We start from the raw sequence: 125,293 nt of genomic DNA on the forward strand, positions 1-125,293 counted from the left end.
CAGAGAGGTAATCCACTCCTGCATGGGGCTGTCTGCCAAAGTTCAAGCTGTTAAAAAAAATGAAGTGGTGTGGCACTGCATGCTATTAATGTGCCAAAACAACAACAACAATATTTTCTCATGGTCCAGAATACTAAACAGACACCAATAACTTTCACTAAAAAGCCACGTTTTCTGTACAGAGGTTTCCCTGGAGAGAGAAAAATTTCTTGTTGTAAGTAGGATGAATTTTGCACTTGGTTAAATGCCTTGGTCTTTTCATCACATTAGCCTTTAATGCAACAACATAATCTTTAGTTTGTCTGGATTAATGATTAAAAGAAATGTGTGTGCTTGTGTGCGCATGTGCATGTCTGCGGGTATTTACAAAATCCTTTGCTAGTCTTCAAAAAATGAAACGTGATGAAACCACCCAATGTTATTCCAAAGGTATTGGTTTAAAATAGATATGTATGGACTTCTGTCCTGGTTTCAGCTGGGATGGAGTTAATTATCTTCTTAGGAGCTAGTGTGGTGCTGTGTTTTGGCTTTGGTATGAGACTTTTCAGTTTCTCAGGCCTTGTTAGCGAAAAGGCTGGAGGGGCACAAGGAATCAGGAGGGGGCAGCCAGGACGGCTGACCCAAACGAGCCAAAGAGGTATTCCATGCTGTGGGATGCCATGCCTGGTATATCTGCCTGGAGGGTTGGCCGGGGCTGGCAGATCGCTGCTGGGGGACTGGCTGGGCATCGGTCAGCGGGCGGTGAGCATTGTGCCCCCTGTGTTCCTTTCCCTCTGGATTTTATTCCCCCCCCCCCCTTTTCATTATAACTGTTATTGTCATTGTTATTATTCCTTCTTTTTTATTCTGTTTAATTTATTAAATTTTTCTTATCTCAACCCTTGAGTTTTACATTCCTTTCCAATTCTCCTCCCATCCCTCCGGGTGAGGGGGGAGTGAGTGAGTGGCTGCGTGGGGCTTAATTACCAGCTGGGGTTAAACCACAACAACTTCTTTACTTGCAGGGTTGTAAGTTAACTTCTAAAGGCCTCTAGTTCTCCCCTGTGATGATCTCCATGTGCAAGGGTGGATATCTGGCTAGGTGCTCCAGTTGCCTTCCTCCCTTTAATACCCAGCCGCTTTATAAGCAGCTTTGGTGGGCTCACATTAAGGTCTGAAGGTTGCTGCTGGACCTCACACAACCCCACAACGAGCCCATTACAGCTCCATTAGCTGATGCTGGGCTGACAGGTTGAGAGGTAGGGCTGAGCCTGGGACGTCTGCCAGGACTGTGGTTCCCAGCTGTCCCTTGCTGCCACTGCATGGATGCTGGGGAGGCTCAGAAGCCAGCTCCCACTGTCAGAAAAGGCACATTCGGGGGGGACTCATCCAAACCCATCTAGACACAAGTTGTGGCACTTTTGGTGCTGATTGACCAGAAGCCCAGTTGTCCCCATGGCAGGGCATGAGGTACAGCTGTGTGGGGCAGCCACATGCCAGAGAGAAAAGTGCACCAAAAAAAAGATGATGCAAGCTGTGGGGACCAAGTACATGACTCCACAGGTGTCTTTTTGGCTGAAGATGGAACAAAATTTCTCCTTTCTGTGGCAATACACTGAATAGGGAAAGATTTAATTTATATGCCAAGAAAATTTGCTGGAGAGATTTTGGTGTGACAAGTAAAACCATGTATTTTGTATAATGAACTCTCTCACCTAACCCAGAAACAAACCCCCTGTTGTAGTTAAAGCCCTTTAAAAAAACTTGGTTTTACATTTTTTTAAAACTATAATGGAAGGAGGTGACAATGAGGATATCTCCAAGAGAAAGCATCAGTCATGCAGCCTTTAAATACCTCTGATATATGCAATGTGGCAAAACTGACATAAACACCTCAGAAGATTTTATTATTTTAAAACACTAATATTTTCAATTAAAAAAAAATTCAGATTAATTTTTTAACTGCAGATATACTTGGAAGCTATATTGCTGTAGTTTCTGTGTTTGGACCCACACACAAAACTGTTCAATGTCTGTCCACTTTCTAGTGATGGTCAACGAACCAGCCTAAAATCTGACAAAAGTTGCTGCTTCTCCCCCAGCAACGCCTGACCCCCCCGCAGTGTTTCCAAAACAAAGTGCTGGATGACATATGGAACTGAATACCCATCTGCTTCAGAGACAGCATCGAACTATCAAAGCCAAAACTTAATGCAGAGACTGCTGTCTTGTCTTACAAACATGGGAATACCAAATTTCAGAAACTCACAGAACAGATCTGACACTACCATATGCCCCAAACAATCCTTCCAATGTGTTTTCAATCTGGATATTGCCGTGGAATAAAGATATAGTAAAAGCTGAAGGGTCCCAATGCTGGAACCACTTAGGGCACTGCAGACTCAGAATTCACACAAGGAAGGTTTAATTTCACCCAACTTCAGCTGTATAAAGCAAGACTTGTAGTCTCAGCTAATTACCTCGGCTCCCCGGACGGTGAAGGGAGGGAAATGCCCACCTCTGGAAGAAGGCTGCAGAAGAGCTGCCAAAGCTGGGAGGGATAACTGCATGCCTCCCTGTTAGAGGGCCAAATTAGGCAAGAGGAGCCTTATCACAGCTGCTACAGTGGGATGAAGAGAAGTTTCCGCACAATTAAAGCGTTCAGCTGTGTACTAGCATTGGGCTGGCTCTAGCAGGCAGCGCACAACTCCTTGGGACCCAGAAGTGCGCTTCAGAAGTGTCAAGTAGATCCTCAAGCCTCACGCTGCAGTGGCAAAATTGCTCCACCATGCAAGCTCGCTGCCTGAAAGCTCATTCGAAGCTCTATAGGCTGCTCAGGCTGCTTGCGACCAGACCAGCGTGTAACCACAACCAAGCCCACCTCGCTGAGAGAGCGGGCTATTTCCACTGACTGAAAGGAACACGCGCAGGTAAATAGAATCAAATGGATGTCTTGAAAAATGGCCTAAGTGTGGGTGGAAATCTGTATTTCTGAAATCTGCCTGGTGACCATTTCCTAGCTCTGCCAGCTACTTGCAATGAAAAGCACAGTCACAACAATTGTTTCTAAGGTAGTGAAACTAAAACCCAAACAAGTTAAACTCCAATAAGATGTAAAAGACCACTCAATTCCTGATGCACACAGGCTTCTGAGTAGTTGGCTTTTTCCTGAGGATATATCACGTGAAATATCCTTGGGAAGCACTGCATGGATGGGTATTTTATAGTTGGTGATTGGAGAGTTTAGAAAGAGCATTTGAAATTTTCCTGTTGTGTTGTAGCATGCACAAATAAATCAGAAAAGAGATTTCTGCAGAACTGCATTATTACATCTTTGTGACTTAAAACACATTGTGCAGCTGAAGGAAGGTGAACCACAGAGTATGAATATTTGGAAATATACCGCTCTTTCCAAAACAGAAAGACTACTATTTTTTTCACCCACGTGACACAGAGCAGCAGGGGTTCCTCAGTACAGATCAGCACTAAGCTTCATACATTTTTAGTTTTAATAAATGATTCTGTGGTCCTGATCTGCCACAGAAACTTTACAGTAGCAGCAATTCTTCATAATACTTCAAATACCAGCCGAAGCTCTTACTGTAGATGCAGTAGTTTTTGTGGTATAGGTCAGCTCACACAGACCCCTGGTATAAAAATGTATATGTGGGTTCAAACCCATAGACTGTGCTGCTACACTGGCAAAAGTTTATGGCACACACCCGGGCCCAGGACTGCAACACAAAACCAGGGAATCTGGGAAGGAGGGTCCTGGCTTTTAGCATCGTTAGCTAACCATATAGACCTTGATGTTAGCAGGTATTTAACCACCACCCCCCCACACCCCCCCTTGGAGCTGCTCCAGCAGTTTGATGTCCTCTGCTGAATGGGAGCTATCTTGGAGCATTCCTCACCATCTAAACCCAAATCTAAAGCTCATTAAGTTAAACTGGCTTCAGGTCAGACCTTACGATATCCTCTCTGCTAGCAAAGCCAGCACATATTTTACCAGCAGTGTTAGGCACTCAGTGAGTGAATTAGACAACTAGACTAATTTATAGTACTTCAGGGTGTGTGTTTATACAGGTATGTCTGCTGGCAACCACTGTGAGTCATCTAGACAGACCTAGTTTACAGCATGCAAACTCATGATGTGATCTGTGCTCTCTGAATGAAAACTCTTTTAGGAAATGTGACTGTTTTTTCCTCTTTTTCAACAGAAATTAAAAGCACTGTTGGTGCAGGGGTTTATGCATCAAATAAATCGGAGGTCAAAAAATGAATGCTGCAGGCGGGGTGGTGAGAGGAAGGAGATCTGCCAGTAGAGCAAACAGAAAGAAAATTAATGTCACTGCTGGTCAGGGGCTGGAGCTGGCTATGTCCCCTTGGCCCCTTTGTGGGGGACTTCTGGAGTGATGGAAGACCTTGCAGTCAGGTAAGAAAATGGCAGGGCCTCAAATGAAAGAACCACCCCCACCACGCAGGGATGCCTGGGAGAAATAATGAAGTAAATAAATGCATATAGTGTTGCTGTGCTCACCTCCTCCTCTGCCTCTGCTCCCCGCAAGCCTCCTGCTTGCCCTTTCTTCCTTCCAGAGAGGGTTGTGAACCAGCCCAGGAGGACATGCCTGAGTGGGGTCCCTTTTTGCTGCCAGATAAGCCACCGAATTCTGCTGTCATGCAGTATGCTTTATAGATGTGGCAGGAGCATGGGAAGTTCAGAGCTAGGAGTCACTGTGCAAATCTGTTCTTGCCACTGCACGGTGGACTGCCTAAAATCACCCCCTGCAGAGCATTCGCAGCAAAACCAGAGCATGGGAGGGATGAAAGACATATTATTATCTAAAGCCAGAGTCTTCTCTTTTACCTCCATGTCTGTAATTTTTAATAGTATCTGAAATGAAAGCACCCATTTTAATGTTATGAAGCACCTTGAAAGTAATACATAAAACTTCAGCATGTGACATGGCTGATAAACAAGCAGCAAAGTTTTTCCAGTTTGGCAGGATTTTCTCCCACAGTTGTAAACCTTTTGGTTCCAAAAAGCTACAGAGGAAAAAAAAAAAAAAAATTATATATTGGCATTGGGAGTAACTTCTGGCAGTATTTACAAGACTTTAATCTAGGAGTCGGTAAGAATTTCAATGGTTTTAATATGTTCAAGCAAACAGTTTCAGCCCAATGAGATGGTTGTAATATCCTCTAAAATACAGGGGGTTGCTTTACTAGCAGGCTAGAAGCAGCACGACACATGGAGAATAGCTTTTCCCTCACCTGCCATTTCTTGTCACGATCCCATGATTTCTCCTTCAGGTGCTCCGGCAAGCAGGAGGAGCAAACCCCAGCACAACAGCCCCTTGGTTTATTTTGCTTTTTACCAAATCCTCATGCATCACATGCATTTAGGGCAGAGGCTGGGATCATCTTTTCCTTCACCTTGTCTTCTTCAATTTCTTGACTTAGAATTTATCTTAAAGCCTTTTGTTTGGGCTCATAATTCGGCAGTGAGTCAGTAACCCACAAGTACCCTGAGTGGAGCCAGCCGTGACCCGCAGGCTTTGCTGACCACCTGCTCCAAGCTGTTTCCTGTGTGGGCGGCCAAGTTCAGAGACACTTAAAATATGAGTTACGGTAAATTTTGTTTAACCTTGTGTACACTTTGCAGGCACTTGGGGTAGTTAAAACTGGATGACACTGAACCTGATTTCTCAGCCCCACTTGGCTTTGCTGTAAAGCCGGCTAAACTTTGCTGACTTGAGGAAAGAAGGGCAAGAATCTGGCCCTAACTATTTATTTCAGCCATGTTTCATCATTGTTTGTTGCACATGCCATTACTTGCTCTCTCGAACCACTGCTCCCATCCTCCTGCGGTTGCCCACAGCCATCAGCTTTCCCTCCTGCCTTGTGACCAAATGATGTTTCTCTGGCCATTGCCCATCCACCCTGGGAAAAGCTGGGATGCTTTTATTCTCCCTTCAAGATTTCCCACAGTGACTGTAAGTAAACTCCTTGGAGCTTCAATGCCCCAGTCAAAAAAAAAAAAAAAAAAAAAAAAGAAGAAAAAAAAAAAGAAGGGGGATTAAAACAGCCAGCCAAACCTGGCTAAGAAAACTGAATTTAGAGATGAGGCAAGAGAGGCAGACATCATATTTTCAGCCAGGAATGCTGCCTAGGCTTTAATAAATTTGTACCGTGCAGGTAGATCCAGACAGGAGCACTTGTAGACACTTCTCTTCCCCTTCGATCTCAAGCCTTTCTCTCTTCAGCCTGACTCATCATGTAGCTATACATTGGGGTTTCTTGATGTGCCTCCCTTATCATGCCTGGCTTTCCCACCGGCCGGCTGGCGCTCCCCATGCTGCGCTGTTCTGCCCCCGACTCTGGCTCTCATGTTGTGTCCACGGAGCTGCTCTGCTTTTCCTTCTGGGACATTTCCTGCTGCAAACCACGGTTTGGACAGTTTTGGCTCCTGCTTTCTCCAAACACCTTCCTGTCACGGACTGACCGGCTGGGCTGGTGGGGGGCAAGTTGGGCAAACCATGAGCCCAGTGAGTGCCTGGCGTGGCTCCCCGTCCTGCTCACTGTGCTGTAGGAGCAGGGCTGAACCCAGCAAGGTAAGGTTTCAAAAGCAGGTTTACTTGTGTGGTTTGAAGTGAATTTTTCTGCTCAGTTTTTCCCCTTTCTAAAGGAAAATACTTGTGCTACCTTTGAAAGTCCTTTTTAGTAAGCAGCACGTTCATCTCTGTTAATTGCTATTTCTGTTTCATTTGGCTATAATAATGCTGGAACCAGTTTCTTGGTCACACATATATCTTTGGGAGGAAAAGATAATATCCTGCATTTATTGCCAAAGTCAAGGATGGACTATGAAATACTTTTGCAGCTGATTATTTTGATGCATCTTCCCCATTTCCCTTAGCAAAAGGGAGCTCCAATTTCCTCACACACTGAACTTTGTCCTTCTGCTGAGGAATCTGATATTTTGCTTTGAAAAACTCCTAGCCTTGATCTTTACCCCATCCATCACCATGCACACATTTTGTGAGCAATGACTTTGGCCTACTTTTGCTTATGAGTGCCCTAAATTGCTTTCAGTTCTTCTACACCTTCATTCCAAGATGCATCTTTTGAGTAAGTTGAGAATTTTTTGGATGTGTAGTTTTGACATAACCATCAGCAACTTTCTGTAGAGGAAAAAACTGTCACTTGCAATTTAAAACACATTTTTTTTCCTCTTGCTGGATACAGAGGTAACAGAAAGATTCCAAAATTTGAAAAATGATTACTTTTAAAATAAAAATTTTAAAAATTCACATGAAAGAGAAAGATGAGAAAAATATTTTAAAAATAATAACACAAATACACCCTTTTTTCAACATGATCTAATGACCCTGAGAATTCTAGAGTGATTTTTTCCACCCCTGTGCACACATTTTCAAAGCAGAAGAAAATGGTGTGCTGTGTATAATTTGCTTTGCTCACAGGCAAGGAGCTGGGATGGCATCAATTGCTTTTAATTATTTGCTTTTCTTCCACAGTTCTCAAATGGTCATTGGTTAGGTTTCTTTTAAATTCTGGCTTTGAAAGTAGTATACTTCTCTGCATTTGATGTTGGGCAATAGAAGGGATTAATTATAATACTAAGAATGCATTACTACCAGTCCGTTTCTAAAGATGCTTACTAGCATCATGATGGCGAACACTGTTGAATCCTAAGAGGTAGGAACTCATTCATACCTTACAGAAGGAAATTAAGCTGAAGATAAGAATGGCAGATGAACGTCAACACTGTAAAGTGATGTCATCCTGGGGAAAAGAAGTTCTAAACTTTGAACATGCAGTGCCGGGCTCTGAGTCACCTGTGAGCATCCAGGAATGGAGTCCTGGGGCAAGAGTGCTACAGAAATATCAGCTCCATGCCTAGGGAAAGGAAGAACCAAACCACTGTCACTACTATGCAGTATAAAATCCTGGTGTGTCCTTGCCTTGAATACTGTGTGCAGTCCTGCTGCCCCTCTCAAAAAAGGCCATACTGGGACAAGAAAGGACACACAGGAGGGTAACAAGGATCATCAAGCATGTGCAAACAGCTTCTGTGTCAAGAATGAGTGTTAGTTTAGGACCCTTTAGTGTATCAGAGACCAGTGATGCTGAGCATACAGGAGCTAGGAGCCACCAGGCAGGTTTGACAGGAGGCAGGCGCGAGGCAGAGAGTGGTGGGTTCTTACACAACACTGGGGAATGCCTCACTGCAGGGCTTGGTGAGAATGGAGAGAAGAGTTTACATGGAGAAACTCAGAAGCATGAAGGCACCTAACACATCTACTGCAGGCAAAAGCACCAACTCTAGCTGACCGTCTGCAGGGATTGATTGACTAGAAGTCTGGAATGACTGTTTCTAGCACTTAGAAATTTCTTCCCTGTAACTTAATCTGCAAAAATGGGACCTTGATCCAGAAATTACTGATTTGTACAGATGAGTCAGAGCAAACTCTGTTGCACAATGTGGAAACTGTAAACCTAGTAAGGGAGGTTTTCTTAGTCTGAGAAAGTATATGATAAAATTTAGACTGAAAATAAAGAAATTTATTTTGTTTTTCCAGGGAGGAGTCTGCCAGCATTTTTCTTAGATCCAGTTAAGCACTTTCTCTAATTTCCCTTTTGTGATTTAGGGCTACTTCATTCATTGGCTAAATTAAGAAAAATGAGCGTGCTGAAGTGTGGAGATGAAAAAGGGGTCATGTAGTCGAATAGCAGTGGCACTGCAAATCGTCAGCTTGATGCTTGGAGAATGACAGAAAGAGCAATCCAGGAAGGAACAGGGGGACCAGATGCTGTGAGTTATTGCAAAGTCTGGATTTAACTCTGATCTTTGCATTTCAGCTCTTCCATTATCTTAAAGCTGAGTGGAATAAAATTAGAGTGAGGAAAGTTATAGGAGTGTGGGTCTGGGACTAAAGCTCAAGTTTCATTTCTATTTCCTTCTCTATTATTGCTACATATGTATTACTACAATCTACCCATTAGTGTCTATACTTAATTTGGTGTAGAATTATAACTCCACATTGTTCTCACATGAATTCCAGCTAATGTAAATCTAGCTTACACTAGAAGTTAGTAAAGGATAGGAAAATTTGGCTCCTAATTCTGTTTTGAGAGTAAAATGAAAAATACAATTATAACATGTCTGACTGTACAAGGCAAAAACCCCACTAACTTCTCCTATGTGTACATTATGAATGCTCATTTTGGTTCAGTCAGGACAGATTTGAGGTCCTGCATCCCATCAGTAACCGAAATCCAGAGCATCTCCACAGAAGGTGCTTAATGCCTCTCAATGTCTTAATGCCTCTCAATTCAAACAGCTGACAATCCCAAGAAAATACATGGTGTAAAATTCAGCTAGTTCACAACACTATCTTATCTGTGATTAGCAACTGCAGATTTACTTTGATTTCCCTCTGTTGAGGACCTGGCCTTTCAGAATTAATTCATGTGTACTGGGCCTTGGAAAATCACATCAGGCCAGTTGCAGAAGCAGCATAATTCCACTGGTGCTGCTGAGACACACCAGTGGGACAGGGTGCAACTGGGTGAGCCAGAGTCCACTGGTGTACTGGTTATCTATCCCCTAGGCAAGGGGAGGGAAGCACAAAGAGTTTGGATCTGGTGGACAGAGGGAAAGCAAATCAGGATGGTTTGGTTTTGGCTTTTTTCTGCAAAGGAACTTGTGCATCATGAAGAAAATCATTGCTGTAGTAGAAGAGATTTTCAGAGGTACAGAGACACACAGTTATGTATAAACACACAGAGCTTGCCTTGGATGGCCTGATCTTCAAGTGAGCAGAATTTATTAGCTTGGAGTGGGGGGAACAGGAAAACAACACAAGACACATAGGGGACTTCTATGGGTAACTGGTAAGTGAATGGAAGGGAGCCGAGGCACCCACCCTGCAATGTAGTCACTAATGTGACAGTTGCTACCAAACATGACGACAAGCCTTTCTCAAGAGCACTGGGTATAGCAAATTAATACCATCAAGAGGTTACTTTCTTAGAAACTAAATTAAGTTTTTCTGTAAATTTAAAAAAAATATTTTTTATTATTTTTTTATATATTCAAAAGCTGCAAAAATTCTGTTAATTTAAAACTTGGTCAAAGCCCCCTGAGACCCTGCTTGTGTATACACAAGGCTGTTTGGAAGGAGAGGAGTGGGGTGCAGCTGACAGGGGCAGCTCTGTGCCTGCAGAACAGCATACAGGCAAGGAAGGATGGATTGCTTCTGAACAGGAATGTGATGAGATTTTATTTGCCAAGCAGGGCTGGTTTTCCAGAACTCTCTGCAACAGGGATAAATTCCCTTAACAAAAGTAGAGAAGGTCTACAAAGAGGATGAGGGAGAAAGCGTCCCCACAGCTCTGTCCCTGTGGTTAGGACACTTATTTGGATAGGCCAGAGTTTCCTTCATGTCCATCCTGGTGGCTCGCTGTACCTTCACAGTGGGCCAAGAGCACGCGCACAGCCAGGAACTGTGGCTCAGCTGCCAACTGTGCTGCCGCAAGCTGAGCCCTAGCCACCCAGAGGACACACGTGAAGCTCCCAAGGCACTGCTGAGGCACCATCTGTGGTGGAAGCGTCCCGCTTTCCAGAGGGGCCATGGCTAAGCCTCTACTCACTAAAGCTACTCAGGGCACGTGTCAGTAAGCAGACACAGGCTAAAACACCCTAGCGAGGAAGACACTGCTGGGTTCTCATGTCTGCTATAGCAGGGCTGACTGTCAGCCTGGGGGCATGAACTGCAGGAGCCCCCGATAACGGGGACTTCAGAGAGCAGGGACATAGGCAAAGTTCAGGCCAAATGTATTCCCAGGCTAGCACCTGCCCCTTGGCGGATAGGTTTTGGTGGATACTGGATATGGGCTTGGGCAATGCTCTGGTGCTGGATTGGAAGGTGCATTAATGCTGGGCATGCATCCCTGCCCCTGGGATAGGAAATACCATGGCAGTGTCAGCTTTCCACAAGCTCTTTTTTACCCTGCTGCCACCCTGCACTATTTCACAAACATTTTCCTCTCTTGTCAAGCAGTGAAAATTAAGGGGGGAGGAAGGGGGGAGGGGTGGAGGGAGGCAGGGGGAGGGATATGAAGTATGTTGATATAGCCTACATGAGTCACACTGATCTCCAAAGAGCTGGATGAGGCAAACACCCCAGGAGAGGGGGTGGGATTTTAAGGAAGGTCTTGTTTTGTGTTTTGCCATGATGAGGCATTTTTAGCATATAAAAAGGCTACCCTGGGGAAAAAAAGAATCAAACCCCATTGCTGAACTGCAGAAAAAATGAGCTTGCATTCCTGTTACGGAAAATGCAGTCCCAGGACATTGCCTGCTGACAAATCTATTAGACTCCTTACTTCAGGAAGAACCAAAAAAAGATAATTTCTCACCTATAATGCAGCAGTGCCACCCAGCCCAGAGGGGAATAGTTTCTGTGATGTAATCCCACAATCATCTTTAAAAATTGCTGTCATTCTAACCAATGACTTGCTGAAATGCTGCACGCACACCAAGGCAGCAGTGTGTAGTTTTCCTCATTTACTGTACAAGTTAGGACTGTGCTACCTGCAGCTGGTGTGTGCTGCTGCCCAGGGTAACAGGAGATGCTCAGATGGGGCAGGGAGAGCAGCTAAATAGATGAAGGTGGGATTTTTGAGAACAATTTGTTTTGGCCTGTCTCGTGCCTTTGAAGTCAGGGGAAGGCGTTGTTGGGATAGGAGAGGTAGGCAAATGCTCAGGACTTTGGAAAGTCTGACCCTCAAAAGACAGATAAATGCTATGAGTCTAAGGGTATTAGTGCAAGATTTACTGACGTTGAACGCTGGTTCAAAAATGTACACCCAAGAATCTTTCAAGGTCATGGTCTTAGAGCTGAAAGTCATGTAGGTTTGGGTTTTCTTGCAGTAGAATAACATTTTGAATGGTTAAAAACAGGTAATGGTGCTGTTGAATAGGTTATATATGTAAATATACTTACCTACATGAATAGATAATACACACATATGGCAGCTGACAGGGACACTAAAAGTAGATCGGTAATCATTTGGAAATAGCCCATATCACAAAATATCTCTCTCCAATTACATCCCTTTTCACACCTACCTTGGCATTCATGTCTCTTTGAAGTGCTCCCATGGTCGCAGTTCATCTGCTGCATACATTTTTATTTGAACTGCACAAATATTTTTTTAAAAAGTCCTACCCTTTACTCTTCTAAGGGAAAATGTGGGTTTTGATTGCCTGAGTATGTTCACAGGAGGTGCCTGTGTTCCTCAGACTTTCATTTATTTTCACCAGGACATATGCACATTTTCACTTTTTCATAAAGTAGTGCCTTGGTTTGATGATAGATGAGGCTGTGGAATCACTGCATGATAAATGCCACAGTTGTGAATTATTTGAGTTCTCTATTTATAAAAAGTACTTAAACACATGCTCTGCTTGCTCTGCCAAATAAAAATGAGTCAAAAACACAGGCTTGGGCTGTCAGAAGCTTCAAAAATTTGAGCTGAATTCAGTAACCAGGTTTAGGTGAGGTAAAAAACAGCAAGAGAGACATTTCCAGAGCATCAAAACACATTGTTTCAGCACTTCTCAAGTGAAACTCCTGAGTTTTCATCTCAATTACTCGTTCATTTAAAATAATCTTTTTGTTGTTGTTTTAACAGTTTGGTTTTCCTTTGTTTCTTACTACAAAGTGCAAGCAACCTGAAACAAAACATCCCCTCCACCCCAAACATTTAGTTTTGGCTCCAGAGAATCTTTTGAGAGTGATCCAAAATAAAACACGCTGCTCTTTGATTTGCCAAGAATCGAGACATTTCCACCGTGGGACAACTTACTTTCTTAAATCCTTGTTGTTCCCCCTTTTCAGTTCAGTCACTAAACAGAAAACTCCATTACCCAGACAGCACTACATTCCATACCCAGGCAGGTGTGAATCACTGCACAAGTGGAGAATTAGGTTGCTTGTGGGAGCTGTACCCTCTGGTACTGAACTTCAAATGAACAGGTTTTAGAGTAATATATAACACAATAAAAGTATTAAAATAAACATATCTGCCATGGGGTTTGGTCTTCTTCCAAGAACAGGAATATGACTTGTTCTATAGAGCTCATGTTTTTCCTCCTTTTCATTCAGGTTTGGACATGAAGTTGCATACTTTTTTTTTTTTTTTTTGCTTTTGCTTTTGCTTTTTTTTCCCTCCTAGTAATAATTGGACCACACAGTCTCCTGTCAACAGAGCACTTACTGTCACCCTTCAACATCTTGGACCCTTTGTGTACAGTTCACACATTAAGGCACTTTCTAAAATTGATGTCCAAGAAGAAACAAGTACATACACTTAATAAATTGAGATTCCCAGCAGTAGCTTTCCCTTACAGGAAAAAAAAATATCTCTGTACGATTAGATCACACTTCTGACACTAGCTCCTTCAAAGACGGTAAGGAAAACCCATGAATTACCCATTTGCTGTCTTCTGTTCTGACTTACAGATCTCTGTGGCTTAAAAACACACATGTATACTTGTATATGTATATGTAATTACAAGAACACCTCCCATGCACAATAAAAGGGCCAAGGGATGAACACCAATACATTAAAAATTATTTCAAATAGAACACTGCCTTGGTACTGTACATTCTTGGCCTGCCACACCTATCTATTTAACATAGCACAAAACTAGAGAAAATACTGAGCTCAATGGTTTACTTCCAGCCCTGCTAAACAATGATGCAATTTTGTGTCTGCCCTCATTCTTTTACAAGGTTCAGATTATGACTGACTAGCAGCCAGTTACCCTGGAAAACCTCACCGACAAACAAACACTCGCAGCCTTGAAAGACCAAGAGGCTGAAGAGAGACTCTGCAGTCAGGCTGTCTTCTGGATACAAGTGGGTGGTATAAACATAAAAGGGATGGCATTAGATTAGAGCTCTTACTTTGATCTTCATACAATAACAATAAAATAGTCATAAAGGACTTTCACTCGGTGGATCTCAAAGCACTAGACAAAATGTTAATAAGCCTCACAACTCCCCTGTGAGGCAGATATTATCACCTTCGCTTTACCAAACAATAAACTGAGCCCAAAGGTCTTAGATGGTTTGCCTGAGGCATGCAGGCAGCCCATCCTCATCCCTCCCTATGGGCCATGGCCCTGCCAGACACCTGAGGAGGGGGTGCTGCAGACACAGCTTTCTGGTGTCCCCCTGTTTGACCATTCCGCCTGGCAGCCCCATCCTCGCTTGCTCAGCGACAGCCCAATTTCACCGCTCTGTGCCTGTTTGCTCTGCTTTGGATGAGAGCAGCAATGTTTCTCACCTCTGTTTGTTAGTGTTTGGAGCATTTGAGTCTCCCCTGGTCTTTATTTTGTTTAATTTTCTCCTGCCTCTTGTATGCATGCCCTCATGGTGTTCTTGGCAGGTCCCGGAGATGCCCAAGTCAGATCTTGTGGATGTGATGCCCGTGCAATGTCAGAGCTGGTACATTACCAAAACTGAGTGGGAAATACTCTGATGGGAGGGCTGAGGATGCTGCCCATTGTCCCTTAGGCCACCTACCCGAGGCACCCACCCCTGCCATCGGGGTGCTCGGGAGAAGTGTTGCTTTTCCACGCATTCCCCAAGGAACCCCTCACCCCTGAATTTATGGGCACTGCCAGCCCCAGGTCATGAATCAGAGTGAAGAATATGTTGCGATTTGTTGTCCTGGACAGTGTCAATCTGGTGTGAGATGCAGATCTGACCAGGCAGATTAGGACTAGTCTCGTCCTCTTCTTGCTGTGTTTGCACTTGCTGTTGCCCATGGATATTGGGCTCCCCGTCCCTTTTCAAGCCTCTAGAAAACCGGCTCTCATCCTAAAAGTCTGGTTGCCTGCTGCAGAATTACCATAAAGCTCCTTTTTCCCAGACATGTCCGCTTTCTTTTCCCTCCAGGCTCGATCCAGGTGGAGTTTGAGCTGCAGCTCCTGTCTGGATTTTGGAAATCTCTGCCAGCAGCCCAGGCAGCTCCATGAGGAAGCAAGGAGGCAGGTTTGGCCAGCCAAGGCAGCCCCAGGGCAGCCAGCAGGCTGTGTCCCGTGGGATGGGGCCTAATCTTGCGTACACTGGGGGTCCAAGGGTCTCTGGTGGGACTCTGGGACGGGGAAAGGGACCAAAAGGAGAAAAGCCCTCCCGTGGAAGGACGTGTGGGCTGCGGGCCAAGAGTGAGCATTACATCAAGGGGTAGGACCATGAATTAGTGCCTGCACTTGTCTCCGTTAGCACAGAGAGAATGGGATTAATTATGTTAATTTTAATCATCTGCTGCATTTCAGGCCAGATGGAAGATGGGACAGACTTCAGGGATAGGGAAAGTTTGGAGGTGGGGAGGTGGGTTCCTGTACAAAAAATGGGCATGGGGAGCTAGGGGAAGAGGGGTTTGGAAAAGGGAGTCAGGGGAAGGGGCTGGGGCTGTGGGACAGTAGTTTGGGGTGAGGTGGGTGCTGGTGGGAGGGAGGGCTTGGGCAGCTCTGAAGCGGGGAGGCTGCACAGGACTGAAGGCTGCCGGGACAGGGTGGGGGCTTCCCATCTGCAAGGCTGGAGGTAAGTGAGCTGGATGTGGAAGGATGCTTGGGAAGCCTCAAGCAGGCACAGGGCCAGAGGAGCTTTGGGAAGAGAGAGCTGAGGGGCTAAACGCCCAGGGCAGGTGGGAGCTGTCAGGCTTTAGGGCAGCTGGACTAGGGGAGTCACTGTTTTGATGTCTGGGCTACCCATCCTGCTCCCATCCCTTTCTCTCCCACCCCACTAGAAACACGGCAGTCATACCTTGCCATGGGAGCACTTTGCAATACTGTCATGATTATAATTAAATAGTAATATTAGAGGCAGCCACCAGCAAAGGGGACTGTCTTTTCTGCCTTAAGAAATAACTTTTTGAAGGGCGTAGCAAATTGTCCGTTTTACACTATTACAGTAAGACCTTTTTATCCCAGGGAATCACCTCACAGAATCCACACGACCTGTCATCCTGCAGCCTGGTTTATCTGCCTCCCATATGCTCCAGCACAGATCTGGTTTTCCTGAAGCATCCACCAACAGTAATGTTTACCTCCTTCACGCTTGCCATCCCAAAAGAACATGTTCAGACATAAAGTCATGATTGTCTTTTCGTGTTGTGATTACTAGCAGAGCTGAGGAGTATATTTTTTTTCTATCCCATGGGAAATTTTCAAAATTTTGAATATTTTCCTATCTTGAATTAGTAAAAAAAATAATCCATTGATGTCAGGACAAATAGTGAAAATGTCAAGTATCTTTCTGAAATTGAAAAAAGAAAAACAACAAAACAAATGAAAAAAGATTTAATTTAATAACTTTAAAATATTTTTTTCATTTTTATTTCAGCGTTTTAAAACATTGCTTATTTGTATTACAAAATGAAAGGTGCTTTTAAAGAGAATCTCCTCCTCCCAGTTTTCCTTTGAAAGTACAAAGGGAGACATTTAGACAACTCCTATTTTTTTCAATAGCTTTTTCAAGGAGAGAAATTAGTCAAAGACAAGTCCTTCTTCAGAAATTTTTGTTCAGCAGCTCTGACAAAATACTTTTTGTTGAAACATTCCCAAGCAACTCTTCTCTAGCTGTTGGCCAATGAGAGGCTCTGCCCACGAGCAGCAAAGGGAACTCCACGTACAGCAGCGACTGACCCACTGAAGTTAAGCACGGCATGTGCATCCAACTCTCCTATGACCTCCAGAAAGCCTGAACAAGGGCTGCATCAGCTATGGAGGGCTTTTTGTGCACTTCATCTAGAGGTGTGAGGCTTGATGAGCAGACACATGAAGTTTTTTTGTGAGGTTGGTACTTTGCCAGATCACCCCTGCTTTATCTGACGGAGGGCTTCAAGCTACTTTGCTGTTGCCTGAAAGCTGGAGGATCTTGAGGAGTGAGTTGTCAAACTGGTCAAGCTCTTCAGGCTTCTGATCAGCATGACTGGGATTTAACACTGAAATATGATGCATTTTGCTCTTCAAATGAAATTCAAGATATTTTCTGAATGAGCAGGCAAAGATTTTATTGGCTCTATACGTTCCCATAAATTTAAATACCAAAGTTGAGGTTGCAGTCTCTGTTAGTCTGGACTTTGATCCACCTTTATCGTTAATAAACTTGATAATCCACCAGGTTCAAATGGTTTGAATTCATCAAAATCCCAAGCCAGCAGACATGCAAGGAAACACACAAACAACTCACCATCCAGCAGGGATCTCACAAAATGCCTTTGAAAGCATCAAAGTTAAGGTAACACACGAACAATGCTGTGACATGCAGGTTTCTAGCCTCTTACATACACCCATCCTCCCCTCTTATATACTGGTATAGCTCTGCATGCATGCATGTGTGCACACGCACGTGTGCCATTTTTATAAAACCCGATATTCAAATGTGGGAACATTTCTTTTGGTTAATGCAGCTAGTGTATTTTACTGCACTTGGTATCTTTTTTCCACTGGACTATGTCCACCCCCCCAAAAAAAAATAGAAACCAAGACATCCTCAAAAGGCTCCTGGTTTCCTGTCAGTAACCAGTATCTTCTCGACAGATTACCCTAGGGAAAAAAGAAAAAAACCCCAAACCTGACTCTCTCACAGAGTTCATGTTGCCCTCATTTACCTTTTGCATAACAAAAGCTCAGACTATAATCCTGAATAGATGTTTTGTGTAGTTGAACCAGGTGTCTTCCTTGGAAAGACAGTACATTCAAAGTCAGCAAAATGCCAATTTGCTTTGTTTCAAAACATTTTGTTTCAATTGTTGCCAAGGCCTGGGGCTAAACACTACATTCTGTTTTAAGTGTCTCTGTTCTGCAGTCAGCGAGTTTTTAAGGTTTTTCTTGTTATTTATCAGAATACTCTAATGACAGTCTCACCTAATCCTATTGCTCTGGAAAAGATTTTAAGAAGTAAACCCATAGCTGCATACAATCATGACTATGATAAATTGATGCCCACAAATAAGGTAATTTCTGTCCAATTAGCCTGGTGAAAGGAAAGATCAGAAATGTCTGTATTAGAAGAATTTTGTCTCTTCTCTCATCATGTCTGTGCAGTTCATAAACCTGCAACTGCAGTGTGCAAGCTGTGCACCGTACTCTTGGTTGCTGATTTATTTAATCAGAGTTGAAACAAGTATCCAATGATTTTATCATTTGTGCTCTACATGCCGTAAATCACTGGTTTAGCTCTGCCACAAGTCTATGCCTGCTTGGCCAAATACACCAAAGTGCTTCGGCAAGGGGGGTTTAAGCACATGCTTAAGTGCTTTGCCAAGCTGGGGCCACAGTGAGTGCGTTTTAAAGTACCTGCACCTGGAAGCGTTTTTGCACATGCCTAATTTTATGCACTCGAGTAGTATCAGGGAATTTAATGGGCCTGCTTGTATTTGTGAAGTCACTCGTGTGCAAGTGTCCAGATGACCAGGGCCTAGCACTATGCTGCTCTGTGTTGAGGTGTAGTAGGACATCCCCAAGCAAAAGCTTTTTCTCCTTAAGCCTTTCCTGAGAGCTAAAGGTCTTGCTTTAAGCAAGACCACTAGGTAAGTAGTCGACACCCAGAGAAAACAAGCAAAGCATAGTGGGCATGTGAGGTTACGTCTTCTTGTGTCTCCTCCTTCCTCCACAGCTCTGGCCATCAGTGCTTCAGGGAGGTCCTGAGCTGGAGGTTGTATTTGCTCTGTTGCGTTTCGTAGTCCCTAATGGTGCTTTTTCCCAATTAGACTTTCACTTCCACAATGTGCGACGGCAGAAATTTCCACAACTTAAAAAAACGTGTGGGAAAACTGCTGTGTGGGAGAAGTCCTTCTGGCATATCCCATACCTGTTTTTGACTGTCTTAGAGGCTGCCCCCAGCTCTCATGTGATGGCAAGCTCTTCCTGTAGTTGCTTCTTCCTGCTGTAACTGTTACTGCGCACCCCCTTTCAGATACACCTTTCCTACTGCCATCTCCCAAAATGATAGTTCTTTTAGTCTCTCTACAGATGCTCTTCCATAGTGTGCTCCTTGCATCCTCCCTGCACTCATACTGTGACATACCTCTGAGATGGGGCCAAGAGGAGCATTCAGGTTAAAATGTGTCCTAATAATGTTTTCTATTTTATTTCCTACCACTGTCTTAACAGCAGTATTTTTCATTTGATTGCTGCTGAGCGCTGAGTTGACGTTCAGAGAACTACCCACAATGACTCAGTTTGGTGTATCTTAACATTTCTCACATGAGAAAAACTGTGTGAATGCTATTGGCCTTGGTCTGACAGAAACAAGAGGCCCTTTGAACTGCAGCTGAGTCATCTGTGTCCTGCGTCTGGTTTAAATATCATGAATAGGGTGCCGTTTTTATCACTGAAGTTGTGACAAAACTTGTGACTAGTGATGAATGAATAACTGAAAAAAAATTCACAGATTTTCTTCTAAATTCAACAGCTAATTTCACTTTGACTGAGTTTCTGGCTCTTCCCCCTCCCCCCCCCCCCCCTTTTTTTTTTTTTTTTGGTAACACTTTGAAATTTCAGTTAATGCCTTCAGCTGCAGAACTGTTCTTTTCAGCTGTGCTGTGGACAGTTAGTTATCCACGTCACATGCCATTATTTCTGTTTCCTGGCTGGAGTAACTCTGTAACAAATCAAACCAGCAAATATTGCAGTCAGAGACATTCAGGCTAGTCCTGTGGACGTGTGAGTAGTTTAAGCAATATCCTAGACGTGATGCTGTGCACTGTGGCTTGTATGTTACTCTGTGACTCTCTAAGTTGAATGACCATCAGTGGTGGTTGTTGAGAAATCTGAGTATGTTTTTGAAAAGTGAATAGGCACTTTGCTGCAAATAATCTGGTCTCATGCTAAAGCAATGCAAGCAGTGAGAAGGGTCACCTGGATTTCTTCCGGGACTGAACTAGGCCAGTGAGCAAAGCTGTGATGTGAAATTAAGCGAAAAAAATAATAACAGAACTGACGTTACTCATTCTCTTTTACTTAGAGCTGAACCTAGTGCTCAGACCCACCCAAAGGCAGCTCAGTTAAGTGAAAAAACACCCACCTGCTTCAGTAGGATTGGAGTTAACCTGTCACCTCTGGATGGTGACTGCTGTTTTAGAGGAGGCCACAGGTAGGAGCCCACAGGTGAGAACTGTTGGGATGTCACAGCTGTTCTGCAGGTCCCATAGCCTTTCTCACTGGAGGTCTTCCCCACCCTTACTGTGACTAATGCACCCCTTCAGCCCAGAGCCAGAGTTTTACTGCCACTCCAATTTACTCCAAAGAACCACTCAATTTAAATATACAGTGCAATTACAGCATATTAAATATTGATTGTTTAAGAAGCAGTTGGTAAAGAGCATTAAACAAAGTACACACCTTCCATCTAACCACCTCTACAAATATGAGAATTCAATATACTGTTATACATTTATTACCGCACTAAATATGACATGTACGTGGCACTCTGCATACCCTCAATGTAAAAACATATGCTAATATTTTCTCTGACAACAACTGCCTAAGTGACACAGGTCATAGCTTGTTCAATTAAACACTAGATAATTGTAAAAGCTCCTTAACCTACAACCCTAATACTTCCTGGTGGACTAGAAGAACCATTTAATAATGTTAACTTCACAGCTGAATCATGCGGGCTGAAATCCAGACAGGATCAATTCCCAATCTCATTATGGTGTCTTACAGTTCAGAATATTGAGAAGAAGCAAGATATAATACCCAAATTTTAAGGCTAAACTAAATGTACCAGAGTGGAAAACATGGCATCTTGGCAAGGGCAGGGGGCACACAGAGTCCAACAGCCCCCCCAGGAGTGAAGGAGCAACTGCCCCAACCCCAAATGCTCTGCAATTTACCCAAAAGATGAGGATCCTTCCAAAGAATGGAGAATTAGGTTCATGTTCCACCTCTAGGTCATGAAGAGATGGGATTTGAACCTGAGTGGACACTAGTAGAGAAGATCAACTTTGCTGGTTTTTTTCCTTGTATATCTTTCTGAGAAAGGACTAATGCAGTTTTCAGCTGGATCTTCAGCCTGGCCTCACGTCCTGAGGGGAACAGAGCATGTCCGTAGCTGTGGCCAGCATCACAGTACTTCCTGTAGGCCATCTTAGGTGGCCCATGCTCACCAGGTCTTGTCTCTGAGGATCCCATCTTTAGGGACATACCTCTTGGCATGCACCAGGCAGCCCATCACAGTGCCGTGCCCTCCCAGCCCCACATCCTCAGTCTGGCCATGTAGTACCTACTCTCAGTAGAGACTGATTTTTATGTGGAGTGGCATTTAATGTGACTTTCAAACTCCAGCACAAACCCTTTCCATTGCTACCACATCAGCACAACATGAACTCTGGTCATACATCCTCCATTATCCACAGCTATCTTTGGAGACGCTTTCCTCTTAAACTTGCTGAATCTGTTCTTCCCCACTGAAAAGACAAACTACAGATAAATAAGGAGATAATTTGCTATCATAATATTGCCATGAGCCTTACAACACCATGGTGTTTCTGACAGCTAGGCTTGAACCATCTGCTTTGGTTTCACCAGCGTTGCAGTAGGCATCACCTCTGACCCGTTCTGTTTACTGCAAGCAGAAAAAAACATTTTCATGGATTTTGTTCAGCTTCTGAGTAAGAAGGCCAATAATGTTGACTGTGTTTAGAAATGTAATTGAAGTCACAGAAACCAAGAACAGGAAAAATGCATCAAGTAAAAATAACTGCTTACAAGAGGAGGGAATGTACTGGACAAATTGCACGGAAATAGTAAATTGGGCAGATATTCCACTGGAAACAGGACAAAGCTCTTTATGAACAGGACTCTCTAGCTTCTAACTAAATTTTTTCCAATAAACACAGGCCCTCGAAAGTATAGCAATGTAAGTAATTCCGGCCACATTTCATTAGCTTATTCTGTCATTTAGAGAACACAAATGACTGTTGTTTACTCATGACTGCTAGGATAGGTTTGTTAATTTTCAGTGCCTATGAATTTTTTATCATATCTTTAATAATGACATTTAAGTCTCACAGAAACTTAACAGGCTTTCACAGTAGCCACATCATTTGAACTAGAGAGAGTACAAATGAAAATTTTTAGTAACAATTCAAATAACATTATCTTTTTGGCAAAAAAGTGCAGAATATTTTAGGCTGGTTATGCTGGTGAAGTGTTTCAGAGAGAGCTGTAGTACAGGTAGCTCAGTTTCCAGATACCCTTGCCAGACCACATCTCCTAGCTCGCACTGTTAATGGGAAGAAGGTGAGGGGGCAGGGTGTATGGAGGGAATTTCCCCGTAATGCATCATGGTTCACGTAGCCTACTCAAGAAACTCTCATGTACACTAAGAAGTAAGACATGGGGCAACCAAACCAGAATGACTGTGAAGCAGATTTTTTCTGGCTGAAAAGTGCTTTTTGTTGGGTTTTTTTTTGGAAGCGTTACCTATTTCTTTATCTTAACTTCACATGTTTTCCTCATCCTTGAAAACCAGTGTGCCACCTGAACTAAGAACTCAGAAAATATCCTTCATGTCTTACCTGGAGTAGCCATAGGAGTGGCAATACAAGTTTCCACATGTTATCCTAACTTTCTCTATTTCTAGATGTCCTTAATCAGCTTACAAAGTACTTTTTCTAAAGGCTATGATTTTCTAAATTACACTTGTAGAGACTCCAAGATATTAAAAAAACCCTCAGTACAAAATGTTCCTGCATGTTTTATTTGTTGACATCTTCCCCGAAGAAACAGTGGGTATCTCTTTTCTTTTTATTTCCTTTCAACACTGATAGTTTGTCTATTAAAATCAGATCAGTGATTACAACTCATTTCACACATGCAGTGAAAAAGTTGTCAGCTGGTTGCTGCTGATCATAATTGGATTTCAAGTAGAACACTACTGTATGACACAGTAACTCAGTGCATCGTAATTAACCCCCAGAGCCATCCAGTCTTTCTCTGTCACTTGTAGTTTTAGCTGAACTAGGAATTTGCCTACTAAAAAAATGGTTGGAGAGGTTCTTCCTTTTTCGTTTGAAGGGAGGCTGAGGGGGACTCAAAAAATCTTGTCAAACTCTTTAAGAAGTCCAGGGAATGGACAAAACTCACTTCTGCACACTTATGGGGAACCCCTGCTAGATCCTGAAGTCCCAGGGCAGACATACAAGGCAGAGCAAACATGAGCAGGAATGCTTGCCCCCAAGGCAGGCACTGGGGCAGGAGCATCCCTGGGACAAGACCTTGGGTCGGTGTGGGTTGGGGGCATAGGGAGCAACGATAAATAAGGGAGTTAACCTAATTGGATCACTAACGATGGGCCCACAAGGCTGACCTCAGCACAAGGGGCCATGCGCCACAGACTTGGGGACAACTTGGAGGGAAGAACGTCATCCTAACATCTGTTTCCACGCAGTGATCCCATGCCAATAAAACTGAAGCTCCTGCAAATGTTGTGGCTCATCTTGCTGAAACAGGCTGCAGTGCCTGACCAAGCTGGGGGGAGCCTCCACCAGGCATCAGTAGGTGCTTTCAGTTAAGTTGGCAATTGTTCTTAGTTTTATATTCCCAATTAATGTAATGCTTATGAACAGTGTCAGGCAGACATCAAAGCTCTGGGCTTACTGTGACAGCAGACACCACAAAGGGAAACTGTTTCCATTGTCCTTAGCCATGGCTATCTACCCTTCTCAGGATGGCTTGTTAAATACAGAGCTTCAAATATGAACCTGAGCCAATGCAAACAGAACATGAAATGTTGATCATCTTCGGGAATTTCCCTGATCTTCCATTTCTTTAGATGAACAAAAAGGAAGAGATTTTCTGGGGTTTTCATTTTGTGGAATTTCACTTTTTTTAAGTCTGTGTTAAAATCTGATCTTACTCTTTGCAACTCATCATCCCATGATTTTCACAAAAATGACCCAGCAACAATAGGAAGAGAAAAAATGATCAACCCATGTAATTGGGAGCCACTTCTCAAAATTTTTCTACTCTGTGCTAGGATCATGCCAGAACTCCCTGCATATCCACAAGAAACATTGTGTAGATATAGTTGCCTGTATCTTATTCATGTGCAGTAATACAAGGCGTATTTTTGCTTCAACTGTGCTGAATTTGGTGGAGTTACAGAACATAACTGCTGCAATCTACTTTAACAGAATAAACAGACAGAGATAAAAAAATAATTAAGGAATTTGATGAATCACGAAACTAACTCATTCTTTTACTTGATTTTCCCCTGATATGGGTGTTGTTTTGTCTCAATCGGTTTGAGCTGGAATAGATTCTTAAAAACATAAGTGAAAAGGAGCTTTGAAAGTAATGTAATACCTCTGCAGGTTTTTTAAGAGTAGATCTTGCACAGAGGGTCTTATTGATTTCAGAGGAAAGCATCCCTCCCTGCTTCTCAGAAATACTCAGCTCCTGTTTATCTTCAAGAATAAAGTTAAGGTAGAAAACTTGTCCTTTTTGAAGGCCTCCCACCCACCAAGCTCCATAATCACACTCACAGAGTGGTGCATCATGATGCATTATTCATCAAATACATTTGTTCAGATGATGTCATATATGTCTCCCTAAAGGGCCACATTATTTAATAAAGGATTTTTATTTTCTGTTGGGAGGCTGCATGAGGATGTAGAGACGTTTTACTGGGCTTCTGAGCCTTGTAAAAAAGTATGGCTTTTTTCAGACAATCCTTCTGATCCATCTGGGGGGCCTCTGTCTATGTTACTTGGTAGAAATATTGGCTTGCTTACCAAACCTGATACAAGCTTTATGCAATAAACACAATATAATACATGCATATTATATATAACCATAATAATTAACATATAAAATATATACACACGTGCACTGTGGAGTTATGTTTCATAAATTAATATACATATTACACTAACCCCACACAGAATATCAAGAAAATCTGTTTCTGCTGCATACAAAACAGACATTTGAACGTGTGAAGCAAATAGGAAACATGTTTCTCAGTAAATTTAGAGGCCATATTTCATGGAGATCTCCATATGTCTTCTTAATTCATCTCATGTTTCTATGATCATTTGCATTTCTTCTTTCTTCTTTTTTGCCCCAGAACTGGTACAAGTTAGGCTGTTCATTGAGCCAGAATCAAGACTGATCTGCTCTCTCTCCACATAGCCTTAATAAAATTTTCAAGGTATTTTGCTTCCCAGCTATTGGTTTGTGATTGCCATCCTCTTTTGGAGAGAAAGACATGCTGGAAAAGCAAATGAAAAATGGAAGTGGTTTAGTTCTTGTGCAGAGATTCATGCACTATATTTAGCATTAATTGACAGTATTAAGTAAGGGGCCAGTGCAAAAAAACCTCAAACAAACTGTCCTCTAGCCTAACTGCTGAAGGGTCATCAGAAGGCATACGGCCTTCTGGTAAGTAACTACACAGCTGTAGCATGTCCTAAATAGTAAAAGTGCCTATACCCTGGCTTTCACCTGATATCTAAAAACCATGTTACCTCAGCTTTGGTCATGAGATAAGTTTGTGCCTCAGTGCTCTAAGAGACCAAGCCTAATTCCATATGCTTTAGGTCACACGTTTTTAGTTAAAGTCAGCATTTTAAAAAGAAAAATATGGCAACTATCCCATGTGAGACATTTTGCCTTTCAGGTGATTCAGAGACTAAGAATATTTCCTTAATATTTTAAATGAAAAAGCTTTCTTTAGCAAATCAAAAGAGTTTTCAGAAATCTTATGCAAGGTAAGCCTGTCTGCAGTTTTTGTTAATCAGTATGGAGCTATTGGTAGCCACAAACTGAGTTTTTTTCATTGCTTCTGCCTCTTTCTTATGAGCAAATATGGAAATAACTGATACTGCATTTGCCAATGACGTCTACTCTTTTCTGTGGTCATTAGCACACAGGATGATGTCTACCAAGAATTCTTTTATGTGGGAAGCTATAAACTGCTTTCCAAGGAAAAAGCACCCTTTCTGTACCTTTCTGTTGAGGGTAGCAGCAAAGAAAATGTCTGGTGCCCAGAAACAGCAGACTTTCAACGACAGCAAGTATGAGCAGCTGAAGAAGTGTTCGCCATCGCCATTTATCTTGCAAATGCAGGGGTGCCTTCTTACAAGATGCTCACACTGTTGTCGTTGCAGTAGGGATTCATGTAATTTTTTTTTACCCCCCACCCCCCCTTACAATCCTTTCACGACGTACCGTTAATAACATTATTACTATTGGCATATTGCTATTCTTCACAGCAAAGAGAAACAGGATGAGCTGGAAAGTAAAACCAAACATCTATTTATGGTTTCTTTCCTTGCAAAGACTTAATTTCTCCACCCTTGAGTCAAAGTGCACAGTGCTGCTCCACTTTGGACTGTGACAGTGTCTTTTCTTCTCCAGGTCACCCTTCAAAAGGGTTGCAATATGTGTGCAGACTATGCCGTTGGTGTTCTAGAAGTACAACCACCTCACCGTCTGAAAACAAACTGGCCGAAGCTTTCCTGAAATACAGCACAATGCGCTAAACTGCTGTTTGGCATTTCCAGCAAAGCAGCTCTGTGCTGCAGCACTGGGAGAGAGGGAACTCTAAGGGCATTTCTTCAGTGCTGGGTCCTGAGCTACAGTATGTTTACTGGTGAATATTCCTTTTTGAAGTCTCAGAGTCAGAAGAGATCCATACCTGTAGCAACAGCAAAACACAGAAGCAGGACAATCTGGAGAAGCCAACATTAAATAAATAAATAAAAACAAATAATGTGTGCACCACATCTTTCCTCAGTTCCTTTGTATTGCCTCTGGCTCTGGCCCACCCCAAAGAGTCTAAGTACTGATTAACGTCTCATTTCTGAAAATGTTATCTATTGCAAATAGGTTTCCCTCCTGCCAGACCTGGTGCTAGCACAAGGCACATAACGAAGAAGACTCGCCTGACTGAGGTGATCAGCCTGAAATCTGCTTCTAAAGCAATGATTTAAGTGCAAACAGGAAGCGGCATGATGGGGTCCTGTTTCTGAAGCAAGACTTCCCATGCAGAAAGTGGGAAGGTGCAAGTCTAACCTATTGCTGTTGCAGTTTTAAGATTACAATCTTGTGGTCTCCTTGGGATGTCATAATATGCTTTGAACTTTGAGTCAAGCTATTTCCATATTCATTTGCTTACTTCCACAAGGACAGACACCAATAAGACAATACACTACAAATCATTTTAAGTTACTGAAGGGGTGGAAGAAAAGCAGGGGGAGAAGAAAGGGGGGTGGGGGGGAATGGAGAGAATATTTGGTCTGCTCTTAATTAAAACCAGCCGATGACATACAATGATTTGTCTGAAGCACTTCTGAGCTGTACCCATTTCTGTTTACACTTGACAGCTGTACATTCTTTCCTGCCTGTATTGTTTGAACTATGGCCAATGGTACAACCATTAAATCTTTGATAGTGTTTTTTAAATACAAAATTGACCTTTTTCTTTGAGACGGAAAGAGAGGTAGGGAAGGAATAGCTACGTTACATTAGAGAGGTTTGGATTTACTAGGTTGTACACCCTCCATTGCAAAACAGTGCCTCTGGTCATTTTTGGACTGGCTATTAAAAGGTTTTTTTTCATGTTCCCCACATCTGCTTACAAAAAGAAATCATCATTCTGTGACCCTTTCCTCCCAGAAGACGCCTGTTTTGGGTAGGGAATAAACCAAATCATTCATGATTACTGAGTGTAATTCTGCATCGTAAGTGGGATGCAGAGGGTCTCTCACTGGACTACAACAGGGGTTTGCTATGAACGGAAAAATTCAGGAAAAAATTAATTATGGATTAAGAAAACAAAAAATTAACTACAAGATATCTGAAACCAGCTATCACTGTCATGAATTGAGAATCTGGAAAGTAACTCTTTGTCAAAGCCAAACGTGTCCTAGACACTCCATAGGCTCTCTCTCTGAATCCAGTCTGCAGCCTCCAAAATTGATGGCTCATTACAAATGAAAATGCTTACCTAAAAAGGAGAAAGAACATTAGCATATGTCTTATCCCTTAAGTTTGAACTAAACCACAGAACTGATTTGATCCAGATATCACCAGCTGTCCCCTGAACTTGCCTGAAGCATTTTTTGTTGCCAGCTTTGGCAGAGGCAGATGGTCAGACGATGCTGTATTACTAACCAGGGCTGTACTGCTCCTTGTTGAGCTGAGACACCAGAGATGCATTTTGTTTTATAGACTGGAGCTTAGTCTAAAATCACACAGAGAGTAAACAGGAAGGATATATTTAGCTGCTGCAGCTTAATAGGAGTGGGAAATCTTTGCTTTACTTTAAAGTCATGCAGTCATCTTTAAAAACTTACACAGCCCTCATGATTACCCCAGAGCTCTCTAGAGCTCTATGGGCTGGAGGGGATATCTAAGTCTGACCAACGCTGCAGTGGCACTTCTGCTCCACTACTTGTCCTATCTTACATGGAGATTGGCCGGGGTTACCAAATTTGGTCTATTCGTTAATTTAAATGTTTTATGAAAAAGAAACTACATTCGTAGATTTTATGAGCCAGGTTATGGCAGCACTTAACTGGCCTGAAATGAGGTTAAAGATCAAGACAAAAGAAAATACCGTCCCTGCTTTGAACATCTAAGTGCCTTCCTCCTCCACCCTTAAACATCCGGGCTTTCTGAAAAGACAGACTGCCAAAGATATGTAAAAACACATTGCACAACACTGAATGCATTCAAGCAATGTCACAGCAATGCTGGGAAGGCACCAAGTCAGAGCATAAGAGTCCGTGCCCCATGGACCTTCATGTGAGATTTTCAAAACTGCCCAGCATTGGCCTAATTGAAATAATTTGGAGTTTTCCCCTAATTTATTTTCAGTATTAGATCAAGGCCAAAATGTCCAAAAATTTCATTCACACTCCAAACTGCTAACTTTTTTAATTATTCAATTAACATGAGATCTTGGTGATGACAAATTGGATTTCAACTGCTGTTATTCCTGCCCTAGCATTAAAAGTTTTCCAGTTTCAATGAATCTTCTATTTTCCTCTCATTTTCCTCAGAGCCTCAAAAAGCTCCAGGAAAGATGCCTTTTTCTGAGAAATCACAGGCATGAAACAGACCAGCTGACAGAAGAAATGTTCCGAAAAGACACAAAAGCAATGGCTGCATCAAGCACGGCTGAGGACTGGCAGTCAGCATTTCTCAAGCTGTTTGGAGGTGTTAAATCCAAGTTGTGGGATGCTGGTGTGCCACCCACTGCTGGTCCACACAAAGAACCCGGCCTCCTCCTGGTGAGTCCCAGGTACATATCTTCACCTTTATTCCTGCTAGGGGTGTGACATCCCTACAAGCAGGAGAGCAGAAACCTTTCAGTTTCAGTACAAAGTGTGTACCTATGAGCCACTCTTTCCTAGTCTTCCCTGACACTTAGATGCCTCCTCTGTGTCTCACCCTGGGCAGGTCCCTGGGAAGACTCGCACTCACTTCCACACAGCCGATTCAGCCTCATGTTCCCAGTTCTCTGAAGGATATTTCTGGGAAAAAATAGAGATGAAACCTCTGGCAGGCTCCATATTTGCTTTAATAGTGGTGATATACATGCTGTGGTAGGACTGGGATCTTTTCAAAGCTGGATCGATCATGGTGCCACCGTATATTGCTGTATTATGCCTGCCAGAGTCACACTGATTCATCCACCAACTGTCTTCACCCAAGAGATTTAGATTTCTTTCTTTTTCCTTTTCCTCATTCTGTCAGCATTCCTAACCTTGTTGTCTTGGGATCACCAGCTTCCATTTGACTGAATTGTCCCCAAACACAACCTACTAGTGCTGTGATGGAGAGGTAATCCCTGCTTGAAATTAAGACAGTCCTGTAGAAAACTCTCTCATTGCCCCATCTCAACAACTGTCTGTCCACTCCACTGTCTGCTTTTTTTTGGTGTTTGCTTGCTGTGTTACTTTGCAATTCAGATGCATTACTTTCTGACTCAGTAGCCATACTCATGGTCCTTTCCTGGGGCTCAGAGAGCAGAGAGAAGAGCTTTTGCTGTAAAGAGCCTAGACTTGTGCATTGAATCACTTAATTTTCTTGTGGGGACCTGATTAACTGTGTTCGTTACAAGTTCCAAGCATAGTTATCCTCTAACTAATTTATGATCATCTTTGACTGGTACAGGAACTCCAGGGACCGTCAGCACAGGACCATGGGAATACAAATAAATCAGTGAGTATCATTGAGAAAGGTAAAGGGGAAAAATGTTTCTCACAGCACAGTCTTTGAGAGGATTAGACTCTGTAAGTGTGCCTGCTGGCAGCAGCAATATCTGACTTTCTGGTTTCTTAGCCATCTATCACGTTCTTCTAGATTGATTTCAACTTCACCAGCTTATTCTCTTTCTCTTCCTCAGGAGCAATATGATGATATTTTAGAACTGCATCACAACAGAGCTGTTGGTTTTGGTTTCATTGATAAGGACCCTTCAGTTACCTGCACATGTGTAAAACCCACTGATTAGGGTCATCACCTGTCTGTGCCACCTACTAAGAGCTGAAGCAGTTCAGGTACTTCTTAGATTAACACTAATTTAAAACTGCTCAGAACCAGGCGATGTCATGAGACACCAAACCAAGGTCAACAAGCAACCCACTTCCATACTGCCAGCAGGCAGCATGTGCCACCCCAGCTGGGATCCTCAGACATGTAAGGGAGTGTGGATTTATACCACAGTTATGTCCTGAGCAGGTGGACCTGATGAGCAATGAGATGAGTCAATGCATGGCGGGGTTCAAGGGGATTCCCTACATAGCACTGAATCATCAATCATCAATCCTGTAAAGTAATTTCCATAGCAAACAGTTGGGAACAAATAGTTAAAGCAGTGAAGGGAGGATTTGAGTTCAGCAGTAATCTCTCAGGGCACTGCTGAGTCACACTCTGGACTTGGAGAGAAAAAGCGAACATCACAGCTGGATGCATTCAGCTAGGAAAGAAATCAAAGACATGATCAGTTCCCAGCTTATGATATTTATTTGTAGTTCATTATTGTATTTATATTCTTCCGTGTGAAGAGCATACAACAATCAATAAGGCTGGCCTTTTGGGAAAGTGCTTATCAGCACCTCTAATAGAACACAAATGTACAGAGCCCTTGTTAGTGGGCTGGGAAATGAGGGCTGGTGAGAAGCCCCCATAGAAGGCAAGCTGCATGGATAACACAGCATCACCTCCCTGGGAAGCTGTAGCATGATGGCAGCAGAATCTGAACTCCTATTTCTGCTCAGGCTGAGCAAAGAATGTTTTTAGATACATAAAATTATTTATATGTATGTCTATATCACAAACGCATGTCTTAAAATAACTCAGCTGGGGCAGTTTCCTGCAGTTTACGAGCAAGGAGGGTGAAGACAAGGAGAGAAACATGTGAAAGGAGATAATGACATACAGTGTCCCCCGCAAGGGAGGACCCAGCCTAGGCAAGGAGCAGAGCGGGGGTGCTCACACCGGCCAGCTTCAGGAGGCTCACTTACATGCCTCAGCTTCACGAGGATTGCTCAGGATGGGTTTCCAATCTGTCCTGTGTGCAGGGCTCACAGGGATGTGGTTTAGTAAAGTGGCAGCTATCAGCATACAGAGGTGTTGCCTAGGCCTGGGGCGACCATCATTAGTTGACCAGGTGTCTACGCAGTAAATGCAGGCTTCACTTACATATGGATCCCAGGGATCAAAGACGGAACGGGCAAACCCAGCCTAAACAGGTTAACCGAGGGGATTTGCCCTTTTTTTCCTGTAGCCTGACAATGCTCATAAAGACCGCCACATCAATAAACTCACATTAGGCTGCACTGAATTACACAGTTCAAAACAGAGATGTGTCTTATTGTGTTTAACTGTTATTAAATCAGCTCCCTCAGCTTCTTTAGGGCTATGCCAGTTTACACCAGCCGAGGATGTGGTGCTAGCTCTCTAGGAAGCTGCTTGCTCCTAAGTGCAAACACATTGCCTGCTAAGAGTTCACAAGCTGAGGCAAAAACTCACCCGGGATTCCTATGATCTCTTGCTGCTATTCAGCCTGAAGAACCAAGGTATTAAACATGTAATATGAAGAAATAAAACCGTGCATATTTTTAGCTGAGCTAGATTTCCATGTCCCCTGCTTTTAGGAGTATTATATCAACACCTGTTAGTTTTGCTCTAGTCATCGTTTCCATCAGAAACTTATTGTTTCAAGGGTTTTATAACTCGTAAAACTTTTATAAGTCAGACAAAATGTGCTTTAGGAAAAAGCTGATCTTTCAGGTCTCAGCACTGGAATGTACTTTTATATGCAACAAATGTAAAAGAGAATAATGGCTGTAATGTCTTTTATTATATTTAGAAGGAGGAAGAACTGCAAATATAATCAGAAATCAAATCATTTAACCATTAATTTCACACAATGAGTCTGGGCAACCCTCTCAAAATATCTGTCAATAGACAGCAAATAAAAATGAACCCAGACAGCAGGGAAATTCTCATCCTTTGCTTCCAAAAAGCACTTAAGCACATACTTAAGTCCATCCTTACTGCAAAAGACATTTGAGCATGTATATAAACCCCTCTTGCAAAAGGATTGCTTTCTTCAGTGTCTGCTGTGAACCCAGGACTCATCCCACTCAACTCATTGCTAATGCTTTTGAAATTACTCATGGGCATAAATATTTGCAAGAATGGGGCCTCAGTGAGGAGCTGTGTCTATATGAGGAATCACGGCCAAACTATGCCATTCTGAAGAAAAATGCTCCCAGACTTGCTGTCTCCACCAGAGAGCTGTTACCAACATGGCACAGAGTGGCTGCTGCTGCCCAGATGGCAGAAGCCAAGTGCATGCCCCCTGGCAGCAGGCCACATCTCTGAGGGTCGGCTGCATCTCCTGGGAATGCATCTTCAGATGAACACTGGGAATTAAAAATCACTTCCATGGCTGACAACTGCTTGCAGAGGAACAAAAGCTTCTTTAAAACTGCTCTGTCCCCGTTGACAAATAGCAGATTGAGGTTCTGTGTGGCTGCTTGCAGCACACAAGCCTGACTAAAAAAACTGCATAGGTCCTCTGCAAAATGCCACCTCAGCCAGCTCGGGGGTTCAAGGGGGTGAATAAATGTCACCTCAACTCAAAGCATCCATGAACCAGAAAAGATTGCCAATGAAATCTGTCATCTTTTGACATCAGCCCGAGGTTGACCCCCTTTCCAGAGGTCGGTACCCTCTCAGTGTCTGCCTGCTGCTGAGACACCCTCTGGTGAGGCACCAACAGTATCTGATGTGGAAATGGAAGGAAGACTTCATGTTTTCACTGAAACACAATGGCATAGTAGACTCTTAAAAGGCCCCTGAGCTGAAACAGTCCCAGCTTACATTTGAACACCCTGCACAAAGGCAACCTTAAATCTGGCAGGTTTGGGCCTCACTTTCATTCAAAAAAATTTATTCCTCATTCTGTGCATGATCTTGTCACACAAAAGCACACCTTGGGATGCAGTCAGCGTTGATAAAGTCTAGGTAACAAGATGAATCTAGTGCAGACATTTAGTCAAGGAGAAGTGGAAGGCTTGACGATGAATTTGAGGGCATCTGTAGTGTTTCTGAAATACTTCGCTCAATTCTTGTTTGAAGTCTCACGGATCCATCGCTGAGTTTTGAATTTCTCAGCATTTTGAAGACCTTATGACTGTGTTTTTACAGTGTTGCCAAAGAACTGTCGTGACTTCTTGGAGGTATTTCCATACCTGGGAGACCTCATATAGACCTTTTTACAAGTGGGTTATGATGAAAATTTTGGGAGGCAAAAAAAGCAAATAAACAAAATCTGTAGGGATGACCACGGCTCCATCAAGGTTATTTCTCCAGTATGGGGGTGGGAGCTGTAACTTTTAGTCCCTTTAAGATTCACTTGTCCTTTCACTTCCCTACCAAACCTGACTGACCCACGAAACCTACCGAGAAAAACGTAAAATCCCAATGCTGAAGGTTAATGTAAAGCTTTTGGCATTTCTGAATGCTGAGGAAAATATCATCTTTCCTGTTTCTAATGCACCCCATGTGTAAAGTTACAGAGTGTGAGCACTGGCTTTTAACAGGAACTGTTAACAACCCTTTTTGATCACAGGAAGTGGAGAAAAGCCTCTTCACCTAAGAAAATAACAGCGATGTTTATGGGCACGGCTCTTCTCCCCATTAGGAGCCGCCAATCACCCCTCCCTCCCCCTGAGCCGATTTCTGGGGGGCTGTGGCGGGGGGCCGGGGCTCACTCTGGCTTCCTTCCGTTGGAGGGCTCCGGCGGCCGATGCTGTTTCTGGGCAAACGGCCACTGCTGCGATGTTTGTGTTAGATAGGCTGCAGCTGGGCTGGGTGGGTGTTGAAGCAGGCTGCGCCCAGCCAGCTCCCCAGCCTCCAATTCCTGGTAAAAGCAACTTCCTGATTCCTTTAAGTTTGAACTTTCTTTTTTATTTTATTTTATTTTAAGAAAATAGGTGCTTTTTGACTTCTAGGAAATGTAGATGTCAAAGTTTGCTGCACACACAGGCGGGGAGCCTAGCCCATCCACCTTACCCCTCTATGCCTGTTCCTCCAACGCAATTAAGTGGCACTTTTTTCTCTTTACTATCTCTGTTAAGAGAGCCACCGGTTCAGCCTCCTGACATTCAGAGATATACTATCAAAAGCAAAATAGTATTCAGGGCTACTAGCTAAAAAGCAGACAGCATGTACCTGGTTGAACTGAAAGGAACAAAGCCAGGGGAGAATTTATCTTCCTGTGTTATCTCATGATTTAAAGTCTGTGCTGGCAAAATTTCACTTCTTTAGCTGCAATTTCAAGCTGCAAGTATCCAGCAGCTGAGGAAGCAGTGTGTGTATATATGTGTGTGCGTGTGCATGCGTGCACCATATGTATTCATGTTTATGCAGTTTTCCACTCAAAGCAGTCAGCGGAAATGAAAACCTGATTTTGCAAGTCTTCCACTGCAAAATTAAACATCCAGTTTTTCCTTAAGGGAATTTGCTGGTTTATACACTAGGAAATAACTCCTAATTTTTTTCTTTTTCCTTTTAATTCCAAAATATTTTGCCTTGAAAGAGACCTGAGCTATGATAGGAAACACTATTCGTTTGGGATAGGAGAGGGGAGCAGCAAGGTGAGAGAGAATAAAAACAAATCAAACAGAAAAAGCAAACAGAAGTAAGGGATTTTCAGTTCCTGTGTGTGTGTCCATCTATTTTTATCCTAGAAGGAAGCTTCTTAACATAGCCGTGTTTTTTTCACGCTGCTCTCCTCCCTTTGCAGGACTTCCAGAACTCATCTCGGCACCTGGTTTTTCCCTGAGCTTGATGTGTTATGCCTACAAGGCAGGACAAATTTGGCAGCTGTTGCATTGGAAGCAGAAGGGAGCAGAAAAGCAGCAAAGCCAGATACTTTGTACATCCAGGGGCACCAGAGGGATGTCATTTATTTCTTTTGCTTAGGATGTTGCTGGCAAAGCTGACTGCTTTCTTTTGGCCTTGACTGGGACATCTAGACAGTGGGAACAGTTTTGGTTGTTTTTTTTTTTTTTGGATCATAAGTGTATCCTTTCTCCTAACACTTCTGTTGCTCATGTTCTTATTTGGAGAAAGCTTTTCTTTTTTTCTTTTTTTTTTTTTTTTTTTCGGAGGCTATGAGACAAAGGAAACTTTTGGCTGGAGTGAAGTGTTCTTAAAGTGGAAAGGAAGCCAAGTCTGAGGCACCAAAACAGAACTTCAAATATTTTTCCATTTGCAAAGCAGCATACAGCCAGAAAGGAAAGGCTGCATCCCAGCCCTGCTGAAGCCAATGGGAAATGTGCCACTGACTTCCATAGGACAAGAGATCCACGTGAGGAATCCAAACTCACCCGTCTGCCCATTATAATTATGATTATTAATGACGTGTTATTTGTATTGCTGTAGCAGCTTGCAGTTCCAGTTAATAGGCAGATTCCCTTTGTCCAAGGGGTTGTACAAACCCAAATAAAAGAGATGTTCCTTGCCCCAGAGATCTTGAAATCAAAGTTTCTGTCTCAGCTTAATGCCTTACAGAGGAACCATAAGGGGAAGGCACCCCCCACCACCACCCCTTGCCAGGTACCTGTGCCCTGCTGCACTCATGGCCAGATACAAACTTTTCAGAATGACCACAAGTCTAAAACAGCCTATGCTGTGTGCAAAGCAGAACAGGATGCCACCCCCATTCAGGGGCAAAGGATCAGGTGTGGACGGTCGATACCTGCAGTCCATGAGCTCAGTGTCTCAGGAGAAGCTCTCTGGGAACTCCCAGTGGCTCCCGTTCCCTCCACAGAATTAGCATGTCACTTTATCAGGAGCCTCAGTAAACCTGAGCCTTTAACGTTAATTTCTCCTGCAAGGTGAATCTGATTCCTATAATGATACAGCTCTAGGAAAATCAAGCCAAGTTCAATGTATAATGCTGAAACAAAGCATAACAAGAGTTCTAGATTTAGCAGAGTGTTCAGAAAAGTATTCTTTCACCAAGAAGTTGGAGAGCTCAGGAAATTTTCAGTTATTTGGTGCTGCAGCACCAGATGATTCAATATCAAAGGGAATACCATCATTATCTTTGGCATCAGAATCTCTAAATTTAGGCTGAGATGCTGGAAAAATAAAAATTGTTGTACTCAAAATCACAAAAGAAAAAAAGGTCTTTTAAACTTGCTTGACATGTAACTTGGCTGGAAATGAAACAAAAAGAGTAGAACCCAAAAGAAAGAAATTCAAAATGGAAAAGCTTGGAGCAAAGTTCCTTCAAGCATGGGTGGCCGGGGCCAAGTGAGGAGAAATACACATGTAAACAGCTATTCATAAAATCATACCTTGCCCTCATACATAACTTTTCTACCATCAGTTTCTATCATCAATGGTGGTTCCCAAAAGGAACAACAAATAGCTGTGAACACATTGGTAGGAATTTGTGCTCCCAAAAGAAAGAAAATAATTCTGATCTACAGATGAGACACATGTTCACTTGCTGAGAGAAGGACTGATACCATCAAATAAATTCATGAAGAAAACAGCAAATTCCAGTCAGCTGCCCTCATCTAATACCGAGGGACCAGAAATCACTATGTATCTTTTGTCTCAGTAATTCATTCAATGAAGTTAATAATGATGAACTCTCAGAGAATAATCCTATTTCTCTTAGAAAAATAGGATTAAGCGTAATGCCCTGTATGAAGCCAAGGCTGCTTAGGTAGGTAATGGCTCTGTATGTCAAAGGATAAACAATAATCTCTTTACACAGGCAGTTCCCAGACACTGGGGTGTTGCCTGGATGCAGCTGTTCCCTGCAGCAGCAGCAGCGCTGGGTGCTGGGTGCACTGGCAATAGCAGTCAGGCTATTTGGGCTTCATTCAGGAGCCTGCAACTCCTTGATGACTTTTTCTTTTTTTTTCTTCCTTTTTTTTCTTTCTTTCTTTTTTTTTTTTTTTTTGCATTGTCCTAACTGAAGTCAGAAGGCCTATACTGTCTCCCTCAACACCTTTTCAGAGCATTTCCTTCCACTTGAAATGAAGTAAATTTTTTTTTTAAGAGGAAATAGGTGGGATCTCTTGGGAGCAGGTTTCCCAGCATTTATTTACCTGGCGCTAGGAGACAGCCCTCCGTTCTGAGACGCTTTTAGTGCTATCAGATACAGCAACTGACATGAGCTCCCCCATTCCTGGCACCCACAGGGAGCTCTTGCATGCTTGCCATTTTCTCAATGAGGTGAGAGTGAGCTGTCCATGTTATTGCAGCGTACTGCTGGCTCCCCTGCTTCGCTGCCTGACACGAAAGCCATTGCCACTGCTCAAGGCTGGCTGCTCCGCTGGAGAGCAGTGGGTGATGCTGCTGCCTGCAGAGTGGACCACAACTGCCTCGGCAGCGGTGGGGAGATGAGGCTCTTCCCTGCTACGGTAAGAAAGAGATGGGGGAGGTCTGCAGTGGGATCCTGTCCTGCCAAGGGGTGTAGGAGGCAGCAGCTGGAGGGGACACTGGATAAGAGGGCATTTGGGCTCTGCGCTCCCTGTGAGCCCACCTAACCATTGCTCTCCCCTTTCCCTGCAGTGATGCAGCACCCTTTGGCCAACACTCATCAATCCCAAATAACAGAAGAAAGAGAGCTTTCCTCCTGCATCCCCTCCAGTGAAAGTGAGCTGCCCAGCCACCATTCAGTTTTAAATCTTTTTATATGATTATGTCTCTCCACGGTCCAAGGTGACAACATTAGCAGCATCCACTTCTCCCATTGTTCACTCGCTGTTTGCTTTGTATGGGAAATGGCTTTTCTTCCCCACTGGTGACCTCCCTAATCACTAGTGGATGGGGACAAGGGCAACTATCAGCCTTAATGACTATGGAGGGACTCATGCTCTTCTCCAGTGCCAAAGTCGCTGTGTGCTCCTCAGGACAATGAACAAAATATCTTCTACAGGACAGGAGTATCTTCTTTTCTCATGAAGTAGAACAACAACCGTAAGCAGGAAGACTGCGAGAGTGGGCCGTTAAGGAGGGCTTCTGGGTTCACAGAGTTTGCAGGCAAATCTGGTGTAGCCACCAGTGTCATAAGGAGAACGCGTCTATAAGAAACTGTGATAGTCAAGTCACTGAGGGAAAGAATGACTGCAGAGTGGCCTGCAGAAACTTCTGTGAGACATCCTCATGACATGTGGCACTCACCCATGCCTTCCACCACTCATCCACTGAGGTTATCTCACAGTCATTTTGTGCCATCTGCTACGGGGTTCATCTCAAACCTCTCAGGGACAGTGGAGAAAATCCATGACCTCTGAGTGGAGGCTGGTATGCATTAGCCCCTGTGGAGCCCATGAGCCCATCTTTCCTAGAGAAATAGAGTGAAATTTTCTTGTCTTTCCCTGCTTCATCCTCCATAACTTTTTCCTCACCGCTGTTAGACAGGTTGACTTTAATAACATCCGCTTGGATACATCAACCCACTCCATTCCTGATATGGTGAGCATTTGGTCACATAAGAGCAGCTGCATTGGGTCAGACCTAAGGACTGTCCACCTGGTATATCTGTCTCCAATATGACCAGGAGCAAATGCTTGGATGCATGTCAGATATAGTACCTTGTCCAGGTTCCTGTGTGGGAGAACTTTCTGAGCCATTTTACAGGATTGCTTTAGCTATCATGAATATGATCAGATTTATCTTCTATGAATTTGTGAAAGCCTTCTTTGGAATCATTTCTGAATCAATTATGGCAATGAATTTCCTGGTTTACTTACTTGTTAGGGGAAAAGGTAACTTTTTGTTTATTCCTTCCCTTGTCCTTGCTCTCTGCCTTAAAAGTGTGGCTAAAGATTATAGCAGAAGAGCATCACTTCAGCTGTTCAGGGCTGCCATGCAGCTGTGCCTCTACCTCATCCCCTCCCACAGCTCCCTGCTTGGCTCGGTGGTTCTGATTTACAAAGCAGATTTGGGGTTACTTCCTTCAGATCACACAGTTTACAGCACAGCACAGCTCAGCCTATGACAGCAGCCATAAACCTAACCGCAAAGGCTCTGCGATGCTGTCGCTGGGAGTTTGCACCACCTGCAAGTCTCTGCCCTCTACAACAACCCCTCCAACTTGCCTCTGGACTCTCTGTTTCTCAACAATAAAATCATCAGCTCTGAGCTGCCAGCAGCTGACTCAAAAAAAAAACCAACACCAACAAACAGCATTATATTTTAAAAAATATGAAAAGGCAAGGGAAAATCAGTCCAAAACAGCTGGGCAAATCCTCCCCTTTGACTCAGTGGCTGACTCTTACTTCCAGTGGGACCTTTCCCAGAGACTACTGATGGTCTACATTGGTCTTTCCCCTCACCCCACCCCACTCCTCCCTGTCAGCTCATCAGGCTCTTGAATGTGGTCACCTGTATATATTTGACACAAAGATGTCAGCCAGCCCCTTCATTTTCAAATTTGGAATCAAATATAAGTAACACTTCGACTACTCCCAGGGCAGGAGTGGGATGGCTGGCAAGGAGGAAACAGTAGGAAAAGCCTGTAGGGAAGAAGGATGTAGTCACTTTTATTCGTAGGTTTCTTCCTCCTTAATTTTAAATGTCAATATTTTCTTCAACATTTCTGTACTGACAATTTCACTGCCCTCATCTTTCCCTCTCTTTTATAGTCACTTTCCACAGCTGCTGGTGTGGTGAAGATTTACAGCCATGAGGAACTGAAAAATCCTTTCCCCCTGCCCAGTCAAAGAGACCCAGCAAGCACATTCTGCATGGGACAGCCTCCCCTGAAACACTTCCCTGCGGACACTGGGGCTTGAACACTGCCCTTGAAGCACAGCCCAAATGCACTCTCACTGGTTTCTTCAGGAGCAGAGCTGAAACTCTTTGGAAAATTCCATTCTTCAAATCTAAGAGCAGATTTTGTGCAGTTTTGTTGGGTGGGTCCCAAACATGACAATTTAATTAGGAGGTCCAGACCTCCCTGCATGCTTATGCTCACACCAAAGTGCCTATTCCCAGATATCCAGAGGGACCAAGAGCAAGTTCTTCTATCAAAGCCATGTAAGGTTTTTGACATACTGTGCAAAGGTAGCCAAGTGGAAAAAGCAGGCTGCCTGTCTAGTCTCAAACACAGACAGTAGCCACATTCTTGTAGAGAGCCCAGAGCATGTTCAAGAAATTTAGGGAGGATAAATGAAAACCTGTTGCTGTCCCAAAGTGAAGCTGTTTGACTTGGAATGGAAAGCTTAGTCATCTGTCCTGCAGGGGTTTGCCCAGCTCCTTTGGTCTCTCCATCTGTCTGATTTGCTTCTTCATTTTTTCCATTTCCTTCCCTACCTTCTTTTTCAGGGTCTCAAAAGTGTTGGCTTTCCATGATGACATCAGCAGTTACACAATGCCCAGTGCATTTCTCCTCACTTTTGAAAGGGGGCATCGGGGAGAGCTGATGATTTACAGTAATAGCCTTATGCCCACATGACATATGGAAATGTTTAGGAAGAAAATAATTTTCAAATGGCCCATTTGTCGTTGGTTATGCGGCAGAACCAGCGTTAATCCTCCCACTCCCTTTACTAACAACTCCTGCTGCATTCAGTTCCTATAATTAGGGGGTAATTATAGGCTCTCAATGACCTTCTTTATGTTTCAGAGGATATCATCTAGTATATCAGTTATATTCCTATTTCATCAAGTAATAAGGTAAGTGTGAGAAGGCTGAAGTTCTTGGCAGAGCCCTGTATCCTACCGGCACTTATGTTTGGCTGCTGTATGTGACTCATTAGATGGAGGTGGGAAGGTGACATCATCAGTAAAGGGAAACACATGATAAAGTGAGGGTTCAAGGATTCAAACTTTAGCTAATAAAGTATCCAGACAAAGAAAATTAGCTGTGTTTGCAGAAAAGGAGTGTTTGCCTCTGTCAGAAGCAGGATAACCCAAAAAGAATCAACTACATCCTTTTTCTTCCTTCAGCCACCAGTTTATTGTCATGCTGGGAAAAAAAATAGAATAAACAAAAAAAAGAAAAAGAAAAAGAAACCAGCTGCCTTTCAAATAGATGTAGCCATTACCTCAGTTAGTGCATTACAGAAGCATTTTTTGAACAGACACATTTTCTGGTTTATATTCCAGATTTGGATTTTCTTTCCTTAAAGACATGGTGAGATGTAGATCTAGGGAACACAGAAGTTATTTTAGTAGCTTAAAAAGGGGATCAGAATGCACAAGTCTACTCTACCCAGGGACCAAGCTACTACACTTTTGCATCATCATGGGCAGCCATAAATTACAGCTCTGCTGTATCTACTTATTAACCAGATTTGAGTGTTTGAGGCTCTAGGCAGGCACGACAACATCCCCACCCAGCTGCCACCTGATGAAGCAAAGAGTTGAAGCAGCGCCCTTGATTCTTTTGAGTCCACGGACATGAGGATACACCAGTGACCTTTCATGGTCAACCTCACTCTTGGGGAATAAACCAAGGTGTCATAGGCTTCCCCAGGAGCAGCAGGCACTTTTTGCTGTCAGAGAGCACAGAAAAAAATGATGCTGGGTGACTGCAAAGGCAGTTCTTCATCCTTGAGCATGGTCAGCAAATGGTCTTTGGGAAAATGTGGTCAAACACAAACCAGGGTCTTTCCGAGTACCTTTCCAAATGCAGTGTCTGGTCTCTTGAAGCTGTTAGACAGGATCACAAGTTGGAACAGTCACAAACCTGCTTTGCTATTGCTGGTTCTGTGCCAGAGCTGACAAACCATGGTCAGAAGCATCCACAGACACAACAGTAGTAGCCTCTTACTAAAGTTTTTTGGAGCTGACCCACAGATCCAGATCCAGATGCACCCAGTGAGCTGCAGCTTGTATGCCACCTGTACACCATGGGGATGTGTCAGCTCAGCTCATCCCCATGCCATCTTTGTGCAGGTTTCACAGTCTCCTAGCTATGCCACGCTGGTTGCCCCAGAGCTATGTTACAAGTTGCAGCAGCGAGCAAAGGTGACAAATGGCTCCTAAAAGTGAAAATCAGTTTTGCTAATGCTCTCCTGCCCAAAACTCTCAGCCCACTTCCCCACATTAATGAAGGGCATCACAGCAGATACAACACCCTTACTGGCTTGTTGCCATAGGCAACAGGGAGTGAGCATACTCAGTCAGGCTCAGTCCAGAAAGTCTTGGGGTGCTACCAAGTCCCGGTACTGCAAGTGAACATTGACTTACTGACTTGGGCTCCTCACCGTGCAAGGCAAGTGGCTTTGCACTCTAAAGCTTTCTTAGCTTCAGCATAACAATGTCTCACATGAAAAGATGCTCACCTTTTCTTTCTCCACAGTGTAAGCCACAGCTTGTGGAAGACAAAGACTTCAAACCTGATACAGAATCAGATTGCTCTAGCCCTTGTCAGCTGAGGTTTAGAAAAAAACCAAATGCATGAAACCCCAAACCTCCAAAAAAACCCCCATACATACTCTGCAGAGCAAAGGTTGAACTGCACTGTTCTCACGGTGGGGAGGAGAGGGAACTGTTTATACCACTGAAGTTTTTGCAGTTATTGCCAGGATTTAAAGAAGAAAGATATGTTGGACAAGCTCTAAAACCTGTTGCTGTCTCCATGATTTCTATGGCTGGCACCTGGATTTCTTAGCGTATCACCTGCCCAAGTAGAGCTTGTCTCAGAGAGAGCTAACCACCTCCTCTGGGGTTCCAAGTAAGAGTGATAGTAGACCCTGCAAAATATTGTTTATTGTTCTCATATATTTTGTATTAAATTGATCTACAAGCTTTGCTCATTGGCCTAAGCCATCCTAGGTACTTGAAGGCCTTAACTTAACTTTCCCACTTCTGCATTTATGTTTCACAGTATTGCAGGGTTGGAGTGGCTTTACCCTATGCCAGTGTGCAGTTGAGTCTCCTGTGTCACTAGTCACCAGATGAGATACTAGCTTTCTGTTTGTTGGTGAAAAGCTGCTTTTACCCAAAGAATCAGCATGTTGCCTCGTAAGTCAATGAACTCATTCCCCAGTTTCACAGTGGAAAAGAAATACAGATGTCACCCTGATTTGTGGTTATTTTTCCTTAACTAGCCATTTAGCACATTTTTTTTTATATATCAAAGCAAGTATTTGTCATGAGGAATTGGAAGTGATCAGCCTACCCTCCTCCATACCTTTAGTTTCTTCTGCAGGCTGCAGGATGGTGGGGTTTTTATGTTACTGAGGTATCACACTGGCTTCTCATACCTGCTCACATCTTATAAGAACTGAAACCAAAGGCTGTTTCCTGACACCGCAGCAACTGAGCCTGAAGAAAAGAAACTATCAGATGTTTCTGTGTAACAGCTGCATGTTAAAAATAGTAGACTAGCCAACAGCTTCACTGCACTACAAGCATAGGAAGCATACAGCCTCTAAGAAATATGTTTCTCATTTATTGAAAGTGGGCAAGTGAGTCCTTTTTCCATAATCACTTAGGAGTGAGAACCGAAACTTTTCAATATAGAGATCTGCATTCGACACTATAGCTGTTGTCTTCTTATTCAGCCACTGTGGCAACAAATATGGCCTGGTCATTGAGCATTTCTTTCTTGGTTCAACCAGAGTTTGCCATTGTATTTGCTACTGTGCCACAACAGGATTAAAGACGCATGCACAGACACATCCTAAGGTCTGCATAAATAAAGCTGTGCTTAACCACATCTAGCTTTGGGAGGACCTGGTTATGTCTACTCCAGGCGTATCAAGCTTTTGGATCTTGCCCAGAAAGGGACGAAATATGAACTAGGAATTAGGACAGAGCAGTCAGTCATCAGGAATTTCCCTGTCTGTGGTTTAAGCGTGACTTTGCTACCATTAGCTGCACTTCCAACCCTCCACTTCTAAGAAGAGTGTTTCACAGGTACTGTGACAAGCCCTTAAGATGAAGGCAACAAGCGGTGTGTAAAGCCATGTAATTACAAGGCTTTGAGCTCCTTGAAGGGGTTCTGGTGCCACAAGAGCCCTAAGGCAGTGTCCAAGTATGAGGCTGTTCATACAGTCATTATCTGCTCCTGTTTCCTAATACAGCGAAGTTCAGATGTCTGCATGATACATTTGCAGCACCGTGCTGACTGCCTCATGCTTTCAGCTGCTCAAGGGAAATTTTTAGGGATGTTGTCTGACTGAATTTAGAAACATACACACACATGTGCACACACACAAAGAATATCCAAGCAGCTCATTCAGTAAAATGGCAGTCTTCCCCTTGGGGAAGGGTGCCTGAGTCTAACGCCCCCCTCCCTGCCCCGCACTGCCCCAGTAAAGAGGGGAATTTTTCTTTAAGGAATTACTCCTATGTCACAGATTTTAGACAGTTGTGTGGCACAGTGAATGCTTTTTTTCCTCCCCCAGATGGTGGGAAATTGTTCTTTAACAGCCTCCCACTTGGTCAGTACATGGGTGGTTCATTGCCAATGAAAACCCAGGTGCTGCTGCACTCTTGTTAGTGATTCAAGCAGCAGTCTTCCCTCTGAGTCAAGAGAAAACCAATACCCCCAGAACGGTTTTAATAGGGACTCTGTTGCAAATCGCTCAGACAAGACATAAAATAGAGGTCTTGCCCATGTCTAGTCATTGAAGAACCTATAGTATTGTTTGTAGAGGTAAGAGCATGAGTCCACAGCAACTTTCCATTGCCTTCTGCCTATATTTCTACCCTGCTTTGCTCCCTAACTTTGATGTAATGGTGTGCTGTCTCAAATGATTTAGGACATATCTGCTTAGTAGTGGATAAAACCTTTTAAGGATATTGTTCATCATTCACAACCTTCCTATTCCAGGCATGGTAGATTTCAGATGGTTCTTCACACATTTGTGTATGTATGCACACCCAACATACACTGAGATAAAGCAAATCCTTTCTTGAACTGCATGGGCACTGGGGAGAGAAGCCAAGTGCAGGAGGTCTCAGCCCTAAGCGATCTCTATAGCACCAGGCGCAGGAGCCTCTTCATCTTCTGTGCCCCACTGTGTCAGCCTGTCCCCTGCCTGTTCAACCAAGTACATACTGAATGTCTTGCTGAGCTTTAACCCAACTGCCTGACCCTGAAAGGTGCCAGGGTCCATCCCTAACCATGTCCAGGGGAGGCTGGACTGTGCTAGGAGAAGATAGCATACCCAGCTGTCATTTTGGCATGTGCCAGGGTCTGCCTGCCACCACTAAGTGCCTTCTGCCTTGCAGAGGAAACTCCTGGCCTTTCTGAGCTGCCCAAAACCAGCTGCTCCAGCCCAGGCTGTTTAATGGCGTGGTGCAGACAGAGGAGATGCCACCCATGGATATAGGCTCAGGACCCTAAGGTTACAGCTCTGTGGGGTTGTGGTGGCACCAGCTACAGACCAAGTGCCTCACCTTGCTCTGCTGTGCTGTGCGGGCAGATGCTGAAGCAGAGGCAATGCTGCCTGCCCTCTGTACAGCAGCAAGGCTTTTTTCCTGTGTCACACCATGCAATTTTCCCCTGCCTTAGAGATATGGCTTTCTGAAGGATGGCTTCAGCTCCCACCCTTGGTGTGGCTTCCCACAGGGAGGGAGGGAAGGATTCAGCTGTAGGCTGTGGAGACATCCCATGTCGATTTACTCACATAATAGTAAACTCCTATTTGGCAATGAAGCAAGAAGTGTCTTGCTATGCTCAGCAAAGGAAAATCTGAAGTAGGTCTTCTGGGATCAGCTGAGAGGGACACAAAATAATAGCAGAGGCTGACCTAGGGGTAAACCTCATCCCTTTTCCCCACTTGTAGCACCTCTCAACCCCATTCTGGCACATCAACATAGTGGCATTTGCTCTTAGCCCCTCACACTATTCTTGGCCTAGATATAGAAACTGAACTGAAAAGTAAAAGGGGAATTTTTCTATTTCCTCTCCACACACACACACACACACAGAGAAAAAAAAAAAAGATATGCCTTTTTTTATATAGATATTCTCTGCATCTGGCTACCTCACCACAAGTTACAGGAAATTGGTTGGCTGCCACTTAACACAGCTGTTAACACTTTGGACTAGCAGTAGCCATTGTGCTGATACTGGTTTAAATGAAAAGGATGAGGTATGCAATGGTTGGTTAGAATAACAACTGTCTCATGTTCCACAAAGAACATAGACAGCATTGGGATGCAAGTCCCACGTGCCTTACCCCACTACTGCAAACATTGCTGGGGATGTATAATTCTGCTTCACAGCCCTTCTGAGCATCAAAGAGATTCCTACACATTAATAAAATGTGTCATAACAACCTGATGATACAGGATCACTGTATAAACATGACTAATAACCATGGTGGTGTCCAGGGACCAAACAAAATCAAGACTGGTCTCTGTACAATGCGGCAGAGTCACTCCCGGAGAGTTTCAAATGTAAACAGAAAAGATGGATGAAGGCTAGGCGGGAAGGGAGTTACAGTCCTGATTGACTAGCTGAGGAAAAAAAAGGCAGTAAGGGATGTAAAAAACACTTCTGATATGAGTTGAGGTCTCTGCAGAGTTCTTGGAAGTAAGTAATGACAGAAATTGTTCTTGTGGAAAAGTTCAGCTTCTCAGAGGTAGACTAATCACAGCAGGATCCATATGTTCTTGGGTATGATTGTCGACAGATTTCTTTATAAGTGACTGTTGACTTGATTTTGTCAATACTGATGATATTCTGGAAGATCTGATTGTAGAAAATTACCTTCAGTCAAATGATTAGGAATTAATTCAGTTCTCTTAATAAGATTCTTGACTTAAAAAAGGAAAAGTTCGACAAAGTTGGGGAACTAGTGATTCAAGCCATCTGGACTGAATAGCTCGTTCTCCAACATGCAAAGTCTGAAATTTGCTTAAGTCATAGATGCAAGCAGAGGGAGGATGTACACCCAAGGGCAATACTCCTTCCAGTGCAAATAACTAGCTTAAATAAAGAAAATTAGGAATAATTAGAGAGCCTACATGGAATGAAAAATGGGACCCTTCAGCAAGGAAAGGTACACCTTGGAGGTCAGAAGTATATGCATAGGATGAAAAGTAACAAAAATCAAGCTGGTTTAGATCTTGCAAAGGAAATAAAACCAGTAACTTAACATTCTTTAGTTATACAAATAAAAAGAGAACCAAGAAAGAAGAAGTGGGGACACTATCTGGTGAGGGCAACTTAGCGATCATAACTACAGTAAGCAGTCTGCCTCAAAACTCAGTGAAGACTTTCCCTCACGTTTCACTGAGGATGTGAAATGTGGTGGCAAAAGCAGGATGACTAATGGGAGTGGAAGGAAGGTGAATTGGAAATGATCACATGAGGTGGAAGCGCAGCTCATGAGCTCACTGCCTTCAAAATGGGTGAACTGGATGCTCTCCATCTTCACATCTGAAAGGATTTGCATGTGAAATTGCAGATTTGCAGCACAGACCTTTAATGACTTTTTGTGCTCAGCTGAGGTCATGGTATTGTGGAACAGTAAATGTAGTTCCTATATTTGAGAAAGGCAGTCCAGGTAACCACAGGTCTGTTAATCTGATCTTGTCATCTGAACTGAAGCTTTATGTGCTATTGGTGAGTTAAAGATAGGAGTAAATGAAAAATTAATCAAAGAAGTCAATAAGGATTTACCAAAGTTACATCACTTCAGGCTCATATCTTTCTCCCATGGCAGTAATTGATTTTCCAGACAAAAAAAATGCAGTAGATCTCATGTATCTGGACTTCAGGAAGGCACCTGATGGTGTGTTTCATGAGAATTTTAGTTAAAATAGATAAAATGGGGAGGAGTAAAACTGTCAAGTCATGTAGGAATTGGACATAATTGGACAGACGGCAGCCAGACTGGGAGGTACTGGGTTAGAGGTGGGATACCAACATGATATCCTCCAGGATCTGTGTGGGCTGGTCTGACTGAGGACCAAGGCAGTCTACGCAGGCTTGTGCCATCCACATTAACTGGAATATGGCACAGCCCTCCCTGCCTGTCCCCCCCTTGGCACTGGCATGGCATGCAATGATGGTATGCTTTGGGCATGTGTCAGGCAGGTTGAGCTGTCCCGTGGAGAGGGAGTCACAGTGGGAGCCACGGGGACAGGAGCGCTGGATGCTGAGGGATGGTTGGAAGCAGAAATGACATGACATTGGTGCTGCTGTCTTCTTCTCCCCAGCATTTCTGAAGCAGGAGAACAAGGGAAATTTGCTGCAGTCTTATATTTCTTGAACTAAGGGAGGGGAAAAGGTGGCTTAGCCTTCTTCAGGTGAAAGCAAACCCTTGTGGGGAAGCTTAGAGCAAGTACCATTTTGGTAGTACCACACATGGCCAAAGAGAGACCGTACTGATGCAGACAGGATTTTAAACCTAGAAATGCAATAACACAAACTTCTACATGTTTATCGCTAACTGATTTGACACTGGTAATTATCTGTTTGGATCCTTTTCAGTGTAGCTGTGCAACATGTTGTTCTGCATGTTGGCCCCACGAACACCTCCTGTTAAGTGTGCAGCTAATAAGGCTCAGAGCTAAGCTGTGACACTGAATTTGTTTGTTACATAGCTAAAATGCTGATGCTCAGTTCATTCTCCTCGATCACTACCCAGATATCTCATGTGATTCCCCAGCCAGATAACTGCATACTGGAAACATTCATTTGGTTAGCTGGGGCTGGCTGAAGCTGGTAATTCAGAAAGGGAGCAAACAAACAACTAAAAAACAGAGAATAACAATCCAGCTTCAGGGGAGAAGAGGGCTGAATGGGAGGTAGGGTGAAAGGAACTGGATCAAGGACTTGGGGGAATTCTGCTGAAGGAAAGCTCGTGTTTGAACACTGCATGCTACAGCTACACTGCAACCTTACTGAGGGTTGGATGGAGCAGTGAGTAGGGCCACGTGGGATATGGTACCTACCCCAGGGCTGAGTGCAGTCAAAAAGATGAGCTTGAGTTCATGATGACTTGCAGTGCAGCCATTCCCTGAAAAGGCTCATCTACCCAGTGATTATCCAGGGTGGACCTTATCTGGTTTATTCCAAATAGTGAAGTATGCAAGCTGTGGCTCCACTCTGGCCACATATGCACATCTGCATGTGTGTGGGAGGAGAGAAAGGAGAGTAGCCACGGGGTCCCTCGGGGAGAAATGTGTCAGAACTGAGCAAAGTGAGTGTGTGGTGTGGTCAACACACTGAAGGGAAGGGATGCCATCCAAAGGGACCTCGACAAGCTTGAGAGGTGGGCCCAGGCAAACCTCATGAAGTTCAACAAGGCCAAGTGCAAGGTCCTGCACCTGGGTTAGGGCAGCCCCCCATAATAATAGAGATTGGGTGGAGAATGGATTGAAAGCAGCCCTGAGGAGAAGGACATGGGGGTGCTGGTAGACTAAAAGCTCAACATGTCCCAGCAGTGTGCACTTGCAACCCGGAAAGCCAACAATATCCAGGGATGCATCAAAAGGAACATGGCCAGCAGGTCAAGGCAGGTGAGTCTTCCCCTCTACTCGGCTCTCAGGAGACCCCACCTGGAGTGCTGCGGCCAGCTCTAGGGCCCCCAACATAAGGACATGGACCTGTTGGAGCCAGTCCAGAGGAGGCCACAAAGATGCTCAGAGGGCTGGAGCAGCTCTCCTATGAAGACAGGCTGAGAGAGTTGGGGTTGTTCAGCCTGGAGAAGAGAAAGCTGCGGCAAGACCTCATATCAGCCTTCCAGTGCCTAACGGGGCCTACAAGAAAGCTGGAGAGAGGCTTTTTGCAAGGGCCTGTTGTGATAGAACAAAGTGTAACAGCTTTTAACCAAAAGAAGGTAGGTTTAGATTCAATATTAGGAACAAACTCTTCCCTGTGAGGGTGGTGAGGCACTGGCACAGGCTGCCCAGAGCAGCTGTGGATGCTCCATCCCTGGAGGTGTCCAAGGCCAGGCTGGATGGGGCTTTGAGCAACCTGGTCTGGTGGCAGGTGTCCCTGCCTGTGGCGGGGGGCTTGGAACTAGGCCATCTTTAAGGTCCTTTGCAATCCAAGCCGTTCTGTGATTCTGTGAAAACAAATGACAGAAAAGGGATATTACTGCTCTCTGAGAGTACCTGAAAAGGTAAACACCATGGAGGAAAAGAATGTAATTTTAGCAAAGAATAATATTGATATAAGGAGAAATGGAAATATATTGGCCACATGTAGATTTAGCTTGGAAACCACAGAAGATTTCCAGCCCTCAGAGGCCTGAGGTTGTGGTGCAGCTTCCAGGAGGAGGAGGCTTCATGCAGAGAGTGATCAGGTGTTGAAAGGTTTTATGTGAAGGGACTTGAAAGGGGACACTTTGCTTCAGGAGCACCACTCCAACATCATGTTTCTGTTGTTTTCCAGAGTGCCCCCTGAATCTTTGAACAACCCTCTGGATTTAATTGCAGGTTTCCAAACAACAGAGCAAAGTTGAGCAAAGGATTATTCGAATACTAGAGGAGGGAGTCTGGGAGATTCCCATATACTGATGCACTGCACCAGCTTCACACTGGTTTGCACTCCTAGACCAGGGATCCAGGAACACTTGCTATTCTTACATAGCAGATTATATTTCTGGGCACCATTCTGCACTTAGGTAGTCTGAGAGCAACTCCCATCGCTGTTGCCATCAGTACCACACTGTCTCTGAGGAGGTGAGCAGAGGCAGCACTGCACAACCCCATGGTTTTGAAACAATAGTTGCCTTGTACCTTCAGTCACTGAGCATTACCTTGAAATATTTAGGGAACCGTAACTGCATATAGAAATTCTGCCTCCTTAATCCAGTCTTAACTCAATGGACAGGGAAATTAGCATGAAAGCCTAATAATCGTGTCTAGGATCAAGACAGACAGACAGGTATTGCTTTATATTCACATTCTAGCAGCATTAGTAAGCAAGCACAAGGGAAAAACAGTTCTCTGTTGCAATGCATAAGGATTTTGGCAGGAGTAATAAATACTGAAAGCTCTGCTTGTAATTAACTAAACTATATCTGCAGCTTGTAGTATTGTCCAGAAGAATTCCCATTGCTCCAATTGAAGGTGCTTCAAAGTCCATTGCAAAGTACACACCATTGAAAAGTTTTGGTAGTAAGGTCTTTAATTATGGCTTTGTTATACATTTAATTTATAGATGAAAGAACAGCTATTGTAAGTTTGGCTGTTAAAATCATGTACGTTGCAAGTTGTTAAATAGGCTTCTTGCTTTTTGCTAATTCCCAAATATGTCAAGAAAGTAATTTAATGTAATGTATGTTGAACTTTTTATTCCTTTCTTTCTTTTTAAGTTAGATTTAATTGGATGGGTACCGCAGTGAAGCATAAATAGTGGCATGCATTTAAAATTAAATATTTCAGGACAAGATTTTAGATTTAAATTCTGAGACATCTGAAAGAGGCACAGTCAACTTAAAAAAATGATCACGCGTAGCTCTTTGGACCTGCGTCAGTTAGCAGTAGCTTCTGTGGTCACTCTAACTAAAAGGGAACCATAGATATTTTTTTTCCACTTGGAATGTGCCCTAATCACTTTTACTGCTTCCCTAACAAAGCCAAAGGGAACCTCATCACAAGGTTGGACCCTCACAGACAGGCCATTCTTTCCACGCAAAATCCTTTGATACAAATGCCTCCCACCAAAAAGACAGAAGTGAAAAACATTTTCCTGGGAAATAAACATGATAAATTTGTGAATTTCTTCTCTGGTTTTTCTTTATGGTGTGCTGCCCTTTTGTAAAGCAGCTCTATCAAAAAAATCAGTCTCCCTGAGGACCTAGATCACAAAGCATTTAGTAGATCCCACTGATTTTCTCCTCAGGATGTATAAGAACACAGTTGTGTGATCAGAAATCTATGCACATGTTATTTTTTCCCTTTGGCTGCACGTGTTGGCACCTAAAAGTCTCCACAGACCCTGTGATGTTCCAGGTACTGCTCAGGTGAATGAAGGTGCAGCTCCAGTGCCAGGCAGCTTCTCCCAACAGGGACCCTTGAGCAGGTCTTGGAGTATCTCCGTGGGAAAGGGATTTAACACCAGCATATGCTTCTGAGCCTGTGATTAAGCAATACTATGAAATGCCTTCTGATGATGAGATTTACCATCTGTATGGAGAGTAGACTGCCAGCAGCAACCCCAAGAGTGGCCTGGACAATGTCTCAAGCATGAAGAAACCCCAGTGTTCACACAGGATTAAAAATTCTGCTCATCAGGCAAGAAAGGTGAAAAAAAAAAAGTTACCTGCTTCTTTAACCAAAGCCAGAGCAGATTAAAGATTGTTAGTTCCAAAGAATACATGTGAACAAAGTGCACCAAACATTATTCACAAACAGCTGGCAAATGCATGTCAATTAATTCATAACCTGCTTGCAGGTTGTGCAGAATCTTCTGAGCAGAAAATGAAGCCACATTCAAAAAATAAATTATTCACTGCAAATGATTCACTGGCTTTATAAATTACCTAATCCTTGATCTCTTTTTCCAAACAGAGCGGATGAATTTCTCTGGATTGTTTTTAGTGTCTGTCCCAGAAACTTAATTCTTTTCCAGTTTTTTATCCCTCATTTGGTTTCTATTACATTTTTCTTGCCTGTTATCTAATCCTAATGAGAACTGTTTCCTTCCTGACTTATTCCCTTCCAGCGAAGTCCTTGTTAATTGTTGTCTTCTGTTTGCTAAAGTGACTATCTGGGTCCTGGGTACTGCATACTCTTTGCTGGTTCACCTCAACCCTCTTCATTTGCATTGCCAGTTCTCAGGGTCCCAGCAGGAACTCCCTGCCACTGAGCAGTATCCTTTCAGCCACTTGAAACTACGCACTTGCACACTCATCTATTCCTTGTAGTTTGTTTATCCCCTTCTCAAATGCCACAAAACCACCCTTTTACCATTTCCCATTCACTTGGTGTGTAAATAACTGTCCTTTGGGACATATTTACTGTTATTGAACTGCTGTCAGTGGCTGTTGCCATTCATGAAGTGTTGGATGATTGATCAGAGCGTTACTGATCGGTGACTATAGGTGAGCTACCCCTGGCTTCACAAAATCCACAGGGATGAGCACAGAGTCAAGCACATGCCTTTGCCATGCCTGAGCTTGCTAACATGGCTGTGCAGGGGAGAGGAGAAAGGACTGTGTGGGGAGGGGGAACTCTGCACCACCTGTGCTGGCAAGGCATGGGCCAGGGGAAGGTGAGGAGCATCTCCCAAATCAAATGCTATTAACTGCCCTGCTTCCCAAGCTCTGAGCATCCAAGAGAAGATATGGGTCCCTCAGCCCCGATCCTCCTGTCTGCTCCTCTCACGGTGCTTCGTCCCACCTTCCATTTGCAGGGGATGATCTTCAGCTTCCCATGGACTTTTCCTGGAGCTGTAAGGCTGGGTCTTGACAGCCTCTTTCCATAGGTGTCAGAATTCAGAGTAAAGTTGAGAGCTATTTGGAGGCAGTTCCTCCCTTTCCCTCTTCGGCTTGAGAGCTTCACCTTTTCCAACTCTTCTTACTGATGGACAGTCTGAGGCAATGAGATACACTGACTGAATTACAGTGACTGGTAAGTGACATCAGATGCCACTTGTCGAGCTAACGGCAAAGCTGTTGTGATAAAGGCTTTTCCATTGATGCAGAAACACCACATTAAAACCTGTACACGGTCCAAAATGTTCTGAGTTACAAGCGGTAATGCTTTTTTAACTGCATCCTTTCACAGCAAACTAGATCTTTCAATCTTACATGCTTAGCCTTTTACTCCTCAGCGCAATGAGTGCAGAGCGCTGCCAGATCAAAGTGGCTTGGGTCTGTGTTTACTTCTCTCAAGACTAAATGGCAGAGAGCTGAGTAAAGTCACCACAGAGAAACTTTTCAGAACAGCCAAGCTATAGAGAGCAGGAAAAATCCACACCCCAACTTCTGAGGCAGCAGCAGTATTTAAAACATATACACAAGACTTGGTAATACTGCTGGTTTGTAGTTAAAAACTTCTATGCTTAGAGCCATGGAAATGTGACAATCATGCTTATTTCCTACCCATCCTTTTTATAGCCATTTGTTTCTTAGTGTCTGCCAAGACAGGGGTCTGGTGCTTGAGGTGATATCTTAAAAAGTCCCTTTTATCTATTTTGATCTTTTTGAGGAAAAGTCTTCTTATATGTAATCCATAAACGGAGCAAGACAGACCTGACAAACTAAAACATTGACGTTGCATTGACTTCCTCTCAAATTATCAATTATCTATGGTCCTGAAACAAAAACATTCTGTTTTTGTGGTAATAGGCCTTATACAAATGTGAAACACAAAATTGCAAGCAGTAGAAGTGAGTGACGGTTAGCTTAACCACATCTTCTCTAAATTGGTGACACAAGCCAGGGTCCTAAAAATAAACATTGTAATTGCGGTTTTGGTTTTAGAGCCATAGCACAGTCAATAGCTTTGGTGCATGTAAAGGAGAGGGGAAAAATCTCTTCTTCCAAAAAATGAGACCCCCCCCTCAAACTGTCATGGTTTATGCTATTCGAGTCCACACAGATACAGCCACGATATGAAAAATTGCTGGTTGCCTTTGAAACACCTGTTGAAAGTTACTGAAAGCCAAGGCAGAAGGTGCAGTTTGCAGTTGAAGACTGGAGAAAAATTTTGCTCCAGAAGGGCTGTGAGGGCCAAAGTGATTTGCTGGTCTCCTCAGCCAGGTACTGAATTTGAACCACCAAAGCCGCATTCTGAAGGTTTTTGCTCAGTCGGGGTTTGAATGAGCGGCTTGCCAGTGCTCGATCTGTGTTACATGCACTTGCCAGCTCATCACTAATGAGGCTCTGAGTTTTCTCCCATGCAACACCAGAGCTGCTGCCAGAAATAAACTGGTGCAGCCTGCAGGCACATGTGTACTGCGCCTTTCTGAGTGCGTGTATCTATATTGTGTTGTTGCTGATTAGTCTGCATGTGTCAGCAACCGGCTTGCAAATTATTTTCTGCATAGTGAACTGATACCGTGCTCTGATAAGGTGTCCTGGGAAGTGCTGTGGATATCACAGGCCAGTACCAGTGCTGGAGTCCTCAACACTGCAAGTCATTTGGAGTATGGGATAGGAGCTCACCCTGTGGCAGGGAGCTTCCCATGCATAGCATAGGCATCTTAGCTTTTCTGTTATGGAAGAGAAAGGAGGAATACAAGCTTAGTTAACACCAACCAGGTATTTATTAAGTTGAGCTGTTCTGTTTCGCTGGAGAATTCCCATGTTTTCAAATGGGAGGGATGCTTACTTTTACCCTTTTTGCTTTCCTGCATCTAGAAGAGACGATGTGAGAAAACAGAAAGAACACAAACCTATTGTTCCCTCTGAACCGGATATCTTCAATTATGAAATGTCATTACATTCTTTTCAGTGTGGTCACTACATTCATTTCATTTCTGGTTTTCGCCAAAAAATTGTCCTTCGGAAATTTTCCAACGAGGACAACTCTAGATGGAGTAATGAGTTTGAAGGCTTTTTTTTTTTAATCTTTTTTTTTATTAAACAGCAAAGCAGTTCTGAAAATTTGTTGTTGTTTTACCCTAGCAGTGGTGTAGAGTAGGGAACTTGCAGTGTCGAGGAAGACTAGGCAGCTGAGTCAAACAAAACTATGTTATGCAGTGACCTTAGCTGTCAACATACACGCTAGGCTAATACTAGGGGAAATTCTCAGCATCTGACAGAGCTGCTCTGTAAAGAAACTGTTTCTATGGCACAACTAGTTTTGACTTGATAAGCAGTTCCAGCTAAATAAAAAACAACAGTAACCACAATATAGTTAAATTCTACCTCAGCAAGGGAAGAGTCATATCCCCAAAACTACATTGGTAACAGTGAACTTCAGACAGGGGGATTTCGAAAAATGGAGGAAGCGGTTGAGAAAGACCCTAATGTCAAAAACAGGGAAATTAAAATCCTTATACTCAGCAGGGGGATTGAGTACATGCCCTGCACAACCCATAAGAAGAGCTACAGAAGGTATGTGGCTAAATTGGAAAGGAAGCAATGGACAAAAAATAAAACAACACACATGGGATTAAATGGCAGAGTTCAAGAAGTTATTCAAACCGTGCTGGTATGCACCAGAAAATGGAAATCTGAATCTAGTGCAGCTGAAAGAAACTGCATAAACAAACACAGGTAAGTTCTAAAGACAGAAATTAGAGGAATGAGATGAGGGGGTGAAGAGAGAAAGCAAATAGACCAAGTCTTAAAAAATATGTATAACATAAAAATGTCTTTCCATGTGTTAACAACCTGAAGCCCAAGAACAAAATGGTGGGTCTGACTGTTACCTGGGAATACAATGCATCAACTCAGTTTAATAAAGATACTGAAGGAACGATTTTTCTACCATATTTTCATGACTGTCTTCATCAGTGAATTGAGTGGTGAGATATCTGCCCTAGGGCTACTCTTTTCAGATACTGAAGATGATGCTCTGTCAAAATTTGCCCACAAAGGAAATAGTGGGACCAAGAGAACAGATATACGTCAGAACGAGTGACACAGTAGGCGAGGTACTTCTCTATCTCCTGCTATGAAGTTAGTATCTATCTCCAAGAGCTAATCAGCAAACACCGAAAATCAAAACCAACGTACAACAAATCATTTCCATTACTCCATTAGACAAAGGTATCACTCGAGTTATCATGGCCTTGAGCTATCATGAAACTTAACGGGTCTCATCTTGAAAAACTTGGAGGTTTTACACTGATACAAAGACAATTAAAGAGAATCTGTATATTGGGAGGGGAACTATATTAACTTCATATCCATCAGAGCATGCACAGATGACTAACTGGCATGGATGGAAATTAAGTTCCCATATGTGCAGATAATGCTATAAATAATCAGTACAGGATTTTGTGAACTCCCTACAAATTTCTTAGTGCTGTTAGGTACAGGATAGTGCCAAAATAACACTGCTGCTCTAACACAGGTTTATAAAATGCCTGTGGTCCTACTCTCCTGAGAGAAAACGTGAGAATTGTGCTGAGATCATTGATATCTAAGCAATAGAACTGCTTCTGTCTCCCCACCAAGCATGAATTTTGCACGAGTATGCAGAACAAATAACAAAGCATCCTGGGGTTTGACTGAGACACATCTACAGTGTTTTCTGAAAACTGTATCTGTACCTGCTGAAGGTACAAGTTGTTCCATTGTATACTACAGATAGATTAGCTGAATTCTCCAATGATTTCTTTATGTGCTTAATGAAAATAAAACTTGACTAGACAAGACATGGTAAAACTTGCTGGTTTTCTGACCCCTAACACGTGATAAGAGCTCTCATGAAGTTCTCCTTTAATTAGCACTACACAGCGGACCTCTTTGCAGTACATTAGTAAGCTCTCCCATCTACCACAGGCATTACCTTTCGTGGTGGTTGCGCTGCATCGTCCTGCTCCCTGCTTGCTGTTTCGCAGCACTCAGCAGGCAGGCGTCCAGCGAGAGAATTCGCAGTGAGTGGTCCACATGCGGTAACTGCGGCACTGAAAATACCTAGATAAAGACAGGATTCAAAATTTCATCCAAGACAAGCCGTCGGGAGTTGGAGGCCCAAATCCCATTGACCTGAACTTCAACTCCCTGAGGGTCTTTTTAAAATCTCAGTCTAAATTTCAGCCAGCCAATACCAGCTAAACACTGTGGGGTTTCTTTCAACAAGCAGGACTAAGTAATAACAGACTGCAGTGGTAAAAGAAATACGTGGCCATGGTGGTCTTCATTTTTCCGGACCCTGTGATGAGGTGTCCATGAAGTTTGTGGTTGTTTGGGCTGCAGGATCCTCAGTTTGTTCTCTGAGTGCCATGCACCACATGAGGCCCATTATCATATGAAGAATGTAAAATAATTCTGTAGTTTCCCCGTGGGTTTTGTCTCCGAGATTCTTCCAGTTGATCCACTTAAAATTAGACATCAGTTTTTGTGCTGCTGCTCTGGTTAAGGAAGTAATCTTTTTCTGTATATGCAATGAAATATTTTAAATATTTCTGGGGTGTCTCTGCGAGCTGCTGAGCTGTTTCTAGCACTTATTTTAAATTCTGCATGAAAGGGAATTCCCAGCCGAGTTACAGTTTTACCACCTAAATTAGACCTTCAAGCAGATCCCTCATCTGCAGGCGGAGGCTTCACCTCCCAGCAGCCTGACACGAACCAGTACACTCAGAACCGGGCACTCGTTTTTCACCGAGCAGTGTTTACCTAATTAAGAGCTCCTCAGTAGTCCCTAGTTAGTTAATTGTGTCATTAGCAGCAGTTTTGACATGAGGAACAACTTGTGTCTGGAGGATCAGGCTGGCTCCTGCTCTCGAAGCCCGGCGGAGCATCTCCCCGGGGAGCCGGCGGCCGGCTGCGCAGTTTGTACAGCGCACGTCGGAGTAATTGGTCCCCCGAGGGGCTGCCTGTTCAGCTGCCAGTGGGGATTGTTTTGCCTTGTGAATAAAAAGCCGAGCTGCCATGGCTCCTCTGCTGCATGTTAACTCACGGCTCCCATGCGCAGTGGCTCATGTGTGGGATTAGACAGGGAGTGAGTGTTACCGTTGTCCTCTCTTCAGCAGCTCACGGCAGCATGAAATTGCCAGGCCTGACTGAAGGAGCGACAGAGTCGGTGTCCTGGCGGCTCCACCACCTTGTAGAGTGACAGACCACACACAGGTGTTGAGGGGCTGACCTGCTGCAATGTGACAAGGGTTTGTTTGGCCAGAGCAGAGCTCTGGGAGCCTGGGAACCCGACGCTGATGGCGGGGATGCTGTTACTGCTGCTGCTGCTGCTCTGTTGCACATCCTGAGTTGGTGGGAGAGTTGCTCTGTCTGGGTGGTCAGAGTCCATCTTTCCTGGGATCTGGCTGGCACAAAGGATCCTCTCTTTGGAGGCACAACACTCCCCACTCTCATCACTTTCCACTTACATGCACACTTTATTCAGGCAGCCGTATGTACATGCACCCCTGTGCTTACAGCCACAGTGTGCTTAGGAGACTGAATAAGGGAGAAAATGGTGCAAGCACATTTTGTGCACCAAAGATTAAGACCTAAAATTAACAGAGAAAAAGTTTCATATGCATAGACTAAGAAAAAAAAAAAAGGACAGCACAGCAGATTTTTGGAATCCGGTTCTCTTATTTTGCCTACCTTCTTTCCCCTGCCAGGATCATTACCTGTGCCAAAATAGAGATGTTCCACTTCTGCCTGCATATTATATCCCTTTTAACATAACATAACATTTCAGTCTGGAGCAGAAACCTCTTTCCCTAGAGAGCATGGTCCAAACCATTGCCCCATCCCTGGTCTGCAGCGCTCTGCCTCCCTCTCTGAGTCACAGAAGCCTGAATCAGTACTTTTTGTGATTTGAGATTTGGCACAAAAGAAAAGATAAGAGCATTACATCTTACCTCGGGGAGGCATGTAAGAGTTGAGGAAAATACAGATGTGAAATTAGGGCTGGCATGGATACAAGGCCTTCCAAGCATCACCAGGGTAGAAGTGCATGCCAAGCAATGTGGAGGAAGAGACCTTGCCTGGGGTCCAGGCAAGTGTAGCACCAGACCTTTCTGAAAGTGTAAGACCAGCAACATCTAGTCATACAAAAAGCACATTAGCTAGTCTGTATATAGTGGCATGATTTACAGGCATATTAAACCACAATGCATTTTAATGATTATTTGGGAACATGAGGGTAGAGAAAAATGAAGAAGGAAGGCTTGGGGCTTCTTTAAATCAATATATCTATTAGAAGATAAATACAAGTTTAAAAGGGAGTGTTCATTTAGCATCATTAATAGACCAATGGGTTGTAAATCCCTCCCATCATGCAAGTTGTTGTGTAATGATGTCTTCATGGCATTAGACATAAAATAGTATTTTTGATGACTACTAAATTCTAAAAAGAAAAATCAAACCATTAATTTTGCTTCTAAAAAATATTCTGTATATTAGTAGAAAAAATTCTTCTCATGTCTTGATACATAAGCCAGAAGTCAGAAAAAAAGTTAGCAAATCTTTTCCAAAAAACAAGAGCTGCACGTAAATGGACTAACATAAGGATTAATAATGTTTTCCTTCAAAGTGGTAAAAACAAGAGGAATAGTTGGCTTTCTAAATTCAAAGCAGTCCTAAACAAACCAGGCCTTTGACAAAGCAGACAAAGCTGTCCAGTTTGAAGATGTAACAGGATTTCTATGGCTGGAAAGCTGGGAAAACCTTTGGAGCAGGTCTAACATTAAGTAATTTACAACAAAAGAGAAATGAGTGGAAAGACCCATAAGGTTCACTTAAGCCCAGGGTTTAAAGTAATTTCATTAAAATCTTGTATAGTTTACATGGAAGGCAGTCTAGCAGGAACAAAGCATTTTTTAATATAAATTGATGAGAAGTTGTACAAATCTAAGAAAGCAAGTAGCTTTTACTGTGATAGTGTTGGCATCTATAGGAAACTCCCTGAACAAATATAAATATTCACAACAAAGATTGTTTTAATTTTCACTCTTAGTTTGATGTTAACTTCATGTTTTCCACAAATATAAACAGAGATCTGAAAAACTTGAAAACAAGAGAGGAAAGAGAATGCTGAAACCAGAGGGGACAGATTAGGCAGGGGACAAATTGGTGTTCAGTCTTTGAATATCAGGAAAAAACAAAAAGAAGTAAGAATGCCTCTTGGAGTGCCTGTGCATTGTTAAATATTTGATGGGCTACAGCAATGGCTAAGCAATGTTTCCCAACTCAAACGTAATGGATTGCTGCTTCTCCCAGTACGAGAAAAAAAGTCCCCATGGGAAGGTAAACTTGAGTCCTCTGGGCAGGATATGTTGAAAATCCTTGTTCTGTTGAAACAGTGTGTTTGGTAATCTCAAAATCCCAAGGAAGAGTTTAATATAAATGCGGGAGCCACGGGGAGTGAGGTCAGCTGCCTGCATGCTCCGGCACCGAACGCGTAAGGGAGACTTCCCATTGACTCAAAGGGGTTTTGCTTCAGGCAGGGATGTGCAGCAGAGAGGCTGATCCAGGCAATTGCTCTGCATCAGAGAAGAGCCTCCTTGCACAATACTGCAGCCTGGGAAAGGGACAACCGCTGGCATTTTACTGCCCTTGTTTTCAAGTTTCTTGTTTGCAGGGGAGAAACCAGTGCTGGCTATTTATTTCTCAGGCAGTGGTAAATAAAGCTCTTCATCTCCACCATGATGTGCCAGCATCACCAGAGCTGGGCAGCTAAGCCCGAGGGATAGATTATCTTAGCAAAGGGAGGACAGGCTCGTTGAATAACTTCCTGGCTTCTTCCCTGCAAGCTGGAGACGGGACACAAATCCAGAGCTCCTCTTGCCTAATCACGTAATCTGTTTCTGCTGGCCAGGCTTTAGGAGAAAGTTTCTATATTAGAAAGAGACTAAGTGCTTTTGGGGTGCAAGGAAGGAGAGAGCAGCTGGAGGATAGCAGGGAGAAAGAGGAGAGAAATAGTAAAACCAAAAAAGAAACCAGGAACCAACAATACCCACTTGGCCCTGGAGGGCCCATGCTCTAGCTCCTGGTCTGACTCAGGATGAATCAGGCTGTCTCACCCTGCACCTCCCACAACCTGAAGGAGTGGGTGCACCACCTGCCCAGGCAGTCAGCCCTGTGCAATGCCTTTGCATCTGAGTGTCTTCCCTGGATCTGGGAGGTCTTCTCCCAGGTAAAGCTTGACCAAAGCTGGCACATTCCTGACACAAGATGATGTTTCTACAAATACGTACCTCCATCCCTCAAGGTCCAAGAACTTCCAGCTAGCAGGATATTCCTATTTGTTCCCCAACTAGGAACCTGCTGTGCTGGAGCACATTTGTTGAAAGCAAGGAGAGCTGCCTTGCACAGGTAGGCATCCTTGTGTCCCTCCTGGTTTGCTGGGGTACTGTTTCTGGCTGTCAGTGGAGAGAAAAGGTCATATTACCGTGCACTGGGGATGAAAGCCACTAGCATAAAGAAAGAAACTCTATGCCCAAGGCACTCCTTCGTACATCAGGGATGCTCACCTCGCTTCTGGCTCACCTGCCCCAGCACTTGGGGAAGGTGTTTCAGATATTCCACTCACCACAGCACTTGCGAGCTTTTTACACAGCTACACTGCAAATTCTGTTTACCTACTGCCAGCACAGAAGCTTTTGTACTTTACACCAAAGTCAAACTGTACTTATAGCACTAATAGGTCCCTTCAAAGATATAAGCTAATGTGTAACACGCAAGGCGTTCTCCAGCTTAGCCCAATTAGTACGAGAGAAGGCTGCCTAAGATCCACACATATCTTTTCTTCCATCAGACATCAGTATGTAAGAGGGAAAAATGCTAATCTTAGTCTGTGCTTTAGACACCTCTTATATCTTCACCTAAGTGCTCCATTAGGCATTAGACATCTTCATCTCTTCTTGCCAGTCTAGGATTTTATCATCATATTCTCTGATTTTTAGAACTATTTCACACTTTCTTTTCTGACACATTAAAAACTCCCACAAAATTCTAAAGGAAGCTGACTAATTAGTCCTGGGAAAGAGTGAAACTGGTTACAGAGACCGTAACGTTCTTCCTCTCATCTCTTTAATTTGTAATCACCTTACATCATTACTAGCAAAACCAGCAACATATAAAAATTATTCATGCCTTTTCTTGAATGAATGCGAATCACCACTAATAACCAATTCAAAAATCCTGAATAACGAGAGTGGCACAACAAGAGTTTTTTCTCATTTGGCACCTGGTCCCCAGCCAGCGTGAATCAGTGGAGCCTCCCTGATACAGCTGGAGCCCAAATGTCCCCAAGCAGCAGGAGCATCTGCGTGGCACCCGCTGGCGTTCAGAGTGGTGGTGTCATGGCAGTGGGGCCATGCATGGTTGTAGCAGGGAAGATTTGTGCTTGGGCTCTGTAAATTTTCTGGGTGGCAGGAAAAAGCAGCTGTTGTCCCCAGACCTGCCACGGGGAGTGGCGCGGTTCGTGTGTTTCGTGTTTGCCTTTAGCAGGTGAGAGACTTTCTCTTTCCCCTCGGGCCAGGGCTGCTGCACCACCTCAAGAAATACTGAGCAGCAGCTGTGAGGAAGCAGCAGTTGTAAAAAAACATTTGTCTGTCCTGGCCAACCTGGGTGAGGAGAAGGAGAAGAAACCATCTTTTCAGGAACCAGGCAGACTCTGAAGTGATCGCATGAGTCACCTCACCTCCGCTGAACTTCACTTACTGGCATGGGTGATCAGCTTCCTGCGGCTGAAGGATAATTTTACACGTTAAGCCAGAGCTCAAAACTCTCAGGGCCAACTTGTGTTGACTTGAACATCTCAAGATCCCAGTGCCTCCGCTATTATTTCAAGCAGCCAGCAGCTGTTCCCACTCACACTTATCATCAATGGGAAAAAAACCCCAACCAACCGCCCTCTTACAAATCCCACTGCCAGCTGACACCCCCAGCCATGGGTGCCAGGAGCATGCCTGTCAGTCAGACACTGACCCAACTGGCACCTCTGCCTGCCCAGCCTGCCTTCCTCCAAGCTGCTGCTGTGGAGGGAGCATCACTGGCGTTGCTGTTAATGTCTGTGTACAACTGGGCTGCAGACAGGTTTTCCCCGCCTGTCTGCCCCCACTTTTTTCTGCAAGGACTGCCAACTAGCCCACTGCCACCCTGGCATGCTGTGCCAGGGGCGGTTAAACCTGGCTTGGCCTGGGTGGGGTAGGAGAGGAAGGCAGGGCACGAAGTGGCTGGATGGAGATCAGCTGTTGAAGCTGCAGGTCTCCAAGCTTTAGGGTTGAGGCAGTGCTGTTTCTGCATTGCCACTGCTGGTCACTGTCAGTGAGCAAAGAAACAAAAATAAAGCACCAGAGACCGGCACCAGGTTCCATACAGAGCCTGACTAAAATGAGTGGTGAGCACCACACTGAAAACCACCCTGGCTGCAGTTCTTATTTGTTCACTTTCTCCTTTCTGCCCCTGCCCCCCTCAACCCCCGCAGAAACTCAGGTGCACTGCAGTTGCCCACACATTATGGGAAAAACGTTCGGTTTTTCTTAAGCCAACAAAGGAGGGTTGGGGGGAACAGGTGCAAGGGGGAGGAGGAGAAGATAAATATCTCACTCTGAGCCTGTTTTTTCCTTCTTTTTCTATTTACTAAAATGCTATGCTTTAGCACTGAATGCTTAACACAGCAGCATTACTCTTGCCTCTTCGTTGTTTCACAATCATTGCCTACATTAGTAATGGCCACAACAGTCCAACACACCCATGGTGAGGTAAAGAGAAAAAAGAGAGAAAGTAAGAAAACCAGTGAGGGTAGAGAGGTTTATCATGGTCAGACCTCAACGTTGATGTACAGAAATAGTACAAACCTTGCTTTTTTAACATGTAGAAATGAAGCCAGGCTTTCCTCTGAGAACTTGGTCATGTGCTGTGAGCTAGAATGGCAGCTGGGAACACTTTGGAGCAGTGTTCCAAAAGTGGGAACTGGGAGTTGGGCATGGAAGAGCATTCATCTTCCCACCAGAAGACAGGAGGCAGAAATTCCCCTCCTAATGGATATTTGCCTATTTTTTTTTCCCGTGTTCTGGCACAAAGTCTGTGGCTGTGTACCACAGGAGGCAAGTGGACAATTCCACCAGCAGAATTCATCAACTTTTCCTTCTCAGTGAAGGAGAGCCTAAAACCAGAAAGACTGATGATATAAGTAAGGTGATGGTTCCTTCCTGGCTAATGATAAGACATTTGGGAAATAAGTATTGCCTTCACAATCTCCATCTGCACCAACCCAAGAACACTCCGTTACCAAAACAGCAATGAGCACAAGGCAATGCCTTTGGCAGTAGCTGGAGAGTATGGGCAGGAGCACACACAGAATAGCACTGAATGGCATAGAAGGCAGCTGGTGCTTTTGAATGGTAACGTCTGACTTTTCACGAGATGAAGGAACTGTGTTGAGGGAGGTAAACATTAAATCACCTCACTGGAATAAATCTGGGTGACAGAGCTGCCTGAAGGGAATATAAAGGCCATTCAAAAAGAGTTGTTCATCCTCTTAATAAAATGAGTATCAGAGAGTCATATGGGTCAGGCTATTCAACTACACTCTCATATCAAGTTAATGGGAACACAGCTGAAGAACCAGGTGGTAAAGCAGAGTGGTAAGAGCAGAGAGTGCCCGAATGTGGAAAAATAAATACAGCAGCACCCCACGGCTGTAGCAGGACTTCACCCTGCAACTACCAACCAAATTGTCAGTTAACAACCCTGGAAAATTTCCAGTCAACTACACCAACCTGATTCTCAGCTCCCCATTTCTTGCTGCAGCTCTTACCACTAGCTCTTCCCACAAAGCCAGAGATGCCTTGCATTCATTTGTATTACTCCACTCAAAGAAAAGCAGTGTCACTTCTCTGCCTAGCTTTAGCAGGGAAGTCCTCAACGGCAATGAACGCAGCAACTCTATGGAAAGAAATCAATTTCTATGAAATAGCGAGGATATTCGTAAAGAATGGCTTTGATCATATAGATAAACCTGAAGAGCTCACAAGACAAAGGAGAGTGAGTTGTCCATCAAAATAGTAACAATTAGGATTTGTGACCTTTCCCGTAACCCATGTGTTCACAAAAAAAGCCAACTAAAAAACAAAACAACAAAAAAAACCCCACAAAAAACCAAGACAAACATTTAATGAGGACTATACTACAGCTGAAATATGGCTTTCATTTCGCCCAGGGCCACATTTGCTGTATGCCAGCCTCATGCCGAACAAATGCTGATTCTAATTTCATTTTTTGAAGGAGGTCACTTAGGTATGGCTTGAGGCTTGTGTCGACCAGCCACAAAGTATTGCACTGCTTCAAAATAGAATAAAACCTGACAGGTTGTGGCACCATTATTGCAAAGACATGCTACAGAAATATTTGTTACCCTCTGTTCAGTTAAAAGAGCATTGACCATGTGTGGGATCCTCAGTGCGAAAGGGGGCCCATTCACCACTCCTTCCCAAGCACTAGTAACTGGATGTTCAACAGGGTCCTGGCTGGGCTGACTCAGAGACACAGGCTCACATGGATAAAATTTTTGAAAATATGCATGACCTCAGGCAGGACATTCACCTTGTTGGAGTCTCACTTTTCTCCTGCGCTTCATCGTACCTATCCAGGCTATGAACTTGCTGGGCAGCTACTGTGCACACAGGTAGCACAACCAGGTCTGATCTCCACTGCCTGCATATACATTAGCTTTTTGGTTCAGGGCAGCAGGGTGTTTTTAAGCAAGTTTCTCAGTTACCCTGCCACTTAATGCACATTGTTTCAGTTCATGGGACTGTTTTAACACATTTAAACTGGACTCTTTTCAGAGGAAACTAACCTGGAAGCTGTGCCTCAGGTGTGCACCAAATGTGCCCTAATTCATGATGAGTCATGAGAGGCTGAACCCCAGACGAGTCCTGCAGAAAGCTTTAAGCTACATACACAATGGGGGTGCTTGGTCCTGAGAACCAGACCCAGTTTAATTCAAAGTAAACCCCCCAAACTGCACATTGTGAATATGTGACTCAGCACCAAATGCTCTGTCTGCTGATATGCTCCTACTGTACCAAGTTACTTGCTAGTATAAACATAGCAACAGATGTCTCCAGACACTACTGTCTTACCAACACAGCAAAAGCAGATCCAGTGTTAAAACAAGAGAGACATTTTTTTAAGCATATGAAATTTAAGTCTTTTAGTGAGTCGTCCTGTATTTTTCACCCCAAGTCCCAGCTTTTGAATGCTGAAATGGACAGTAGCAATAAGCAGCTGTGTCTGTTGTATTAAATTGGATGGCCATTGCTGTGAGTACAAGTGTTCTATAACAAAGAAGAGGCCATTCAACTAATTTTCCTTTATGTATATGCACCTATTTGTACACACGGTTAAATCATTCTGTGTGAAAATAGATAGAATTCACTCTGGTCATAGCTAGAGCCAGAGTCCAGTGATTGTGTTGGGGTAAGAAGTACCTTTGCACTGTGTTTTACTTCAAAGGTGCTCAGCCTGGACACTTGCTGACCTCTGCTGAGGTAAAAGACTGCATTAACACTCACTTTCATTACCTTCCAGCCCCACTTGCAAACACAAACAGCCACAGTCTCAGGTTTTGGCTTCCAGAAAGCAGCACTAGTCCTGAACATGCTACAGCAAGCAGCAGCTGCGGCGGGGAGAGGGAGCGGGGTCTCTCCGGCTGACTCTTCGCCACATGCATCCCCCGTTCAGTCATTTGCACCTGTGCAAAAAGGGCATCCAGTTTCAGTGGCGGGGTCTGACGCTCAGCTTACATCCACTTGCGCAGCTGTATATGACTCAGCAAGGCCATGGCCACGCTTGGAGAGATGGATTCTCCCCTTTCCTTAGGAAAATAAAGAGAAGCAAGTGTGAGTTTGGGTGCTTATGCTTATGTTGTTTTGAGCACTTTGGCCAAGAAATCAGGCTGCAAGGTCTGAGAGAGGATTTTTTGGGTGATTTTTACCATAATTCATGATCCCAGATGGGTCATGTACAGGATAAAATACCACCTTTGAATACTTGGATACTCTTTTCTTGTTGAAATGAGGAATGGAGAATCTTCCTTATTTTTTCCATTTCCAGTGAGGGAAAGTGTGATAAAAAGGTTAGAGGCAGAGGCTTTCTAGGGACACAGAGCTGAAAAGAAACTTGGTCATTGCAGCTAGTTCTGCTAGGCTGTGTTAACCCCATGCTGGGCACCCAGCGCATCCTCTCCACATCTTCTCCCATTGGCATCTCAGCAGCCACAAAACAGCCCACAGGAGTGGTGCAGAGGAGGTGATCCCTGCAGAAGTGGAGTATTTGGTAAGTGAGGGCATCACAGTGACCTTGAGAAGGAATTGCGTCACATGCTACAGAGTCGTCTTGGAGACCCAGCTGGCCTCCTAATCTGACTGGAGGACATTCCAGATGAAGTGAGGTGGCAGCTTTCTTTGAGGGCACGTTACCTGGTATTTGCTCCTAGAAGATTTCTTTGGACTGTCTTCACATTTAAAATGGTTCCTCTCTCTTCAGCTCAGGAGAGCTAGAGCAGATCGCCCAAAAGAAGGACTCATGCAAGATATAAATTAGTTTGTACACAATAATGAGATATTGTTCTTTTCTGAACTCATCAGTCTATGCAAGTTTCATATCAGATGGTATGGAGAACAGGTTTACTTTCACGATAAGAGCACTGACCTTCTCTCTTTGCTTCAAGGTTGCTGCAGACTAAAGTGAGCCCTGAGCAGACAGCTCACCATATGGCTACCAGATCACTAGGGCCAGCTCTAGTCTGTGGTAAAATCACTACTCCCTAAAACATGAAGAGAGGACTTCCTCCTGAGGTGCACGTTTTGTAAACTCTGCTCTGGCACTTTCTCAGTAGGCAGAAGTGCCAAAAAGACTTCAAGCAATCACATCCAGCTACTTGAAATTTATAGTCCCAGAGGAGAAACACATAAATGATTCATAAAACATATTTTCTCAGATACAGTCCTTAGGATTCACCTATATGTAACAGAGGCAAATGCCCCTTTGGAAGAGGACTACCCTTGTGAAAGAGGTCCTAAGCTCCTGAACCCACCGAGGGCATATCCCTGTGAGCTTGAACTATATTTGTAAATTTACAGCCTCTGTGCTGTTCAGCTGCAGGAATAGCCATGTATTTATTGTGGACTGAATGGACCATATGCATGTTTTAGAAAGGACTGAGAAGGTGCTGCAGCACCCCATCCATTCCTCTCATTTGCATTGGCCAGCAAAACACAATTTTCCATGTTGTATGATGTGTGTTGAGATATATGCATTTCTCCACCCACCTCATTCAGATCTGTGCTGCCTGTGCCCCTGAGGAAGGTGTGTTTTTAATTTGGATCTCCCACCATGATGACTTTTTCTTCAAAGCGTCTGAAGACATATTTTTGTTCTAGCCCATTTCCAGTTCTCATTAATAGTTCTTAACTTACAAAGAATCTTTCATCCTTTTAAAACACTTTTGGCAGCAGGTCACAGAAACTGAGGCAAAGGACTAAGAGAGAGGGGAAACATGCATTATTGATTTGTTATATGAAACATGGCTGGTTTAGAATAGGTAAAGACAGTTAGCTTCAGTTGTTCAGTACACTCTTTATCAAACATGTAAGTTATCTCTCAGGTTATCCTGAAGTTGTAGCTGCTCAAACTCTGATGTAAACTTTCCAGTCTGGTGGATGGGGTTATTTGACAACAATTATTTCTCAGCTTTTTCCTGCAGAATATTTAGGGATCTTGTCTTCGGCTCTGACGCAGAGAAGAACAAATCATGCAAAGAAAAATGAAAACCCAAAGCAATAGCTGGCATTTCAAGTGTCAGAGGAACAGAGTGAGTAATGGATTTTTTTTAACTTCAGAAACTGTCTTCTTTGGTTAAGAAAAGGTTATTAGAGGCCCAGATCTCTTTACCAAGAGTTCCAGAAATCCCTCACGAACAATGATAATCTGTAAGAAGATGCGGTGAGTTTAAATAGGTGGAAACTGTTTCCTTTTATTGCTAGAGCTAGCCTTATATTCCAACTTGCAGTATCATCATGTTCTAATACAAACCACATGAGATCTGCAGCTGGAGATTTTAGGTCAGTGCTTTGAAGACTATGAAAAGCTTCCCATTACTATTTAAAATATTTACACTGACTGTCATTGAGCACAACAGACCTTCTGTTCCTGAGGAACATCAGTTTGCATAGAGCTGCGTAGCCAAAAATTGCAGCACAAAACCAGTGCAGGGAGAGGGTGGAGAGGTCTGCCCTGGAGCTGGGAGGAGAGCGGTGTGCTACCGAGCTGCGTTTAGCCAAGGACGCAGCAGGAGCGAAGGTGTACAGTGGGGCAAGGGGAGCCTGTGAGCTGAATTCCTGATCCAAAGCCTGAAACATGAATGAAGCCCATTCAGGGCCTACTCACCTTGGAGTCTCCAACAGGGACTAGAAAAAACTAGAGGGACTTATGTGAGGCCAGTTCTGCACATTTAAGGCCTCATTTCTGACCAGATGGCTACCTGAAGCACATGTATTCCCTCATGGGCTGAGTGTTCGCCTTTCAGGGGGAACACTATGGCAGGGCACACATTGCTTACACTGCAGTGCCGCAAGCGTGCAACCTGGTGCAGCAGGGTTTGCTCCCTTCTGTCAGCATCACGGGCCAGAAATGCATCTGCTACAGCCTTTGCTGAGAACAAGATAGCTCCACAGCACGTGGTGGTGAGGCACTGCTCTGAACGGATGTTTTCAAACGTCAAAAATGAATGTTCCTGAAATTGTTTTCCAGCGTTCGAGCTCTTCTCTGTAGATCCTTGTGTTGAATATTGGTCGTATCATCTGATGACTGTGGTTAAAGATTCTGTATTTTGTGGTTATAATTGGGGTAGGCTTAGTAGCTATGTACTGTGGATTCTGTGGTTAAACTGTGCTATCTTTGTTACTATCTTTGTTGGTAGTAATTTTTGCTTTAACATTTGCTCTTTCCCTGCCACCCTCCTACTCTTTTACCCACCCAAATGGTATTTGATACAGGCCTTATTTCCTCTCTCCTTTCTGCTGCTTTGGTAGGGGTGCCATTGCCAGGGCTGGGGTGTCCTTTCCAGGGCTGAGGTGCCATTGCTGGGGTTGGGTGCCGTGGGACAGCTGGGTAGAGCTTGAGCTTTGCTCACCCTTGTGAGCCAGCTGCTGTGCATGAGCCAGAGCACCTCAGCTGCTGAAGAGCTACCTGCACAAAGCCCATCCCACACCAGACATATTTCTAATGCACAGAGTTTGGCAATGCCTGGTGATTTAAATGAAGTGATCATTAGGCGGAATTTGGACCCAGGTTGTTCAGAGGTTAAACTGAATTGGCACAGTGATAGTCCTAGGCTTTTACAAACAGGCTGTTAGATGTGAGCATATGCTCATATGCTTTTTAAAAACAGTTGCTGACAGACCAGTCAATAGTTTTATTTCCCTTACCAGCTGGGAAAAATGCAGTTCTGAACTGACTTTTTATCTTCTCAGATATATATAATGAAAACTCTAATATGTGTGCAGTGTGAATCTGCTGACGTGTGTGAAAAGCACCCTGTGATGCCACTTGGCTTCTGAAGGAGCTTTCCTCCATGGAGGGTTTTCCCAGAGAGCAGATTCTCAGATCATCGTTTAACCAGCTATCCTGAGCAATTCAGAGATGAATATTTATAGCTCACAACTGTCTTGAATTCCTTACCTCACCAGGATACTTGTCAGAACTGTCTTTCTAAATCCTCTCCTGTTTCAAAACCTGGTGATTGTCTGGCCATTATTAACCTGCAGGCTCACTTGTTGGTGCACAGATTAGTTGCTAAGGTGTTGAAAACACAGTTGGTTTGTAAGAGCTGCATAACTGAAGTAAACCTTTGATTCCAGTGCAGGGCTGAGTATGATCAGATACACTGCTAGCACCCAGGTGTCTGCTGGCATAGCAAGTGCTCGTGCAGTATTTCAGGTGCATGTGGCTACATTGCAAAAGAGGCTGGAGACTCAGTGCCAGGGGTCAAGTGGAGGACTTTGGGAAACACGTGACTCTCGATATGCATGTTAACAATCCTTACCACTTTGTTGCTGGCTTTAATGCTCACAGAAATGTCAGAGGACCTTTGACAAACCAAGAAGCTGTTACACCCTTACCATGTTGCTTGACTGTACTCTTGATCTGATCCCTTTGACTTCAGTCTTTTTTTGAGGTTTAATATGCTGAGAAGGCAACATTAATTAAACTGAAAGGACACTTTAAAAAGTGACTGAAAGATGTAGAAGAAAATCTTCAAGTAGACAGATCTTTTTAGAGCCTGGCTTAGAACCAGGAAGACTGTATTCATGAGTTTACCAGTGAATTTAAATAATTAGGTGAACCTCCATGCAGGGTTTGTACCCACTGAACTACAGCCAATTTTTGAGAAAGAAAAAGTTTTCATTAAGAGGTGTAGGTTTGCTTACTATAGTCCAGAGACCATAAATCTTCTAGGGAAGAATCTGGCTAGATTTGCAGAGCGCTCAGTACAGCAAATCCTCAATTCTGCTGTAGATGCTGCCACACAAACATCATAACCATCAGAGCAAGGGGTGGCAAAGTGCCTTTCTTCTATTTTGTAACACCCCAGGGTTGGGAAAGGGGAAGGGTGAGAAAAAAGAGCTTTGTTTTCATCATTGTTTTGTTTGTGCCTGGCAAATGAATTGCAAGTTTTAGATAAAACACACCTGATAAGCATTTCATCTTCTGGAGCCTCAGAAGTTGCTGCTGTTGAATCCCTACATTTGGTGACAAGGTGCGTTTGTAGAAGGGCAACCTGGTTTTGCATTTTGATTTTCAGCTTCACCAGGCAACAATGGAACAAAGTGCATTTAATTGCAGATTTGCATTTAAGAAAGGGATTCGCAACTTAAGGAGAATCTTCAGAAGCCGAAAGTGTATGGAGTGTGATGCTTGCTGTCTGGGCCACTGTCCTTTGCCACATCAAAGCCTTCACCTCAGTACTTTTATTCTCTTATGCTGACATCTCAGTTCAGCAATTGCACTTTGTAGCTGTTCTTCACAAGTCAAACAATGCACCTATTATGTTTTTGCAAGAGATAGGGTAATTATTTCAACTACCAGGTGCGAAGAGCAAACTTTCCTAGGCCCAACTGTAGTGTGGTAAAACAGCCAAAGTCATTTAAGGCTTTTGCTGTCTCACTGCCAGACGTTGGCTTCCCAGCTCTTGGCATGGGGCTCCAGCTTGGCAAAACACTCACGCACATGCTTAACTTTAAAATCATAAGCCACTGTCAATTTGGACATGTTGCCTCACTGCCCTAAGCACCACCACACACAGGCTTGCTTCAATCAGACTAAATGTGACCACTTGCACAGAGCCATCCTTCTGCCATTTGTTCCTTTTGTGTTCGGGAACTGAAGCACAGCAGGAAACGAGGGGTGTGCACAGTTGAGTGAGGTAGGCACACCCAAGGTAAATGTAAATTGGATGGCAGGACTAACTGCAGCAGCCGGGAGCGTGTCTCTGGCTACTCCAGCCTGCTTTTCAGGCTGGCAGCCCGTAGCTGGCTCTGGGCTGCTGCAACTGCGGTGCACTCAACATGCCAGCTACCGACAGCCAGCCCGGTGAAGCACCTGGAAGCACTGAGATCAGGAAACTTCCTTCTAAAGCAAAGGAAGAAGGCCGAGACTCCAAGTTTGGGATCTACCTGAACACTTTTCATGTGGTCCCTGGACTGGGACATTAGATTGCATCCACAAAGACAGTCCAAGACCAGCTCCAAAAAACAGCTGTTCCCTGACCAAGCAATTTCTAGTGTTATCTGTCTCCACCATTATTCTTATCTTAACCAGGTAAGTGAAGGCACGATTTTCCAAACTGAAGCACTCTACTTCTCAATCATTGTACTTATTATTAAGGAAATGGGGAAATCATATCTCTCTCAAGTTATTTGTTGTTCAGATCATCGCATGTAGTTTCATGGAGATACTTGCACAGCATGATGTGTATCAGGGATCTTAAGCCAGGACACTGCCTGGCTATTGACAGCCCCTGCTAAGCAGCAGCCAGGCAAGGGAGCTGCCACTGGCCAACAAGCCACAGCAGGTCTCCAGGAGATCACAAACCAGCCTGAATGTTGGACACTCCCCACTGATGGATGCTGCCATGACACAGTGTGCCCCTTCCCTGCAGCCATTTGCAGGACTCATGAGGCCAGTGTTGTTTCCTGAGCCCATTGCAGTTCCTGATGCCTGCTCAGCTTCCTGACACGGTTCCAGCCCTGTTGCCAGCCCCTGACTTACACAGTAGACGCCCTGGACACCTGATTGCTGTTCTTGCTCTCCCATCTACTTCAAGCCATGACTGTGGTTCCTGCCTCTCCTCCAGTCCTCCCTCTGTCCTCAGTTGCTGCCTCCATTCTGACTGAGACCCCCTGGTACCTCATAGGCTTCCAGAAAATCCAGAATCAAACATGACCCATCACTGCTGCCTATGAATCTTCTATATGAAACTATCACAAAGACCAACAAAGTCCCACAAGCGGCACTCTGACCAAGAACAAGCACAAGCACACCCTGTAGCAGCCAGGGCACATCGCTGGGGATGTTTGCTGGCGGACAAGGTGGTTCATTAGCCATTTCTGCAGGTGCTGCCTGCCACATCCTGAGGATGCTGTCACTTCTAAAAGATGCCATATAATTTAAGAAGGGCAATGGTGCTGAATTACTGAAAACCTTGTTTAAATACCTCAGGAGATGCCTGTGAAACAGCAACAAACTGCAGCAGCTGGTGGTTTGTCAGGCCAACAAAAACAAGCTGAGTGACAGCACACCAATATTTTTAAACTCTAATCTCTTCTTTCTCTGTAACTCTGGAAGAAGCGGTGATAGACAGGATGGTGCAAGGACTAACTTTTGTCCCAGTTCTCAAGCATTTACTATTGCATTCAAAAAGAAAAACACAAAGAAAAAGCTGTTTTACCACCAAAATATTTTTGAAATATGAGACTGAACTCTGAGGCCAGATTGTCTGTATTTATTTTAGGGCATTGAAAATAGTGTTAAGAGTTACAGGCAATAGTCGAGAAAGAAGTTTTGTCTTTACTGAATTTGCTGAAAAGGCATCACTTATTCAGGTTTCAAGTTAGCAAGATTTCAAACATATGCTTGAAAACCCCTCTAATTCAGGACAACACTGAAACTCACAATTCGCTGGACACAAGTGAAACAAACACACACCAAACACTTCCCTGAAACTCCACTGGTTTTCATCTTCTGTTTTTGAATGATTCATGAACAATTTAACTCCTGACAAAATAGCCCAAACATTTGATCAAGTCCCCATAAGCAAAATCCAAGGTGGGGCTTCCTTTGTTTTACGATCCTACTTCACACTGCAGCAAAGCACACTTGAGCCTTGTTTTATTTCCTTTCCCTGCCCCTCTTTGGGATCAACATTTACACTAGAAGCACCTGACAATTACACAGCCATGCAACTGCTTACAAAAACAGTTTTTATTTGTAAATATCTCTGGTCTGGGACTGATTGAAAATTACTCTGGCAATATATTCAACATCAAAAGCAGCAGTCATATATGATGCGGCTGTGGGACCAACAGGGTGAGGCCAGCAAAATCATAAGCCTTTGAACAGATACACAAGTGTTCTCCTTCCCTTCAAACTGGGTTTTGGGGAGTGGGGAGTGTTGTTTTTTTTTAATACACTGTCACTGTGGTTCTCTTTTGGCTGCATGAAAGCTTAAGAAATTTATTTAAACACTTCCACGATTCTTCAAGCATTTTTTTTTTCAAAAGGCATAAACAGGAAATTTCTCCTCCCCATCACCTATACAAACATGAAACAAGAAAACATAAGCAATATTTTAACAAGCTCCTGGGAAAAATTTAAATAAAGCTGAGATGAGGCCAGGTGGACCAGAAGAAAGTGCTTATGCTGGATGCTCAGCTGAAAGCCAAAAGAAAACAAAATTATTTCCTTCATGAGCTGATGACTCAGAGGACTGGCAATGACATGGAGGACATCACGTACAGAAGTGCTGTTGCTACAGATGAAGTAGTGAATAATAGCCTTAAAGCAAAACTTTCACAGCAAGTTCATTGGCTGGCATTCCCCCAAGTGTCACCAGAGGATGTGACCGGCTGGTGTGTGGCTTGCTTCCCAGCTGGCTGCCTGTCTGCTCCTCCAAAGTGCCTGCACAGCACCCGGTGAATGGCCAGTGAAAATGGGTGAAGCTCTAGCAGTGTGCAAGTAGGGTACCACGCAGAAGTTCTTGTGGGTCTTCTCAGTGTTATCCTTCCTGAATAAACACAGGATTTTAGTGGTTAATGTTGTTAATCCAGCCTGTAAGTATCACTAAGTGTAGGCTGACCTATACACTCAAGGGAGCTGAAGTCTGTCCTTCAGTGTTCTCTGAGCACCATCTACCCTCTTTTACGTTGTTACAAACACAGCGCAGAGATGCCATTTCCCATGTAGCTGGAATGTTCCTTCAACCAAAACACACAAGTCAAGGTAATTGGGGTGTTTTTTACACTTGTATTAATATAGTTGTAATGTCTGCAACATCACAGCAGCCATCTTGGGTTAGTACAGGGGCCATTCTGCTCAGTAACCCATCTCCAGGGTGGGCTACAGCAGGTGCTTTGCGAACACATGTAAGGAACAGCACCAAACTAGAGCAGCTATATGCCTGGTATTACCTTCTCAGTTTCTGCTGTGTAGAGACTTCTTGCTTTAAAGATTATCATTGTCTCACTGCATTCAACAGCAGCTGAAGGACCTTAAAAAGTGTTTTAAAAAAATATATATTTTTTGAAAGATTATTCCCACTATATCCACTTTGGTCTACACAACATTTGGTAACGATGGTTTCCACAGCCCATTTTTCAAGAAGAGACACTTCCCCATTATGTTTGTTCTAAATCCACATTTGTTAGTCATTGGGCATCCCCCTCTTCTTGAGCTTTTACAAGGAATAGCCTCTCCTCCATCACCATCTTCGCACAACACATGATTTTGTATGATATTTTGCCTTCTACCTGCTCTGAGGTGGTAATGTCTCTGCATCCAGTACCTGCTATAATATGCAGCAAGCTGGACTTAACTGGAAAACAAACTGCACACTCTTGAGTGATTGCAAATGTTTTATCGCTTCTGTTGTTGAAATTGGGCAAGAGAAGAAAAGCTGCAGAAAGATGGATTTCTTTTCCAGCTGGGTAGGAAATACTATTTTCCAACATGCATTAAACCTTCCACGAGATTTGTGTGATTCACTGTTTGCCAATTTCAGCTGCAGTGATAGCTCCTAATAACATGCAGTGCCATGCAGCCAGGCCTGAGTCTCCAACTCAGAAGCCAACCTAGCCATCAGCAGGCAGCAGGCCCCACAGCAAATTTCTCCTTAGCTGTGCTATCCGCCTGCATAGGAAGTCCAAACCATCAGATGTGGCACCTGTGTGGCTGTGCTGAAATGGCCTGGGACAGTCATACCCCACTGGGTGCTGCGGGAGGCTGGAATGGTGCCTCTGCAAACCACCTTTCACAGGGAAATGTTTTCCCACATTGCCACCACAACTAGAAATGCATGAGGAAGACTTAAAAGAGGGTTGTGTTTTACTTAGATGATGAAGAGAAAATACACAGTCATTTTCTCTCTGGAAATAGAAGAAATAAAAGAGGTATTCTCCATTACTAAAGTGCTCTCAGGGTTTTCTTGCTAACCATGGCAGATAAAACCTCGCAGGACCAGACCAGGAACCAGGAGACCATACTTAGCCTGTGGTATCTCTGCCCAAGCAGCACCCCATCACCCCATTATCACATCTGGGCAAGCGCCGGTCACGTACAGCTCTTTGCTTGGCTGCAGAATGACGTAGAGGTGCAGTCTGGGGGATCCTCAGCCTAGAGGTGCCTTGCTCGGAACCATCATGGGTCAGCACAACTTCCCTCTGGGCTAAGCATAGCTGGGGGTGAGTTTTCATTTCATAAGGACATCAGCTTATCAAGCCCAATGCAGATTCCTTCTACCACAGCACTTGGTAAGGGGGTTCCCAGGTGGACCAAGGCTATGGTTACACATCTGCAACCTCAACACATCAGCCAGTGACACACACCAAGGCCTCTAGTCATCCCGATGTCCATGTTCCAGTTCCCTTTTCTTCAGAATTTCTCTCTACACCCTCTCTTATAAAAAACTTGGCTTCTGGGTGACATTTCTGCAGTCCAGATCATGCCTTTCCAGCCTGCCCTGCAGGATGTTCTCCTTCTCCTGGTCTTCAGGGAACCTCATCTGTCAAGATCTCACACTCAGACCCCCACAAGCAAACCCACAGCATCTGATTTGAGCCTGCTACTTCTGTTACAGTGGCTAGGCTACATTTTAGAGCTGAATAGGTTTTTTATTCACTGAATAATGGGAATTTCAATTAGCCAAATTGTAAATCTGGTGGGAATAAAATCACTGGTGTGTTAACTATGAAACAAAAAGCATACTTTCCACATTTTTCTGAAACTGAACATAAAGTTTAGAAATGCTTCAATTGCTTTTCAATTTATGTAAATGTAATAAGAATTAGTATGCATAACACCCCAAAACCCCCAAATAAAATATGAATAAAATGTTTTGTTTTCCAGCATTTGGCTAGCAAGTGCACAAATCAGTCATTTGATGGCTTTGGAAAAGAAAAATTATAAGAAAGTCAAGCAGAAAAAAATACAAGGAACCCAGAGAAAGATAAGAAGACACTTGACTAGTTATTTACCTTCAATAGGTCATTTGAAACCAGGTAAGTCACCCTTCTTTCCCTGTCTCACTATTACTCAAACCACAAACAATACAGGTGGAAAGAGATAGAAGGGAAAACAAAAAAGTAAAATAACATGAGGGATTCCCTGCTGCAGTTAAGTCAGTTGAAATTTCCAGATTTTTAGAAATTCTTACCATGGGATACCATAGAAAGTGAAATATCTCAAGTCAAGACCTCTGGACATCACTGCAGGAGCAAGGAAGTGAATTACCCTTGAAGAAGCAGCACCACAACAGCAGTCAGCTGCTTTTTGGGGCAGAGAGAGGAATGGACAAGTATTCATCACCCCAGTTCTAGAGACAGTGGACTGGGGGAGTCAGGAGTGTCATCCTGCCTGGAAAATTTCCTGATCCAGTTCCTTCAGCATTTTATAGAAAAAAGTATCCATGGGATGACACCGATCCACATCGTTTCTGCAAGCTCCAGGGTTTGAGTTTGGATCTGTGATTTAAATAACAGATGGATAAAATCACATGTAACCAGGCAGCTCCCTAGTGGCTGTATAGATGTGGATGTTGGAGAGCATATGATTTTCCAAGCTAAGGTCAGCACTAACCTAAGCTCAATTTTTCCTCCAGATCTGCTTTTTCTAGTGCTATCATGCAGCTTAATTTTTTTGGCTTGTTCCACCCCCTCCTGCTCAAATCACACCCCTATGGAGGATCCTTCCAATGCAAACAGGGGAGTCACATGGCTCCAGAGCTCCACCATTTCTGGAAGATGAGAACATACCTCTGTGAGGTATGGAAACTGCTGTCTGCCACAGTAATGAAGCCAAATTGCAGAAATCTGCAGTATAAATCTGATGGTACCATCTGGCCCTCAGCATACAGGAGATAAGCACTCTAGTTTATAAAGAGTTTATTAAAGCCATTAATTTGGGAAACTATTCACCAAATAAAACATTTTATACATGATAAGCCTCTGGTACTTTTTTAACTTGTGAAATCTGCTACTATATTTAATGTAGCTTCCGTAAATCACATTTAACTGCTTTAAAGGGTTCTATATTTTTACTTTAGATATTTATGATTCTTGGATCTAGCTAAAGATTAGAGGCAAACCACACCACAGACACAGGGCAGAGGTCAGGGGGTCAGGGAGAAGGAGCAAATTAATTTCTCTAGCAAGACTCGGATCTTGTGAGATGGGGTTGATCTAGTAGCTATGTGGGGGCTGGCTGTCAGCAGCACCCATCGGAACCCCCCGGCCCTGAAGGAGCATCCCTTGCTGCAACCTGCTGCACCATCAAAAATGGGGTGGCTACTAGGGGCGTGTCAGGAGGTGAAGCTGCAGGAACAAAACCTGGGGGACCCTCCTTGAGCACCCTGCCTTGTGTTAGGCATTTAAGAGTCCTATGGTTTCTTGCTCCACTTTCATCCTTTATATTTTGTATATACACAGGTACATACTTGCATCTTAAACACTGAATTGAGAATGCCTAAATATAAATGAAAACACCCAAATAGTTTTTATCCAAAACACATTGAGCGATGTTTCAGTGTTGTCTGAACGCTGGAGCTTGGGGTTTTAAATTATTCCTGGAACTCAACAAAGTTTCAAGGAGAATTTCAACAGACCTATAGTTTCTGCAGGGACTGGACTTACACGCTCCTCCTGCAACATACAGGCATATCCTAATTTCTGTTCCCCTAATTTCCACCAAAGAAAACAACTGTGTGGGTATTTTAAAGTGTATGCTAAGTGCTCTCTGACTGCAATCCATTCTGTGCTCCACCACAACTTACACCCTCATGGGTTACACCTAGGGACACAAGCACTTTCCTATCATCTCCACTACTTTCCAGTGTTTTGGTTAGCATTCAGCAGGTAGAGAAGAAGCAACGATCTGATAAGCTTTGTTAATTGGCAAAAAGTGCAAACTGATTTTTGGGCATTGTACCTAGCCAGGTCTAGTAACTGTATAACAAATATGTATTAAGCTAGAAAGAGTAGACTCACAGGCGCCAGGAGTGAAACATTATCCTTTTCAGACAAAGTCTCAGACAAAGATCTTTATCTCAGAATGATATATGGGATATATTTTTGAGATGACTCCACATAATACCTTTATTATTGTTGAAGTTTAACAACTTAAAGGGGGGGGGGGGGGGGGAAAGATCGTATTTGTCCTTTGTTACTTATCCCAATATGGGCAAGAAACTTCCGATGGGGCTAGGCTTATACAGAAAAGCACCATTAGCCTTAAATAGCACCAATATTTATAGCACTGAGGGGGGATACATGAAGCAACTGTAGAATTGGTTTGAAGAGCCAAAACCTGCTCTTGGTTGCAGACTGCTAACGCAACTCCATCGAAAACAGAACAATTGCTCTGTGGGTTTGCCAGTGAGGGAATCAGGACCACAATTTCTAACAAAGATGAGAAATGCAGATTAAACTGAAAATAGTAAAACAGTATTAATCATAATTCTTCCAGATAAAGTTGATGAAGATCAATTTTTAGGAAACTCAGAACTGTCTCAGAGCATTAACAGTTTGTGCTCCATTGCCAGGAAGATAAACCAGTTTTAAGCCAGGACACCAGTAATGTCCCTGGCAGGGAAATGAGCTATCGAGGCTTTGCCTTGGAATTTTCCAGTTCTTTAGGAGCATCTGCTTGAGAATGGGCAAACCTTCAGGGGAAGATGCTACTTAATGATCCTTATCTGGAGGATCAGTGAGAGGAAGTAGCATACCAGTGGTCTTTCCTTGCATGGGATGAGGAGGGCAGGCTGTATGCCTTCCCACAGCCCCTCAGCATCAGGCTGCCTGCAGCCAGATGTCACACGGTGGGGGATGCACCTTAGCACAGCTCTACCACACAACCCTTGGCATCTATGCATCTATTGGGTCTTGCACCACTCTTGTGGCAACCATGGGATGTGGCCTTGCTGATGGTCAAGATCTGTAGCCTTATTCTGCACCCATTCCTGTGAGTGCTGCACATCAAACAAGGCAGTGTGGGCACTCATCCAGCACAGACTCTTTAAATAAAGGAAACAGCTAACAGGATTCCTGTACCTGTGTGTCATCCATGTTCCCTGACTGGCCATGGCATGCCATGCCATGCCATTTAGAAGGGCTGTCATTTTTCCATTTTGTGGGACTACTGGTGGAGAAACACAACGGGAACACCTATGATGTACACGTCTTTCCCTGCCTGGGAGTCTTCCAACAACAGCAGGATGTATTTGCTTTCCCTCAGGTGCCAGCCACATCAACCACATGCAATATCAGAAAAAAATACAAAAAAAAATCTGCATGAGCAAAATGTGACTGGGCCACACCTGGTCATACAATAATAGCCAGGCCCCTTAAGCCACTTGCACTTTTCAATGGTTGCTGAGGTGCAAAGCACATCCATGCACAGGAGGGTCCTGCAGGATGAACTGAGTGCTTTTGCCCTCCACTGTCAAACATGCCTTGAAGCCTTCACACTGTGTCTGCAGGGAGTCTGGATCACCATTGCCTGGCTAAGCAACCAATGGAGCAGGAAGACTCGCTCTTCCAGGTCTTCTGCACCCAATGTGAGACTGCTCCCTACTGTGACACTGACAGCTGCAATGGTAGCCAACACAGGGACCACACCAGCACCTCCTGATGAGAGCACCTGATTCTCCATGGACAAAACTTGAACTATCAGTGCCTCATGGAGACCTTGGAGATCTCGTCTCCTTCTCTGCATGAGGATGCCTAACCTTTGTTGGCTTGGTCATTCTGCTGTAAAAAAACAACCACAAAGACATGTATGAAAAAGGTTTCTTCAGCTTTAAGATAACATGTAGGCTTCTTAAGGCTAAATAAAACAGAGGCAGGCAAGACTGCATAGGTGGCCTAGCCAGGTCCAAACCACTGGCTGTCAGATTGCCAACGTGGCAGGTCTAGGCAAGGCTCCTCTGGAGAGGCAGAGCCTGGAGCCTGGGGTCAAAGGCCTCTGCTGCTGGCTGGCTGTGGAATGGGGCTTTTCACACATTTTCAGCAGTAAAGCATAAAAGGGCCCGTCTGGCTGGAAAAGCCACCATGACCCCTTTGTGTGTGAATGGTGCATGGCAGAGACAAGCGAGATGGCGTGGCTCCGAAAGCTGCTTCTTACCTTCTGGTGCCTTTCTCACATATCACAGTGCTGTTCTGCAGCCCTCAAAATCTGTGTGCAGGCACATGGCTTGATGATACAGACGGCTGCATGATGATATACATGGCTGCGTAGGCCACTGCCTGCATTTGAGAAGTGGTAGAAACTGATGTGAACCTTATCTGTGAGGAGAGTGCAAGGAGGGGTGGGTAGGTGAAGGTGTGTCTCAATTACCTCTCTGTCCCAGCCTCATAAAACTGTGTCCAGACATGGAAAGAAGTGATCATGAGCTCTGGCAAGCTAATGGCGAAGCCGTAACAATCCAAGCTAAGAGAGATCCAGAGAAGCCACTTACTCGTATAAGGAGTAAAACCTGACATGAAAAATTCCCCAAACCCATCAATGGCAGAGTCTGCCAGAGCATCACAGGGGCTGGTAGCTGACTGTGGTATGCACCACTGACTGCTCAGAGAAGGTGAGAACACAGCTGGAAAGCTTTGTGTCCGCTTTCCCTCACCGAGGCTTCCAGCCTGGAGCCTTTTTTTTCGGGAGGATAAGGTGAAGAGACTTTCTCAAAATGAGGTGTCAGTAAGAATGAGCTGAAGTTGCTCAGGAATAGAACTGATGAAGCACTCACTGTCATCTACAATCTACCAGTTAAACCTGGCACGGCTTTGCCCCAGGCATTGCACTAGCAGCAGGACAGGACAGTGGCCTGGCCTTTTATGTTCAAGAAACCTATCTGATGGAGGAGAAATGCCCTTCCTTTTCTGGGAACCAAAGGGCTGGGGGAGTCCTCACCCATCCCCAGTCATTCACAAGGTGCACGGCGTGCCTTTGGGTGGTAGCGGCCTCTGTTCACGTGCAGTGAGGACTGCACAAATACTGCAATTTCAATGATGAAAGTAAAACAAAGAGGCTGGAACTGGCCTTGATGAAACATGTCTTCTTTGCTTGCCATTCCACGTGAAAAAGACTTTGATCGCTTTCCTGATAATTGGTTGGGTCTTGCTGGTGTTTTTGTAAGCCCAGTTCCACAGAACATATTAGGAAGTGTGGCAGCATGCAAGCTGTAATTACAAGTACTACATTGCACCCTGTGTAGACATCTCCATCACTAAACACAAGGAACTGTTATTCTTTTGGTAATTCTGCAACTGATAGCCTTATATTGCTGGAAAAATAACATTTGTCTTGGTGAGAATGAAAGTGCAGGAAACTGTTGCATCAGCGTTAGCTCTTCCTCCACGTGTGCTGCCCCATGTGTTTTGACACACCTCTGTGCCCTGTGTCGTCTCAAAGCTGGAGCTAGTGTGCGCCTCCTGGCACAGGTCTGAGCAGAGCTGGAGGAAACTACCACATGGTGAATAACCAGGGGAGTTCTCATGTCATGGAGCTACTCCTTAGAGGTGTAGGTTCTCATAACTGCCTTCTTCCTCTGGCTACGTCTGAAATACAGTTAGGAAACATGACCACAGCTCAGGCAGCTGTAACCAAGCAAGCTTTACGCTAACCAGGTCACACACTGGTAGCAAGGAAGCTATAGCATTATGGTATGTACTGGAAAAAACCTCCAGGATCACTGAAAAACTGATCCTGAAACTTCTGCTGCAAAGCTGTGTAATACTGCAATATCCTCGCTAACCAAATTGGAGCTGTAGTTTGGTTATAATCCTGACTGCTGTATTAGCTATATTCCCTGTTTCACTATCTGTCCCATACCTCTCAGACGGCATTGTCCAGTGAGTATGGAAACAAGGGACAAAAGTCTCTCTCTGTTCACTCTCAGCTGATTTATTTGGTGCATGAGTATCCAAAGAACCGGGGAACAGACAGGGGCAGCTGTGCTGCGTGGTCAGCTCAGTTTTCTACTTAATTACACAAGTCTGAGGTCAGGCATGCATTCGCAAGTAGCACAGCTGCTTGAAAATGATGCCACTGCTGGCTACTTATCACTGCTCCTTCAATGAAGGTCATGTGTCCCCCAGGACTATCACTGCAAGGGCCATGAATATGAGAAGGTAGGCACAAGCTCTGCCCACACAGACTAGCAGTGGCACAAATAACCCTTTCTCGGAGGTAAGGAGCAAAGAGCTTCCACCTGAGCAGAGGAAAACAGGCTATGCAATAAAAAATAATACCAGCATTACATAACTTCGGATGATCAAATGATGTCAGACTTAACAGCTTTCAGACCCTGACCTGACAAAGCTATTATAATTCCCTGAATAACTGTGGGGTGCTTTCAGAGTCAGGTTCTGACATGTTATCCCATGGTGCTTAGTAGTTTTCTTAATACAGTTCAGTGAAAGAAAAGGGCTGTACAGAAGCTCTATGTCGTACCATGCAGCCCCATTGCGTGACGTGCAGCGAAGTGGGGGACTTGGCAGTGTCCACATGGCCTGCAGGCCAGGCAGTCGTACCAGAGCAAAGCCATCACTGTGTCTGTGCATCCTGGGGAGCATTCCAGGCTCATGAGACCCAGAGACAACGCAGAAATGAAGTGAGGTCTGTGAGGAGTGTTGGGGAAACTCAACAGAGACACATGGTTTGATGGGACGACACACCACAGCCTTACTAATTAATCAGCAGGCAGAGATCTGATCACACAGGTGCACTCATCCTGTGATCCTCAGCAACCTTGCAGACAGACCATCAAGTCTATCCGATTCACAGGGGGGTGGCTTTCAGACTTCGTTCCACATTTGTCTGCCATAGGTGAGAGGAACTGTCCTGAAAAACTTGCAGTAAGCCCTCCATGAAGACCCAGTGCATGGTCCTTCAAGCAACTGTGAAGACAGCTGGGATGAGTTATTCCTGGGATACCTCAGGCGTAAACCTGCAGAAAGGGCTCTCCATTTTGAATGTTTTGGGCCTTTTGAAGAACAGTTCCCATACTGAAAACACTGCAGGGGTTTCCAGTGCAGCTGCACATGGAAGAAATTTTAAAGCACAAGAGTAGTACAAGGGTCCTGAGAGGCCAGAGGAAGCAGCAATGCTGGGCGTCCTGGAGACAAAGTTTCTTAACTCTTCCCATAAATGATGCTAAGAGAGGTTAAGAGGAGAGACAGTCCCTCCCCAGCCCCAGTGCACATCCTGCCCCCATGTCCTAACCCCTGTGGTGGCTCTGCGCTGGCTCCTTGGCTTTCCTAGGAACTCAGCAATAGGTTTTAAACATGGCTATTGCATCGTGTCCTCTGGGACTGTGCTGGAACTGCCAGTTTGAATCACTTTAAGCTCTCACAGTTATTTTACAAGTCCCAGGGTGAATTGTTTTACTACATTAGGAACCAATCAACTAGGATATTTCTTCTTACAGTTCGGTGTGTATTTCTTCCCATGTTATATCCACAGCCATGTCTTTCATCAGTTGCCCAAGGTTTTTGCTTTTACATCTAGTTACCACTGGGGCTATCAATACTTGTTTTTCCTTTCTTTAATATGTGCACAAATGACTCAAATTTAGTATAATGATGATTACATGTAGCAAATTTAAACTTCACCCTACTTGGCTCAGAGCAAGAAAGTTGGAGTAACGTGTAGGTTGTTAAGTCATTGGGTCTGCCTTTATATTCGATACATAGGCTCCACAAAAGATTTTATATGCTAAAGGCCAAAAATTAAATCCTTAAACCTCCCACTGAGCTGCCATCCTAAAGGTAGAAGTGTCTAAACTAGCTACCCCACTTTCATCCAGTAATTTTCTACATACCTAAGCCATATACCATAGAGGTATGGACTCACACATTATTCTTTATTTCTTGGCCATAATGAGAAGTCCAACAAATAAAAGAACACTGTAGGCCTCCACATGCTGAGTAATCTCAACTAGTCTCGATGTCCAGGCCCTGTCCCACCAGTATTTTATGAGTGCATCTGTGGAGTGGGCCCCACACAAAACATGGATGGAAGGGGCCCTTTTCCCCACTGTCTAGTCCCTGCAGACTCAAATCACTTTTCTTTCAGAAGATCATGAACTTTCCCTTCCATCTCCTACCTCCTAGCATATTGCCTTAACTCTACCATTATAAGGTTCCCCCACTTGCTTACTCCTTCAGTCTGCTTTTGGAGTTGTTTCTACCTCGTGGAAAATGTTTGCATGTTCGTTGTACCTGGTTCTCAAGGTCAAGTGTCCTCTGTTCCAATGTAAGCAATCTGTCTATCATCTCCCTCTCTTTTTAGACCTACCAATGTAAATTAATTTCTCTAGGGATTCACATAGATATGTATCTTGCTCATAAATAACCTAAGTGTCTGCCTAACCAGCAGACTGGAACCCCAAATATACACTGCTATCCAAAGCACTTTCACTTGTAGGATCTCTGGCTCAGGTGCCTACCTGGGGTAACCAAGTTAAAAACTGAGCTAAGCTAGATTTTCGACAAAATCACGAAAGATGGAAAAATCCCCCCAGGAGAATTCAAAACCAACATGCATGATGGACTCAGAGCTTCCAAGTCAGGAGCCTCTGTGTGGTGCCTGAATCGGGGCCAGGTCTCGGCAGCGATGTACACGCACACAGTATGTCAGGGGATGTCATTACTTCTTCCCAAGATCATTGGCAATTACAGCTCTAGCTCCTTTCCCTAGGTGCCCAATGTAAATGTACAGAAACCAGTGCATGGGTGTGCTTCCTCTGATTCACCAGCCACCACGCAGCAAGCAGCACCTTCCTTGAGCCTGAAACAATGTGATCGCTCCATTTTGCCAGCAACATCCATCGCCACCACTTCAGCTGTCTTTAAAGACAATCTTACATTTGTGCTCCTCTGCAGATTTCTCTCTTGCAACATTTTCATTGTATCTGTGTCACTTCTTGTGCTGAAGTCTTCATGGCAGAGAAAGACTATGACCTGAGGGTATCTGGAAATGAGATCCTTGCACAGAGCAAGAGTTCCTGTCCTTGGGGCCTCCTTGGGATCCCTCACCCACCAAAGCTGAATTGCCCCAGTACTAATGGCATACACCCACAAAGCTGTCTGTAGCAGTACTTTTCCCTTTTTACTGACAGTGGGAGGGAGTAAGAGCTCTTTCCCCGCTGCAGAAACAGGCAATGCCACAGTCATGCTTCATGCCACTGTTGTAGTTTGCACTCCAGCCTCTCTGCTATGGTTGGCAATACAGAAATTACATCACTAGAAATACAAAAAGACCAATTTGATGTTGTTGTTGAGTTTTTCTTCCTCCTACCACGCAGCTTGAGCAACCTGCTATTTTTTCCCCTTAGATTTTGGGTGCCGATGTGATGCTATATCAACAGTGCGGAAAAAAAAACCCTGACTGTAACTTGTCAATGCATTAACAATTCATGTCTGAAGCATGCTAGGTTGAGAGCTTCAGCTTTCAGGGAAACTCCACCCAGGCAGCCGAGATCATTCTATTAGACATCCACACGGATGTAGCACCCAGGAGTGGCAAGCATGCCAAAAAAAGAAAGGTCCTGACCTGAGATGGTTCAGTCTGTTGAGGTTCAGATGTGAGGCACACAGCAGATGGATACAGAGATGGGGAAAATAGTAGCAAAGAGTGCATATTGGGATCACAAACTATGGGATTGGCCTAATCTTTGCCAAATTTTCTGTAGGCATCACAGTGAAGGGGAGTTTTGATGCTACAAAGAAAAATAATGAAGTAACATCCAGAGTGTTTACAAAGAGCTTCTCCTATGCTTGAGAGTCAGCACTGGAAAAAATATGAAGTCAGTTTCCCAGAGAATGGTGTGACTTCACTTAGGGAGAAGGGTTTTTATATTTTTTTTTTCAGAGAACGATGACCTCACTTAAAATGTTAATGAGTCCTCGCTCATAATTGCCAGACAAATTAGTTGGATGAGGGGGTGTCTGTACCCTCATCTCCAAGGCAATGGAGATGGTCTTTACTGCAGCAGTCTCGGTGAAATAAGGAATTGATCTTTGAATATACAAAGAGTTAGTTTTCTTTTCTGTTAACTCTGCTGAGAGTGCTTGAAATTTCAGCTGCCAAGAAATGGCAGCCCAGAGGTGTGGAGAAAAATTGTTTTGTTTTAAATCCATTTACGCAGTGATTCTAATGAGACTTTTTTAAAGGAATTTTATGAGTATGTGGAAATTTCAAGCAGTTATTAAGAATAACATTCATGCTACTTGTGGGAAGCTGGATTTATTATTTTTTTTATATATATTTTTTTAGACTAGCACAGTGGAGGTTGTACCCTACAGTTCCCAGGTTCTCACAATTTGTTTCTGCTTTATCAATTTATAGTATAGTTTGATACATTTTTTTCCAGAATATAGAACCAAGTATGACATGGCTACTAATAAAGACGGGCAACATGTTCTGTGGCTAAGTTTGCTTTAAAACAAAAAAGGAAGGAACTTAAACTTTTTACTTTTTTCTCACGAGGCCAGGGTGGAGAAGGCACAGTTGCACAGTTGTAGCAGTCCTCAACAGAGCCAACAGGCTGTGAAATTCAGGAGCACATTTATAGTCAGAAAATCCCATACAGGTTGCAAATCTGCTTGGTCACAGCCATAGATTATCCACTTCCCATTAACCTCCATTAGAAAAGGAACCAAAGCCAGACACCACCTCATCTCTTCCAATCTGCCGTGCAGCTCTGGCAGGTAGGCATCACCAGGTCCTGCCTGTGGGCACAGATGAAACCAGCAGGGACTTCTTTGCAAGAGGCTGCTCTTAGCTCTGGTTAATACAATTATCAAGAGCCAACAACATAGAAACACGAAGGACGAAATGGGTAGAAGATGTTTGCTTTACCTGTCCCAAGGTAAAACCAATCTAAGAACAATTCCTATTTCAATAAAACCCATCTTCCCAAGACTCACCTGCTGTTGGCATACAGGTTCAAGCAAAGCTTAGGGGTCTAGACACCTATAAAGAAATCAGAACTTTTCCTATTAGTTACCTTAAAAACAAAGCTCTTTCCTCTTCTGTTGTGTGTCCTGTGCTCCTCCACTTCACCCCCCAGCCCCCGTCAAGAGATGGAATAGATGTCTTTATTCTTGTCTATGTCTACTTTCTTATAGGCACTTTTGCTTTAAAAGTGCTGGATTGTTTTCCTTCCCTTCTGACCTTCTTTCTCCTTTGTGTATTTTTATTTTGTGGTTGCTCTGCAAGGCATTTAAGTACGTGCTTAACTCCAGGCCTGTCAGTGCACTACTCGTCCATAAATATGTGTTTAACATTTATCTTGCTGCATCAGACCTGGGACTCCCTCTGCTTTACTTCCTGTATCTTTCTCTTTCCACCCCCACCAAAAAATATAGTTCTTTTCTCTGTCTCTGGGTTCTGCTCTTCTGGCTTTTTTTGGTGAGTTTGGGCTTTGTTTGTTTTTTTTTTTCTTTTTTTTTTTTTTAATATTATCTGCCTGTGTTCCTCTCTTCCCTCATATTTCTTTCTTCCCTGGTGATTTTCTTTCTTTTCTGTACTTTCCTCTTTTCTGCCATGCTCCATTGCCTCTCCCCTTCTGGTCTTTTGGTGCTTTTTCTGTTCAGTTCTTTCCATTTGCCTCTCTGATTTTTTTCCTATTGAACAGCTAAATTTGAAGGATTACAGGGCTATCTTGTTTTCTATAATATTCTATTTCATTAGAGCCTGCTACTATTGAAATCAACTACAAGCCTCCCATATGCTCTTGGGAGAGCTGGAATGGATCCGAAATATTTGCTATTTGCCAAATGGTGGGAGTCTCTGAGTCCAAAGCTGGTCTGTTTACATCAGGATCAAATGCAGACTCCAGTTTGAATCAGAACCATATGCTTTTCCCAAATTATGAATTTTCATAGTAAAATAATCTGCATTACACATAGTGAAGGACAATAATTCCCCTGTTAAGCGCTGACTCAGCACCATAGGGAGGGGGAGGGTTGCTCTGGAGTGAAGGCTGCAGGGTGCAGCTCAGATGTGATGGACTGGGGCAGAGCAAAAGGGAGCCATGCATGCATAGATAGAGAAAAATTGGTCATGTTTAACAAGACAATGTAGTTAGAAAATATTTCACAATGTCTGACACCAGTTACTGAGTGAAACTCTAGCTCCACTGACGTCAATAGCAAACCTCCCATTGACTTCAGGCATCTGGAAGTTCACCTACCAAATATTCGATTTTCTGTTGAAGTGTGTACACAGGCGAGATGACATCCCCTGAGGTTGAGGCATTCCTGTAAGGTCATCTCAACGATGCTGCATTTTACCACTGTGATACTCTCTTGGTGTGCTTTGTTACTGTTGGAGACTCTCAAAATATTCTGATAAATGTCAGCTTGGTTAAAACAAAACTAAAAAAAAATACTGACTACTTTGCTTTTACACTGAAGATTGCTCTTATTTTTACAAATATTCAGAAGACTCTAAGCATTTGGAACCTGATTTTCTTCTTTATTTGCAGGGTTTTGGTACCAGCTCCGTCCCCTCTCTGGCAGAGGTGAAACACAGCTGGGCACAGATGCCTCCTCTCCCCGGGGATGGCCGTGTTTGTTTGGCTATTTGCAGAGAAATAGTGTGTGCTAAACCTGGTGGTGGTGGCAGCTGCCAGCCCTGGAGTGGTCCAGCGGTGGTGGCAAGAGCACGTGGGTCCTGCTGCTGGCCCTGCCCTCCCCACGGCCCGCAGGGCAGGCTTGAGTTTGTGAATGCTTTTGTTGCCTGTAATTGCAATCTGTGTTTTAAAAACTGTTATTCAGTTTTAAAAGAAAGGAATCTCTTTTCCCAGCTGAAAAGAAGCCTGCTGCATGAATTATAGACGAAGCAACCCCTGTGCACAGCCCGTACCCGGGACACAGTATAGGCACTATATTTAATTTCTCATTAGATCATTGTTTCCCTCTTTTCTAACACTGTTTTCATGCTGATTTTCACCACGTAGGTGACTACTTGTCATGATGTAATTGCATGGGATTTCTTTCTCTTCCTCCTGCTGGCCGTTTTCGCTTTCCACTGTTTCTCCCAAGCAGAAAGCAAGCCCACTAACATTCCCACTTCCCCACGAACAAGCAAGCCCACACCGTGCCAGTGCACTTCAGGTGAAGCAAGACGAGCTTGCCTCTCTCTGCTCCCCCTGAAATCACAGGGGCAGCTCAGGGGCCACAGCATGCCCAGCTGTGGCTCGTTGGTGTTTCTCATTTCCCACTGGGAAGGCAGGCAGGCTGTCCACCCAGCCCTCTCCTGACATTGCGCCAAGCAGCTTGTCTGGGCTGAGGACATCCTCCCCGGGGAACCCACGGTATGGCAGCTCCAGCACCATGGTCCTTCAAAGCAGGATCAGCTGCTCCAGCAGTGATAACATCTGCATGTTCCTCCTCTTGCCCCAAGAGTCCTGTTTCTGGCACCACATGAGTAAGTCAGTTGCTACACGTGTGCTGCAGCAAGCACTTCCACGTGCTAGTAATTTTTGAACCACAAATGTCACCAGCGTGAGGGGAAAGGGAGGAGGAGCATAGTCCTTTATGTTGTGGTAGATAACAGGAAAGGGAGGTGGAGAAAAAGGCTGTCTTCTCTCAGCCGCTCTTAAAATGACTCTATCTGCTGTGAAGTTGTACTGCTGATGCCTGTGGTGGCCCCGAAGCCACCTCCAGCAGAGCCTGCTCCAGGGGGAAAAGCCTGCAGATAACCCCACCGGCTGCAAAATACCTTAACTCTTCAGCTCCCAGTCTTCAGAAACTTCACTTGCACAGAACCCAGCTTTCTGGAAAGGCATGAAACATCGCTGTGCTTGACAAACGGCACTTTTAGTCACTAAATTAATTTACATTGACCCACCCATTGCTGATAATGGCACATGTTGCAAAAGTGACCTAGAGATGAAAAATCATCTGCAGGCCCTCGAGACTACTTTCTCCAATTAAAAGTATATGGTCGGAGCTTTCAGAAGGAAGAATTTTGGCAATGCTAGGTTGCTTTCTACTGATTTACAAATTACTGCTTCTTTATCATGCACTGAATTTTAACCCTCGGTCCCTTAGTTTTAAAGCACATACATATCAACCCTATGCTACAGGAGTCAAGAAGATAGCTTCAATTATTTCATTTTATGGAGGTTAAAAAGGTTCTTGTAAATGACTGATACAAATAACTGGAAACCCAGTTAAAACAACTGGATAACAGATGGCAAAGGAAAGTGGTTTACTGTAAAGTGTTGCAGAGTAGAAGATCATTTACAAGAAGCCATTACACAAACATCCCTAAGCATCCAAGATCCCATAAAAGGGTTGCTGAGGTGGAAGCACATTTTCAATTGTGGATTTTTGTGCTTGAATAAAAATAAAATCTTTAATTTTTTTTTTCAGTTCTTACTTTCTTAATCCCTTCCCTCTCCGCATCCCTTCATTACCAAAGGAGTATTACCATTTCTCACCCTGCACAAGTAATGACACTGGCCTGACAAGCACTCCCTCCAACAAAATGTTTAACAAAAAAGGTATTTTTTTTAATTCTCCGTTCATTTAATTCTTATTTCCTCTGAGGTTAAGGATCACTTAAAGACCAAGGACGACAATGCCTGTCTTGTGGACATAAATAGTTTTAACAAATTAAACCATGACACATTTTTCTTCAGTATCATGACAGAAGACAGAAGCTGCTTCATTCTGACATTTAGGAAACTAAACGTATATCTGTCTTTACCTTTTCAAGCCCTTTTCATCCCCCCATATAATCCATTTTGTATAGATAATGGGAACATGACTTGTAGCATTTTGACATAGTGATGAGCTAATAAGACCAAAGCCTTTGCATGCTGTGTGTCTGCAGACCAAAGTACTTTCCCTCAGCTGGAAGAAAACCATTTCTAAAGTTAGCAAAGTCAGTTTTGGCTAGTGTCTTCTGTTCTTCTAAGGATGGAAATTTAGCAGATCCTACAGTTTCTAACGTTCCTGTGGGAGAGAAAAGGAGGGAGGGTTAGGCAACAGAAATATTTTTTTTTCACTGCTTGCCACAGCATCCATGGATTGAAATTCAGCTGACTGACTAATATTTCCTACAGCCTGCCTGTATCTCCATAGCCATCCTCAAATCCAAGCGCAGGACACAGGCATTCCCTCAACAGTATCAGCAGGGTGAGGCTTCTCCTGTCCTGTAATTTGCAGGCTCCTTCTTGATTCTATATGTCCACGTATGTCAGATTGCCCTCTTGCCAGTTATTCTCAACGGAACTCACAGGTACTGGATTAGGAGAGTGACAACCTGTCTAATTCCCTGCATACACATTTGTAACTCAAGGTTTTCCCATACATAGCTAATATGCAGGTTGCATTTGGCTCCTGCAGGCCAGACTTTTACCAAGTCTGCTGGGCAAAGTAGTCCAAAAGATGTGTCCAGGAGTGGGCAGAAGTCTTTCCCAATGTGAAGACATGCCTAGGCTCAGTCTGAGCAGTTGTGAAAAGGTGCCTGCTGGGACATAGCCAGGGCCAGAAAGTACAGGTGGCAACCCCAGGTGCTGGAATGCCTCTCTAAGGTCAGAAGCACACAAATGTAAATGCAATCAGCCTCAAGGCTGAGATTCAGAAGGCAGGGAGGAGTAAATGTAACACAGAGCCATTATTCCTCCAGTCCCCAAGGTGAACTAAGTGCAGCTTAGACATAGCCAAGGATCAAGCAACTGAAGACCCAAAGCCAAACCACTGCACTCAGGCACAGTTTATATCGAAGAGATGTAGGCTCTGGTCTAACTTGCACTGCTGTAGGTCCTGATGAACTAAACAATGCCTGAATTTTCTTCTTGTCCCTCCCTGCACGCACGTGCACGCGCACACCCCCACACACCCCCACACACCACACACACACACCCACACCCCCCACACACACACACCCCACCCCACCCCCCCCCACACACACACACACACTTCCCACCCTGCAGCGGTGACTAACAGACATGAAGCCCTAACCAAAATGTCACTGATCTCATGGAAATGCTACAAGATTCATTGCCTCTGTCTCTGGGACCAGAGGCGCAGCTTCCTGGCCAGGACTATCAGCCCAAGGCAGGAGCCACGGCAGCCCCGGCTGCCCCCCCCACCAGCTGGAGTGACTGGTGGCATGGCCAGGCTGTCCCAGCAGGAAGGTCTCTACACCCTGCCAAGCTGCAGCTATCTGCATCATACATCAGCACACAGCACTTCAGCTGACACCCAGCCTCATGTTCAAAGCTACGTGTACAGTCCAGGTCCCCTCCTGGGGAGTGAAAGGGAAAGTCTTTCTGACTCTATGGGGGGACAACTTCCCCCAACCTGAACCAGACAGCCTTACGAGGTGAGCTGAATCGTCCCTGCTTATTTCTCCTCGTTGACAACAGAGGGAGCCTGGATGACAAGTTCAGAGGAGACATCTCCATTCCAGACAGCTAGGTAGGCAGGGTCAGTTCCTGCCCACCCTGCTTCAGTCCAGAGGCAGGACAAACGTCACGTCTCCAAAAGGAGAGAATAAAGTGAAATGGGGAAAACAGTATTTCCCAAGGTGGACTCTAATTAGGACAATGTTAGGTACCAGTCACTGGCCAAGAGTGCTGTGGACTTTGGAAAAACTGTTCCAGATCTCATTTGAGAAATGTGGCAATGACAGGGCATTCCCCGAGCGGCATTACGGAGGGGTGAGAGATGCTCAGGGAGTCCTGCAAACAGTCGCTGCAGTCCAGAGTATCTGAATAATGTGTTGGTGCTCCTTCAATGGGCACCTTCTGAGGCTGTCCCAGAAAGAGAGTTTACTGACAGTTTTTGCCGAAGCAATGAGCTTTATATGAAAGACTGAGCAAAGCTTGCAGAAAGATCTTTTCTGCACTCTGACATGATACTGCTCCCAGCCTGAATTTCATCTTCATTAAGTACCTGACACATCAAAGCCACAATTTCCCTGGTACTTAATAGACAGCTTATGTGGTCCTAATAACATATCAGCAAGTGCTCAGTATTAAACATACATCATCTCCACAAAGAAAGAAGGGAGGACTGAATGACCTCATTTTAATCAAGGGGTCTTAACTAAGCCACAAATCCTGCACATTCCAGATGTTAGTTATGTGCCTAACTACCACCATTTGGCCTACTCATTAAATTGCATCTACAGTTAATTGAGAGCAAAGCATTTCATCCAGAAAATTGCAGGCTACATTAAAAAAAAAACCAAAACAACACAACAGGCTAAAGATGTGGTCCATAAGCAAATGCCGTTATTGTGTCTCAGTGGCAAAGTACGATATTTTTCACAAAAGGGAAAAACTTGTGTTCCACAGCAAGCTCAGCAACCCCTTAGTACTGGTAATGCTACACCATGGCATGAGGGTGATATGAGAGGATTCTCCATCAAATATGAGGACATGATGTACAGGCACTGTAAAAACACCCCGATACCGGACTTTCTCTGCTGTAGCGAGCTACTAGTTACAAACCAGAGCACATTGGGCAGCAGTAAAGTGGAAGCACTCTGTATAATGAATGGGAGGGTAGCTTGCCACCTTCCAGTAGGGATAAGGGACAGGTGTCCTTCTCCATCAGGGAGAAGAAGACAAACCATTCTCATGCTGGCACTAGACCTCCAGCTCAGCCCAAAGGGGTGCATATGGGCATGGTTGATCATCACACAAGGGCACAAGGACCAGGATGGGGTCTCTGCATTCCCCTGCCAGTGGGGGTTATGCTGGGTGAGGTGGCAGCCCACCATCTCTCCTGGGGCTCCAGTTTGAGGGGAGACAGAGTGCCTCAGCCCTGCATCTCTCCTTGCTGGGCAGCAGGGCCAGTCACCCTCAGGCTCAGCTCTCCAGCAGGGCTGTCATCAGCCCCCCCCAGCACCAAATGAGTTGCTTCCTCTTCATTTGTCAAAAACACTGCAAACCCTTGATTGCGTAGCAAGTGCTGCCATTCCCAGGGCTCCTGATGACAGCTTGTGGAATCATTTATCTTTGATAGAAAAGGGTTTGCATTTGGGCTTTATGTACCTAATAGGATAAGCACAAGAAAAGAGCCTGACTACTGAGTAATATAAAGCAGGTAACCAAATTTAGAACAGTTGTTCACAGTACAAGTATTTTTGGCAGCTTGCTCCTGCAGTGGAGATTTGTGAGCGCAGCTGTTAACATTTTCTCACCCACCTACACAGTCAGGACAGCCAGTGGTTTTGGGTTTTTTTTTTTGTTGTTGTTTCTTTTTTTTTTTTTTTTAATAGAATGAATTGTATCCATTGGTGAAAGAAGTTTTGCTGGAATCTGCTGCTTCAGCAACCGGCCTCACAAGGGATTTGATAGGAAACCCCTCTTAAAGGAACATGAGGCAGGTTTGAGGGCTTTCTTTTTTTTTTTTTTCTTTTTTCTTTTTTTGGTTGTTTTTTTTTTTTTCCAAGCTGCACTGAAAGAATTAGTAAGGAGTTTTCCATCCTTTACTTATACGGACAAGCTAAGTTTCAAACAACTCTCCAATGAGGAGCTTTTCAAGGAAGTCTTTGTTCTTTGATTATTTGAAAACTTGATCTGGGAGTTGCTTCACTGATTGCCTTCTTTCAACCTGCTCTCCCAGGGAAGCAGCCGATGATGAACTAAAGTGTGTACTGCATTCCCCAAAGACTGTGAAGGCAACAGCTGGTTGCACATCACCCAGGAGTGGGAAAGAGGCTAAAACTGAGTGTCTCCTTCGTTCTTTTCTTCAGGCCAGTAGCTTGTCTGGAATAGGGCCACGGTTTTCTCTCTGATTTGGGAAGTATTGTTCTTCTCTGCCTCCCTGCCCTCCTTTCACCCCCTCAGACCCTTCTGCATTGTACGAAGTGTTCCTCAAATGATCTAGGGGGAAAGTCTGAAGATATGCAGAGATGAAATAACATCCTACATGGTGATGTACTGATTTCACAAACATGTCTGTGAAGCAGTATAATAATTTTCCAGACTAGAGCTTTTCCCTTAAGAAGTCTTCAGATCAGTGGCCAAGACACATGCTTCTCCTGACATCAGGGAAAGCATTCTGGGGCTGCCCTGACATCCAAAAGGCAGCACCGACATGGAGGGCTTTTCTTACCTGCTGCCCCAGTTAGACACACAGAGAGCCTTACTGCTTTTTGCTTTGACTTCCACACTCTCTGAAACCTAGAATGGGATAGCTGCACTTGGAATTCACACTTTCCCACATATCATGAAGCACCTCAAAGCCACCAGAGAAACTGGAGTCCTAACTGCACTTCCTTCAGGTGAGGGATTATCTTGCTACATGAGAAACTCAGCTTCATGTACATGAAGTTCATCAGGTTAATCAGGAGCTCAGCTTGCCTTCTTCCTGATATTTGACCAGTAATGCCTTCATTTCCAGGAGTGAGTCTTGAGCTGATCTGTTGAAGAGCATCCAGCCATGCCACACAAGGAGGCTTTTGGAAAGAATTGGGGAAGGAATGCTCAGGAAGCACTGGGCCCCTGACATGCACCATCCCACCAGCCTGGGGAGCAAAATGTGGCACAGGAGACCACCAGCCTAATCAAGAGGGAAAAGGAGCTTTTGTAAGACAGTAGCTGTTCTCTGTGCAATTACTGCATTACGTTTTGCAGGCTGACATTTCTGACTTTAAATGAGGAACAGAGAAAACAACATATTGTCAGAATTGACGTACATATTAAAGCCTAAGCAAACCACAATGAAAATAAAACTCAGACAAAACATTTCCCATTCTGTGTGCATTCCAGAAAAAAAAAAAAAAATGCATCTCTCAAGACACAGAAAAGTGTCATGACAGAAATACCTTACAGCATACCAGAGCACACCCTCTGAAAAAAATATATTGGCTGAGAAAACTAGGTACTTGGTCTAGAAAAGGCAACTTGGAGTGGAGGCATGTGAGAAGCAGCCACCTGTCATGACAGCCATAATCCCCTCTCCCTCTCCTCCCACAGAACCGCTTCCATGGCCTGACCTGCTCCCTTAAGGGAATTTAGTCCAGCTAAATACAGGTCAGTAAAAGGGGATGAGCCAGGAGGCGAGGGGAGTGAGAAGGATTGCTGAAACTCAGTGCAAACACCAAAAGCCTCCCTAAAGGTCCTGCAGTTGCTGGCTCTCTCCAGGGGACCACGGATGCTTGTTCATATGGTCTGCGTTCAGCCTGCACTGTCATTGAGGCACCTGCAGAAATGTATGGCCTGTGACTTCCTGGGCAATGAGGACAAAATCCTGACCATTCAGGGGAACTGAAGAAGATTTTGTGTTCTCTCATTTGCAGGGACAACAATCAACAGTTAGCTCACCACGTGTGGTCAGGAGAACATTTTCCCCATAGACATGCACATACAAACGGACAGAGTTATCTCACTGGCTGTCCAAGCCTGTCATTGATTAGCTGATCCTAAGGGGGCTGGAATATGGGGTCGGGGGGAATGGGTAGCCTTTTACTGCACTGTATTCAGTTGTTCATATCTAAACTTGGCTTCAGGCTGGAGCACAGCAAGTGCTGGTGAGTTCCACCCCCTCCCAAGTCTGAACCTTTAAAATATTGACCATGGTTTTTTTCCTTACCACTGGGTGTGGAAAGACATTTCAACAAAATGTTCATGTCATCTACAAAACTCGGGGTGGGAGTTTCACTCGCATGTTTTTTGTCCTAGTCATAAACAAACCTTAGACACACTTAGCTCAACTATTGACCCTCCTGATTTCATGAATATAGCATTTCCATGGATGTTGCAGTCAGGCTGAACCGCCCAAGGAAAAGATACATATTTTTCAAGCCCTGTCTATCTTGGAGGCACTGACAATGCTAAGTACAAAGAGTTTATGCTAACAGACTTGAAAAATGGGGCACATGGTTTCTCCCACTTCCAAAAACTGCAGACCCAACTACCGGTTTAGTCTGAACCATTTCACCCTGCTCCTATTTTATGTCAGTGTGGGAAGTACTGAACAGAAATGTCTTTCTGTACTACCCTGTCACGTTATGATGACCTTTCAACATCTTTGGGTTGTTGCTCATATTGCTCATTTTGCTTAGTGGGAAAAGGAGCTGTGAAGCCATCAGATGCACTCAGAGCAGCAGCAGAGTATGATTCATGGTTTGAGCACTCATGGCTTTGGGGCTGGTCCTCAAAGTAAGGAAGAATTAAAAGTCAGCTCCACAACTGGCCTGCAACCCACCAAGGGGCTAAAGGCACTTGGGGCTCTCTTTCCCAACATAGTTCAGCTGATGTGGGATGGAAAGGTAGTGATGTCTTAAAACATTCCTGTTTGTCTTGGCATTTGACCACTGAAGAAAAACATGCCTTAGCCATCATAGCTACCAGTTGCTGCAGTGAAGGTGCTTCTGACATCATTAACAATCACACATATGAATATTCACTGCTTTAAATGTGAAACCAGGACTCCTCACTGTATTCCTAGGTGGCATGAGTTTTTCCATGCAGCAGCTGTGGTGCCTAGCCCTAACCCCTCCAGAGGGGTTCATGGTGCCACAGCCAAACCGGGTCCTACTGACAAAGGCTCCATGAAGGCTGCAACCCACAGGGCCCTTAGCGAGGCTGAGTCATGAGAGGTAGAAAAAGATAAGCCTTGCCTTCAGTTGGAATAACTGTGGGTTTTGCAGTTTTCTGCCTCCTGGATCAGCCCTCTGGATAAGAAGGATCTTATATCATTTCTGCCTGCATCCTCCTGGGACAAAGCCTGCAGTACAGGCAATAAAAGTCCTGTGTCAATAAAATCTGAGGGCATCACTGTCTTTGCCTTGGGCTTATCCCTGTGTAACATGGCTGTTTCTGGTGGACAGCCAAAAATCAGGAAGTGAGACCAGACTTGGGACTGTGGTTTAGAGAAGAGTCAAGTCTTGGGATAAGTCTTGTAAAGATATCTCGCTGGAAGTCATAACCTTGTACAGAAAGTCTTTATTTTTCCTGAGTTTTCCCCAATATTGGTACAGTTTTGAAGATAACATTTTTCAAAGTAAACAAAAAAGGAGAAGCAGCCCAGGAAGCGCATGGAAATTACCATATCAAACAATTTTGCCTAGCAACTACTATACACAGAGAATATTAAAACAGATGTTTTAACAGGAAGATCCTCAACTGTAGTTTTTGCAAACATGCACTCAGCAGTGGCCTTGAGAAAAGTGGCTCATCTTAGAAAGCAACCTTTTAAATGAAATTAAACTTAAATGTGCATGTACAAGGTAGCAGAGAGCGAGCTGTGGCTTTCTTCCCCATGGAGGCATTTTTTTTTTTTTTTATTGTTGGAGACTTCTTAAAGAAGGCTTCAGTATGTCTGGATGCTAATTGTTGAGTTGTCTAGACGGTGATGATATTATTACCAAGTTATGCACAGATACTCACTTTGTCACTGTTTCCAGTGCTGCCTACACATATTGCTTCACTGAGTACTGTTGACATGTGCAAAAGCTCCCTAGATATTTATTTTTCTCATTTAGACAGAGATACAGCATGTTTTTGAAAACCATTATGCACTGAACCATTTCTAATGTTTGAAATGTCTTGTGGGTTAGAACTGAGGAATAATAACGGGGATAAAAGGCACTGTGGGCAGAATTTGATGGGCTTGCTCCTGATAGAGACCAAAGTACCTGGGAACAGAACGGGGAAATCTGCCAGATGTGTAGGACAATTGTCTCTGATCCTATCTGCTCCAAATCTCATATGATACACTTTACTTGTCCCTGTGGCTTATATTCACCAGGACCTGTACATATCTGGGGAAGAAAGAAAAGGAAAAAAAACCAAACCAAAACAAAAAACTTCTGAGACCTTAAGAAGGAATTTTGAGCATATGGTACTCAGTTGGCCATCTAGACTGGTTTTCAAAGGCAAAAATGATGACTTGCTGGAATCATATCATCATGCAGAAATGTGACCCTGGGCAGGCTGACCAGGGTGAAGTCACCAAGGAACCAGGGCACCTCACACAGGTCTAAGAAATAATCAAGACTGTGATCCTGAATGCCAACCTGCCATGCCATGTTTGTCCATCAGGTTTCAAAGCGCCTAAAGCACATGACTTAGCCTGCTGCTACCTCCACAGAGCCTGTTGCCTCTCTCACATGCCTCAGCTCAAATCAGATCTCAGACCTGGCTTTCTTGAGACATCCTCTGGCATCTTCAGCATAGCTGGCACCCAAGAAAAGGAATGAGTGCCCTGAAAAACACAGCAGATGCTGCAGCTTTCCTTCAAAAGGACAGCTGCTTCTCTGCAGCTAAAGAACTTGCCCAGAGAGGGGGGAGATCTGGGCTTAATGCCTACCTCATCCTGGGAGAGTTCAAAAGTACCTCTCTGCTTCCCAAAAAGATTCGCAACCAAAATTACAGAGTTTTGAAAAAAAGGATCTGCCTGTGCTCTTCTCACTGGAGTTGAGCCACTTGGCCATACAAAGCTGTAGCCACAGGAGGAGTGCAAACAAGAGCTAATAACCCAGCAATAAAGACAACTGAGAAAGGGATGCTTCAGTTCCAGTCACTGTTTCCAGATAATTTCTGTGTTCTGCATCCTCACTGCAAGAACCCAAACTCACGGCTCTTCCTCACCAAAGTAAGCATCCTAACCACCAAGAGCTATGATCCTTCTTGCTGGCTCTTCCTGGCCCAGTGAATTCTTTTTGCTTTGCAGTGAATGGGTTTGCAGAAGACAACTCTCCAGCCAGAGAGCCAGGACACACGTGCAAGGTGAGGGTGTGGGAATGTCATTAAGCTGACTGCTGTGGATCCCAGTCTGAGCCATCCAGCTCTCCCAGGCCTCGTATTGGTATTGTAGGGGCCAAATCTAGAATTTTAGTTCCTTCCTGTAGATTAGACACCACAGTATTTTACACTTCAATTTTGTGTCTGTGTCCACATTATGGGGTGTGCGTGTGATTTCACCAAGTCACAGAATCACTGAGGTTGGACAGGAGACTGTCTAGTCCAACCCTCCTGGTCAAGCAGGGACAGTTAGAGCAGGTTGCTCAGGACCGTTTCCAGCCCAGTTTTAAACATCTCCAGGGATGGAGACCCCAGACGTCTCTGAGTACTCTGTTCCAGTGTTTGATCAACTTTACAGAAAAAAAAAAAAAGAAGGTTATTTTTAAACAGAATTTCCTGTGTTTCGGTTTGTGCCCATCAGCTTTTGTCCTGTCACTGGGCATCACTGGGAAGAGACTGGCTTCATCTTCACACCATCCCTTCAGGTATGTATACTCTTAGATAAGACCCCTCTGAGCCTTCTCTTCTCCAGGCTGAACGGACCCAGCTCTCTCATCCTCTCCTTGTATGGCAGATGATTCAGTCCCTTGACCATCTTTATGGCCCTTCGCTGGACTTGCTACAGTATGTCTTTCTCATGTACTGGGGAACCCAGACTGGACACAGTGTTCCAGATGTGACCTCACCAGTGCTGAGTTGAGAGGAAAGGTCACTTTCCTCAACCTGCTGGCAACACTCTGTCTTATGCATCCCAGGATGTTGTTGGCATAAGGGTGCACACAACTGCTTGCTCACATTCACCTTGTTGCCTACCAGAATGTGCAGGTCTCTCTCTGCAAAGCTGCTTTCCAGCTGGCTGTCCCTTAGCCTGTACTGGTGCTTGGGATTACTCCTCTCCAAGTGCAGGAATTGGCACATCCCATTGTCAAAATTCAGGAGGTTAATTGCTTGATGCCCAGTCTGTCTCAGTCCCTCTGAATGGCAGCACAACCATCTGCAGCACCAACTCCCAGTTTGGTATCATCTGCAGACTTGCTGAGGGTGCGCTCTGTCCCATCATCCAGGTCATTAATGGAGAGGTTAAATAATATTGGCTCCAGTATGGACCCCTGGGGCACATCACTAGTGACTGGCCTTCTGCTGGACTTCATACCACTGATCATAAACCCTTAAGCCCAGCTGCTGAGCAATTTCATTGAGCCAGTGAGTTGTTCAGACCATCTCACTATCCATTATTTAGTCTTGTACTTACCAGTTTGCCTGTAAGGATGCTATTTGACACAATGCCAGAAGTGTCACCAAAGTCAGTTTATACCCACTGCTGTCCACCTATCCAACGTGTTACTCTTTTCATCATAGAAGGACACCAAACTGGTCAAGCTTATTTTGCCTTTGTAAATCCATGGCAATTACTAAATGAAGAGTGAGCATTTTATCATCACCTAGAGGCTACTGGGAGGATCCATGTTTTGAAGACGGGGAGGAACTCAGGTGTCAAGAATGCAGTGCTCCAATGTCACTGTTGCAGTAAGAGTACAGGCAGCTTTAATAATACAGTGGCGAACTCAACAGCTTTGATCGTAAAGATTTATCTTGAACTTTCTTATTGAAACTCATGCTGCAAGTGTAGCAGGACTTGTATACTTATTTCAAAAGGTGTCCTATGCCCTGGCTTACTTTTTAGGTAACACTGTGTGACCAATAGAGAAAACTAGTTATCAAACAACAGATTTGAACCTTCTACTGCTGGCCTACAAAAGTTGGCCAGGAAAAAAGAGCTTATACACACTATACATCACTTTGTATTTGTGGCACTGACTGGAGAAAGCTTAAGGGCCCACCGAGAAGTAATTGTTAAAAAATAATATAATAAATTATTTCTTATTTAGATATGTTACATACACATATGTCACAGGAGGCAACAGAAAAGACAGCTTCCCTTCAGGTCATCACTGTATATGATGGTGTTTCAAAGTCTACTGGATGCTTGTCTGCCTTGTTACTTTGTCAGTCATACTCACATTGACTTGGGCATAAGGATGTCTCAGCCAGAAGTCCCAATGGAGAGAAAAATGTCAATTTTCTTACACAATAATAGGTATTAAAAAAGATAGAGGAGGGTTTATACTGTTCTATATGGTTATTTTGCCTGAGCTTTAGCAGTTTTTTAGTACAGCTTAGTCAGATATCTGTCAGGAATGCTTTATGCCTACTGTTGAGGCAGAAGAGGTCCAAGCTGTTCAATCCCAGAGCCTTCCTGAGATTCTAGCTCTACTTTGTCCTGTGTTACTGCGTGAGAATCGAGTCTGACAGAGGCCATCACCAACCAGTTGCTGCACACAGTAATTCTGCACATGTTCCCGTATCCTTCTTAACTGCCATTCCAGTTAATTTTCACATGCAGTTCTTGAGCTTCAAGGTCCTTTGGGCTTTTGAGGTAGCCAGCAGGCAGCGACAAATTTACTCAAAATGAGCTTGTGGATTCCTTTCAAGGGAAGGCTTTAGTAATTGACTATGGCACAGAAAAGCCACTTCTAGTTTCCAACCAACGAACTGCCAGATAAACACACGTAGGCAGCATTTCCATAGATTTTTCTCAATTTACCATTACCCTCTCACCCTACTCTTTTAAGCTGTTTTGCAAAGGACAGCGCTGCATCATGGATGCAGAGCTATGACACTTGCTTTTGCCTAGTCAGTCTGTCATTCTTGAGCACTATCATCCTGAGGAAGGTTTTACAGGAGAAAGTCTGTTCTCGAGTAGAGTACATGGCAGCAGTATCAGTAGCTTCATCACCTTCTCTTGCAGTCCCGCTCTCCAGCTCTTTGTGCATTGGCCACTCACTATGCACATCCAAGAGAAGGGCTGGATGCCACAGAGGGGTCAGGAGGCAGCAACAAACGTGGTGCTCAAAGCAGCACCTGCACAACCAAGTGCATGCTCTGGGCAGCACAGGTGGGGCCATGTGGGGCTTCAACTCTCGCTAGACAGAGCTAACAACTACACTGCAGAGGCTTAGAGAGCAATTGCTTGTCAGCTGAGGTTACAGTAACCTACACAACAGCTGAAGTTCAGCAAGTGACACAGTGCTGCAGTGACAGTGCACATGTATAATGATACTTAACGGGCAGGCAATAATGCTTTCAGTTGCCATCATTTGATCTCTTGCAATTTGCAGTGGTTAACAGTTGCATTGGTAAACTGATGGAGCCCAGCTTCCCTGCTGGGTCTGCAGGCTGACAGAAATGGGATAACAATACAGGACATGATAAATATTTTTGTACTGACAATTAGCTAAATATACCAGTGGAAAGGATGTGCTGAGCATGCATGGGGATTTTTACTTTTCAAAACAGAATTATACTTGAAGAGTTCAGAAAGATGCACTCACCCAAGGAGGTAACAGAAGTTTGGCTTTCATGATCGCTCTGTTTGCTGATCTAAATACACAGAAAATTACCATCTGTCTCTTTTTCATAAAAAGCAGAAATTGATACTTTTCTCCATGAGTGGCAAAGAGATGATTTTTTTTTTTTTTTTTTTTTTTGGTAGATGGTCCCCACAAGAGCATTAAGTCACATCCTGTTCAGAAATTGGGATCTTGAAGCTGCGGTTAGAAAACTGAATCATGAGCTTCACTTTACTAACATTCCCCCTATTTTTATGTGGGATTTTTTCTCTACTTATTTTCATTTCCCCTTTTTCCTTGCCATTTCCTTCCCTATGCCAAACATGCAAAGGTCGTCACTCGATACTGGAGGAGCACAGCTATATGCCTGTGCCATTTCTAAAACTGTGCTTGGTGGACAAGTGTGTGACATGTATTTGACATGAGTGAGAGAGACAGTGACACCCTCATCCTCCTTTCCCCGTCTTGAGAAAGCCACATTTGATGCAGAACAAAGCTGATAGCATGACTGGTGTGAGCTGAAACAAGTCACTTAGTCATTCATTTTTGTCCGTGTTGGATATGTTATGAATTACATCATCATTCGAGGAAAGTGCATGAAATTTAGACTAGTCTTTGTGTGGCCCAGTGGCTCAGGGCCTGGAATCTGGTTTCTGGCGGGGCTGTTGATGTTGGAGGAGGCACTTTGCTGCTCAGCTCCCCCTCGCAACCTTTCCCCGGCTGGCACCTCACCCTGCAACCCTCCTGCCCTGCCGGCTTGGGCGCAGCCCATGCTGGCTGATGGAGGGACGGACTCAGCCCATGGGTTTTAATACTTTATAAGCTCAGTTTTCTCTCCACCCTGACAAGGCAGGGAAATAATGAGTGTTACCTCATCTGCCTGGGGTAAAAGGGTGCCAGGCCTCCAAAAGGAGCTTTTGCATCTCTCTACACCTGCATCTCTATATATCCTTTTGCGCAACCCAGGTATCAACTCTAACAAGCATACGACCCTCTTTTTACCTAAAACAAGTAGACACAGCATATTTTTTCATGTTGGTTCTTTATATTTAATATCTTTGTTATGCATTACTGAGCAAAAGGGTAGGATGCTCTTTGGTGAGTAAACCCCAGCGAGAGAAGCCAGTGAGATGGAGGTCCCTTAGCCTGCTTGCCTCTTAATTGTGGGAAGTGTCTGACCCCAGAATTTCCTGTCTTTATAGGAACCACAGAAACATAGAAATTAAAGAAATGGCTTTTTTACTCAAGGCATCAAAACATTAAATGCACTCTATTACCTCACTGATGGTCCGCTTGTCTCCTCCTGTTTACAGCAGGCTCATGCAGAAGTGACCCATGATATTTTTCATAGGGACGCTAGAGTGACAGGAGGGGAGTCAGCCCCATAAGTGATGGCTTCACCATCACCCTGTTCAACCATCTGGATCAGAGACATGACAAATGCCACCACGCATCCAGACAAGCCTCCGCAGTCAAATCCAGAAAATTATAGGGGGACAGTCAGACAACACAGAATGGGAATTGCAAAGTCATATTTCCATTTTATATTTCATATTAGTATTTTTCATTCATTTTTATAGCTATCCAGATGAATGTGCTGTGATGTCAGCTCTCCTGTAACTACATGCAGGACAACAGGGAAATATCAGAATGCTATGGAAAGTAGGAAAATCAATTTTTAAGCATCTTATTTTCTAATAAATTACGGAATCTACCTAAGAAAAGTCAGAACTACTTTTAATTTGGAAACAAGTATATCTGTAAAACTGTATAAATACAAGTAGGAGAATTAGACCTATACAAGGTTACTGTATTTCTAGATTTCAATATGGTAGCGTTAAGGAAAAGAGACAAGCATTTCTGTGCCATGAAGTACACCAAAAGAATCAAATCTTCCATTATAATACTAATTTCATACATTAGGAATGTTTTATGTTATGGACCTATTGATGTTATTCTTTGTTAGTTTGGAAGCCACATAAGCTTCAGTCAATGAGAATTTTGTTCCTAAATTCAGTCAGGCTAGGATTGACTCTCTTATGGGTGCCTGGTTTTTTGCATTGGGGTTTTAGGTTAGGAAAGAGAGTGTTTGAATGTTAAGAATATTTTCCAAATGTGTTAAGAGTAGTTGCATCAACAGCACTGCCGGCTAGTGTTAAAGTCTTGTGGTTAGAAGCAACTGGATGGTTTGTGACTAGTTTGTTCCTCCCATGTGCCATGTATGCAAAGGTATTCTCATCTCATCATTCATTTTTTACAGTGGTTTATTTTGTGGTTGAGCCTACTCAGTTTCAAAGAGCAGAACAGATTTCTTCTAAGGTTGACCCTTCTCTGGCCTTCTTTTTTTTCTTTTTTTTTTTTTTTCATTAAAATACTACGGAAAATGAACAGCATGCAGGACTGAACAAAATCAGCAAAATATGTATATAGATGTTTTAGAGTAAATGTAAATGATACTAAAATGAATGTAATGGTAGAGTTCAGAAAGTAAGGCTTCCAAAATTAGGAAATGCCAGAAGTTGCTCTGGTAAGATTAAGTTAACCTGCATTGCGTATCGACAATGAGATGCAGTATGACACTGATTAAAATTGACTAGAGACCAACATGCAAATATTTCCATTTCATAAGGAAGGAAAAAAAAGATTTCACAAATGAAACATGGCAATAATAATTTTGCCATTAGAGATTAGATTTATGGGGGGGAATTTCCTGAGTCTGAGTTGCTTGATCTCAGACCACTGAAGTTGTGTTCATCATGAGGGTACTGGTGTTTCTCTGTATACAGTTTCTTGTATGTCTTAAGCCTTCTGTAAGAAAGCTATGGTTTGAGTTTTAGAGACTGAAAGCCCGTGATTGTTGTAATGCTCCCTAACTGCAAAATTGAAGGCATGTTTTCCAAGGTCTTCAGTAATTATACACTTTCAGACAAAAAAAGGTATATAAAATTTCAGTTGAAAAAGCAGAGATTTTTGGTGTGTGAAAACAGGCAATTATAATGGAATTTACTTTACTTTTTAATTAAACTAGTGGCTACAAAACCAATAGTGAGCCTAGTACCAGGTAAGTGTACAGGCCTTACTCTGTTCTGTTGTTCTTAACAGAACTAGGTGAAAAATGTCATTGAAAAAATAATTCACTCAAATAGCTCCTCAACAAAAAATACCTTTCAATTAAATGTTCATAATTCTTGCAAATTTTAATGAAAAAATAGATAAATTTAATATTTTAAAAGAAACTTTATCATAAACTGTGATATTCACATGAACAGATTTTTTTCCTGCCAACCCCCTTGTCATAATTTTGTCTCGTATTATTCAGTGGTTTCTCTTTATGGCTGACTGTGGTGAGCCAGCTAACAAGTATACTTCAAAATCACCTTCACAAAAAGTCTCAGTAGTCTTTACACATATGCCATTCTTATTTTGTTCAAAACAATTGACGATCATCAGTTGACTTTTTTTGTTTAAATTGCTTCATACAACTAACTAAATCTCTTCTCATCTTAGGAGTGAGAGCTGCCTCTCTGTTAACATCCCAGGGAGCACGTCTGGCTGATTCACGCTGCAGAAACTTTTCAAAGAGTTATAAATCATATATGAAATACAAGACTAATGTAAACATTTTCACTGCTGCCAAAACCTAAGAGGCCTGCTTGAAAAAGTGAAATGTACACTTCTCTTTGCTTTTTCCTACTGGTCCTTGTCAAAATATTCAGTGTTAACATATATCAGACTCTTAACGTCTGGTATTTTCTATCGGAGATAATCCACCACTGCAGATACCCTAGCATTTTTTATTGCTGTTATACCTGGGATATGGGGCTATTTGGAGAAAACACACAAAGAAACCCATCACACTGTACATTCCTTGAGCCTCTTCCTCCCACTGGAAATTAAAATAGGTGAGTAAAATCTGGAGCTGCCTCACGTGAAGTCAGCTGCTTGGTTTGGTTTAGCTTGTGAAAGAGATGCAAATATCCACCTGGTCCCTGTAGCAGAGATGTTTATGTTGCAAACAGCAAGTTTTTTGTCCCAGCCTGTGGCTTCCCACTGCCACCACAGTCTGTGGCATTTTATCTGTTAGTGATGGCCTCTTGGACTGCAATTACAGTGCACGGCTGTGTTTCTACCCCAATCACCAGTGTTATTATACTCTATTGGTTTGTGGTTTCCCAACTGAAACTTTAGCTACCTACTGGTTAAAAGTTGCACATTTTGATGAAGTACAGTTACAACTTGCTGTCTAAGTTTGTGGGACAAAAGGTACTGCAATATTCACATCCAGGGGTTTGCCCAGCACCTCTGCCTCTCAGCAAGGTGTTTATCTCACCAAAATGAAAAATCTACTTCTCCAGGAAAATTATTACTGGCCGGATAAGGTTATAATTTGCAACATACCACACGCTACTTGCACATGTCAGAAGGATGACTTTCATGCATGCAGAAGAAGGATGGTCTTGTGGTTTAAACCACGGGAACAGGACTCTCGCAATCAGGGCTCCATGACTCCGGCTGAAGTACAACCATGTCACTCTGCCTCAGCTCCAGCAGCCAGGAGACCTGCGCTGCACCTCCTCCTCCAGTTTTTGGCAACCACACTGCCTCACTGGCCAGGATGCTTCCCCATTCCCTCCTTCCCAGGTCCCTGGTACAGAAAAGCCCTGACCTCAGCCACCACAGCAACAGCAACCCTGCTGTGTGGTGCCTTCCACAAGCACAGTGCTTGCTCTGCAGCCCTCAGCAGCAGCTGGTGATTCTGCTGCATCAGTGAAGAACCCAGTGTTATTATGAACCCAGTTCCAGTCCTGGCTGGGCAACTTGAGATCAACTCAAAATCTCAAACTAAGATAAAACATGTGTCCTAGATACACAGACATTACAGCAAAGGCATTTGGAATTACAGCACATGAACTAATTTCATTTTTGTTTAATTCAAAACCCATTCTAGTGTGACTGTCTAATAGTTTGACTCAAGATTAATAGATCTTTACATAGTTGAGGGGAGACTATCATTAAAGCTGAGCATAGCCTGAAAAAGTCCACAAAGATTTATGTGTGCATATGTGGAGCAGTTCTTTTTAACCGCAAAAATCTTCCTTAGTTTAAAAAGAAAGAGTCTATAAAAGCAAGAGGAGAAAATCACTCCAGCTGGACAGGCTGATAGCGGATGCTGGAGCACTTGGTGTTTCCTATTGCCCAACCCAGCCACGGGCCTACAGGTTAACCTGGTCACCACACATCAGCTTGGCCAGGGTGGTTCAGTAATATCAGGTTTGACTCTTGCTCTCCATAACCAAAACACTGTCCTGGCACCCTGACAGAAGGACATCTGAAAAGTCAAAACAAGGGAGAGCCACATGACTCTCAGCTGCTACCAACCAACATACCTCCACTGCTTCACATACTTCTACAGATGACAGCAACTGAGGATCCTGCCGTCTTGCTGAGCATGTTAATGCTAGATGGCCGGCAATGCTGGCCCAAAAAAAGTGCATCTTACGCATTTCATTCCTGCCATGGAGATGCCATTTAAGACAAGGTATGCTTTTCATTGGCCATGATAAATTCTCCCTCCTGGGAGCCACAGGGTGACCGTAGCACTCAGTGCCTCTCCTTCAAAACCATTTGAATGTCCCTGGTTCCTGCACTGAGCTTTGAACAGTTTGTGAGCAGCAGGAATCAGCAATCCATCACACAAAATAAACCTTATCCACCAGCTACTTGAGAACACAGAAGTCAAGAACTTTTGGAAGAGGAGGCAAAAGTTTGCAACTTCTGAGAGTTTTCTTACATGAAGTCGCTTGTTTAATACTTGTGGCTGTTAAATGTTAAGGACTTTAATGACACAGCTTTGACCTGGAGGTGGCTGGGAGACCTACCAGCTTTGGGTAGGTGTCGTGCATCTTCCAGCCCTGCTCAGGATCCACGTGTCAGTGTGGGGCCAGAATCACCTCCCTCCATCTCTTCAGGGCCAGGGCAGCAGTGCCTCCCGAAGGGCAGCTGGGCAGCTCATCGCCAGCCTGAGAAATCCTGCCTGTACTGCCCAAATATTTCAGATGACATCTGCTCTGCCGGCACAGCGTCTCACATTTGAGGTTTGGCACCCACGGCCGGTTGGTCTCTGCCTGCGGTGCCGCAGCTGCGCGGCTGGACAGAGGGGATGGCAGGGAGAGGGAAGATGCTGGCCAGGAGCAGAGCTTCCCGGAGCCTGGAACAGCTGATCTCATGGCTGCTGACTGAAAAGTGGATGTGAATTGGCAGCTACGCTTGCTCAAAAGGCAAGCCAGGCCAGAAGTCTGTTGTGCTTGAATATCTGTCAGAATGATAGCTGACCTCCCTGCATTAAAAATAGGACGGCTGGGAGAGGAGGCAAGGGCAAGCAGGAAAGGGTGAAAGTACCCTAGCTGAGTTTTTCAAAGAGATAGCCATCCAATTCCCCTTAAAATTAGTAGGTAAGGGGTTTCCAAAACTGTCAGGCACTTAAAAAAAATAAATCCACAGCTATTTTTGAAAACTGCAAAGGCAGAGGTGGGAACAGATGGTACAAGCTGATGAAACAAACTGGTGGATTATACCCAAGAAAACATTTATTTCTTATTTGTAGACTCTGAGTTTGGTGGTAGGGTAAATTTTCAAAGCAATTGTACTTTCATTAGCGATTAATCCAGTACAAACATATTTAATCCATAGTAAAATCAATTGTAATTCAATCCTGTCTCATGATGATAGAAGGAACAGAAAACACTTCCTGAGGCCAGAATCGATACCCAAAACTGTAGACAGTTTTAAAGATACCAGTCTGGAAAATAAATACCTTTGTTTTGTCTCAGCCGAGTCAAAGAGATGATTCATATGAAATATATGCTGTTTTCATTAAAGAATTATCTTGCTCTAAATTTCCAAAAGGTTTGCTGCCCTCCTCCCCAAGCCTGACTTGCAGTAAAGCACGCCTTTAAACTGCTGTGAATCTTTACAGTGACCTTCGGTCTCCTGGTGCTTCAGCTTTCAACCCCTGTCCTCATTAGGATGCTCCTATTTTTGTGACATAAACTAACAAGGATGAGGGGACAAATAAAGAGGCAAGTTCCAGTGTTAGCATCCAACTGTGTCTCTGCCCATCAGCTTTCCCTCTCATTTTCCCCCTCTCTCTGCATTTACGCATCCAGACCTCTCTGGGAAGACATCCAAAGGTACCTGGCATGTCACTGTACATGGTTAGAAATGCAGATGCATCATGCAGGGGACAGAGGGGCTAGGGACCCAGGCGTACCTGCCCCTTCTTGTGACTGGGGAAGCACCGTGCATGGAAATAACCACACTACCCATAGGGCAACCCAGGACCTGAAGGAGCAGCACAGCAGGTCAGAAGTAAAGGCAAAATTTGGCCCTGTGATTTTAAAAAGTATCTATATATTCACGCCACAGATATTTTATAAATACTTGTATGGCAATAACCAGTTAGAGAGCACATTGTGACCCCCAAGGGAGCAGATTAAAGTGAAGATGTCGACACTGAGACATGCTGTTAATGCAACATTTCTGAACTTGATTTTCTTGTACCATCAAGAGTGCAATATGTCAGAAACCTGATCCCTGGGGACCATTCAAGGTTGAGCTCCTAAAGAATGCTGCTCATGCCAATCATTGCTGCAGATGGGACGGCTTGTTTACCGTCTGGAAACACTCCCCCATTCCTCTGCCTTCTGAAGTTAAAAAAGAGCGCTGCTTGTAATAATTTGTTTTGCTTTTCCCATAAATTTGCTCCCTAAACTTACATACTACATTCCAAAATGAACCAAAATATCACAGAAAACCTCTGCTCTTATCTCTTCGCTGTCTGGCTTTGTGCAACATTCTCCATGACAACCAGTAGCACCAAGCAACACAACCAAAGCCTAAGATAACAGAAGGGTATATAAGCACCAACATAAATAAGGAGAAACACAAGTAATCTTTATCTATGAAAAAAAATAACTTCCTAAGAAAAGATGCCACTTTTAAACTTTCTTCGAGAGTTCATTAACGTCCTACTAAGTAGGTATTCCAGAAATGTCCCACAAACAATGGCTGTTTGTCTCTCTGTCTATCTATCTATAGATACAGACTGCTAATAAAGAATCACCTTCTACTAGAACTGGGAATACTTAACTTTTTCTGCAGCTACATGTATAATAGTTTGGTAAGTTGCTGTATACAATGTGTAGCTTCTTGCACACAGCTCTTAGCAGTGACCTTTCTTGTCATGTTGTGTTAGAATAGAAATACTCAGTCTCAGAAATACTTTCCCAAAGTAGCATTTTTGCTTTAGGTTTTGGGTTGGGTTTGGGTTGTGAGAACGTAATATGCAAGACAACTGTGAAAAATACAAGTGGCTTCTTCCGTCACAAACTGACTATTCCACAAACTGACTGTTCTGCCCCCTTATTATTCCTGTGACCACTTCCTCTGGTCTCAACAACAGTCAATGACGACACAAAGTGGCATCACAAACTGCAGTGTGATGCCACTAATGAAAGGGTTTTCCAGTTATCATGCTACTTAACCTTATGGGTAGAGCATTATTACCTGCATTTCTTGTGACAGGGCTGAGCAGCCATGCTGCCTTCTGCAGACGCTGCCACACATGCACAGGACAGACAGCAGAAGCAGCGTGTTAAGGATCAGCCGAGGGGAACAGCGTTGTTAGAGACTGTCACCTCTTGCATGACTGCACGATAGGAATCACTGCAGATGGGCGAGTCAGGGTGTATGTTGTGTGACGCTGCTGTGCCATGGCAAATTCCTCTACATGCTCCTTTTGACCCCAGGGCTTGGCTCCTCAGGGTAGGTTGCCACTTCCAACAGGATCTTCCTGCAATAGCTGTTTCAGCTGCTCCAGAGCGTGGAACTGACCAATTAGCAGGGGGAAAAATGATTTTTGCACAGCTGGCAGCCAGCACAACTGTCTGTTAAATTGTTTATGCCAAGGCCCTGAGCAGCTCCTGCTGTAATGTGCTACAAGAACTTTGTATCTTTAGGAGGAAATTTATGTTTGTGCAGAAAGGTGTGATGAGCCTCACATGTAACTTAAATTCTTTTCAAGCCTCTAGACTGGTCTGAAAATTTGATTATTTACATGTTCACTATTTTGCCTCTGAACCCCTGCACCACATTCCACAAGAAAAAGCATGAGCCATGTGGCAGAAGGATGCACTGCCTTGAGTTTAAAAGCTGCTGCATCCTCCATGCTGATTAACCATGAAAGCTATAAAAAAATACTATTTTTGTTTCAGCTCTTTCATCACTGAAATTTATATTCACATCATAAGTGAGGCACAGGCTGTTCACATTTTTCTATAAGAAAATGTCCAATAATTTTGCCTTGAAATTGTATTTGTCTACCAGAGAATGCTCAATTAAGAAAGCTGGAAAGACAGGTAAATTCAGTGGATTTTTTTCTAGTTGGTCTTTGATGGTGTGAACAAATCACCATTTTTTTTAAAAAGAAGCCAATATAAGACTGTTCTGTGAGACCATTGACCATTGTTTCAATAGAAGTGAGTCACGGTCTAACTCTTCCAAAAGAGTGTGTGTGTGCGCATGGCAGGTGGGGGTGATGTGCCCTAGACACTACTGTAATCTGTGAAGATGTCTGTAACAACCAACACTTTCCCTAATGAGACCTCAGAATGTCTTGATGATCTTCTCTAATTGCTCTGTATAATTAGAAGATGCTGCAGCCCTACTCTGCACTAAGGACAAGCATTTCAAAAATGCTAATCTGTGAATTGTATGAATACAGCTCTAATTGGGTTGGGGGGGTTGGGGGGGTTGGGGGGTTGTGGAGGTTTTTGGGTTTGGTTTTTTTCAGTCTTGATTATTTAAGGAAGAAAGCAATGTAAATCAGCAGCCAGATACATTGATTATCAAATCGCTAACATAAAGCCTGCCTGAGCAACGAAATTGCCTATATGACTGCATTAAAAATGGCTGTTTGCTGTCAGGATTTTACAGGAGAGCTAGCCTGTACTGAAGTTACCTCACTAATGTGCTGATCCTTTTGGTTCATGAGGGGATTTGCACTGTTAGCAAGGGACCACCAACGTTTCTTAATATTTCACTTGCTTCCACTAAATTAATAGGTCTTTCCAAAACTCTCACTTTCAGGCACCACACAAATAACCAGAAAGATCACCTGCAAAGGCAGCTTAAAAAGTGTAAATGTTTGTGATGAAAACACATGTGAGTGTGTTGACCTGGCTTGCAAAAGTGGTGAACTTGGCTCCCGCTGTGCAGGAGCAATCTCCAGTGAAATCTCCAGACTTGAAGTTGTGGGTTTTGCTCCTTCACATCCCCAGCAGACAGAGCCACTCCAGAAAACACCGTCCTAGCTCCTGATGCTGGTCCAGCCCACCCTCTGAGCTGCTAGGAAAGGGAACACAGGGTCTGCCCTTGTGCCTGCTGCTTTCCCAGATCCCAGTACTGCTGTACCACTGCAGTAGGTACAGCCACCATCCTCCTTGCCACTTTTGGCTTGACATCAGGACAGTGCCTGTGGCAATCATGGCCTCAAGTGGTTCTTGTGGCACCACTGGCAGCTCTGGGCATTAGTGCTGTGGAAAGGATGACACGTGAGGCCAAAAAGTTAATGGAAAGGTCAGCCAGCCCCATTTCACTTTTCGCCCCTCCCAGTCTTTCCAACTAGCACAAGGACAGTTAATGCAAAGCCGATGTAGTAAAAGCGACATTTGCTTTTTTTTCTTTCCCGTTTTCCAAGGGGAGCTGTGCTCACTATCCCTGGCAAGGCTTCACATCCCATCAGAGTTGCACAATGAAACGCAGAGCTGCCCTTTGCTGGCATCCAGGGACTTCCATGAGTGCGGAGGACAGTAAGTCTGTTCTTAAAGCATCCTACTCTAGCCCACCCCCTGCCTCTGCCTGGCGTAACATAAATAGCCAGCAAGTGCAGTGTTAGTCAGCTCCCCGAGGGATATGGCAGTAGGTTGGGCTGTGTTCGGTCATGCCGGAAGTTATCCCTGCTCCCCACTGCCAGCCGGGCTTCAGGGAGGGCACAAAGAGTGAAAGGTCATGCTGCCCCTGTCTCTTTCATTTAGGGTCGCAAGGGGACAGATGCATCCCATCTAACTTTGGTGCCTCACCAGGGCACTGAGTTAGGAGGCCAGTCCTCCTTGCATAGCTATGGGAAGAGAAAGGCCTCTCCAAAAAACGATGTGATTTTGAAGCACCTGGATGGAGACCTCAGCCACATCATGGAGGACACTGCTTGCCTTGCACGATGGTGGGATCCTATGCCTAGTTAGGCACATATGAAGATACTTCACAATATATGTACCTCCCTTCACCGTTTTAAGATAGAAGGGTGATAGTTACCCATGGAGGCTGCCAAATCCTTTAGTGTGTTGTCAGACATGATCAGTCACAATGTCCCTGCCATAGATTAGGTTGCATTTATCTTCATGCTGTGCTGATGGTTGTAAAAGATGCATGATACAACTTTTGTCTCAGGACTGGATTTCTTTCTCTGTAGCAGCGTGGCATTTAGACTGCACAGCTGACAGAGATTAAAAGGCACTGTTGTTCTCTAGGTTTGCTACTAGAAAACCATGAAATCTAGCACACTTGTTTCTAGCATGTTACTAAGTTACAAGCAACCAAAACCTTCAGTTTTATCACAGAAAACGTCTGTCAGCCCCATTATCTGACATTGTCTACGCTATCTATACTTCCACAAGCAACTGTACTGAGACAGAGGCTTGACAAGGAGAACCACATCCGCAGCACACTACGTGCATTCATAATCCTGTAGGTCATTTGCTGGAATATTGGCCAAAAAAAGGACGAGGAAAAGAGTATGAGCACAGACGAGGCAGCCTTATTACCCTTTCTGATCACTACCATCAGCAAAGCTTTGTGGTGTTTGCCCCATTCTCTTTTTTTTTAATGATTTTTCTTTGGGAGCACAAAAGATACAGGAGATAGAATCTAGCACTTCATCATCTCTCTCGTAATCTCTTTTATCGAAAATGTGTTAATTTGGAAAAATAAAAAGGAGGATAAAAGGATGATTTATGAACACACATAGACTAATAAATAAGCTTATAACATTGCAAAAGAGCCATTGTTAAATATGTTTTACATTTGAACAGCTATAAAATTTTTAAAGAAAGCTCTGGTGAGTCTGGTTTTAATGAAGTCTTTTGTCTCTCCAAGGCAGCATATTCCATGTGGAGAAGGTTATTTTTCCCCCCATTTCTGATATAGTTAACTCTCACAGAGATAGACAGGGCACTTGTTATAGCTGCTGTATATTGTTCTTTTCAAAAGGAACAAGAAATCCCACTATTCAACACATTGCTTCAGCAGGCACTTGAAGTGGTGGCTGCCGAACAAAAAGTGAAGCGTGCAAAGTTGGGATCTTTCCTGAGTAAATGGTCAGTGCCAAAAATACAACTAGCAGCACCAAAGGGGTGAAAAATACAGGATCTGTCCTCTGCATTCATGCCTAGCGAGCAAATGCAGACTGGCTGTCCTTTCCAAAAGCTTTGCTTTTCACACCCTGAAATCCCAGCACTTCTGGCTTGTTTTTACCACCTCCCAATTCCCTGCTTCTTCTGTTGCCTTCCCAATGATTTCCTTGATACTCAGGTGTATGACTTTCTGGTGCTTTTTTTCTTTTTTTTTTTTTTTTCTTTTCTGTGTGCTGTTCCCTAGGGTAAAAGATATGATTTGTGTGCCAAAGTGTGTTGTTTTTTTTTTAACTGTGCTGGTCAAAATAAACACAAACACAAGTCCCTGAGGTTATGTATGCATTCCAGCATTTGAAAATGAGCAGCACTCCTCGAAGTGTTAACTACATTTTAAAATTAAAACGTTAACTGAGCTGGTTATAAAAGCAGGTCATGTGATGAAAACCAAAGTCTGTTGTGAATGCAAAATGCTTGTAACTGATGTGGAGGTTGTTTGTCTTTAACTTTCAATTAAAATTTTGAGCAATAAAGGCCATTCCAGTCTAAAGGATAAAACCAGAAACACTTTGGCAGAAGTAGTAGCAGCAGTAGTAGTAGTTTGAGAGGTGGAGATTTAGGATGCTGTTCCTCTCTTCCAGTGAACCGCCAATCCCTTCTCACTGGAGCTTGGGTAGGAAAGACTCTATCAGTTCCTTCATTTATTCTTTCTCCCAAATGGCAAGCAGGGCCTACACGCAAGTAGCTTCTGATCATTTAGGTTGGTTATCCACTGCACCTTCTCTTACAGCCCCCTGAGCATTCAAGTATGCTCTGTGCATCCTGCTGTAGGAAAGCTTCATCCATGGTTTCTCCTTATCCTTACAGTCTGTTTATACTTTTTTCTGTTCCTCCAAATTCCAGGCTGTATTTGACCTGTCCCACAACTAACTCAAAAGCTCTCAGTAAACAATCTCATGTCTTTACACCATCTCTGCAGCCCATGAGTGTCCTTCCGTGTTACTAAGCTGGCAATTTCTACAGCAGAGTGGACCTTGAAGCCCGGTACAGCGTTGCCTAGCATGGCCCTTATTTCTTTTGTAGGCTTCTGGGAGAAAAATATTTTTCTCTTATTTTCCACTTGCTGTTGTGAACTTTTCTAGACCCAGTTAAAAGCTCAGAACTAGCCAAAAGCCCTCTGGCTCCACCACAGCTGAAGAGGATGACATTTTTGTCAGTGCTCAGCAACCTGGTATTTGACTCTATTGGCTTCCCTGTGCATGGTAAAACCTTAGGGCAGTGGAGCAACAGTGTTAGGCTGGTTGTATCAGTGTAGTAACTGAAGGAAAAATTGGTGATGTCTCCCTTCCCTTGTCCTGTAAGGGAATGCGGAGGCAAGATGCTCCTGACAAGTTTCTCATCCTGAAAAGAAGAAAGGAGCTGTAACTCAAAGATGTGTGTGTTGAATCATTAAACCTCTTGGGGATGCTTCTGAGGTAGAGCATCTCATGTGTCATCCCTTTACTGGTGGCTGCGGCTGAAGCAGGGAATCTGGTCCTGCAGGGATGCATAGCAGCTTGCAACTCACTAATTGGCTTTGAAATGAAGGGTGGCCTTTGGCACGCTGTAGCTCTCCCTTGTCTGTGTGGGTGTTAGCTTGGCAGTAACTATAAACTACTTGCATACCCTAGCCCTGCTCCTTGCCCTTCCCTTTCTCCTTCTAAAAAAGAATGTGTTTATTACCCCTTGGCATGCCCAGCGATGGCTTTGCTTCAACGGAGTTTGCACCTTCTTTGGCTAGAGAAGCGCTCACTCCCATCCTCAATATTTACATTTGGAGCCCAACGTGAGTTACTCGCGTCTAGCAGGTTTCACACAATCCTAGTGCATCGCATGGGAAATCTACACTAGCAGCAGGTAAACATTTACTGGACCCAGTTCAAAGGCTCTGAACAGTGACTGAGCGAAGGCTGCAGAAGGAAAACAGCCACGGTTCACAAAGCTGGTATCCCACCCACCTCACGGGGCAGGGGATGGACAGGCCACGCACTGGAACATATTTACAGCAGTACAGGCCCAGAATAATTTATGGGAGCTTATAATGCTAACTACTAATGTTAAAAATGCTATATCCTGTGTAGAGGTGGGCAAAGTAATGAAGCATTAAGTCTGGCTGCAGCTGAAAACCTGGCTCTGTCTCGGCTCTGTGCCCATGAATGAGTGAGAGTCAGGACAGAGCCAAAGCACTGAAAACTGTCTGGCATCGCTTCCTGGCGGTCACGGTGACCTGAGGTGCATGCACGTATGTGTGCATGTGTGTGTGCACGCATGCGTGTGTGCCACATTACGTACCGTTCACGTTTTCATGCTGCATACTCAGATCCAAAGATCTGATGATGTTTTTGCCTCATGGGGCTTAGACAAATGTTTGGCTTGTCATAGCTTTAGCTGTACCTTCAAACCTTTTGGCTTGTCTTGGAGTAATGCTTAGACATAATTGGAGACATCTTTCAGCAGGGCCTATCTCTGGGACTGTGAGACATAATGAATCGTTCCTCCCCCTCAAAAGGTAAACTGCTGCTGAACTCTCAGCACTGTGTTCACCTGCCTGATGAAACATGTTTTGAATTACATAAGACTAAGTGATATTTAGTTTCCCAAGCAGCGGTGGTGAGAGGTTTGCACCTAAAAGGAGATTATCCCTGAGCCACATTTGTAGTTGAAGAAAGCCTAAAATGCAAGCATTTGCATCAGCTTTTGAACAGCTCAGAGGTGGGGATTAGCATTTCCACTAGTTTTTTATAAAGCCTGCTGGGATTCAAAAAATCTGGGTCCAGATTTGCCCCAACTTGGGGCAAATAATAATTTCTTTTTCCATTCAAGATCATCTCAATTATTTGGAAATACAGAAAAGGACTTTCTGGTAGCTAACATTCTTTGATATTTGAACTCTTCTAATGTTGGGAATGGATGCAACTGAGTTTTGCACATGAATCACACATATATTTAATTGAGACACATCCCAATTTTATTTTGAAATTACATACGTCCATGTAAACCCAAACAATATTTTTTACACATTGAGTGACGGTTGTGTATGCTTTCAATGCAAACAATAAGCCAGTAGTGAAGTCATCCAAATCCCCAGTTCAAGCTACTCATGAGTTCCTCTTTCTGACCTCAAGTACATCTTGCTGACTGCCCACGAGTCCCAGTCCTCACGCTAAACACCCAAGGGGCTCTTAATCATACTGGTCTTTTCCTATGCTTCTGCACTCTTTCATCTGCGGAGGGAAGTGCCGATAATTGCACCAAATGATTTTTTCAGCCTATTTGGGGGCTAGATTTTATGCACTGTAAAGCTATAGACTTGATATATCTGGGATTTGTTGAGACACTTAAGTGTCTTCAGGCTCTAGTGGGAAGAGGATGCTGTCCTGTGACTCAGGGAATCAGGTAACCTGTGTTCTCCACCTGTCTGCATTTGCAGGTGAAGGTCACCCAGTTGCTTCAGCTGTTAGCTGACTTTTCCATGCTCCCATCTCTGCAACAGAGGGACGATAACAATTCCTACCTCTTCTGTGAAGGCAGGTACTAGGGTTAGATACTATTATCAGGGACCACATTGTCATGGCAATGATTATACAAAACTTTCTGTGTGTGCACACACACACATACACATCAATGCAAACAAACCCCACTATGTACAGCTATATGCGGTACACACACATATGCATGTCTTCCTCATGTGCACGCAAGCATGTGTGAGGTATTTTGGGTGCTGAGAAAAAGGCAGGCTGGACTGAAACAAATTTCAGCAGAAACACTAAACTCGAAGCTGAAATAAGGCTTTTGCATGCTACATACTCAAGAAAATATTTAATTCAGTTTCTTATTGGGTACAACAGCAGGGTATTCTTAAGAAGGCACGTAAAAAAGGTAAAAATTATCCCCCCCTCACCTTTTTTTTCAATGTATGGGAAAGCTTTACTTAGAAAACAAATATTCCCTTGTACTTTAATTGGCTGAAAAACATGTGGGTTTTTTTCCTGATTTCCACTTCAGCCTTTGTTTTGCCCAGCCTAAAGCTGCGCTAATGTTGTGGTCAGGACACTTGCTCAGTCCTGCCTTTATATTGTGTTCACAGACAAGATCTGTGAAACAAGGACTGGGGAACAGTCAACAAATATTGTATGCCTGAAGCATCATGAATTTTGTTTAAAACTGGGGATTTTTAAAAATGAAAATATTAAGTTCACAGTGTTTTCCATTACCTTTTTTGTTTATTTGTTTTGAGATGGGGTTCTGGGTCTTCTTAAAATTGCCTGCTGTGAAAGCCAGCTGGGGAAAAAGCGCCACGCAATTGTCATGTGGAGTGGCGAGAAAAATGTTGTATCAAGACAGGATGAAATATAGGAGGGCAACCATAGAATCATTTAGGTTGGAAAAGACTTTTAAGATTATCGAGTCCAACCATTAACCCAGGACTGCCACGTCCACCACTAAACCATGCCTCAATGCACCACACCTACACGTTTTTTGAACACCTCCTGGGACGGTGATTCCACCACCACCCTGGGCAGCCTGTTCCAGTGCTTGACCACCCTTTCGGTGAAGGGAGTTTCCCTAATATCCAATCTAAACCTCCCCTGGTGCAACTTGAAGCTGTCTCCTCTTGTCCTAAACTATGTTCTGTGACTGCCCCCTCTTTCTGTGTGCCCAATCCCTGTCCCAGCCGCCCGGGCACAGAGGCAAGCCACAAAGCGCCAGCAGAGCGAGAAGCCAAGCTGCGCAGGTGTCCACCCGGATGGGGCGACGCTGCAGCGCGGACAGCGAGACCCGAGCGTCCTAAAGCTTGAGAGAGGCGCTCGGCGCCTGCTGAAGTGTTACTGGAGTCACTCCGCGACCCGAGCAGGAGATGTTCTACCCAGTTCTGCTTCGATTTTTAAAACAGCATAGGTTTAGCCCTTCAACCAAAGGAACGAACCTGCCTCTTGGTGGCTGTTCAAAAGCTGTGCCACCTTCCCGTCCGCGCCACCTCAGGCACCCAGCGGCCCGCGCAGCCCCGAGGCCGGCCCGGGCTGGGGGGGCCGCAGCTCACCTCGCCGTTGCCGGGGTGGCCCGGCCCCGCCGTACCCCGCCGCTGCCGCCCGCCCGGCCGTGGGACGGCGGCGGCTCCCCGCGGCAGGCCTGACATTCGCCTGCCACCTATCGGCCCCGGCCCCGCAGCGCGCCCGCCCGCCTCCCGCCGGCGCTGCCGCGCCGAGGGCTGCCGGGCCGGGCCGGGCCGCCGGCGGGCCCCGATCTCCCCGGGGCGGCATGTGCGGCGGGCGTTGCGGGCCGGCGGGGAGCGGGCCCGCCTGCGCGGCCCTTCTCACCCGGCGGAGGGGCAGGGCGGGGCGGCGGGCGCCGGCCCGGCGGGGCCCTCCTGGGCCGCGCTGCCAGGGGCTCGGCCCGGGGCTGCCAGCGGCGGCTGGGGCGGGCCCGTGAGTGCGCTTTGATGTCCGCCGAAAGGCCCGCGGAGACTTCGGCTGTTTGAGTCCCCGGCCAATGTTCTTCTCGCTAAGCCATGCATTAATGAAACTTTATTTATTTGGTGTTACATTTGAATCTGTATTCGCGGCCTGACTCCTTACACAATAGTTTTTAGGCCAACAACTGTGTACCAGTGTAAATATTACGACATCTTTTGGCCAGATTCAATAAGAAATGCCTTCTGTAACCACGCCTGCCTGTTCCTTGATTCTTGAGGGGTGAAAAAAAGTCAGTGACTGTGTGTCATGGAACGGTTGTTTTGTTTTTCTGCAGTCCACTTTCATGGTAAGCCAAACATGTGTTTCCAAAGCCAGGATTTGTGATCTTAAAATTCACGTAACATGAAAGACTATGGACATTATTTTCTTTACTGAACCAGTTTGTGATATACCATGAAATACTCCCTACAGCACCGCACAGAAGTGCCTAGCGCAGAGGGAGGCCGTTCGGTACCACCGCGTAGGAAGGTGCTGCTGTAGCTCCTGGGACACTTGCTTCCACTCGGCAGGGTCTAGCCCTGCTGCTCGCTCACCCTACAGGCAGCCAGCCCTGCCCCGGGACACAGCCCCTCCGGGCTGCCTACCCCGACCCCGCCCCACGATTCTGGTGATCTGATGGGGTTATGTAGATTTACCTCTTAAACAGTGGCCAAAAAATCACTGCCTTGTAGCTGCTGTGTGGGTTGGTCTTGATTTTTTCTGTGCCTTCATTTAAGTTTGGCTGGTTTCCTTCTCCCCAGGTGGTGCACATCTTACCCAGAGCACTCACTTGTTTTTCTTCACCAGCCTGGTTGTGTACTGTTTTATACTATTCTCCATTTTGTAGAAAACAAGATGCAAGGAGTGTGATTCATCCAACCTGTGTAACCAGCTACTGTAGGGTAAATGGAAACACACTCCTTTAGAAATGCATCTCTTTCTCGTTCTCTCTGGTTCTGCCAGTACTCTGAAATAAAAGAGTCAAGGATCAGTCCTTGCCCCGTGGCCAGGTGGATCAGGCTGCTTGCTATCCATGTTGTTTGGGACTAGCTCCCACAGTAACCAGTTTGCCTTTGAAATAGCTGGTTGGAGTTATCCAAAATGGGTCAAGGAAGCGAGCTTTAAGAAACTTAAGAAATGTATCTGCATTCAAGAGATGTGAAATGTCCAGTGCTCCAGACTTGTACTGCTTATTTTTAGCAGCATGGGCAAACCCTCTGGTGGCTATAAAGCGAGTCAAGGGAGAAAAGATTCAATGTAGATGTTTAAACTTGATGACGTGACTCCCGGTCAAAGAACTTTTCAAAAACACGTGCTAAACAAGTAGCAGTAACAGACTGAAAGCCTGGTCCA

The 125,293-nt window shown here is 44.1% G+C and overlaps 1 long non-coding RNA gene across 1 annotated transcript; it reads right to left on the minus strand.

The window, feature by feature from the left end:
- Positions 1-788: 788 nt before the first annotated feature.
- LOC308058656 lies at positions 789-86,893 on the minus strand. The gene is made up of 2 exons (XR_013925928.1): positions 79,019-86,893; positions 789-76,375 (listed from the first exon to the last, which is right to left on the minus strand). It is a non-coding gene; the product is annotated as an uncharacterized lncRNA (long non-coding RNA).
- Positions 86,894-125,293: the final 38,400 nt, after the last annotated feature.

This window comes from Falco punctatus (genome assembly GCF_963210335.1).
Source record: "Falco punctatus genome assembly, chromosome: 2".
NCBI lineage: Eukaryota > Metazoa > Chordata > Aves > Falconiformes > Falconidae > Falco > Falco punctatus.